The following is a 138,370-nucleotide window of genomic DNA, read 5'->3' as shown; positions in this document are numbered from 1 at the left end:
ACTACCCCCTTGGCTGTCAGGATCCAACTGGGTTGTTGGGGAGAGAACATCCCCTTTAAGTCAGAAAACCTTGGGTGTTCTCAGGCGTGTCACAATGGGCATGACACAATGAGGTCTCCATGGAGAAGGTAAGCAAAGCAAATGCTCATCAGATGAGGGTAGTGCTCACTTGGTATTGTTAGGATTACTAGGTGAGAACTCACGTTGTCTGGACAGTGACAAGGTGAGAATTCAGGTTGTCTGGACAATTACAAGGTGAGAACTCAGGTTTACTTGATAGAAGGAGCAAACTCATTGGCTGAAGTGGTTCTTCCCTGAAGCCCTTGCATTATCCCACGCCCATTCTCTGGGAGGATAAAGGAGGCAACAGTGGGCCTGGAAAGTCAGTCTGCCTGGAGAAGGATAAGAGCTGCAAAAGATTCAGAGCCAGGATTCAAGGAGAAGACTCTGCACTACATCTGGCTTGATGCAGCTCTCTGCAGGAAGGGAAGTCACTTCTCTGGACAAGAGTTAACAGCAACTCCCTGGAGACAACAGTTCACTACAGGAAGAAGAATCTGTCTGAGAGATTTGAGTAGACACAGCAGATCTCTTCCCAGAGAGCGATCCAGCAGCTTCTGGAGACGACAGCACGCTACATTTGGCGTCCACACGTGGGGCAAGGACTTTTGCTTATCCTGACAAGAGGAGCTAGACCAGACCTTCGCAATTTGGCGCCCGAACAGGGACAGACACGGTCCTGATTCCAGTGGAAAAGCCTCCCATCCAGATCTCAGTCTCTCTGAGCCAGAACTGTGAGTAACGAGGAAACTTTGTTAAAGATTAAGTGAGCGTGCTAATAGATAAATAAGGAACTTAACTTGTTAAGGGCTAAACCAGGAATCTCTTATAGCTGAAATGGGGCAGATGTTAGCTATATTCAATCCCTGGACCTCAGCCGACTCATCCCCAGCCCCAGAAGCAACCTCAGCTCCACCCCCATTCAGGAGTGGTACTATAGAGAGTATAATCAAGATAATTGAGGAGCAGAGTTTACTTGTAACATGGGTACAGATTGCTAAACTCTTGGCTGCATTAAGACGCACATCCCCTTGGTTCTTAGAGGAAGAAAAGATAGATGTAGATAAATGGAAGCTAGTGGGATTTGAAATGAAAGAATTTTATGCAAAAAATGGGCCTCGTTCAATTTCTGCAGAAGTATTTTATATCTACAACATAGTTCAATTAACCTTAAACTATCAAGCAAGTTGTTGGAGAAGGAAAAGTTTTAAAAAGGAACAGAGGAGGAAGTGTGAGGAAAAAAGGAAAGATCAAGATCTTGCCTTAGAGCAAGAGGATTTAAATGAGGAATTATGGTATGATTCTCTTGAAGAAGCTTCAACCCTGCCTAGAGAACAGATTATTGGCAGGCCCACATCCACCCCACCTTCAGAGGTGGAGGAAGAAGGAGGGGAAGAGGCAGAAACACAAACAGAATTGCCTGTGAAGCAGCCTAAGCCTATGACAAGATTAGAAAAAGCATTGGTTAAAGCTAAGAGAGAAGGACAGGATATAAGTGATTTTATACATGCATATCCTGTGATTGAAAATATTGACTCTGTAGGTCAAAAAAGGAGAAGATATGCACCTTTAGATTTGAATAAAATTAAAGATTTGAAAAAAGGTTGTACCCTTTATGGGGCTACATCAGCTTATGTTAAAATGTTACTAGATGGTTTGTCTTATGAAGTCCTAACCCCAAATGATTGGAAATCCATAGCAAGGACATGCCTGGAACCTGGAGAAAATTTATTATGGCTTGTGGAATTTCATGAATTATGTAAAATTCAAGACAGATGCAATTTGGAAATAGGAGTTAACACACAATTCACTTTTGAGCACTTGGCTGGTGAAGGTTGTTATGGAGAGAATTCAGAACAGATTAATTATACCATGACAATATATGAGCAAATTGCTAAGGCTGCAATAAAAGCTTGGGGTGTCCTTCCTGGACAGAAAGATCGTGGAGAGGCTTTCACTAAAATACAGCAAGGTCCCAATGAACCTTTTGCAGATTTTGTGGGACATTTGCAAACTGCTGTCAAAAGAACTATTGGAGAAAATTCAGCTACAGAAATAATGACCAGACATCTGGCTAAGGAAAATGCCAATGAGATTTGCAAAAGAATTATATGGGGATTAGACAAAGATGCTCCTTTAGAGGAGATCATAAGACGCTGTGCTACAGTGGGAACAAATGCTTTTTACACCCGGACAATGATGAACGTGGAAAGACAGGGTCCCTCCTGGCAAGGGCCTTCTAGAGAAACTCGGCGATGTTTTCAATGTGGAAAAATTGGGCATCTAAGAGCTCAGTGTAGATATGGAGATACAGTGAGAAGACAGGGTGAGAGAAGACCTAAAACTCCATGTCCAAAATGTCACAAGGGCCTCCACTGGGCCTCCGAATGTAGATTGACACAGGGAAATGACAGGTGGGGCCCAGCTTCAGCCCCCGAAGTGGGGCATGATGGCAACCGAGGTTACATCCAGAGAATTTTAAGACATGATCAATCAGCCAAAAGGCAATCAGATGGAAGAAAGGGATTGAAATTAGGAAAAATAGAGTTGTGTGCAGGAGAGACTACCGAGATACTCCCTGGAGAAGTGAAATCTGTTCCTGTTGAGCCTATGGATCCTTTGCCTCCAGGCACAGTAGGCTTGACCATTTCACCTTCTGAGAGTGCCTACAAAACAGTGTCCATCCATACACTGATGTGGGAAACTGGAGAACGTGTATCTAATATCCCAGTCACTAACACAGGCAGACAACGTGTGATTTATCAACCAGGAGAAGTAGTAGCATCAGGCATATTGTTACGTACCCCTAATAAGCAACCTCGTGATAGTCGCCTAGATTTTGACTCCAATGAACAAAATCCAGGAATATATTGGACAGCAGCTGTGACAGCTGACCGACCTATGCTTACTATTTATATAAACGGAATACCATTTGAAGGATCGGTAGACACGGGTGCAGATCGTACAGTTATTAGAGGTGCCAATTGGCCCGGTCACTGGCCAAAGATTAAAGCAGACATGTCTGCTATATGTCTGGGGTGGGAGGATCAATAGCCCCAGAAGTTAGTGCTAGGCCTTTGAGATAGGTATTTGAAGGAGAAACAGGAGCTTTTACTCCTTTTGTGGTTGAAAAAATCCCCATCAATCTGTGGGGAAGAGACATTTTACAGCAGATAGGATTACAAATAAGCACTTCAGCTTTTTAGGCAGGGCTGCTGTTGAAGGCCTACCTGCACTTTCACCAGTTCCTATTCAGTGGAAGACTGATTCACCAGTGTGGGTAGAACAGTGGCCCTTAAGAAGTGATAAAATTCAGGCCTTATTAGACATAGTGCAAGAACAACTTGACCAAGGACACTTGCGGCCTTCTCTAAGTCCTTGGAATTCCCCAGTATTTGTGGTGAAAAAGAAATCTGGAAAATGGAGGATGTTAACTGATCTAAGAAGAATAAATGAACAGATGGAAACTATGGGAACTCTTCAGCCTGGACTTCCATCTCCTACTCAGTTGCCAAGAGAATGGCCTCTATGGGTTATAGACATTAAGGATTGTTTCTATTCTATCCCTCTAGATAAGGAGGGTATGAAAAGATGTGCTTTTTCAGTGCCTAGTGTTAATTTGGCTGAGCCTTATAAAAGATATGAATGGACAGTTTTGCCACAGGGAATGAAAAACAGCCCTACTATGTGCCAAATGTATGTTGCTGCTGCTCTTGCTCCAGTAAGAAAAGCCTTTCCAAAAGTAATATTGTTACATTATATGGATGATATTTTGGGATGTGTACCTGAGGAACAAATGTTAGAAGCATGTCTACAAAGGACCATGGAAACATTAAAGTACTACAAACTGCATATAGCTACAGAAAAAATTCAAAGACAGGCTCCTTTTCAATATTTAGGATATCAAGTATATCCTAAGACACTCACAGTACAAAAGCTTTCTTTAAGAACAGAGAAGTTGAACACCTTAAATGACTTTCAAAAATCAATAGGAGATATCCAATGGATGCGTCCAGTGTTAGGCTTAACTACCAATCAACTACAACCTCTATATGACATTTTAAGGGGAGACAGTGCTTTAAATTCACCACGCCAGCTTACAAAAGAAGCACAAAATGTGGTTGAAAGAGTCACTCAAAAACCCTTGGAAATATCAGTTTTTGCTACAAAAGAGGCACCCACAGCAGTCCTTCATCAAGGAGACAGAGTGATTGAGTGGATGAACCTCCCAGCACAACCAGAACAAAGCCTTACACCTTACCCAGTGCTTGTGGCTAGGATTTTATTAAAGGCTATTAAGAGAGTAACACAATTATCTGGAATAAGTCCTGAAAAAATATACACATTCTATACTAACGCACAAATTAATGTATGCTGTGAGACCATCCCAGAATGGCAAATTTTATTGGCCACCGCTCCAAATTTTGCACATGGATCTCCATTAAAGATTACCCGGCTACTACATAATTGGCGATGGATCTTTGAAGAAAAGGTTTCCAAGGTTCCTCTTAAAGGACCAACAATCTTTACAGACGCCTCCAAAGAAAATATTTGTGCTGTATACTCTCATGATTTAACCATAAAGAGAGTAATCAGGACTCCTTTTCAATCCACTCAACAGAATGAATTATTTGCTATCATGCTAGCTCTTATTACCCAGGAGACGTAAATATAATTACTGATTCAGCTTATTCTGTAGGTGTAGTACAAAGAATTGCCACAGCCCAAATAAAATTTGCAGCCTCTAATATTTATCAGCTCTTTAAGGAACTTCAAGAGCAAGTGAGAAAACATCCAGGCAAGATTTATATCTTGCATGTCCACTCACATAGTGGACTTCCAGGTCCCATTTTTGTTGGAAATTCAAAGGCAGATAGCCTTCTAACGATGTTAGCCAGTAGTCCTTTATTTCAGGAAGCACAAGAATCTCATTCTAAATATCATCAGGCTGCTCGAGCTTTACGTTTACAATTTGGAATCACAAGAGAGGAAGCTAGGAGCATAGTAAAAAGCTGTACAGCTTGTCTTCCTTGCCATGCTCCTACACTCCCTCCAGTGAAGAATCCTCGTGGTTTGAGACCCAATGAAATCTGGCAAATGGATGTGACCCATTATAAATCTTTTGGTCGTCTATCTTTTATCCATGTCGTGGTAGACACCTTTTCAGGATTCACATTTGCAGTGCCAGCAGCAAAAGAGACAGCCCGAGTGGTCACTGAATTCCTTATACAAGCATTTGCAATTATGGGTGTGCCACAAGCAATAAAAACAGACAATGGACCTGCATATACGTCCAAACATTTTACACACTTTTGTGCACAGTATAAGATTTTACATACCACGGGCATACCCTTTAATCCTCAAGGGCAGGCAAGAGTAGAGAGAAGAAACAGAGATATTAAGACACTCCTCCAAAAACAAAAGAAAGGGGGAGCCACAGGTAACCCTAGAGAACTTCTAAATTTAGTTCTCTATACCATTAATTTTCTAATTTTTGACAAAGATGCACTGGCTCCGGCAGACAGGTTTTATAACCCACCAGAAGGGCAGTGTCCAGTGCGAGCAGCTCCACTGTCCTTAGATAATCGCCAGGTGATGTGGAGAGATCCAGAAAGTGGTGAATGGAAGGGACCAGGTAGGTTAACTGCCTGGGGGAGAGGGTTTGCTTGTATTTCTTCAGCAGGAGAAGGAATCAGATGGGTGCCAACGAGTCATATTCGCCTTGTCCATCAGAGAGAGACAGAAAAAGAGAAAGACCTCAAAATAAAGGAGAAGATCTAAGAAACATCTTACACCGAAAGAGCATGGCTAATAAAAAGACTGTTAAAGAAGTTTAAAACCAGCAGGAATCATTGGACTTCCTCACACAAGATGAGACTAATGGACAATGGATTTATGGACATTTATAAATTTTCAATTTATGATTATTTGATTATGTTATATACTTCTAGCATGTGTTATGTTACTATGTTACTATGTGCTTATGTAAATTATGTAATTATCTGTAATACTTCCCATATTGATGGCTTTAGGTTTCAAGGTCATGACTGTCCTATGTTCTAAATCAAAAGAAAGGGGGAGATGTTAGGATTACTAGGTGAGAACTCACATTGTCTGGACAGTGACAAGGTGAGAATTCAGGTTGTCTAGACAATTACAAGGTGAGAACTCAGGATGCCTTGATAGAAGGAGCAAGCTCATTTGCTAAAGTGGTTCTTCCCAGAAGCCCTTGCATTATGCCACGCCCTTTCTCTGGGAGGATAAAAGAGGCAACAGTGGGCCTGGAAAGTCAGTCTGCCTGGAGAAGGATAAGAGCTGGAAGAGATTCAGAGCCAGGATTCAAGGAGAAGACTCTGCACTAAGTCTGGCTTGATGCAGCTCTCTGCAGGAAGGGGAGTCACTTCTCTGGACAAGAGTTAACAGCAACTACCTGGAGACAACAGTTCACTACAGGAAGAAGAATCTGTCTGAGAGATGTGAGTAGACACAGCAGATCTCTTCCCAGAGAGTGATCCAGCAGCTTCTGGAGACGACAACACGCTACATGGTATTATGGAGTTTTTTCTTTTAAAAAATTATTTGAGGAAAGCTTTTTATTTACAAAACATATGAAGGGGTAAGTTTTTAACACTGAACCTTGCAAAACCTTCTCTTCCAACTTTTCCCCTCTTTCCTTCCACCTCTTCCCCTAGATGACAGGTAATTACATGTTAAATATGTGAAAATATATGCTTAATCCAATGTATGTAAAAATATTTGTACAATTATCTTGCTTATGCATAGATTTTCTTCCTAGTTCTTTTTGTTGACATCATTTTCCCCAATAGAATATAAACTTTGCGGGCAAGACCATTTTGTTTTTACCTTTATGTCTCCAGGGTCTAGTGAAATATATGACCCCTAGTAAGTATGTAATGTATGTTTGCTCCTTGTTTAATTGAGCTTTGCTGATTGAGTAGTCTAAGGAAGATGGATGAGGTGAGCTACCAGATGAATGATATGGTCACAAAAGACACAGGGACCAGAAACTGGGGACATGAATAGAAGCGCCAGCGGGAAAGGGAGCCAAGCCCACATATTGCTCTTGGGATGGAGCCTAGGGTTTGGCTGGAAAGCAGAAGGAGCTAGGGCCACGGTTAAGGCCCCAGACCGCTTCATCAGGTACCTTTCATCATGTAGAATTTGGAAAACACCCCATTGAACGCTGCAGATCTAGAATCCCCTTGTTAATTAGGCCAGGGTTGTCTGTACAAGACAAGATCTGTTTCAATCTCGCCTCTATTTTGCTGACCTGTTGCCTCAGTTAGCACCTACCTCCCAGTGATGTTAAGGAGAGAATATGTGTAAAGTGCTTAGCACAGTGCTTAGTACAAAAGAGTTTAATAAATGCTTGTTTCCTTAATAAATATTGGTAAATCGGAAGTGATTCGAAGTGGAAAAATGGCAGAGCTACCAAGGAAAAACTCCAACAGTTCTTGCCCTCATGAAGGTGGTTTTCTGTAGATGAGACCCTCCAAGCCCAAGCCCAGAAGTGGAAAGCCCAAGATGGAGGATGAGAAGGTGCTGTCAGAGAGCAATCCAGACCTCCTCCTCTTCCACCCCCTGGGAGGATTCCCAAGGCCAAGCTAAGGACTAGCTCTGGAAGCCGGCTTGACTGGCTTGTCCAGGGTCTTCTGGGGTCCTTCAGCCAATTAAGGCTGCATCCTGCTTGGGAGTTAGTTTGGTTTCATTTTCTTGCCAGGGCCTGTACATCAATTCCCAAGAGGTATTGTTCCAGCTTTATCAATCAGTGCAAACATCCTTTGTGGCTAACCTGACGTTTGCCACTATCTATGGAATGAAATCAGATGGGGTTTTCCCATCTCCAATCTTGCTGTCTCCAGAGCACCCATTTGCTTTTCTAGCACTCTTACTATCCCTCTTCTTCATCCAGGGGATTTAGGTTCCCAGCTTCTGTAGAAAGGTTATTTTCAGAAACAGAAGTTTGACATTTCACTCATATAGATTATAATGAGCACAAGTCAGGCAGAAGAAACTTCAAAGGGGGAATGGGGGGCTCTAGCACAAGCCTGTGGGGACACCAATTATTTTCTGGCTCAGCCTTCCCCTAGAGCTGAGGGGAAGCACCTGGATGCAAATCTCTAAGCCAGTCCCTTGTCATTCTGAATTGCCCTCCTGGTGGAGAATGGCTGCTCTGCTCCTCCAGGAAGATCCAAAAGACTTCAGCAGGGCCAGTTCCGAGCTTCTCTGGAACTTCTCTGGCTAGAACACAACAGCCCTGCTGCTTGTTAACCCTCACTACCTCTTTGTTCCCAGACTTTCAGATGGTCCCCAGCCTCTGATGGCAAAGGTCTTACTTACAGTTTTTTCACAATCTCAAAGAAGAACAAATCTGCCTGCCTCTCTTATTCCCAAACCCAGATAGGATAGCCAGCTTAGCCCATAGCTTTACCCATCAGCAGTATGGGCTAGCTGGAAATAAGGGAAAAAGGTAGTTTACCCAATAAGTTTGCCAAGAAGTATTTCTTTAGGATTAACGAGCTGGCAAATGTAATCACCAGATAGTACAGAAGAAACTGGGAAATATCACTAATCATGTGGGAGCTGAAAGAATGACAACTTGACACTTTTGGAAACAGAAAAAAAAAAAAAAAACATTTTTTATTTTTAAAACCACATCAAACTCAGAAACATCATCTCTCCCCTTCTGCCCACCAGTACAATAAACTCCAAAGTATAGATATCAAAACTCCCCAACAATCAAACTCAGAAACATCATCTCTTCCCTTCCCCCCACCAGTGCAATAAACTCCAAAGTGTAGATCAAAACTCCCCAACAACAATCTAAATCCCATTTTAAGTAGATCGTAGCAATATCGCCAGAATCTGGTCACTCTGACTTCAGTATATCCTTTGCTTCAGTATTGGCTTATAGGTTGCCTGAAAAGGTAAAATGTTACAGCATAAGTGAAAGATATGTGTCCATTTCATATACTGGAAAAACCATCCACAAACTGCAATATTTTGGGGGGGGGTGTATGTATATTTTAATCCAGCTATTCATTCTCTTCTGCCTATAAATCTCTTTTCTACTTCTAAATCCCTTTTTTTAATCTAAAAATTTCTTTTCTACCTATAAATCACTTTTCTACCTATAAACTTTTCTACTATAAATCTATCTTTTCACTTATCTATCCATCATTATCTTTTTAACTATGCATTAAGTGTATCTATTCAATCTATTTGTTTATCTTCTCTATCCCATCCATCCATCACCAATAATCTATGTATCTAGTCTATCAGTCTATTAGTCCACTCATCCATTCTTCTATTCACGTACTACTTCCTTTGCTGTCAGGATCCAACTGGGTGGTTGGGGAGAGAACATCACCTTTAAGTCCGAAAACCTTGGGTGTTCTCAGGCGTGTCACAATGGGCATGACACAATGAGGTCTCCATGGCCAAGGTAAGCAAGTCAACTGCTCATCTGATGAGGATTGTGCTCAGGCTTTATGCGGAAGTTTTCTTTTAACAATATTTTTTAGGAAACCTCTTTATGTAGAAAACATATGAAGGGGCAAGTTTACAACACTGAGCCTTGTGAAACCTCATGTTCCAACATTCCCCCTCCTTCCTTCCACCTCCTTCCCTAAATGACCAGTCATTACATGTTATATATGTGAAAATATAGGATAAATCCAATGTATATGAAAATATTTATGCAATTATCTTGCTTATGCAATGATTTTCTTCCTACTTTTTTTTTGTTGACATCATTTTCCGCAATAATATATAAACTTTGAGGGCAAGACCATTTTGTTTTTATCTTTATGTCTCCAGGGTCTAGTGTAATATCTGACCCCTAGTAAGTATATGTAATATATGTTTGCTCCTTGTTTAATTGTGCTTTGCTTATTGAGTAGTCTAAGGCCTGATGGATGAGGTGGACTACCAAAGAATGATACAGTCACAAAAGACACAGGGACCAGAATCTGGGGACATGAGTAGAAGCAGCCAGCGGGAAAGGGAGCTAAGCCCACATATTGCTCTTGGGATGGAGCCTAGGGCCAAGTTTATGTCCCCGGACCTCTTCATCAGGTACCTTTCATCTTGGACAATTTGAACACTGCAGATCTTGGATCCTTTTGTTAATTAGGCCAGGGTTGTCTGTACAAGACACATCCAATCTTAGGCCAAGGTTATCATGTTAGATCCATAGGATAGTAAGTCTGGAAGAGGTCACGAGCAACATGCCCTGAGAACAACATCTGCTTAATACACCAATAAATCTAATGTTGCAACAACTGGGGGAAGAGATTGAAGCTCACATTAAACAGAAGCATTTGCTTTGAGAAATTGTAGGGTAAAGACCCTTTTCAATGAAATAAAACGATGTGTTCCAATCGTCAAGCAGCTGAGTTCCCTGAATAAATCCAACCAATTTAAATCCAAGGCTAGGAACAGGCCAGGATGTCTGCTAAACTTTGCATGTATCCCAATTGGATCCTCCTCTCAAACCTGGAAGTGGAGGTATTCTTTTTTTCCCCCTTTCAAAAATGAGCTAGCTGGGCCCCCTCTCCCTTGGTGACAAGGCCAGTGAGCCTGAGGCCACATCTGGCTTCAGGCCTGGGATCTGTCTGCTGCACTGGGCATTTGATGAATGCTTGGTGACTAAAACCCAAGAACATTACCATTGCCTCACTGGCTCAGACCTCCAACTTACCCCTCCCCTCAGTAACCTGTCTCTGCCCCGTGAAGCCCAAGAGTGTGCCATGAACACTGGAGCGGCTACATCTCCTGGTAAGCAATGCACAATGAAGGAAAAGCACTCAGCGCCTTCCCATGCTAGTATCCCGGCAGCCGGGGAGCTCCTTCTCTGATCAGTGAGCATGGGTAAGATTTAGAGCCTTCCAGGTTGAGGAAGGGGCTCTAAGCTGTTTGCAGATACCCTCCTTAAAGGGTGCCAGAGTGACTCCCTACAATTATTGACCATTCTTCTCTGCTTCATGATTGTCCTGAGTAATGGAATTTTTGAGTTTGCAGACTAAGAGGGATTAGAGCTTGGTGCTGTGGGATGCAAGGCCTCCCTTTGTTTGTCTGTGTGTGCCTTACATCCCAGGGAGTGCATTCGGTGGATCTATGAGAAATTATTCTGTCTGTATTAATAAATACACCCAGGCTTTTAAAGAAGTAATTGGCAACAGAGAAGCAACAAGTGCCTCTGGCATTGCCCACAGAAATAGAACTGGTTCTTCACCAGCTCCAAGGTGGAGGCTGATAGTTCTGTATGGGTTCCTCACAGAACCACAGTTCAAGTAACCAAGGAGTAGGCCTGGGGAGACTCAGCCAGGTCTATTCCTCCTTCAGTTTCCCAAGGAATTCAGAGCAACTTCAGCTTGGAACAGAGTGTCCTCATAAAGAATGGAGACATTTCCAGGAGTGGAGAGAGGGGGAAAATTCCAAGTTCCTAGTGCACAGGTTCTCAACCTGGGATATATCACGTTTATTTTCAAAACTAATTTTAATAATGAATGTCGAAAACTGTCTTTACCTGTATTTGGAAAAAATAAAATACTATTGAGAAAAAAACATTTTAAAACAGTATTTCAGTAATCGTGATTCCCTCGTTATCCTGTTCCTTTGTTTTAAGCATTTAAAAACGTCTATTCCTAGAAGAGGCATTCAGCAGTAAGTCAAAAAAGTCCATGATCCAAAAAAGTTAAGAAAGAAAAGATGATTAAAAGAAGTCAGGACTCGACTTTAGACTCTGTCTACTACTGTGTGCCTGTAGTTGTCTGTATTTGAAACAAAAATTGTTAGTCTTAAAAATGAAAAGGGAGAACTCACCCCTAATGAAGAGGAAATTAGAACAATAGTTAGGAGCTACTTTGCCCAACTTTACGGCAATAAATTCGATAACTTAAATGAAGTGGAAGAATACCTTCAAAAATAAGCTTGCCTAGACTAACAGAGGAAGAAGGAAATAGTCTGAATAGTCCCATTTCAGAAAAAGCAATAGAAGAAGCTATTAACCAACTCCCTAAGAAAAAATAATCCCCAGCACCAGATGGATTTACATGTGAATTCTACCAAAAATTTAAAAAACAACTCCAATGTTATAGAAACTATTTGGAAAAATAGGGATTGAAGGAGTCCTACCAAATTCCTTTTATGACACAGACATGGTACTGATACCTAAACCAGGTAGGCTGAAAACAGAGAAACAAAATTATAGACCAATCTCCCTAATGATGCTAAAATCTTAAATAAAATATTATCCAAAAGACTACAGAAAACCCTCCCCAGGATGATAAACTATGGCCAAGTGGGATTTATACCAGGAATGCAGGGCTGGTTCAATATTAGGAACACTCTTTGTATAATCAACTATATCAATAACCAAATTAACAAAAACCATATGATCATCTCAATAGATGAAGAAAAAGCATTTCATAAAATCCAACATCCATTCCTACTACAAACCTTTGAGAGTACAGGAATAAATGGACTATTCCTTAAAATCATGATTATATATTTAAAACTGTCAGTAAACATCATATGTAATGGTGATACACTGGAACCTTTCCCAGTAAGATAAGGAGTGAAACAACGGTTGCTCACTATCACCATTACTATTCCATATTGTATTAGAAATGCTAGCCTGGGCAATAAGAGCCCAGAGAGATTCCAGGAATTAGAGTAGCTAATGAGGAAATCAAACTATCACTCTTTGCAGATGACATGATGGTATACTTAGAGAACCCCTAAGACTCTGCTAAAAAGCTATTAGAATTAATTCAGAACTTTAGCAAAGTTTCAAGATACAAAATAAATCCACCTAAATCCTCAGCATTTTTACATATTACCAACACAATCCAACAGCAAGAGATACAAAGAGAAATTCCATTCCAAACAAATGTTGAGAGTATAAAGTATTTGGGAATCCATCTACCAAAGAATAGTCAGGAATTATATGAGAAAAATTACAAAACACTTGCCACAAAAATGAAGTCAGATTTAAATAATTGGAAAGACATTCAGTGCTCTTGGATAAGCAGAGCGAATATTATCAAGATGACAATACTCTCTAAATTAATCTATTTATTTAGTGCTACACCAATCAGAAACTATTTTAATGACCTAGAAAAAATAACAACAACATTCATAGGAAAGAACAAAAGGTTGAGAATTGCAAGGGAAGTAATGAGAAAAAAAAATAATCAAATGAAGGTAGCCTAGCTGTACCTGATCTAAAGTATATTATAAAGCAGCAGTCACCAAAACCATTGGGTGTTGGCTAATAAATAGACTAGTTGATCAGTGGAATAGGTTAGCTTCACAGGGCAAGATATTGAATAAAAATAGCAATCTAGTTTTTGACAAACCCAAAGATCCCAGATTTTGGAATACGTATTCATTATTTGACAGAAACTGCTGGGAAAACTGGAAATTATTATGGTAGAAACTAGGCATGGACCCACACTTAACAGCAAATAGGGAGAAAAGATCAAAATGGGTCCATGAGTTAGGAATAAAGAATGAGATCATAAATAAATTAGAGGAACAAAGGATAGTTTATCTCTCAGACTTGTGGAGGAAATATAACTTGCGCAGATTAACAGAGGAAGAAGTAAGAAGTCTAAATAGTCCCATTTCGGAAAAAGAAATAGAACAATTTATCAACCAACACCCTAAGAAAAAATCCTCAGGAAGAGATGGATTGACATATGAATTCTACCAAACATTTAAAGAACAACTAACTCTAATACTATATAAACTATTTGAAAAAAAAATGAATTGAAGGAGGCCTACCAAATTCCTTTTATGCCCCAGACATGGTACTGATACCTAAAACCAGGTAGATTGTAAACAGAGAAAGAAAACTAAAGACCATTTTCCTTCTTGAATATTGATGCTAAAATCTTAAATAAGATATTAGCAAAAAGACTTCAGAGAATCATCCCCAGGATAATACACTACGATCAAGCAGGATTTATACCTGCAGTGCTGGGTTGGTTTAATATTGGGAAAACTATTAGTATAATTGTCCATATTAATAATCAAATTACTAAAAACCATATGATCTTCTCAATAGATGCAGAAAAAGCATTTGATCAAATCCAACATCCATTCCTACAAAAAAAGACTTGAGAGTATAGGAATAAATGAACTATTCCTTAAAATGATAAGGAACCTATATTTAAAACTGTCAGCAAATATCTTAGGAACTTTTCCCTGTAAGATAAGGAGTGAAACAAGGTTTCCCACTATCACCATTACTATTCAATATAGTACTACAAACGCTAGCCTCGGCAAAAAGAGCCGAGAAAGAGATTCAAAAATTAAGAGTAGGAAATGAGGAAATAAAACTATCAATCTTTGCAGATGACATTATGGTATACTTAGAGAACCCCAAAGACTCTGCTAAAAAAGCTATTATAAACAATTCAGAACTTTAGCAAAATTGCAGGATACAAAATAAATCCACAGAAATCCTCAGCATTTTTATACATTAGCAACACAATCCAACAGCAAGAGACACAAAGAGAAATTCCATTCAAAATAACTGTCGATAGTACAAAATATTTGGGAATATATCTAACAAAGGAAAGTCAGGAGCAAAATTACGAAACACTTGCCAGAAAAATGAAGTCAGATTTAAATAATTAGAAAGACGTTCAATGCTTTTGGATAGGCCGAGAGAATATAATGAAGATGACAATACTCCCTAAACTAATCTATTTATTCAGTGCTATACCAATCTGACTCCCAAGGAACTTTTTTAAAGACCTAGAAAAAATAACAACAGAATTCATATGGAACAACAGAAGTTCAAGAATTTCAAGGTAAGTAATGAAAAAAAAAAGGAAGGTGGTCTAGCTGTCTAGCTGTACCTGATATAGAACTATATTATAAAGCAACAGTCACCAAAACCATTTGGTATTGCTTAAGAAATAGACTAGTTGTTCAGTGGAGTAGCATAGGTTCACAGGGCAAGATAGTGAATAAAAATAGCAATCTAGTGTTTGACAAACCCAGAGATCCCAACTTTTGGCATAAGAATTCATTATTTGACAAAAACTGCTGGAAAAACTGGAAATTAGTATGGGAGAAACTAGGCATGGACCCACACTTAAGATCAAAATGGGTCCATGATTTAGGCATAAAGAACGAGGTCATAAATAAATTAGAGGAACATAGGATAGTTTACATCTCAGACTTGTGGAGGAGGAAGGATTATGTGACCAAAGGAGACCTAGAGATCATTATTGATCACAAAATAGAAAATTTAGGTTACATCAAATTAAAAAGTTATCACAGGGGGGGAAAACTAATGCCAGGAAGATTAGAAGGGAAGTAACCAATTGGGAAAACATTTTTACAGTTAAAGGTTCTGAGAAAGGCCTCACTTCCAAGATATAGAGAGAATTGATGCTAATTTATAAGAAAACAAGCCATTCTCAAATTGAAAAAGGGTGAAAGGATATGGACAATTTTCAGATGATGAAATTAAAACTATTTCCACTCACAAGTTCCAAATCACAAGTGTGAGATACCACTACACACCTGTCACATTCGTTAAGATGACAGGAAAAAACAATGATGAATGTTGGAGGGGCTGTGAGAAAATTGGGAAAATGATGCCTTGCTGGTGGAGTTGTGAAAGAATCCAACCATTCTGCAGAGCAATCTGGAATTATGCCCCAAAAGTTATCAAAATCTGCCAATCCGTTGACCTAGCAGTGCTACTACGGGGCTTATATCCCAAAGAAATCCTAAAGAAGGGAAAATGACTTGTATGTGCCAAAATGTTTGTGGCAGCACTTTTTGTAGTGGCTAGAAACTGGACAATGAACGGATGTCCATCAATTGGAGAATGGTTGGGTAAATTATGGTATAAGAATGTTATGCAATATTCTTGTTCTGTAAGAAATGACCAACAGGAGGAAAACAGAGAGGCTTGGAGAGACTTACATCAACTGATGCTGAGTCAAACGAGCAGAACTAGGAGATCATTATACACTTCAACAATGATACTGTATGAGGTTGTGTTCGAATGGAAGTGGATATCTTCAACATAGACAATAGCTAATACAAGTCCACTTGATCAATGATGGAGAGAATCAGCTACACCCAGAACCTGAACACTGGGATATGTAAAGTGAGAGCATTTTGTTTGTTTGCTTTTTATTTTTCTTCACAGATTATTTTTACCTTCCGAATACAATTCTTCCTTTGCAATAACAACAACAATAAAATTTGGTTCTGCACATATATATTGTACCAAGAATATACTATAAGATATTTAAATATGTATGGCAATGCCTGCCCTCTATGGGAGGGCCTAGTGGGGAAGTACGGGAATAATTCAGAACAGAAAGGAGTACAAGGGATAATGTTGTAAAGAAAAATATGCCAGTGTACTGTCAAAAAAAATGTGCTATAATCAAAAATCAATAAAAAATAATGATAACTTGCTGGCATTTGTACTATTTTATAATTATAATCTCATTTGACTCTCACAACAACTTAGGCAATAGAGATTATTGTAAACAACGTTTCACTATTGAGCAAACTGAGAGCAGATGTAAAATGACTTGTTTAAGGTCAAAATATATAGTAAGTTTTGGAAGAAAAATTGGAACTCTAAGTCTTCCTGCCTTGAAGCCCCTGCCCTCTATCAGCTGTACAATCTCACTTTCACCCTTTCTGGTGTTGTAATAGTTAAGTTGTCGGCTCCCTTCTAGGAGAAGAAATTGGTCATGGCACTAGAAAAATTTAACAGTACTCACAGTAGGAGTAATAATAGTAATAGAAGTAAGAGTAGCAATAGTAGTAGTAGTAGTAGTAGTAGTAGTAGTAGTAGTAGTAGTAGTGGTAGTAGTAGTACTAGTGGTAGTGCTAGTAGTAATTATAGTAATAGTAGGGACCAAGGAGTAGTTTTAGTAGTAGGAGGTGGAGGAGTAGAAGAAGTAGGAGTAGTATGAGTAGTAACAGGAATAGGAGTAGGAATAATAGTAGTAGAAGTAGTAGTAATAGCAACAGTAATGATGATAGGAATAGGAGTTACACTATAGTAGGAGAAGGAGTAGGAGTAGGAGGAGGAGTAGTAGTAGTAATAGTAATAATAAAAGTGGTAGTAGAAATAATAGTAGTAGTGGTAGTAAAAGGAGTATGAATAGGAATAGGAGCAATGATAGTACTAGTAGCAGGAGGAAGAGATCTACAAGGAATAATAACAGTAATAAGAGTGGCAGTAATTGTAGTAGTTGGTGGAAGAGTAATAGTAGTAATCATAGGAGTAATACTAATAGGAGTAGGAAGAGGAGTAATAGTAGAAATAGTAGTAATAATAATAGGGGTAAGAGTACAAGTAATAATAGTAGTAGTAAGAGAATTATCTGACCTTTACACAGTGCTTCACCATCTCCCGAATTCTATAGATCATCTCCTCAAATGCTACCCCTAAGGCTCAGACCAAGTCTTGTGGGAACAGCCAGACTCTCCCATCCTTGGGCCAGGGAGATGCATGTCCTGTTATTTCGGGTTCGGTACCTGTGTTCCAGGCTTCAGGGAAGAAACGAGATCTTTCAACATTTTGGCTTCTGATATTGTCACCCCACCAACCACAAAGAGGATCTGGAGTGGATGGTCACCGGGATGAGGGCGGCTCACCTCTAACAGTCACCACAACAAGGATGGGGTCAGCCCTCAGAAGGGAATGCCAGGTTAATGTTGCTACAAATGAACTATATAAAATCCAAGAGAAAATATATGACTCATTAATGATCAAATACAGATCTTACATTAGGACACAATGTTGCTAGATTTTCACTGTGGAATCACAATTTTAGAACTGGAAATGTAGTTTCCTAGTGGTCATGGAGCTCAACTATCTCATTTAACATGTGAGGAAACTGAGGCTCAGGGAGTTTAAAGTGATAATATAAAGTCATGAAAGTAAGAAATAAACAGAAGAGCAAAATACCACTTGTTTAATGTTACTTTATTACAGTGTCTTTCCCCTACCCCATCCCACCACTTTTTTTTTTTTTAAGAGTAAATATGTTTAGTTATAGGTTAGAAGATTGGAGTATGGAAATATACACACACATATATGGACACCCATACACCCATATATAATGAACACTTAGAGGTAACACGATAGTATTAACAGGATCTGTTTGAATCTTGTCTCTGCCACTTACAACTTGTATGCGCTTGAACAATATATTAACTATACTAAACCTCCTTGTGTCTCAGTGACTTTCTTTGTAAAATATGGAAGTAGAAACCCTGAAATATTGCTGCCAGCTCAAAATCCACGATGCTGTGACTCTACTTGAAAACAAATAGTTCTCAGAGGCTTATCCTCTGTGGAGCAAACATGATTGTATCATTCCCAATTTACAGAGGAGGAAATTGAGGCAAACACAGATTAAGTGACTTGCCCAGAGTCCTACAGCTGGTGTTTGAAATCAGTTGCTGATTCAAGGGAGGTCCAACCGTGTTATCCACTGAACCAGCCAGCTGCCTATAATTTTAGAAAAAGTCTTCATCTATATGTAATTGAATTTAACAAGCATTTATGAAACCTCTAATATGAGCAAGTCATCTTTTTTCTGGGAACCAGCCATAGGATGAGGAAAAAGAAAATAGTTTCCGAACTAAAAGAATTTGCTTTTGTTTGTTTGTTTGCTTTTAAGTGTAGGCTCTCTATTTCCCAGATTATTTGTACTTCTAGTATATATATATAGGGCTAGTCAGCAACCAGGCCCTACCTTGATCTCCTATTAACACTGACTGCAGGAGGGAAGCTGCAGGTACATTATCTCTATGTAGATGCTTTACCTTCATGAACAGGTTAAATCCCGTTTTAAGTCGATCCCGAGGCTTAAGATGCATTCAATATCGCCAGCATCTGGTCACAACTGGTTCAGTATCTCCTCTGCTTCAGCAGTGGCTTATAGGATGCCTGAAAAGGTAAAATGTTACAGCATAAGTGAAAGATATGTGTCCAATTGATCTACTAGAATAACCATCCACAAAATGCAATTTTGGGGGGGCGTGGGGGAAGAGGGGAAGAAAGAGAAGTCAACAATTTCCCAAGCCAGATAGAAAGCAACCATTTTAGCTTCTATAATATTGAAGAATAAAATATAATAGTTTAATACTGACGTGAAGGCAGTCTCAATCTATGACAGCAGCCCTTGGTATCATGCTGATGAGGGCCCAAATGGATCTCTCTCTCCAGTAATTTATTTACTGATTTACCTAACCCTCCATTGACTCCTTCATTATCTATGTATAATTTAAGGCAGCTATTCATTCTCTTCTGCCTATAAATCTCTTTTCTACCTATAAATCTCGTTTCTTCTCCTAAATCACTTTTTTAACTATATATATATCTTTTTTCTACCTATGTATCGCTTTTTTCATATAAATCCCTTTTCTCACTATAAATCACTTTTTTTCCTATAAATATCTTTTCTACCTATAAACTTTTCTACTATAAATCTATCTTTTCACTTATCTACCCATCATTTTCTATTTAACTATGCATCAAGTGTATCTATTGAATCTATTTGTTTACCCTATCTATCCCATCTATCTATCAGCACTTATCTATGTATCTAGTCTATTAGTCTATTTGTCCACTCATCTATTCTTCTATTCACATACTACTCCCTTGGCTGTCAGGATCCAACTGGGTTGTTGGGGAGAGAACATCCCCTTTAAGTCAGAAAACCTTGGGTGTTCTCAGGCGTGTCACAATGGGCATGACACAATGAGGTCTCCATGGAGAAGGTAAGCAAAGCAAATGCTCATCAGATGAGGGTAGTGCTCACCTGGTATGTGGTTTTTTTTTCTTTTTAAAAATTGTTTGAGGAAAGCTTTTTATTTACAAAACATATGAAGGGGTAAGTTTTTAACACTGACCCTTGCAAAACCTTCTCTTCCAACTTTTCCCCTCCTTCCTTCCACCTCTTCCCCTAGATGACAGGGAAGATGACAGGGGATTCACATGTTAAATATATGAAAATATATGCTTAATCCAATGTATGTAAAAATATTTATACAATTATCTTGCTTATGCATAGATTGTCTTCCTAGTTCTTTTTGTTGACATCATTTTCCCCAATAGAATATAAACTTTGCGGGCAAGACCATTTTGTTTTTACCTTTATGTCTCCAGGGTCTAGTGAAATATACGACCCCTAGTAAGTATGTAATATATGTTTGCTCCTTGTTTAATTGAGCTTTGCTGATTGAGTAGTCTAAGGAAGATGGATGAGCTGGGCTACCAGATGAATGATATGGTCACAAAGGACACAGGGACCAGAAACTGGGGACATGAGTAGAAGCACCAGCGGGAAAGGGAGCCAAGCCCACATATTGCTCTTGGGATGGAGCCTAGGGTTTGGCTGCAAAGCAGAAGGAGCTAGGGCCACGGTTAAGACCCCAGACCGCTTCATCCGGTACCTTTCATCATGTAGAATTTGGAAAACACCCCATTGAACGCTGCAGATCTAGAATCCCCTTGTTAATTAGGCCAGGGTTGTCTGTACAAGACAAGATCTGTTTCAATATCGCCTCTATTTTGCTGACCTGTTGCCTCAGTTTCTTTAACTGAGAGAGTGGATATTAGCACCTACCTCCCAGTGATGTTCAGGAGAGAATATGTGTAAAGTGCTTAGCACAGTGCTTGGTACATAGGAGTTTAATAAATGCTTGTTTCCTTAATAAATATTGGTAAATCGGAAGTGATTCGAAGTGGAAAAATGGCAGAGCTACCAAGGAAAAACTACAACAGTTCTTGCCCTCAAGAAGGTGGTTTTCTGTAGATGAGACCCTCCAAGCCCAAGCCCAGAAGTGGAAAGCCCAAGATGGAGGATGAGAAGGTGCTGTCAGAGAGCAATCCAGACCTCCTCCTATTCCACCCCCTGGGAGGATTCCCAAGGCCAAGCTAAGGACTAGCTCTGGAAGCCGGCTTGACTGGCTTGTCCAGGGTCTTCTGGGGCCCTTCAGCCAATTAAGGCTGCATCCTGCTTGGGAGTTAGTTTGGTTTCATTTTCTTGCCAGAGCCTGTACATCAATTCCCAAGAGGTATTGTTCCAGCTTTATCAATCAGTGCAAACATCTTTTGTGGCTAACCTGACCTTTGCCACTATCTATGGAATCAAATCAGACGGGGTTTTCCCATCTCCAATCTTGCCGTCTCCAGAGCACCCATTTGCTTTTCTAGCACTCTTACTATCCCCCTTCTTCATCCAGGGGATTTAGGTTCCCAGCTTCTGAAGAAAGGTTAGATTTTCAGAAACCGAAGTTTGACATTTCAGTCATATAGATTATAATGAGCACAAGTCAGGCAGAAGAAACTTCAAAGGGGGAATGGGGGGCTCTAGCACAAGCCTGTGGGGACACCAATTATTTTCTGGCTCAGCCTCCCCCTAGAGCTGAGGGGAAGCACCTGGATGCAAATCTCTAAGCCAGTCCCTTGTCATTCTGAATTGCCCTCCTGGTGTAGAATGGCTGCTCTGCTCCTCCAGGAAGATCCAGAAGACTTCAGCAGGGCCAGTTCCAAGCTTCTCTGGAACTTCTCTGGCTAGAACACAACAGCCCTGCTGCTTGTTAACCCCCACTACCTCTTTGCTCCCAGATTTTCAGACGGTCCCCAGCCTCTGATGGCAAAGGGCCTGCTTACAGTTTTTTCACAATCTCAAAGAAGAACAAATCTGCCTCCCTCTCTTATTCCCAAACCCAGATAGGATAGCCAGCTTTACCCATCAGCAGTATGGGCTAGCTGCAAATAAGGGAAAAATGTTGTTTACCGAATAAGTTTGCCAACAAGTATTTCTTTAGGATTAACCAGCTGGCAAATATAATCATCAGATAGTAAAGAAGAAACTGGGAAATATCACTAATCATGTGGGAGCTGAAAGAATGACAACTTGATACTTTTGGAAACAGAAAAAAAACATTTTTTATTTTTAAAAACACATCAAACTCAGAAACATCATCTCTCCCCTTCCCCCCACCAGTACAATAAACTCCAAAGTATAGATCAAAACTCCCCAACAACAATCTAAATCCCGTTTCAAGTAGATTTCCAAAGACATGTTTTCAATATCGCCAGAATCTGGTCACTCTGGCTTCAGTATCTCCTTTGCTTCAGTATTGGCTTATAGGTTGCCTGAAAAGATAAAATGTGAAAGCATAAGTGAAAGATATGTGTCCATTTGATATACTGGAAAAACCATCCACGAACTGCAATATTTGGGGGGGGGTTGTATGTATATTTTAATCCAGCTATTCATTCTCTTCTGCCTATAAATCTCTTTTCTACTTCTAAATCCCTTTTTTTAATCTAAATATCTCTTTTCTACCTATAAATGGCTTTTCTTCCTATAGAGCTATTTGCTACCTATAAATCACTTTTCTTCCTATAAATCACTTTTCTACCTATAAACTTTTCTACTATAAATCTATCTTTTCACTTATCTATCCATCATTATCGTTTTAACTATGCATTAAGTGTATCTATTCAATCTATTTGTTTATCTTCTCTATCCCATTCATCCATCACCAGGAATCTATGTATCTAGTCTATCAGTCTATTAGTCCACTCATGCATTCTTCTATTCACATACTACTTTCTTTTCCTGTCAGGATCCAACTGGGTTGTTGGGAAGAGAACATCACCTTTAAGTCAGAAAACTTTGGGTGTTCTCCGGCATGTCACAATGAGCATCACACAATGAGGTCTCCATGGCCAAGGTAAGCAAGTCAACTGCTCATCTGATGAGGATTGTGCTCAGGCTTTATGCGCAAGTCTTCTTTTAACAATATTTTTTAGGAAACCTGTTTATTTAGAAAACATATGGACTTCCGGACAAAGGAGTAGTGGCAGTAGTAGGAGGTGGAGGCGTAGAAGAAGTAGGAGTAGTATGAGTAGTAACAGTAATAGGAAGAGGAATAAAAGTAGTGATAGAAGTAGTAAAAAGAGTAGTAATGATAAAAGTAATAGTAATGGTAGTAGTACTAATAATAATAGGAGTAGGAATAATAGTAGTAGAAGAAGTAGTAATAGCAACAGTAATAATGATAGGAATAGGAGTGACACTAGTAGGAGTAGGAGTAGCAGTAGCAGTAGGAGTAATAGTAATAGTAAAAGTGGTAGTAGAAATAATAGTAGTGGTAGTAAAAGGAGTATTAATAGTAATAGGAGCAATGATAGTACTAGTAGCAGGAGGAAGAGATCTAGAAGGAATAATAACAATAATAAGAGTGGCAGTAATTGTAGTAGTGGGTGGAAGAGTAATAGTAGTAATCGTAGGAGTAATACTAATAGGAGTAGGAAGAGGAGTAATAGTAGAAATAGTAGTAATAATAATAGGCGTAAGAGTACAAGTAATAATAGTAGTAGTAAGAGAATTATCTGACCTTTACACAGTGCTTCACCATCTCCCGAATTCTATAGATCATCTCCTCAAATGCTACCCCTAAGGCTCAGACCAAGTCTTGTGGGAACAGCCAGACTCTCCCATCCTTGGGCCAGGGAGATGCATGTCCTGTTATTTCGGGTTCGGTACCTGTGTTCCAGGCTTCAGGGAAGAAACGAGATCTTTCAACATTTTGGCTTCTGATATTGTCACCCCACCAACCACAAAGAGGATCTGGAGTGGATGGTCACCGGGATGAGGGCGGCCCACCTCTAACAGTCACCACAACAAGGATGGGGTCAGCCCTCAGAAGGGAATGCCAGGTTAATGTTGCTACAAATGAACTATATAAAATCCAAGAGAAAATATATGACTCATTAATGATCAAATACAGATCTTACATTAGGACACAATGTTGCTAGATTTTCACTGTGGAATCACAATTTTAGAACTGGAAATGTAGTTTCCTAGTGGTCATGGAGCTCAACTATCTCATTTAACATGTGAGGAAACTGAGGCTCAGGGAGTTTAAAGTGATAATATAAAGTCATGAAAGTAAGAAATAAATAGCAGAGCAAAATACCACTTGTTTAATGTTACTTTATTACAGTGTCTTTCCCCTACCCCATCCCACCACTTTTTTTTTTTTAAGAGTAAATATGTTTAGTTATAGGTTAGAAGATTGGAGTATGGAAATATACACACACATATATGGACACCCATACACCCATATATAATGAACACTTAGAGGTAACACGATAGTATTAACAGGATCTGTTTGAATCTTGTCTCTGCCACTTACAACTTGTATGCGCTTGAACAATATATTAACTATACTAAACCTCCTTGTGTCTCAGTGACTTTCTTTGTAAAATATGGAAGTAGAAACCCTGAAATATTGCTGCCAGCTCAAAATCCACGATGCTGTGACTCTACTTGAAAACAAATAGTTCTCAGAGGCTTATCCTCTGTGGAGCAAACATGATTGTATCATTCCCAATTTACAGAGGAGGAAATTGAGGCAAACACAGATTAAGTGACTTGCCCAGAGTCCTACAGCTGGTGTTTGAAATCAGTTGCTGATTCAAGGGAGGTCCAACAGTGTTATCCACTGAACCAGCCAGCTGCCTATAATTTTAGAAAAAGTCTTCATCTATATGTAATTGAATTTAACAAGCATTTATGAAACCTCTAATATGAGCAAGTCATCTTTTTTCTGGGAACCAGCCATAGGATGAGGAAAAAGAAAATAGTTTCCGAACTAAAAGAATTTGCTTTTGTTTGTTTGTTTGCTTTTAAGTGTAGGCTCTCTATTTCCCAGATTATTTGTACTTCTAGTATATATATATAGGGCTAGTCAGCAACCAGGCCCTACCTTGATCTCCTATTAACACTGACTGCAGGAGGGAAGCTGCAGGTACATTATCTCTATGTAGATGCTTTACCTTCATGAACAGGTTAAATCCCGTTTTAAGTCGATCCCGAGGCTTAAGATGCGTTCAATATCGCCAGCATCTGGTCACAACTGGTTCAGTATCTCCTCTGCTTCAGCAGTGGCTTATAGGATGCCTGAAAAGGTAAAATGTTACAGCATAAGTGAAAGATATGTGTCCAATTGATCTACTAGAATAACCATCCACAAAATGCAATTTTGGGGGGGCGTGGGGGAAGAGGGGAAGAAAGAGAAGTCAACAATTTCCCAAGCCAGATAGAAAGCAACCATTTTAGCTTCTATAATATTGAAGAATAAAATATAATAGTTTAATACTGACGTGAAGGCAATCTCAATCTATGACAGCAGCCCTTGGTATCATGCTGATGAGGGCCCAAATGGATCTCTCTCTCAAGTAATTTATTTACTGATTTACCTAACCCTCCATTGACTCCTTCATTATCTATGTATAATTTAAGGCAGCTATTCATTCTCTTCTGCCTATAAATCTCTTTTCTACCTATAAATCTCGTTTCTTCTCCTAAATCACTTTTTTAACTATATATATCTCATTTCTACCTATGTATCGCTTTTTTCATATAAATCTCTTTTCTAACTATAAATCACTTTTTTTTCCTATAAATATCTTTTCTACCTATAAACTTTTCTACTATAAATCTATCTTTTCACTTATCTACCGATCATTATCTATTTAACTATGCATCAAGTGTATCTATTGAATCTATTTGTTTACCCTATCTATCCCATCTATCTATCAGCACTTATCTATGTATCTAGTCTATTAGTCTATTTGTCCACTCATCTATTCTTCTATTCACATACTACTCCCTTGGCTGTCAGGATCCAACTGGGTTGTTGGGGAGAGAACATCCCCTTTAAGTCAGAAAACCTTGGGTGTTCTCAGGCGTGTCACAATGGGCATGACACAATGAGGTCTCCATGGAGAAGGTAAGCAAAGCAAATGCTCATCAGATGAGGGTAGTGCTCACCTGGTATGTGGGTTTTTTTTCTTTTTAAAAATTGTTTGAGGAAAGCTTTTTATTTACAAAACATATGAAGGGGTAAGTTTTTAACACTGACCCTTGCAAAACCTTCTCTTCCAACTTTTCCCCTCCTTCCTTCCACCTCTTCCCCTAGATGACAGGGAAGATGACAGGGGATTCACATGTTAAATATATGAAAATATATGCTTAATCCAATGTATGTAAAAATATTTATACAATTATCTTGCTTATGCATAGATTGTCTTCCTAGTTCTTTTTGTTGACATCATTTTCCCCAATAGAATATAAACTTTGCGGGCAAGACCATTTTGTTTTTACCTTTATGTCTCCAGGGTCTAGTGAAATATACGACCCCTAGTAAGTATGTAATATATGTTTGCTCCTTGTTTAATTGAGCTTTGCTGATTGAGTAGTCTAAGGAAGATGGATGAGGTGGGCTACCAGATGAATGATATGGTCACAAAGGACACAGGGACCAGAAACTGGGGACATGAGTAGAAGCACCAGCGGGAAAGGGAGCCAAGCCCACATATTGCTCTTGGGATGGAGCCTAGGGTTTGGCTGCAAAGCAGAAGGAGCTAGGGCCACGGTTAAGACCCCAGACCGCTTCATCCGGTACCTTTCATCATGTAGAATTTGGAAAACACCCCATTGAACGCTGCAGATCTAGAATCCCCTTGTTAATTAGGCCAGGGTTGTCTGTACAAGACAAGATCTGTTTCAATCTCGCCTCTATTTTGCTGACCTGTTGCCTCAGTTTCTTTAACTGAGAGAGTGGATATTAGCACCTACCTCCCAGTGATGTTCAGGAGAGAATATGTGTAAAGTGCTTAGCACAGTGCTTGGTACATAGGAGTTTAATAAATGCTTGTTTCCTTAATAAATATTGGTAAATCGGAAGTGATTCGAAGTGGAAAAATGGCAGAGCTACCAAGGAAAAACTCCAACAGTTCTTGCCCTCAAGAAGGTGGTTTTCTGTAGATGAGACCCTCCAAGCCCAAGCCCAGAAGTGGAAAGCCCAAGATGGAGGATGAGAAGGTGCTGTCAGAGAGCAATCCAGACCTCCTCCTCTTCCACCCCCTGGGAGGATTCCCAAGGCCAAGCTAAGGACTAGCTCTGGAAGCCGGCTTGACTGGCTTGTCCAGGGTCTTCTGGGGCCCTTCAGCCAATTAAGGCTGCATCCTGCTTGGGAGTTAGTTTGGTTTCATTTTCTTGCCAGAGCCTGTACATCAATTCCCAAGAGGTATTGTTCCAGCTTTATCAATCAGTGCAAACATCTTTTGTGGCTAACCTGACCTTTGCCACTATCTATGGAATCAAATCAGACGGGGTTTTCCCATCTCCAATCTTGCCGTCTCCAGAGCACCCATTTGCTTTTCTAGCACTCTTACTATCCCCCTTCTTCATCCAGGGGATTTAGGTTCCCAGCTTCTGAAGAAAGGTTAGATTTTCAGAAACAGAAGTTTGACATTTCAGTCATATAGATTATAATGAGCACAAGTCAGGCAGAAGAAACTTCAAAGGGGGAATGGGGGGCTCTAGCACAAGCCTGTGGGGACACCAATTATTTTCTGGCTCAGCCTTCCCCTAGAGCTGAGGGGAAGCACCTGGATGCAAATCTCTAAGCCAGTCCCTTGTCATTCTGAATTGCCCTTCTGGTGTAGAATGGCTGCTCTGCTCCTCCAGGAAGATCCAAAAGACTTCAGCAGGGCCAGTTCCGAGCTTCTCTGGAACTTCTCTGGCTAGAACACAACAGCCCTGCTGCTTGTTAACCCCCACTACCTCTTTGCTCCCAGATTTTCAGACGGTCCCCAGCCTCTGATGGCAAAGGGCCTGCTTACAGTTTTTTCACAATCTCAAAGAAGAACAAATCTGCCTCCCTCTCTTATTCCCAAACCCAGATAGGATAGCCAGCTTTACCCATCAGCAGTATGGGCTAGCTGCAAATAAGGGAAAAATGTTGTTTACCCAATAAGTTTGCCAACAAGTATTTCTTTAGGATTAACCAGCTGGCAAATATAATCATCAGAAAGTAAAGAAGAAACTGGGAAATATCACTAATCATGTGGGAGCTGAAAGAATGACAACTTGAAACTTTTGGAAACAGAAAAAAAACATTTTTTATTTTTAAAAACACATCAAACTCAGAAACATCATCTCTCCCCTTCCCCCCACCAGTACAATAAACTCCAAAGTATAGATATCAAAACTCCCCAACAATCAAACTCAGAAACATCCTCTCTCCCCTTCCCCCCACCAGTGCAATAAACTCCAAAGTATAGATCAAAACTCCCCAACAACAATCTAAATCCCGTTTCAAGTAGATTTCCAAAGACATGTTTTCAATATCGCCAGAATCTGGTCACTCTGGCTTCAGTATCTCCTTTGCTTCATTATTGGCTTATAGGTTGCCTGAAAAGATAAAATGTGAAAGCATAAGTGAAAGATATGTGTCCATTTGATATACTGGAAAAACCATCCACGAACTGCAATATTTTTTTGGGGGGGGTTGTATGTATATTTTAATCCAGCTATTCATTCTCTTCTGCCTATAAATCTCTTTTCTACTTCTAAATCCCTTTTTTTAATCTAAATATCTCTTTTCTACCTATAAATGGCTTTTCTTCCTATAGAGCTGTTTGCTACCTATAAATCACTTTTCTTCCTATAAATCACTTTTCTACCTATAAACTTTTCTACTATAAATCTATCTTTTCACTTATCTATCCATCATTATCTTTTTAACTATGCATTAAGTGTATCTATTCAATCTATTTGTTTATCTTCTCTATCCCATTCATCCATCACCAGGAATCTATGTATCTAGTCTATCAGTCTATTAGTCCACTCATGCATTCTTCTATTCACATACTACTCCCTTTTCCTGTCAGGATCCAACTGGGTTGTTGGGAAGAGAACATCACCTTGAAGTCAGAAAACTTTGGGTGTTCTCCGGCATGTCACAATGAGCATCACACAATGAGGTCTCCATGGCCAAGGTAAGCAAGTCAACTGCTCATCTGATGAGGATTGTGCTCAGGCTTTATGCGCAAGTCTTCTTTTAACAATATTTTTTAGGAAACCTCTTTATTTAGAAAACATATGGACTTCCGGACAAAGGAGTAGTGGCAGTAGTAGGACGTGGAGGCGTAGAAGAAGTAGGAGTAGTATGAGTAGTAACAGTAATAGGAAGAGGAATAAAAGTAGTGATAGAAGTAGTAAAAAGAGTAGTAATGATAAAAGTAATAGTAATGGTAGTAGTACTAATAATAATAGGAGTAGGAATAATAGTAGTAGAAGAAGTAGTAATAGCAACAGTAATAATGATAGGAATAGGAGTGACACTAGTAGGAGTAGGAGTAGCAGTAGCAGTAGGAGTAATAGTAATAGTAAAAGTGGTAGTAGAAATAATAGTAGTAGTGGTAGTAAAAGGAGTATGAATAGGAATAGGAGCAATGATAGTACTAGTAGCAGGAGGAAGAGATCTAGAAGGAATAATAACAATAATAAGAGTGGCAGTAATTGTAGTAGTGGTTGGAAGAGTAATAGTAGTAATTGTAGGAGTAATACTAATAGGAGTAGGAAGAGGAGTAATAGTAGAAATAGTAGTAATAATAATAGGGATAAGAGTACAAGTAATAATAGTAGTAGTAAGAGAATTATCTGACCTTTACACAGTGCTTCACCATCTCCCGAATTCTATAGATCATCTCAACAAATGCTACCCCTAAGGCTCAGACCAAGTCTTGTGGGAACAGCCAGACTCTCCCATCCTTGGGCCAGGGAGATGCATGTCCTGTTATTTCGGGTTCGGTACCTGTGTTCCAGGCTTCAGGGAAGAAACGAGATCTTTCAACATTTTGGCTTCTGATATTGTCACCCCACCAACCACAAAGAGGATCTGGAGTGGATGGTCACCGGGATGAGGGCGGCCCACCTCTAACAGTCACCACAACAAGGATGGGGTCAGCCCTCAGAAGGGAATGCCAGGTTAATGTTGCTACAAATGAACTATATAAAATCCAAGAGAAAATATATGACTCATTAATGATCAAATACAGATCTTACATTAGGACACAATGTTGCTAGATTTTCACTGTGGAATCACAATTTTAGAACTGGAAATGTAGTTTCCTAGTGGTCATGGAGCTCAACTATCTCATTTAACATGTGAGGAAACTGAGGCTCAGGGAGTTTAAAGTGATAATATAAAGTCATGAAAGTAAGAAATAAACAGCAGAGCAAAATACCACTTGTTTAATGTTACTTTATTACAGTGTCTTTCCCCTACCCCATCCCACCACTTTTTTTTTTTTTAAGAGTAAATATGTTTAGTTATAGGTTAGAAGATTGGAGTATGGAAATATACACACACATATATGGACACCCATACACCCATATATAATGAACACTTAGAGGTAACACGATAGTATTAACAGGATCTGTTTGAATCTTGTCTCTGCCACTTACAACTTGTATGCGCTTGAACAATATATTAACTATACTAAACCTCCTTGTGTCTCAGTGACTTTCTTTGAAAATATGGAAGTAGAAACCCTGAAATATTGCTGCCAGCTCAAAATCCACGATGCTGTGACTCTACTTGAAAACAAATAGTTCTCAGAGCCTTATCCTCTGTGGAGCAAACATGATTGTATCATTCCCAATTTACAGAGGAGGAAATTGAGGCAAACACAGATTAAGTGACTTGCCCAGAGTCCTACAGCTGGTGTTTGAAATCAGTTGCTGATTCAAGGGAGGTCCAACAGTGTTATCCACTGAACCAGCCAGCTGCCTATAATTTTAGAAAAAGTCTTCATCTATATGTAATTGAATTTAACAAGCATTTATGAAACCTCTAATATGAGCAAGTCATCTTTTTTCTGGGAACCAGCCATAGGATGAGGAAAAAGAAAATAGTTTCCGAACTAAAAGAATTTGCTTTTGTTTGTTTGTTTGCTTTTAAGTGTAGGCTCTCTATTTCCCAGATTATTTGTACTTCTAGTTTATATATAGGGCTAGTCAGCAACTAGGCCCTACCTTGATCTCCTATTAACACTGACTGCAGGAGGGAAGCTGCAGGTACATTATCTCTATGTAGATGCTTTACCTTCATGAACAGGTTAAATCCCGTTTTAAGTCGATCCCGTGGCTTAAGATGCGTTCAATATCGCCAGCATCTGGTCACAACTGGTTCAGTATCTCCTCTGCTTCAGCAGTGGCTTATAGGATGCCTGAAAAGGTAAAATGTTACAGCATAAGTGAAAGATATGTGTCCAATTGATCTACTAGAATAACCATCCACAAAATGCAATTTTGGGGGGGCGTGGGGGAAGAGGGGAAGAAAGAGAAGTCAACAATTTCCCAAGCCAGATAGAAAGCAACCATTTTAGCTTCTATAATATTGAAGAATAAAATATAATAGTTTAATACTGACGTGAAGGCAATCTCAATCTATGACAGCAGCCCTTGGTATCATGCTGATGAGGGCCCAAATGGATCTCTCTCTCCAGTAATTTATTTACTGATTTACCTAACCCTCCATTGACTCCTTCATTATCTATGTATAATTTAAGGCAGCTATTCATTCTCTTCTGCCTATAAATCTCTTTTCTACCTATAAATCTCGTTTCTTCTCCTAAATCACTTTTTTAACTATATATATCTCATTTCTACCTATGTATCGCTTTTTTCATATAAATCTCTTTTCTAACTATAAATCACTTTTTTTTCCTATAAATATCTTTTCTACCTATAAACTTTTCTACTATAAATCTATCTTTTCACTTATCTACAGATCATTATCTATTTAACTATGCATCAAGTGTATCTATTGAATCTATTTGTTTACCCTATCTATCCCATCTATCTATCAGCACTTATCTATGTATCTAGTCTATTAGTCTATTTGTCCACTCATCTATTCTTCTATTCACATACTACTCCCTTGGCTGTCAGGATCCAACTGGGTTGTTGGGGAGAGAACATCCCCTTTAAGTCAGAAAACCTTGGGTGTTCTCAGGCGTGTCACAATGGGCATGACACAATGAGGTCTCCATGGAGAAGGTAAGCAAAGCAAATGCTCATCAGATGAGGGTAGTGCTCACCTGGTATGTGGGTTTTTTTTCTTTTTAAAAATTGTTTGAGGAAAGCTTTTTATTTACAAAACATATGAAGGGGTAAGTTTTTAACACTGACCCTTGCAAAACCTTCTCTTCCAACTTTTCCCCTCCTTCCTTCCACCTCTTCCCCTAGATGACAGGGAAGATGACAGGGGATTCACATGTTAAATATATGAAAATATATGCTTAATCCAATGTATGTAAAAATATTTATACAATTATCTTGCTTATGCATAGATTGTCTTCCTAGTTCTTTTTGTTGACATCATTTTCCCCAATAGAATATAAACTTTGCGGGCAAGACCATTTTGTTTTTACCTTTATGTCTCCAGGGTCTAGTGAAATATACGACCCCTAGTAAGTATGTAATATATGTTTGCTCCTTGTTTAATTGAGCTTTGCTGATTGAGTAGTCTAAGGAAGATGGATGAGGTGGGCTACCAGATGAATGATATGGTCACAAAGGACACAGGGACCAGAAACTGGGGACATGAGTAGAAGCACCAGCGGGAAAGGGAGCCAAGCCCACATATTGCTCTTGGGATGGAGCCTAGGGTTTGGCTGCAAAGCAGAAGGAGCTAGGGCCACGGTTAAGACCCCAGACCGCTTCATCCGGTACCTTTCATCATGTAGAATTTGGAAAACACCCCATTGAACGCTGCAGATCTAGAATCCCCTTGTTAATTAGGCCAGGGTTGTCTGTACAAGACAAGATCTGTTTCAATCTCGCCTCTATTTTGCTGACCTGTTGCCTCAGTTTCTTTAACTGAGAGAGTGGATATTAGCACCTACCTCCCAGTGATGTTCAGGAGAGAATATGTGTAAAGTGCTTAGCACAGTGCTTGGTACATAGGAGTTTAATAAATGCTTGTTTCCTTAATAAATATTGGTAAATCGGAAGTGATTCGAAGTGGAAAAATGGCAGAGCTACCAAGGAAAAACTCCAACAGTTCTTGCCCTCAAGAAGGTGGTTTTCTGTAGATGAGACCCTCCAAGCCCAAGCCCAGAAGTGGAAAGCCCAAGATGGAGGATGAGAAGGTGCTGTCAGAGAGCAATCCAGACCTCCTCCTCTTCCACCCCCTGGGAGGATTCCCAAGGCCAAGCTAAGGACTAGCTCTGGAAGCCGGCTTGACTGGCTTGTCCAGGGTCTTCTGGGGCCCTTCAGCCAATTAAGGCTGCATCCTGCTTGGGAGTTAGTTTGGTTTCATTTTCTTGCCAGAGCCTGTACATCAATTCCCAAGAGGTATTGTTCCAGCTTTATCAATCAGTGCAAACATCTTTTGTGGCTAACCTGACCTTTGCCACTATCTATGGAATCAAATCAGACGGGGTTTTCCCATCTCCAATCTTGCCGTCTCCAGAGCACCCATTTGCTTTTCTAGCACTCTTACTATCCCCCTTCTTCATCCAGGGGATTTAGGTTCCCAGCTTCTGAAGAAAGGTTAGATTTTCAGAAACAGAAGTTTGACATTTCAGTCATATAGATTATAATGAGCACAAGTCAGGCAGAAGAAACTTCAAAGGGGGAATGGGGGGCTCTAGCACAAGCCTGTGGGGACACCAATTATTTTCTGGCTCAGCCTTCCCCTAGAGCTGAGGGGAAGCACCTGGATGCAAATCTCTAAGCCAGTCCCTTGTCATTCTGAATTGCCCTTCTGGTGTAGAATGGCTGCTCTGCTCCTCCAGGAAGATCCAAAAGACTTCAGCAGGGCCAGTTCCGAGCTTCTCTGGAACTTCTCTGGCTAGAACACAACAGCCCTGCTGCTTGTTAACCCCCACTACCTCTTTGCTCCCAGATTTTCAGACGGTCCCCAGCCTCTGATGGCAAAGGGCCTGCTTACAGTTTTTTCACAATCTCAAAGAAGAACAAATCTGCCTCCCTCTCTTATTCCCAAACCCAGATAGGATAGCCAGCTTTACCCATCAGCAGTATGGGCTAGCTGCAAATAAGGGAAAAATGTTGTTTACCCAATAAGTTTGCCAACAAGTATTTCTTTAGGATTAACCAGCTGGCAAATATAATCATCAGAAAGTAAAGAAGAAACTGGGAAATATCACTAATCATGTGGGAGCTGAAAGAATGACAACTTGAAACTTTTGGAAACAGAAAAAAAACATTTTTTATTTTTAAAAACACATCAAACTCAGAAACATCATCTCTCCCCTTCCCCCCACCAGTACAATAAACTCCAAAGTATAGATATCAAAACTCCCCAACAACAATCTAAATCCCGTTTCAAGTAGATTTCCAAAGACATGTTTTCAATATCGCCAGAATCTGGTCACTCTGGCTTCAGTATCTCCTTTGCTTCATTATTGGCTTATAGGTTGCCTGAAAAGATAAAATGTGAAAGCATAAGTGAAAGATATGTGTCCATTTGATATACTGGAAAAACCATCCACGAACTGCAATATTTTTTTGGGGGGGGTTGTATGTATATTTTAATCCAGCTATTCATTCTCTTCTGCCTATAAATCTCTTTTCTACTTCTAAATCCCTTTTTTTAATCTAAATATCTCTTTTCTACCTATAAATGGCTTTTCTTCCTATAGAGCTGTTTGCTACCTATAAATCACTTTTCTTCCTATAAATCACTTTTCTACCTATAAACTTTTCTACTATAAATCTATCTTTTCACTTATCTATCCATCATTATCTTTTTAACTATGCATTAAGTGTATCTATTCAATCTATTTGTTTATCTTCTCTATCCCATTCATCCATCACCAGGAATCTATGTATCTAGTCTATCAGTCTATTAGTCCACTCATGCATTCTTCTATTCACATACTACTCCCTTTTCCTGTCAGGATCCAACTGGGTTGTTGGGAAGAGAACATCACCTTGAAGTCAGAAAACTTTGGGTGTTCTCCGGCATGTCACAATGAGCATCACACAATGAGGTCTCCATGGCCAAGGTAAGCAAGTCAACTGCTCATCTGATGAGGATTGTGCTGAGGCTTTATGCGCAAGTCTTCTTTTAACAATATTTTTTAGGAAACCTCTTTATTTAGAAAACATATGGACTTCCGGACAAAGGAGTAGTGGCAGTAGTAGGACGTGGAGGCGTAGAAGAAGTAGGAGTAGTATGAGTAGTAACAGTAATAGGAAGAGGAATAAAAGTAGTGATAGAAGTAGTAAAAAGAGTAGTAATGATAAAAGTAATAGTAATGGTAGTAGTACTAATAATAATAGGAGTAGGAATAATAGTAGTAGAAGAAGTAGTAATAGCAACAGTAATAATGATAGGAATAGGAGTGACACTAGTAGGAGTAGGAGTAGCAGTAGCAGTAGGAGTAATAGTAATAGTAAAAGTGGTAGTAGAAATAATAGTAGTAGTGGTAGTAAAAGGAGTATGAATAGGAATAGGAGCAATGATAGTACTAGTAGCAGGAGGAAGAGATCTAGAAGGAATAATAACAATAATAAGAGTGGCAGTAATTGTAGTAGTGGTTGGAAGAGTAATAGTAGTAATTGTAGGAGTAATACTAATAGGAGTAGGAAGAGGAGTAATAGTAGAAATAGTAGTAATAATAATAGGGATAAGAGTACAAGTAATAATAGTAGTAGTAAGAGAATTATCTGACCTTTACACAGTGCTTCACCATCTCCCGAATTCTATAGATCATCTCCTCAAATGCTACCCCTAAGGCTCAGACCAAGTCTTGTGGGAACAGCCAGACTCTCCCATCCTTGGGCCAGGGAGATGCATGTCCTGTTATTTCGGGTTCGGTACCTGTGTTCCAGGCTTCAGGGAAGAAACGAGATCTTTCAACATTTTGGCTTCTGATATTGTCACCCCACCAACCACAAAGAGGATCTGGAGTGGATGGTCACCGGGATGAGGGCGGCCCACCTCTAACAGTCACCACAACAAGGATGGGGTCAGCCCTCAGAAGTGAATGCCAGGTTAATGTTGCTACAAATGAACTATATAAAATCCAAGAGAAAATATATGACTCATTAATGATCAAATACAGATCTTACATTAGGACACAATGTTGCTAGATTTTCACTGTGGAATCACAATTTTAGAACTGGAAATGTAGTTTCCTAGTGGTCATGGAGCTCAACTATCTCATTTAACATGTGAGGAAACTGAGGCTCAGGGAGTTTAAAGTGATAATATAAAGTCATGAAAGTAAGAAATAAACAGCAGAGCAAAATACCACTTGTTTAATGTTACTTTATTACAGTGTCTTTCCCCTACCCCATCCCACCACTTTTTTTTTTTTTAAGAGTAAATATGTTTAGTTATAGGTTAGAAGATTGGAGTATGGAAATATACACACACATATATGGACACCCATACACCCATATATAATGAACACTTAGAGGTAACACGATAGTATTAACAGGATCTGTTTGAATCTTGTCTCTGCCACTTACAACTTGTATGCGCTTGAACAATATATTAACTATACTAAACCTCCTTGTGTCTCAGTGACTTTCTTTGTAAAATATGGAAGTAGAAACCCTGAAATATTGCTGCCAGCTCAAAATCCACGATGCTGTGACTCTACTTGAAAACAAATAGTTCTCAGAGCCTTATCCTCTGTGGAGCAAACATGATTGTATCATTCCCAATTTACAGAGGAGGAAATTGAGGCAAACACAGATTAAGTGACTTGCCCAGAGTCCTACAGCTGGTGTTTGAAATCAGTTGCTGATTCAAGGGAGGTCCAACAGTGTTATCCACTGAACCAGCCAGCTGCCTATAATTTTAGAAAAAGTCTTCATCTATATGTAATTGAATTTAACAAGCATTTATGAAACCTCTAATATGAGCAAGTCATCTTTTTTCTGGGAACCAGCCATAGGATGAGGAAAAAGAAAATAGTTTCCGAACTAAAAGAATTTGCTTTTGTTTGTTTGTTTGCTTTTAAGTGTAGGCTCTCTATTTCCCAGATTATTTGTACTTCTAGTTTATATATAGGGCTAGTCAGCAACTAGGCCCTACCTTGATCTCCTATTAACACTGACTGCAGGAGGGAAGCTGCAGGTACATTATCTCTATGTAGATGCTTTACCTTCATGAACAGGTTAAATCCCGTTTTAAGTCGATCCCGTGGCTTAAGATGCGTTCAATATCGCCAGCATCTGGTCACAACTGGTTCAGTATCTCCTCTGCTTCAGCAGTGGCTTATAGGATGCCTGAAAAGGTAAAATGTTACAGCATAAGTGAAAGATATGTGTCCAATTGATCTACTAGAATAACCATCCACAAAATGCAATTTTGGGGGGGCGTGGGGGAAGAGGGGAAGAAAGAGAAGTCAACAATTTCCCAAGCCAGATAGAAAGCAACCATTTTAGCTTCTATAATATTGAAGAATAAAATACTGACGTGAAGGCAGTCTCAATCTATGACAGCAGCCCTTGGTATCATGCTGATGAGGGCCCAAATGGATCTCTCTCTCCAGTAATTTATTTACTGATTTACCTAACCCTCCATTGACTCCTTCATTATCTATGTATAATTTAAGGCAGCTATTCATTCTCTTCTGCCTATAAATCTCTTTTCTACCTATAAATCTTGTTTCTTCTTCTAAATCACTTTTTTAGCTATATATCTCTTTTCTACCTATGTATCGCTTTTTTCATATAAATCTCTTTTCTAACTATAAATCACTTTTTTTTCCTATAAATATCTTTTCTACCTATAAACTTTTCTACTATAAATCTATCTTTTCACTTATCTACCCATCATTATCTATTTAACTATGCATCGAGTGTATCTATTGGATCTATTTGTTTACCCTATCTATCCCATCTATCTATCAGCACTTATCTATGTATCTAGTCTATTAGTCTATTTGTCCACTCATCCATTCTTCTATTCACATACTACTCCCTTGGCTGTCAGGATCCAACTGGGTTGTTGGGGAGAGAACCTCACCTTTAAGTCAGAAAACCTTGGGTGTTCTCAGGCGTGTCACAATGGGCATGACACAATGAGGTCTCCATGGAGAAGGTAAGCAAAGCAAATGCTTATCAGATGAGGATAGTGCTCACCTGGTATTGTTAGGATTACTAGGTGAGAACTCACGTTGTCTGGACAGTGACAAGGTGAGAATTCAGGTTGTCTGGACAATTACAAGGTGAGAACTCAGGTTTACTTTATAGAAGGAGCAAGCTCATTGGATGAAGTGGTTCTTCCCAGAAGCCCTTGCATTATCCCACGCCCATTCTCTGGGAGGATAAAGGAGGCAACAGTGGGCCTGGAAAGTCAGTCTGCCTGGAGAAGGATAAGAGCTGCAGGAGATTCAGAGCCAGGATTCAAGGAGAAGACTCTGCACTACATCTGGCTTGATGCAGCTCTCTGCAGGAAGGGAAGTCACTTCTCTGGACAAGAGTTAACAGCAACTCCCTGGAGACAACAGTTCACTACAGGAAGAAGAATCTGTCTGAGAGATTTGAGTAGACACAGCAGATCTCTTCCCAGAGAGCGATCCAGCAGCTTCTGGAGACGACAGCACGCTACATTTGGCGTCCACACGTGGGGCAAGGACTTTTGCTTATCCTGACAAGAGGAGCTAGACCAGACCTTCGCAATTTGGCGCCCGAACAGGGACAGACAGGGTCCTGATTCCAGTGGAAATGCCTCCCATCCAGATCTCAGTCTCTCTGAGCCAGAACTGTGAGTAACGAGGAAACTTTGTTAAAGATTAAGTGAGCGTGCTAATAGATAAATAAGGAACTTAACTTGTTAAGGGCTAAACCAGGAATCTCTTATAGCTGAAATGGGGCAGATGTTAGCTATATTCAATCCCTGGACCTCAGCCGACTCATCCCCAGCCCCAGAAGCAACCTCAGCTCCACCCCCATTCAGGAGTGGTACTATAGAGAGTATAATCAAGATAATTGAGGAGCAGAGTTTACTTGTAACATGAGTACAGATTGCTAAACTCTTGGCTGCATTAAGACGCACATCCCCTTGGTTCTTAGAGGAAGAAAAGATAGATGTAGATAAATGGAAGCTAGTGGGATTTGAAATGAAAGAATTTTATGCAAAAAATGGGCCTCGTTCAATTTCTGCAGAAGTATTTTATATCTACAACATAGTTCAATTAACCTTAAACTATCAAGCAAGTTGTTGGAGAAGGAAAAGTTTTAAAAAGGAACAGAGGAGGAAGTGTGAGGAAAAAAGGAAAGATCAAGATCTTGCCCTAGAGCAAGAGGATTTAAATGAGGAATTATGGTATGATTCTCTTGAAGAAGCTTCAACCCTGCCTAGAGAACAGATTATTGGCAGGCCCACATCCACCCCACCTTCAGAGGTGGAGGAAGAAGGAGGGGAAGAGGCAGAAACACAAACAGAATTGCCTGTGAAGCAGCCTAAGCCTATGACAAGATTAGAAAAAGCATTGGTTAAAGCTAAGAGAGAAGGACAGGATATAAGTGATTTTATACATGCATATCCTGTGATTGAAAATATTGACTCTGTAGGTCAAAAAAGGAGAAGATATGCACCTTTAGATTTGAATAAAATTAAAGATTTGAAAAAAGGTTGTACCCTTTATGGGGCTACATCAGCTTATGTTAAAATGTTACTAGATGGTTTGTCTTATGAAGTCCTAACCCCAAATGATTGGAAATCCATAGCAAGGACATGCCTGGAACCTGGAGAAAATTTATTATGGCTTGTGGAATTTCATGAATTATGTAAAATTCAAGACAGATGCAATTTGGAAATAGGAGTTAACACACAATTCACTTTTGAGCACTTGGCTGGTGAAGGTTGTTATGGAGAGAATTCAGAACAGATTAATTATACCATGATAATATATGAGCAAATTGCTAAGGCTGCAATAAAAGCTTGTGGTGTCCTTCCTGGACAGAAAGATCGTGGAGAGGCTTTCACTAAAATACAGCAAGGTCCCAATGAACCTTTTGCAGATTTTGTGGGACATTTGCAAACTGCTGTCAAAAGAACTATTGGAGAAAATTCAGCTACAGAAATAATGACCAGACATCTGGCTAAGGAAAATGCCAATGAGATTTGCAAAAGAATTATATGGGGATTAGACAAAGATGCTCCTTTAGAGGAGATCATAAGACGCTGTGCTACAGTGGGAACAAATGCTTTTTACACCCGGACAATGATGAACGTGGAAAGACAGGGTCCCTCCTGGCAAGGGCCTTCTAGAGAAACTCGGCGATGTTTTCAATGTGGAAAAATTGGGCATCTAAGAGCTCAGTGTAGATATGGAGATACAGTGAGAAGACAGGGTGAGAGAAGACCTAAAACTCCATGTCCAAAATGTCACAAGGGCCTCCACTGGGCCTCCGAATGTAGATTGACACAGGGAAATGACAGGTGGGGCCCAGCTTCAGCCCCCGAAGTGGGGCATGATGGCAGCCGAGGTTACATCCAGAGAATTTTAAGACATGATCAATCAGCCAAAAGGCAATCAGATGGAAGAAAGGGATTGAAATTAGGAAAAATAGAGTTGTGTGCAGGAGAGACTACCGAGATACTCCCTGGAGAAGTGAAATCTGTTCCTGTTGAGCCTATGGATCCTTTGCCTCCAGGCACAGTAGGCTTGACCATTTCACCTTCTGAGAGTGCCTACAAAACAGTGTCCATCCATACACTGATGTGGGAAACTGGAGAACGTGTATCTAATATCCCAGTCACTAACACAGGCAGACAACGTGTGATTTATCAACCAGGAGAAGTAGTAGCATCAGGCATATTGTTACGTACCCCTAATAAGCAACCTCGTGATAGTCGCCTAGATTTTGACTCCAATGAACAAAATCCAGGAATATATTGGACAGCAGCTGTGACAGCTGACCGACCTATGCTTACTATTTATATAAACGGAATACCATTTGAAGGATCGGTAGACACGGGTGCAGATCGTACAGTTATTAGAGGTGCCAATTGGCCCGGTCACTGGCCAAAGATTAAAGCAGACATGTCTGCTATATGTCTGGGGTGGGAGGATCAATAGCCCCAGAAGTTAGTGCTAGGCCTTTGAGATAGGTATTTGAAGGAGAAACAGGAGCTTTTACTCCTTTTGTGGTTGAAAAAATCCCCATCAATCTGTGGGGAAGAGACATTTTACAGCAGATAGGATTACAAATAAGCACTTCAGCTTTTTAGGCAGGGCTGCTGTTGAAGGCCTACCTGCACTTTCACCAGTTCCTATTCAGTGGAAGACTGATTCACCAGTGTGGGTAGAACAGTGGCCCTTAAGAAGTGATAAAATTCAGGCCTTATTAGACATAGTGCAAGAACAACTTGACCAAGGACACTTGCGGCCTTCTCTAAGTCCTTGGAATTCCCCAGTATTTGTGGTGAAAAAGAAATCTGGAAAATGGAGGATGTTAACTGATCTAAGAAGAGTAAATGAACAGATGGAAACTATGGGAACTCTTCAGCCTGGACTTCCATCTCCTACTCAGTTGCCAAGAGAATGGCCTCTATGGGTTATAGACATTAAGGATTGTTTCTATTCTATCCCTCTAGATAAGGAGGGTATGAAAAGATGTGCTTTTTCAGTGCCTAGTGTTAATTTGGCCGAGCCTTATAAAAGATATGAATGGACAGTTTTGCCACAGGGAATGAAAAACAGCCCTACTATGTGCCAAATGTATGTTGCTGCTGCTCTTGCTCCAGTAAGAAAAGCCTTTCCAAAAGTAATATTGTTACATTATATGGATGATATTTTGGGATGTGTACCTGAGGAACAAATGTTAGAAGCATGTCTACAAAGGACCATGGAAACATTAAAGTACTACAAACTGCATATAGCTACAGAAAAAATTCAAAGACAGGCTCCTTTTCAATATTTAGGATATCAAGTATATCCTAAGACACTCACAGTACAAAAGCTTTCTTTAAGAACAGAGAAGTTGAACACCTTAAATGACTTTCAAAAATCAATAGGAGATATCCAATGGATGCGTCCAGTGTTAGGCTTAACTACCAATCAACTACAACCTCTATATGACATTTTAAGGGGAGACAGTGCTTTAAATTCACCACGCCAGCTTACAAAAGAAGCACAAAATGTGGTTGAAAGAGTCACTCAAAAACCCTTGGAAATATCAGTTTTTGCTACAAAAGAGGCACCCACAGCAGTCCTTCATCAAGGAGACAGAGTGATTGAGTGGATGAACCTCCCAGCACAACCAGAACAAAGCCTTACACCTTACCCAGTGCTTGTGGCTAGGATTTTATTAAAGGCTATTAAGAGAGTAACACAATTATCTGGAATAAGTCCTGAAAAAATATACACATTCTATACTAACGCACAAATTAATGTATGCTGTGAGACCATCCCAGAATGGCAAATTTTATTGGCCACCGCTCCAAATTTTGCACATGGATCTCCATTAAAGATTACCCGGCTACTACATAATTGGCGATGGATCTTTGAAGAAAAGGTTTCCAAGGTTCCTCTTAAAGGACCAACAATCTTTACAGACGCCTCCAAAGAAAATATTTGTGCTGTATACTCTCATGATTTAACCATAAAGAGAGTAATCAGGACTCCTTTTCAATCCACTCAACAGAATGAATTATTTGCTATCATGCTAGCTCTTACTTATTACCCAGGAGACGTAAATATAATTACTGATTCAGCTTATTCTGTAGGTGTAGTACAAAGAATTGCCACAGCCCAAATAAAATTTGCAGCCTCTAATATTTATCAGCTCTTTAAGGAACTTCAAGAGCAAGTGAGAAAACATCCAGGCAAGATTTATATCTTGCATGTCCACTCACATAGTGGACTTCCAGGTCCCATTTTTGTTGGAAATTCAAAGGCAGATAGCCTTCTAACGATGTTAGCCAGTAGTCCTTTATTTCAGGAAGCACAAGAATCTCATTCTAAATATCATCAGGCTGCTCGAGCTTTACGTTTACAATTTGGAATCACAAGAGAGGAAGCTAGGAGCATAGTAAAAAGCTGTACAGCTTGTCTTCCTTGCCATGCTCCTACACTCCCTCCAGTGAAGAATCCTCGTGGTTTGAGACCCAATGAAATCTGGCAAATGGATGTGACCCATTATAAATCTTTTGGTCGTCTATCTTTTATCCATGTCGTGGTAGACACCTTTTCAGGATTCACATTTGCAGTGCCAGCAGCAAAAGAGACAGCCCGAGTGGTCACTGAATTCCTTATACAAGCATTTGCAATTATGGGTGTGCCACAAGCAATAAAAACAGACAATGGACCTGCATATACGTCCAAACATTTTACACACTTTTGTGCACAGTATAAGATTTTACATACCACGGGCATACCCTTTAATCCTCAAGGGCAGGCAAGAGTAGAGAGAAGAAACAGAGATATTAAGACACTCCTCCAAAAACAAAAGAAAGGGGGAGCCACAGGTAACCCTAGAGAACTTCTAAATTTAGTTCTCTATACCATTAATTTTCTAATTTTTGACAAAGATGCACTGGCTCCGGCAGACAGGTTTTATAACCCACCAGAAGGGCAGTGTCCAGTGCGAGCAGCTCCACTGTCCTTAGATAATCGCCAGGTGATGTGGAGAGATCCAGAAAGTGGTGAATGGAAGGGACCAGGTAGGTTAACTGCCTGGGGGAGAGGGTTTGCTTGTATTTCTTCAGCAGGAGAAGGAATCAGATGGGTGCCAACGAGTCATATTCGCCTTGTCCATCAGAGAGAGACAGAAAAAGAGAAAGACCTCAAAATAAAGGAGAAGATCTAAGAAACATCTTACACCGAAAGAGCATGGCTAATAAAAAGACTGTTAAAGAAGTTTAAAACCAGCAGGAATCATTGGACTTCCTCACACAAGATGAGACTAATGGACAATGGATTTATGGACATTTATAAATTTTCAATTTATGATTATTTGATTATGTTATATACTTCTAGCATGTGTTATGTTACAATGTTACTATGTGCTTATGCAATTTATGTAATTATCTGTAATACTTCCCATATTGATGGCTTTAGGTTTCAAGGTCATGACTGTCCTATGTTCTAAATCAAAAGAAAGGGGGAGATGTTAGGATTACTAGGTGAGAACTCACGTTGTCTGGACAGTGACAAGGTGAGAATTCAGGTTGTCTAGACAATTACAAGGTGAGAACTCAGGATGCCTTGATAGAAGGAGCAAGCTCATTGGCTAAAGTGGTTCTTCCCAGAAGCCCTTGCATTATGCCACGCCCTTTCTCTGGGAGGATAAAAGAGGCAACAGTGGGCCTGGAAAGTCAGTCTGCCTGGAGAAGGATAAGAGCTGGAAGAGATTCAGAGCCAGGATTCAAGGAGAAGACTCTGCACTAAGTCTGGCTTGATGCAGCTCTCTGCAGGAAGGGGAGTCACTTCTCTGGACAAGAGTTAACAGCAACTACCTGGAGACAACAGTTCACTACAGGAAGAAGAATCTGTCTGAGAGATGTGAGTAGACACAGCAGATCTCTTCCCAGAGAGTGATCCAGCAGCTTCTGGAGACGACAACACGCTACATGGTATTATGGAGTTTTTTCTTTTAAAAAATTATTTGAGGAAAGCTTTTTATTTACAAAACATATGAAGGGGTAAGTTTTTAACACTGAACCTTGCAAAACCTTCTCTTCCAACTTTTCCCCTCTTTCCTTCCACCTCTTCCCCTAGATGACAGGTAATTACATGTTAAATATGTGAAAATATATGTTTAATCCAATGTATGTAAAAATATTTGTACAATTATCTTGCTTATGCATAGATTGTCTTCCTAGTTCTTTTTGTTGACATCATTTTCCCCAATAGAATATAAACTTTGCGGGCAAGACCATTTTGTTTTTACCTTTATGTCTCCAGGGTCTAGTGAAATATATGACCCCTAGTGAGTATGTAATATATGTTTGCTCCTTGTTTAATTGAGCTTTGCTGATTGAGTAGTCTAAGGAAGATGGATGAGGTGAGCTACCAGATGAATGATATGGTCACAAAAGACACAGGGACCAGAAACTGGGGACATGAATAGAAGCGCCAGCGGGAAAGGGAGCCAAGCCCACATATTGCTCTTGGGATGGAGCCTAGGGTTTGGCTGAAAAGCAGAAGGAGCTAGGGCCACGGTTAAGGCCCCAGACCGCTTCATCAGGTACCTTTCATCATGTAGAATTTGGAAAACACCCCATTGAACGCTGCAGATCTAGAATCCCCTTGTTAATTAGGCCAGGGTTGTCTGTACAAGACAAGATCTGTTTCAATCTCGCCTCTATTTTGCTGACCTGTTGCCTCAGTTAGCACCTACCTCCCAGTGATGTTCAGGAGAGAATATGTGTAAAGTGCTTAGCACAGTGCTTAGTACAAAAGAGTTTAATAAATGCTTGTTTCCTTAATAAATATTGGTAAATCGGAAGTGATTCGAAGTGGAAAAATGGCAGAGCTACCAAGGAAAAACTCCAACAGTTCTTGCCCTCAAGAAGGTGGTTTTCTGTAGATGAGACCCTCCAAGCCCAAGCCCAGAAGTGGAAAGCCCAAGATGGAGGATGAGAAGGTGCTGTCAGAGAGCAATCCAGACCTCCTCCTCTTCCACCCCCTGGGAGGATTCCCAAGGCCAAGCTAAGGACTAGCTCTGGAAGCCGGCTTGACTGGCTTGTCCAGGGTCTTCTGGGGTCCTTCAGCCAATTAAGGCTGCATCCTGCTTGGGAGTTAGTTTGGTTTCATTTTCTTGCCAGGGCCTGTACATCAATTCCCAAGAGGTATTGTTCCAGCTTTATCAATCAGTGCAAACATCCTTTGTGGCTAACCTGACGTTTGCCACTATCTATGGAATCAAATCAGATGGGGTTTTCCCATCTCCAATCTTGCTGTCTCCAGAGCACCCATTTGCTTTTCTAGCACTCTTACTATCCCTCTTCTTCATCCAGGGGATTTAGGTTCCCAGCTTCTGTAGAAAGGTTATTTTCAGAAACAGAAGTTTGACATTTCACTCATATAGATTATAATGAGCACAAGTCAGGCAGAAGAAACTTCAAAGGGGGAATGGGGGGCTCTAGCACAAGCCTGTGGGGACACCAATTATTTTCTGGCTCAGCCTTCCCCTAGAGCTGAGGGGAAGCACCTGGATGCAAATCTCTAAGCCAGTCCCTTGTCATTCTGAATTGCCCTCCTGGTGGAGAATGGCTGCTCTGCTCCTCCAGGAAGATCCAAAAGACTTCAGCAGGGCCAGTTCCGAGCTTCTCTGGAACTTCTCTGGCTAGAACACAACAGCCCTGCTGCTTGTTAACCCTCACTACCTCTTTGTTCCCAGACTTTCAGATGGTCCCCAGCCTCTGATGGCAAAGGTCCTACTTACAGTTTTTTCACAATCTCAAAGAAGAACAAATCTGCCTGCCTCTCTTATTCCCAAACCCAGATAGGATAGCCAGCTTAGCCCATAGCTTTACCCATCAGCAGTATGGGCTAGCTGGAAATAAGGGAAAAAGGTAGTTTACCCAATAAGTTTGCCAAGAAGTATTTCTTTAGGATTAACGAGCTGGCAAATGTAATCACCAGATAGTACAGAAGAAACTGGGAAATATCACTAATCATGTGGGAGCTGAAAGAATGACAACTTGACACTTTTGGAAACAGAAAAAAAAAAAAAAAAACCTTTTTTTATTTTTAAAACCACATCAAACTCAGAAACATCATCTCTCCCCTTCTGCCCACCAGTACAATAAACTCCAAAGTATAGATATCAAAACTCCCCAACAATCAAACTCAGAAACATCATCTCTTCCCTTCCCCCCACCAGTGCAATAAACTCCAAAGTGTAGATCAAAACTCCCCAACAACAATCTAAATCCCATTTTAAGTAGATCGTAGCAATATCGCCAGAATCTGGTCACTCTGACTTCAGTATATCCTTTGCTTCAGTATTGGCTTATAGGTTGCCTGAAAAGGTAAAATGTTACAGCATAAGTGAAAGATATGTGTCCATTTCATATACTGGAAAAACCATCCACAAACTGCAATATTTTTGGGGGGGGGTGTATGTATATTTTAATCCAGCTATTCATTCTCTTCTGCCTATAAATCTCTTTTCTACTTCTAAATCCCTTTTTTTAATCTAAAAATTTCTTTTCTACCTATAAATCACTTTTCTACCTATAAACTTTTCTACTATAAATCTATCTTTTCACTTATCTATCCATCATTATCTTTTTAACTATGCATTAAGTGTATCTATTCAATCTATTTGTTTATCTTCTCTATCCCATCCATCCATCACCAATAATCTATGTATCTAGTCTATCAGTCTATTAGTCCACTCATCCATTCTTCTATTCACGTACTACTTCCTTTGCTGTCAGGATCCAACTGGGTGGTTGGGGAGAGAACATCACCTTTAAGTCAGAAAACCTTGGGTGTTCTCAGGCGTGTCACAATGGGCATGACACAATGAGGTCTCCATGGCCAAGGTAAGCAAGTCAACTGCTCATCTGATGAGGATTGTGCTCAGGCTTTATGCGGAAGTTTTCTTTTAACAATATTTTTTAGGAAACCTCTTTATGTAGAAAACATATGAAGGGGCAAGTTTACAACACTGAGCCTTGCGAAACCTCATGTTCCAACATTCCCCCTCCTTCCTTCCACCTCCTTCCCTAAATGACCAGTCATTACATGTTATATATGTGAAAATATAGGATAAATCCAATGTATATGAAAATATTTATGCAATTATCTTGCTTATGCAATGATTTTCTTCCTACTTTTTTTTTGTTGACATCATTTTCCGCAATAATATATAAACTTTGAGGGCAAGACCATTTTGTTTTTATCTTTATGTCTCCAGGGTCTAGTGTAATATCTGACCCCTAGTAAGTATATGTAATATATGTTTGCTCCTTGTTTAATTGTGCTTTGCTTATTGAGTAGTCTAAGGCCTGATGGATGAGGTGGACTACCAAAGAATGATACAGTCACAAAAGACACAGGGACCAGAATCTGGGGACATGAGTAGAAGCAGCCAGCGGGAAAGGGAGCTAAGCCCACATATTGCTCTTGGGATGGAGCCTAGGGCCAAGTTTATGTCCCCGGACCTCTTCATCAGGTACCTTTCATCTTGGACAATTTGAACACTGCAGATCTTGGATCCTTTTGTTAATTAGGCCAGGGTTGTCTGTACAAGACACATCCAATCTTAGGCCAAGGTTATCATGTTAGATCCATAGGATAGTAAGTCTGGAAGAGGTCACGAGCAACATGCCCTGAGAACAACATCTGCTTAATACACCAATAAATCTAATGTTGCAACAACTGGGGGAAGAGATTGAAGCTCACATTAAACAGAAGCATTTGCTTTGAGAAATTGTAGGGTAAAGACCCTTTTCAATGAAATAAAACGATGTGTTCCAATCGTCAAGCAGCCGAGTTCCCTGAATAAATCCAACCAATTTAAATCCAAGGCTAGGAACAGGCCAGGATGTCTACTAAACTTTGCATGTATCCCAATTGGATCCTCCTCTCAAACCTGGAAGTGGAGGTATTCTTTTTTTCCCCCTTTCAAAAATGAGCTAGCTGGGCCCCCTCTCCCTTGGTGACAAGGCCAGTGAGCCTGAGGCCACATCTGGCTTCAGGCCTGGGATCTGTCTGCTGCACTGGGCATTTGATGAATGCTTGGTGACTAAAACCCAAGAACATTACCATTGCCTCACTGGCTCAGACCTCCAACTTACCCCTCCCCTCAGTAACCTGTCTCTGCCCCGTGAAGCCCAAGAGTGTGCCATGAACACTGGAGCGGCTACATCTCCTGGTAAGCAATGCACAATGAAGGAAAAGCACTCAGCGCCTTCCCATGCTAGTATCCCGGCAGCCGGGGAGCTCCTTCTCTGATCAGTGAGCATGGGTAAGATTTAGAGCCTTCCAGGTTGAGGAAGGGGCTCTAAGCTGTTTGCAGATACCCTCCTTAAAGGGTGCCAGAGTGACTCCCTACAATTATTGACCATTCTTCTATGCTTCATGATTGTCCTGAGTAATGGAATTTTTGAGTTTGCAGACTAAGAGGGATTAGAGCTTGGTGCTGTGGGATGCAAGGCCTCCCTTTGTTTGTCTGTGTGTGCCTTACATCCCAGGGAGTGCATTCGGTGGATCTATGAGAAATTATTCTGTCTGTATTAATAAATACACCCAGGCTTTTAAAGAAGTAATTGGCAACAGAGAAGCAACAAGTGCCTCTGGCATTGCCCACAGAAATAGAACTGGTTCTTCACCAGCTCCAAGGTGGAGGCTGATAGTTCTGTATGGGTTCCTCACAGAACCACAGTTCAAGTAACCAAGGAGTAGGCCTGGGGAGACTCAGCCAGGTCTATTCCTCCTTCAGTTTCCCAAGGAATTCAGAGCAACTTCAGCTTGGAACAGAGTGTCCTCATAAAGAATGGAGACATTTCCAGGAGTGGAGAGAGGGGGAAAATTCCAAGTTCCTAGTGCACAGGTTCTCAACCTGGGATATATCACGTTTATTTTCAAAACTAATTTTAATAATGAATGTCGAAAACTGTCTTTACCTGTATTTGGAAAAAATAAAACACTATTGAGAAAAAAACATTTTAAAACAGCATTTCAGTAATAGTGATTCCCTCGTTATCCTGTTCCTTTGTTTTAAGCATTTAAAAACGTCTATTCCTAGAAGAGGCATTCAGCAGTAAGTCAAAAAAGTCCATGATCCAAAAAAGTTAAGAAAGAAAAGATGATTAAAAGAAGTCAGGACTCGACTTTAGACTCTGTCTACTACTGTGTGCCTGTAGTTGTCTGTATTTGAAACAAAAATTGTTAGTCTTAAAAATGAAAAGGGAGAACTCACCCCTAATGAAGAGGAAATTAGAACAATAGTTAGGAGCTACTTTGCCCAACTTTACGGCAATAAATTCGATAACTTAAATGAAGTGGAAGAATACCTTCAAAAATAAGCTTGCCCAGACTAACAGAGGAAGAAGGAAATAGTCTGAATAGTCCCATTTCAGAAAAAGCAATAGAAGAAGCTATTAACCAACTCCCTAAGAAAAAATAATCCCCAGCACCAGATGGATTTACATGTGAATTCTACCAAAAATTTAAAAAAACAACTCCAATGTTATAGAAACTATTTGAAAAAATAGGGATTGAAGGAGTCCTACCAAATTCCTTTTATGACACAGACATGGTACTGATACCTAAACCAGGTAGGCTGAAAACAGAGAAACAAAATTATAGACCAATCTCCCTAATGATGCTAAAATCTTAAATAAAATATTATCCAAAAGACTACAGAAAACCCTCCCCAGGATGATAAACTATGGCCAAGTGGGATTTATACCAGGAATGCAGGGCTGGTTCAATATTAGGAACACTATTTGTATAATCAACTATATCAATAACCAAATTAATAAAAACCATATGATCATCTCAATAGATGAAGAAAAAGCATTTCATAAAATCCAACATCCATTCCTACTACAAACCTTTGAGAGTATAGGAATAAATGGACTATTCCTTAAAATCATGATTATATATTTAAAACTGTCAGTAAACATCATATGTAATGGTGATACACTGGAACCTTTCCAAGTAAGATAAGGAGTGAAACAACGGTTGCTCACTATCACCATTACTATTCCATATTGTATTAGAAATGCTAGCCTAGGCAATAAGAGCCTAGAGAGATTCCAGGAATTAGAGTAGCTAATGAGGAAATCAAACTATCACTCTTTGCAGATGACATGATGGTATACTTAGAGAACCCCTAAGACTCTGCTAAAAAGCTATTAGAATTAATTCAGAACTTTAGCAAAGTTTCAAGATACAAAATAAATCCACCTAAATCCTCAGCATTTTTACATATTACCAACACAATCCAACAGCAAGAGATACAAAGAGAAATTCCATTCCAAACAAATGTTGAGAGTATAAAGTATTTGGGAATCCATCTACCAAAGAATAGTCAGGAATTATATGAGAAAAATTACAAAACACTTGCCACAAAAATGAAGTCAGATTTAAATAATTGGAAAGACATTCAGTGCCCTTGGATAAGCAGAGCGAATATTATCAAGATGACAATACTCTCTAAATTAATCTATTTATTTAGTGCTACACCAATCAGAAACTATTTTAATGACCTAGAAAAAATAACAACAACATTCATAGGAAAGAACAAAAGGTTGAGAATTGCAAGGGAAGTAATGAGAAAAAAAAATAATCAAATGAAGGTAGCCTAGCTGTACCTGATCTAAAGTATATTATAAAGCAGCAGTCACCAAAACCATTGGGTGTTGGCTAATAAATAGACTAGTTGATCAGTGGAATAGGTTAGCTTCACAGGGCAAGATATTGAATAAAAATAGCAATCTAGTTTTTGACAAACCCAAAGATCCCAGATTTTGGAATACGTATTCATTATTTGACAGAAACTGCTGGGAAAACTGGAAATTATTATGGTAGAAACTAGGCATGGACCCACACTTAACAGCAAATAGGGAGAAAAGATCAAAATGGGTCCATGAGTTAGGAATAAAGAATGAGATCATAAATAAATAAGAGGAACAAAGGAAAGTTTATCTCTCAGACTTGTGGAGGAAATATAACTTGCGCAGATTAACAGAGGAAGAAGTAAGAAGTCTAAATAGTCCCATTTCGGAAAAAGAAATAGAACAATTTATTAACCAACACCCTAAGAAAAAATCCTCAGGAAGAGATGGATTGACATATGAATTCTACTACACATTGAAAGAACAACTAACTCTAATACTATATAAACTATTTGAAAAAAAAAAATGAATTGAAGGAGGCCTACCAAATTCCTTTTATGCCCCAGACATGGTACTGATACCTAAAACCAGGTAGATTGTAAACAGAGAAAGAAAACTAAAGACCATTTTCCTTCTTGAATATTGATGCTAAAATCTTAAATAAGATATTAGCAAAAAGACTTCAGAGAATCATCCCCAGGATAATACACTACGATCAAGCAGGATTTATACCAGCAGTGCTGGGTTGGTTTAATATTGGGAAAACTATTAGTATAATTGTCCATATTAATAATCAAATTACTAAAAACCATATGATCTTCTCAATAGATGCAGAAAAAGCATTTGATCAAATCCAACATCCATTCCTACAAAAAAAGACTTGAGAGTATAGGAATAAATGAACTATTCCTTAAAATGATAAGGAACCTATATTTAAAACCGTCAGCAAATATCTTAGGAACTTTTCCCTGTAAGATAAGGAGTGAAACAAGGTTTCCCACTATCACCATTACTATTCAATATAGTACTACAAACGCTAGCCTCGGCAAAAAGAGCCGAGAAAGAGATTCAAAAATTAAGAGTAGGAAATGAGGAAATAAAACTATCAATCTTTGCAGATGACATTATGGTATACTTAGAGAACCCCAAAGACTCTGCTAAAAAAGCTATTATAAACAATTCAGAACTTTAGCAAAATTGCAGGATACAAAATAAATCCACAGAAATCCTCAGCATTTTTATACATTAGCAACACAATCCAACAGCAAGAGACACAAAGAGAAATTCCATTCAAAATAACTGTCGATAGTACAAAATATTTGGGAATATATCTAACAAAGGAAAGTCAGGAGCAAAATTACGAAACACTTGCCAGAAAAATGAAGTCAGATTTAAATAATTAGAAAGACGTTCAATGCTTTTGGATAGGCCGAGAGAATATAATGAAGATGACAATACTCCCTAAACTAATCTATTTATTCAGTGCTATACCAATCTGACTCCCAAGGAACTTTTTTAAAGACCTAGAAAAAATAACAACAGAATTCATATGGAACAACAGAAGTTCAAGAATTTCAAGGTAAGTAATGAAAAAAAAAAGGAAGGTGGTCTAGCTGTCTAGCTGTACCTGATATAGAACTATATTATAAAGCAACAGTCACCAAAACCATTTGGTATTGCTTAAGAAATAGACTAGTTGTTCAGTGGAGTAGCATAGGTTCACAGGGCAAGATAGTGAATAAAAATAGCAATCTAGTGTTTGACAAACCCAGAGATCCCAACTTTTGGCATAAGAATTCATTATTTGACAAAAACTGCTGGAAAAACTGGAAATTAGTATGGGAGAAACTAGGCATGGACCCACACTTAAGATCAAAATGGGTCCATGATTTAGGCATAAAGAACGAGGTCATAAATAAATTAGAGGAACATAGGATAGTTTACATCTCAGACTTGTGGAGGAGGAAGGATTATGTGACCAAAGGAGACCTAGAGATCATTATTGATCACAAAATAGAAAATTTAGGTTACATCAAATTAAAAAGTTATCACAGGGGGGGAAAACTAATGCCAGGAAGATTAGAAGGGAAGTAACCAATTGGGAAAACATTTTTACAGTTAAAGGTTCTGAGAAAGGCCTCACTTCCAAGATATAGAGAGAATTGATGCTAATTTATAAGAAAACAAGCCATTCTCAAATTGAAAAAGGGTGAAAGGATATGGACAATTTTCAGATGATGAAATTAAAACTATTTCCACTCACAAGTTCCAAATCACAAGTGTGAGATACCACTACACACCTGTCACATTCGTTAAGATGACAGGAAAAAACAATGATGAATGTTGGAGGGGCTGTGAGAAAATTGGGAAAATGATGCCTTGCTGGTGGAGTTGTGAAAGAATCCAACCATTCTGCAGAGCAATCTGGAATTATGCCCCAAAAGTTATCAAAATCTGCCAATCCGTTGACCTAGCAGTGCTACTACGGGGCTTATATCCCAAAGAAATCCTAAAGAAGGGAAAATGACTTGTATGTGCCAAAATGTTTGTGGCAGCACTTTTTGTAGTGGCTAGAAACTGGACAATGAACGGATGTCCATCAATTGGAGAATGGTTGGGTAAATTATGGTATAAGAATGTTATGCAATATTCTTGTTCTGTAAGAAATGACCAACAGGAGGAAAACAGAGAGGCTTGGAGAGACTTACATCAACTGATGCTGAGTCAAACGAGCAGAACTAGGAGATCATTATACACTTCAACAATGATACTGTATGAGGTTGTGTTCGAATGGAAGTGGATATCTTCAACATAGACAATAGCTAATACAAGTCCACTTGATCAATGATGGAGAGAATCAGCTACACCCAGAACCTGAACACTGGGATATGTAAAGTGAGAGCATTTTGTTTGTTTGCTTTTTATTTTTCTTCACAGATTATTTTTACCTTCCGAATACAATTCTTCCTTTGCAATAACAACAACAATAAAATTTGGTTCTGCACATATATATTGTACCAAGAATATACTATAAGATATTTAAATATGTATGGCAATGCCTGCCCTCTATGGGAGGGCCTAGTGGGGAAGTACGGGAATAATTCAGAACAGAAAGGAGTACAAGGGATAATGTTGTAAAGAAAAATATGCCAGTGTACTGTCAAAAAAAATGTGCTATAATCAAAACTCAATAAAAAATAATGATAACTTGCTGGCATTTGTACTATTTTATAATTATAATCTCATTTGACTCTCACAACAACTTAGGCAATAGAGATTATTGTAAACAACGTTTCACTATTGAGCAAACTGAGAGCAGATGTAAAATGACTTGTTTAAGGTCAAAATATATAGTAAGTTTTGGAAGAAAAATTGGAACTCTAAGTCTTCCTGCCTTGAAGCCCCTGCCCTCTATCAGCTGTACAATCTCACTTTCACCCTTTCTGGTGTTGTAATAGATAAGTTGTCGGCTCCCTTCTAGGAGAAGAAATTGGTCATGGCACTAGAAAAATTTAACAGTACTCACAGTAGGAGTAATAATAGTAATAGAAGTAAGAGTAGCAATAGTAGTAGTAGTAGTAGTAGTAGTAGTAGTAGTAGTAGTACTAGTGGTAGTGCTAGTAGTAATTATAGTAATAGTAGGGACCAAGGAGTAGTTTTAGTAGTAGGAGGTGGAGGAGTAGAAGAAGTAGGAGTAGTATGAGTAGTAACAGGAATAGGAGTAGGAATAATAGTAGTAGAAGTAGTAGTAATAGCAACAGTAATGATGATAGGAATAGGAGTTACACTATAGTAGGAGTAGGAGTAGGAGTAGGAGGAGGAGTAGTAGTAGTAATAGTAATAATAAAAGTGGTAGTAGAAATAATAGTAGTAGTGGTAGTAAAAGGAGTATTAATAGGAATAGGAGCAATGATAGTACTAGTAGCAGGAGGAAGAGATCTACAAGGAATAATAACAGTAATAAGAGTGGCAGTAATTGTAGTAGTTGGTGGAAGAGTAATAGTAGTAATCATAGGAGTAATACTAATAGGAGTAGGAAGAGGAGTAATAGTAGAAATAGTAGTAATAATAATAGGGGTAAGAGTACAAGTAATAATAGTAGTAATAAGAGAATTATCTGACCTTTACACAGTGCTTCACCATCTCCCGAATTCTATAGATCATCTCCTCAAATGCTACCCCTAAGGCTCAGACCAAGTCTTGTGGGAACAGCCAGACTCTCCCATCCTTGGGCCAGGGAGATGCATGTCCTGTTATTTCGGGTTCGGTACCTGTGTTCCAGGCTTCAGGGAAGAAACGAGATCTTTCAACATTTTGGCTTCTGATATCGTCACCCCACCAACCACAAAGAGGATCTGGAGTGGATGGTCACCGGGATGAGGGCGGCCCACCTCTAACAGTCACCACAACAAGGATGGGGTCAGCCCTCAGAAGGGAATGCCAGGTTAATGTTGCTACAAATGAACTATATAAAATCCAAGAGAAAATATATGACTCATTAATGATCAAATACAGATCTTACATTAGGACACAATGTTGCTAGATTTTCACTGTGGAATCACAATTTTAGAACTGGAAATGTAGTTTCCTAGTGGTCATGGAGCTCAACTATCTCATTTAACATGTGAGGAAACTGAGGCTCAGGGAGTTTAAAGTGATAATATAAAGTCATGAAAGTAAGAAATAAACAGCAGAGCAAAATACCACTTGTTTAATGTTACTTTATTACAGTGTCTTTCCCCTACCCCATCCCACCACTTTTTTTTTTTTTTAAGAGTAAATATGTTTAGTTATAGGTTAGAAGATTGGAGTATGGAAATATACACACACATATATGGACACCCATACACCCATATATAATGAACACTTAGAGGTAACACGATAGTATTAACAGGATCTGTTTGAATCTTGTCTCTGCCACTTACAACTTGTATGCGCTTGAACAATATATTAACTATACTAAACCTCCTTGTGTCTCAGTGACTTTCTTTGTAAAATATGGAAGTAGAAACCCTGAAATATTGCTGCCAGCTCAAAATCCACGATGCTGTGACTCTACTTGAAAACAAATAGTTCTCAGAGGCTTATCCTCTGTGGAGCAAACATGATTGTATCATTCCCAATTTACAGAGGAGGAAATTGAGGCAAACACAGATTAAGTGACTTGCCCAGAGTCCTACAGCTGGTGTTTGAAATCAGTTGCTGATTCAAGGGAGGTCCAACAGTGTTATCCACTGAACCAGCCAGCTGCCTATAATTTTAGAAAAAGTCTTCATCTATATGTAATTGAATTTAACAAGCATTTATGAAACCTCTAATATGAGCAAGTCATCTTTTTTCTGGGAACCAGCCATAGGATGAGGAAAAAGAAAATAGTTTCCGAACTAAAAGAATTTGCTTTTGTTTGTTTGTTTGCTTTTAAGTGTAGGCTCTCTATTTCCCAGATTATTTGTACTTCTAGTATATATATATAGGGCTAGTCAGCAACCAGGCCCTACCTTGATCTCCTATTAACACTGACTGCAGGAGGGAAGCTGCAGGTACATTATCTCTATGTAGATGCTTTACCTTCATGAACAGGTTAAATCCCGTTTTAAGTCGATCCCGAGGCTTAAGATGCGTTCAATATCGCCAGCATCTGGTCACAACTGGTTCAGTATCTCCTCTGCTTCAGCAGTGGCTTATAGGATGCCTGAAAAGGTAAAATGTTACAGCATAAGTGAAAGATATGTGTCCAATTGATCTACTAGAATAACCATCCACAAAATGCAATTTTGGGGGGGCGTGGGGGAAGAGGGGAAGAAAGAGAAGTCAACAATTTCCCAAGCCAGATAGAAAGCAACCATTTTAGCTTCTATAATATTGAAGAATAAAATATAATAGTTTAATACTGACGTGAAGGCAGTCTCAATCTATGACAGCAGCCCTTGGTATCATGCTGATGAGGGCCCAAATGGATCTCTCTCTCCAGTAATTTATTTACTGATTTACCTAACCCTCCATTGACTCCTTCATTATCTATGTATAATTTAAGGCAGCTATTCATTCTCTTCTGCCTATAAATCTCTTTTCTACCTATAAATCTCGTTTCTTCTCCTAAATCACTTTTTTAACTATATATATCTCTTTTCTACCTATGTATCGCTTTTTTCATATAAATCTCTTTTCTAACTATAAATCACTTTTTTTTTCCTATAAATATCTTTTCTACCTATAAACTTTTCTACTATAAATCTATCTTTTCACTTATCTACCGATCATTATCTATTTAACTATGCATCAAGTGTATCTATTGAATCTATTTGTTTACCCTATCTATCCCATCTATCTATCAGCACTTATCTATGTATCTAGTCTATTAGTCTATTTGTCCACTCATCTATTCTTCTATTCACATAATACTCCCTTGGCTGTCAGGATCCAACTGGGTTGTTGGGGAGAGAACATCCCCTTTAAGTCAGAAAACCTTGGGTGTTCTCAGGCGTGTCACAATGGGCATGACACAATGAGGTCTCCATGGAGAAGGTAAGCAAAGCAAATGCTCATCAGATGAGGGTAGTGCTCACCTGGTATGTGGGTTTTTTTTCTTTTTAAAAATTGTTTGAGGAAAGCTTTTTATTTACAAAACATATGAAGGGGTAAGTTTTTAACACTGACCCTTGCAAAACCTTCTCTTCCAACTTTTCCCCTCCTTCCTTCCACCTCTTCCCCTAGATGACAGGGAAGATGACAGGGGATTCACATGTTAAATATATGAAAATATATGCTTAATCCAATGTATGTAAAAATATTTATACAATTATCTTGCTTATGCATAGATTGTCTTCCTAGTTCTTTTTGTTGACATCATTTTCCCCAATAGAATATAAATTTTGCGGGCAAGACCATTTTGTTTTTACCTTTATGTCTCCAGGGTCTAGTGAAATATACGACCCCTAGTAAGTATGTAATATATGTTTGCTCCTTGTTTAATTGAGCTTTGCTGATTGAGTAGTCTAAGGAAGATGGATGAGCTGGGCTACCAGATGAATGATATGGTCACAAAGGACACAGGGACCAGAAACTGGGGACATGAGTAGAAGCACCAGCGGGAAAGGGAGCCAAGCCCACATATTGCTCTTGGGATGGAGCCTAGGGTTTGGCTGCAAAGCAGAAGGAGCTAGGGCCACGGTTAAGACCCCAGACCGCTTCATCCGGTACCTTTCATCATGTAGAATTTGGAAAACACCCCATTGAACGCTGCAGATCTAGAATCCCCTTGTTAATTAGGCCAGGGTTGTCTGTACAAGACAAGATCTGTTTCAATCTCGCCTCTATTTTGCTGACCTGTTGCCTCAGTTTCTTTAACTGAGAGAGTGGATATTAGCACCTACCTCCCAGTGATGTTCAGGAGAGAATATGTGTAAAGTGCTTAGCACAGTGCTTGGTACATAGGAGTTTAATAAATGCTTGTTTCCTTAATAAATATTGGTAAATCGGAAGTGATTCGAAGTGGAAAAATGGCAGAGCTACCAAGGAAAAACTCCAACAGTTCTTGCCCTCAAGAAGGTGGTTTTCTGTAGATGAGACCCTCCAAGCCCAAGCCCAGAAGTGGAAAGCCCAAGATGGAGGATGAGAAGGTGCTGTCAGAGAGCAATCCAGACCTCCTCCTCTTCCACCCTCTGGGAGGATTCCCAAGGCCAAGCTAAGGACTAGCTCTGGAAGCCGGCTTGACTGGCTTGTCCAGGGTCTTCTGGGGCCCTTCAGCCAATTAAGGCTGCATCCTGCTTGGGAGTTAGTTTGGTTTCATTTTCTTGCCAGAGCCTGTACATCAATTCCCAAGAGGTATTGTTCCAGCTTTATCAATCAGTGCAAACATCTTTTGTGGCTAACCTGACCTTTGCCACTATCTATGGAATCAAATCAGACGGGGTTTTCCCATCTCCAATCTTGCCGTCTCCAGAGCACCCATTTGCTTTTCTAGCACTCTTACTATCCCCCTTCTTCATCCAGGGGATTTAGGTTCCCAGCTTCTGAAGAAAGGTTAGATTTTCAGAAACAGAAGTTTGACATTTCAGTCATATAGATTATAATGAGCACAAGTCAGGCAGAAGAAACTTCAAAGGGGGAATGGGGGGCTCTAGCACAAGCCTGTGGGGACACCAATTATTTTCTGGCTCAGCCTTCCCCTAGAGCTGAGGGGAAGCACCTGGATGCAAATCTCTAAGCCAGTCCCTTGTCATTCTGAATTGCCCTTCTGGTGTAGAATGGCTGCTCTGCTCCTCCAGGAAGATCCAAAAGACTTCAGCAGGGCCAGTTCCGAGCTTCTCTGGAACTTCTCTGGCTAGAACACAACAGCCCTGCTGCTTGTTAACCCCCACTACCTCTTTGCTCCCAGATTTTCAGACGGTCCCCAGCCTCTGATGGCAAAGGGCCTGCTTACAGTTTTTTCACAATCTCAAAGAAGAACAAATCTGCCTCCCTCTCTTATTCCCAAACCCAGATAGGATAGCCAGCTTTACCCATCAGCAGTATGGGCTAGCTGCAAATAAGGGAAAAATGTTGTTTACCCAATAAGTTTGCCAACAAGTATTTCTTTAGGATTAACCAGCTGGCAAATATAATCATCAGAAAGTAAAGAAGAAACTGGGAAATATCACTAATCATGTGGGAGCTGAAAGAATGACAACTTGAAACTTTTGGAAACAGAAAAAAAACATTTTTTATTTTTAAAAACACATCAAACTCAGAAACATCATCTCTCCCCTTCCCCCCACCAGTACAATAAACTCCAAAGTATAGATATCAAAACTCCCCAACAATCAAACTCAGAAACATCCTCTCTCCCCTTCCCCCCACCAGTGCAATAAACTCCAAAGTATAGATCAAAACTCCCCAACAACAATCTAAATCCCGTTTCAAGTAGATTTCCAAAGACATGTTTTCAATATCGCCAGAATCTGGTCACTCTGGCTTCAGTATCTCCTTTGCTTCATTATTGGCTTATAGGTTGCCTGAAAAGATAAAATGTGAAAGCATAAGTGAAAGATATGTGTCCATTTGATATACTGGAAAAACCATCCACGAACTGCTATATTTTGGGGGGGGTTGTATGTATATTTTAATCCAGCTATTCATTCTCTTCTGCCTATAAATCTGTTTTCTACTTCTAAATCCCTTTTTTTAATCTAAATATCTCTTTTCTACCTATAAATGGCTTTTCTTCCTATAGAGCTGTTTGCTACCTATAAATCACTTTTCTTCCTATAAATCACTTTTCTACCTATAAACTTTTCTACTATAAATCTATCTTTTCACTTATCTATCCATCATTATCTTTTTAACTATGCATTAAGTGTATCTATTCAATCTATTTGTTTATCTTCTCTATCCCATTCATCCATCACCAGGAATCTATGTATCTAGTCTATCAGTCTATTAGTCCACTCATGCATTCTTCTATTCACATACTACTCCCTTTTCCTGTCAGGATCCAACTGGGTTGTTGGGAAGAGAACATCACCTTGAAGTCAGAAAACTTTGAGTGTTCTCCGGCATGTCACAATGAGCATCACACAATGAGGTCTCCATGGCCAAGGTAAGCAAGTCAACTGCTCATCTGATGAGGATTGTGCTCAGGCTTTATGCGCAAGTCTTCTTTTAACAATACTTTTTAGGAAACCTCTTTATTTAGAAAACATATGGACTTCCGGACAAAGGAGTAGTGGCAGTAGTAGGAGGTGGAGGCGTAGAAGAAGTAGGAGTAGTATGAGTAGTAACAGTAATAGGAAGAGGAATAAAAGTAGTGATAGAAGTAGTAAAAAGAGTAGTAATGATAAAAGTAATAGTAATGGTAGTAGTACTAATAATAATAGGAGTAGGAATAATAGTAGTAGAAGAAGTAGTAATAGCAACAGTAATAATGATAGGAATAGGAGTGACACTAGTAGGAGTAGGAGTAGCAGTAGCAGTAGGAGTAATAGTAATAGTAAAAGTGGTAGTAGAAATAATAGTAGTAGTGGTAGTAAAAGGAGTATTAATAGGAATAGGAGCAATGATAGTACTAGTAGCAGGAGGAAGAGATCTAGAAGGAATAATAACAATAATAAGAGTGGCAGTAATTGTAGTAGTTGGTGGAAGAGTAATAGTAGTAATCGTAGGAGTAATACTAATAGGAGTAGGAAGAGGAGTAATAGTAGAAATAGTAGTAATAATAATAGGGGTAAGAGTACAAGTAATAATAGTAGTAGTAAGAGAATTATCTGACCTTTACACAGTGCTTCACCATCTCCCGAATTCTATAGATCATCTCCTCAAATGCTACCCCTAAGGCTCAGACCAAGTCTTGTGGGAACAGCCAGACTCTCCCATCCTTGGGCCAGGGAGATGCATGTCCTGTTATTTCGGGTTCGGTACCTGTGTTCCAGGCTTCAGGGAAGAAACGAGATCTTTCAACATTTTGGCTTCTGATATTGTCACCCCACCAACCACAAAGAGGATCTGGAGTGGATGGTCACCGGGATGAGGGCGGCCCACCTCTAACAGTCACCACAACAAGGATGGGGTCAGCCCTCAGAAGGGAATGCCAGGTTAATGTTGCTACAAATGAACTATATAAAATCCAAGAGAAAATATATGACTCATTAATGATCAAATACAGATCTTACATTAGGACACAATGTTGCTAGATTTTCACTGTGGAATCACAATTTTAGAACTGGAAATGTAGTTTCCTAGTGGTCATGGAGCTCAACTATCTCATTTAACATGTGAGGAAACTGAGGCTCAGGGAGTTTAAAGTGATAATATAAAGTCATGAAAGTAAGAAATAAACAGCAGAGCAAAATACCACTTGTTTAATGTTACTTTATTACAGTGTCTTTCCCCTACCCCATCCCACCACTTTTTTTTTTTTTTAAGAGTAAATATGTTTAGTTATAGGTTAGAAGATTGGAGTATGGAAATATACACACACATATATGGACACCCATACACCCATATATAATGAACACTTAGAGGTAACACGATAGTATTAACAGGATCTGTTTGAATCTTGTCTCTGCCACTTACAACTTGTATGCGCTTGAACAATATATTAACTATACTAAACCTCCTTGTGTCTCAGTGACTTTCTTTGTAAAATATGGAAGTAGAAACCCTGAAATATTGCTGCCAGCTCAAAATCCACGATGCTGTGACTCTACTTGAAAACAAATAGTTCTCAGAGGCTTATCCTCTGTGGAGCAAACATGATTGTATCATTCCCAATTTACAGAGGAGGAAATTGAGGCAAACACAGATTAAGTGACTTGCCCAGAGTCCTACAGCTGGTGTTTGAAATCAGTTGCTGATTCAAGGGAGGTCCAACAGTGTTATCCACTGAACCAGCCAGCTGCCTATAATTTTAGAAAAAGTCTTCATCTATATGTAATTGAATTTAACAAGCATTTATGAAACCTCTAATATGAGCAAGTCATCTTTTTTCTGGGAACCAGCCATAGGATGAGGAAAAAGAAAATAGTTTCCGAACTAAAAGAATTTGCTTTTGTTTGTTTGTTTGCTTTTAAGTGTAGGCTCTCTATTTCCCAGATTATTTGTACTTCTAGTATATATATATAGGGCTAGTCAGCAACCAGGCCCTACCTTGATCTCCTATTAACACTGACTGCAGGAGGGAAGCTGCAGGTACATTATCTCTATGTAGATGCTTTACCTTCATGAACAGGTTAAATCCCGTTTTAAGTCGATCCCGAGGCTTAAGATGCGTTCAATATCGCCAGCATCTGGTCACAACTGGTTCAGTATCTCCTCTGCTTCAGCAGTGGCTTATAGGATGCCTGAAAAGGTAAAATGTTACAGCATAAGTGAAAGATATGTGTCCAATTGATCTACTAGAATAACCATCCACAAAATGCAATTTTGGGGGGGCGTGGGGGAAGAGGGGAAGAAAGAGAAGTCAACAATTTCCCAAGCCAGATAGAAAGCAACCATTTTAGCTTCTATAATATTGAAGAATAAAATATAATAGTTTAATACTGACGTGAAGGCAGTCTCAATCTATGACAGCAGCCCTTGGTATCATGCTGATGAGGGCCCAAATGGATCTCTCTCTCCAGTAATTTATTTACTGATTTACCTAACCCTCCATTGACTCCTTCATTATCTATGTATAATTTAAGGCAGCTATTCATTCTCTTCTGCCTATAAATCTCTTTTCTACCTATAAATCTCGTTTCTTCTCCTAAATCACTTTTTTAACTATATATATCTCTTTTCTACCTATGTATCGCTTTTTTCATATAAATCTCTTTTCTAACTATAAATCACTTTTTTTTCCTATAAATATCTTTTCTACCTATAAACTTTTCTACTATAAATCTATCTTTTCACTTATCTACCGATCATTATCTATTTAACTATGCATCAAGTGTATCTATTGAATCTATTTGTTTACCCTATCTATCCCATCTATCTATCAGCACTTATCTATGTATCTAGTCTATTAGTCTATTTGTCCACTCATCTATTCTTCTATTCACATACTACTCCCTTGGCTGTCAGGATCCAACTGGGTTGTTGGGGCGAGAACATCCCCTTTAAGTCAGAAAACCTTGGGTGTTCTCAGGCGTGTCACAATGGGCATGACACAATGAGGTCTCCATGGAGAAGGTAAGCAAAGCAAATGCTCATCAGATGAGGGTAGTGCTCACCTGGTATGTGGGTTTTTTTTCTTTTTAAAAATTGTTTGAGGAAAGCTTTTTATTTACAAAACATATGAAGGGGTAAGTTTTTAACACTGACCCTTGCAAAACCTTCTCTTCCAACTTTTCCCCTCCTTCCTTCCACCTCTTCCCCTAGATGACAGGGAAGATGACAGGGGATTCACATGTTAAATATATGAAAATATATGCTTAATCCAATGTATGTAAAAATATTTATACAATTATCTTGCTTATGCATAGATTGTCTTCCTAGTTCTTTTTGTTGACATCATTTTCCCCAATAGAATATAAACTTTGCGGGCAAGACCATTTTGTTTTTACCTTTATGTCTCCAGGGTCTAGTGAAATATACGACCCCTAGTAAGTATGTAATATATGTTTGCTCCTTGTTTAATTGAGCTTTGCTGATTGAGTAGTCTAAGGAAGATGGATGAGGTGGGCTACCAGATGAATGATATGGTCACAAAGGACACAGGGACCAGAAACTGGGGACATGAGTAGAAGCACCAGCGGGAAAGGGAGCCAAGCCCACATATTGCTCTTGGGATGGAGCCTAGGGTTTGGCTGCAAAGCAGAAGGAGCTAGGGCCACGGTTAAGACCCCAGACCGCTTCATCCGGTACCTTTCATCATGTAGAATTTGGAAAACACCCCATTGAACGCTGCAGATCTAGAACCCCCTTGTTAATTAGGCCAGGGTTGTCTGTACAAGACAAGATCTGTTTCAATCTCGCCTCTATTTTGCTGACCTGTTGCCTCAGTTTCTTTAACTGAGAGAGTGGATATTAGCACCTACCTCCCAGTGATGTTCAGGAGAGAATATGTGTAAAGTGCTTAGCACAGTGCTTGGTACATAGGAGTTTAATAAATGCTTGTTTCCTTAATAAATATTGGTAAATCGGAAGTGATTCGAAGTGGAAAAATGGCAGAGCTACCAAGGAAAAACTCCAACAGTTCTTGCCCTCAAGAAGGTGGTTTTCTGTAGATGAGACCCTCCAAGCCCAAGCCCAGAAGTGGAAAGCCCAAGATGGAGGATGAGAAGGTGCTGTCAGAGAGCAATCCAGACCTCCTCCTCTTCCACCCCCTGGGAGGATTCCCAAGGCCAAGCTAAGGACTAGCTCTGGAAGCCGGCTTGACTGGCTTGTCCAGGGTCTTCTGGGGCCCTTCAGCCAATTAAGGCTGCATCCTGCTTGGGAGTTAGTTTGGTTTCATTTTCTTGCCAGAGCCTGTACATCAATTCCCAAGAGGTATTGTTCCAGCTTTATCAATCAGTGCAAACATCTTTTGTGGCTAACCTGACGTTTGCCACTATCTATGGAATCAAATCAGACGGGGTTTTCCCATCTCCAATCTTGCCGTCTCCAGAGCACCCATTTGCTTTTCTAGCACTCTTACTATCCCCCTTCTTCATCCAGGGGATTTAGGTTCCCAGCTTCTGAAGAAAGGTTAGATTTTCAGAAACAGAAGTTTGACATTTCAGTCATATAGATTATAATGAGCACAAGTCAGGCAGAAGAAACTTCAAAGGGGGAATGGGGGGCTCTAGCACAAGCCTGTAGGGACACCAATTATTTTCTGGCTCAGCCTTCCCCTAGAGCTGAGGGGAAGCACCTGGATGCAAATCTCTAAGCCAGTCCCTTGTCATTCTGAATTGCCCTTCTGGTGTAGAATGGCTGCTCTGCTCCTCCAGGAAGATCCAAAAGACTTCAGCAGGGCCAGTTCCGAGCTTCTCTGGAACTTCTCTGGCTAGAACACAACAGCCCTGCTGCTTGTTAACCCCCACTACCTCTTTGCTCCCAGATTTTCAGACGGTCCCCAGCCTCTGATGGCAAAGGGCCTGCTTACAGTTTTTTCACAATCTCAAAGAAGAACAAATCTGCCTCCCTCTCTTATTCCCAAACCCAGATAGGATAGCCAGCTTTACCCATCAGCAGTATGGGCTAGCTGCAAATAAGGGAAAAATGTTGTTTACCCAATAAGTTTGCCAACAAGTATTTCTTTAGGATTAACCAGCTGGCAAATATAATCATCAGATAGTAAAGAAGAAACTGGGAAATATCACTAATCATGTGGGAGCTGAAAGAATGACAACTTGAAACTTTTGGAAACAGAAAAAAAACATTTTTTATTTTTAAAAACACATCAAACTCAGAAACATCATCTCTCCCCTTCCCCCCACCAGTACAATAAACTCCAAAGTATAGATATCAAAACTCCCCAACAATCAAACTCAGAAACATCCTCTCTCCCCTTCCCCCCACCAGTGCAATAAACTCCAAAGTATAGATCAAAACTCCCCAACAACAATCTAAATCCCGTTTCAAGTAGATTTCCAAAGACATGTTTTCAATATCGCCAGAATCTGGTCACTCTGGCTTCAGTATCTCCTTTGCTTCAGTACTGGCTTATAGCTTGCCTGAAAAGATAAAATGTTAAAGCATAAGTGAAAGATATGTGTCCATTTGATATACTGGAAAAACCATCCACAAACTGCAATATTTTGGGTGGGGGTTGTATGTATATTTTAATCCAGCTATTCATTCTCTTCTGCCTATAAATCTCTTTTCTACTTCTAAATCCCTTTTTTTAATCTAAAAATCTCTTTTCTACCTATAAATGGCTTTTCTTCCTATAGAGCTGTTTGCTACCTATAAATCACTTTTCTTCCTATAAATCACTTTTCTACCTATAAACTTTTCTACTATAAATCTATCTTTTCACTTATGTATCCATCATTATCTTTTTAACTATGCATCAAGTGTATCTATTCAATCTATTTGTTTATCTTCTCTATCCCATTCATCCATCACCAGGAATCTATGTATCTAGTCTATCAGTCTATTAGTCCACTCATGCATTCTTCTATTCACATACTACTCCCTTTTCCTGTCAGGATCCAACTGGGTTGTTGGGAAGAGAACATCACCTTGAAGTCAGAAAACTTTGGGTGTTCTCCGGCATGTCACAATGAGCATCACACAATGAGGTCTCCATGGCCAAGGTAAGCAAGTCAACTGCTCATCTGATGAGGATTGTGCTCAGGCTTTATGCGCAAGTCTTCTTTTAACAATATTTTTTAGGAAACCTCTTTATTTAGAAAACATATGGACTTCCGGACAAAGGAGTAGTGGCAGTAGTAGGAGGTGGAGGCGTAGAAGAAGTAGGAGTAGTATGAGTAGTAACAGTAATAGGAAGAGGAATAAAAGTAGTGATAGAAGTAGTAAAAAGAGTAGTAATGATAAAAGTAATAGTAATGGTAGTAGTACTAATAATAATAGGAGTAGGAATAATAGTAGTAGAAGAAGTAGTAATAGCAACAGTAATAATGATAGGAATAGGAGTGACACTAGTAGGAGTAGGAGTAGCAGTAGCAGTAGGAGTAATAGTAATAGTAAAAGTAGTAGTAGAAATAATAGTAGTAGTGGTAGTAAAAGGAGTATTAATAGGAATAGGAGCAATGATAGTACTAGTAGCAGGAGGAAGAGATCTAGAAGGAATAATAACAATAATAAGAGTGGCAGTAATTGTAGTAGTTGGTGGAAGAGTAATAGTAGTAATCGTAGGAGTAATACTAATAGGAGTAGGAAGAGGAGTAATAGTAGAAATAGTAGTAATAATAATAGGGGTAAGAGTACAAGTAATAATAGTAGTAGTAAGAGAATTATCTGACCTTTACACAGTGCTTCACCATCTCCCGAATTCTATAGATCATCTCCTCAAATGCTACCCCTAAGGCTCAGACCAAGTCTTGTGGGAACAGCCAGACTCTCCCATCCTTGGGCCAGGGAGATGCATGTCCTGTTATTTCGGGTTCGGTACCTGTGTTCCAGGCTTCAGGGAAGAAACGAGATCTTTCAACATTTTGGCTTCTGATATTGTCACCCCACCAACCACAAAGAGGATCTGGAGTGGATGGTCACCGGGATGAGGGCGGCCCACCTCTAACAGTCACCACAACAAGGATGGGGTCAGCCCTCAGAAGGGAATGCCAGGTTAATGTTGCTACAAATGAACTATATAAAATCCAAGAGAAAATATATGACTCATTAATGATCAAATACAGATCTTACATTAGGACACAATGTTGCTAGATTTTCACTGTGGAATCACAATTTTAGAACTGGAAATGTAGTTTCCTAATGGTCATGGAGCTCAACTATCTCATTTAACATGTGAGGAAACTGAGGCTCAGGGAGTTTAAAGTGATAATATAAAGTCATGAAAGTAAGAAATAAACAGCAGAGCAAAATACCACTTGTTTAATGTTACTTTATTACAGTGTCTTTCCCCTACCCCATCCCACCACTTTTTTTTTTTTTTTAAGAGTAAATATGTTTAGTTATAGGTTAGAAGATTGGAGTATGGAAATATACACACACATATATGGACACCCATACACCCATATATAATGAACACTTAGAGGTAACACGATAGTATTAACAGGATCTGTTTGAATCTTGTCTCTGCCACTTACAACTTGTATGCGCTTGAACAATATATTAACTATACTAAACCTCCTTGTGTCTCAGTGACTTTCTTTGTAAAATTTGGAAGTAGAAACCCTGAAATATTGCTGCCAGCTCAAAATCCACGATGCTGTGACTCTACTTGAAAACAAATAGTTCTCAGAGGCTTATCCTCTGTGGAGCAAACATGATTGTATCATTCCCAATTTACAGAGGAGGAAATTGAGGCAAACACAGATTAAGTGACTTGCCCAGAGTCCTACAGCTGGTGTTTGAAATCAGTTGCTGATTCAAGGGAGGTCCAACAGTGTTATCCACTGAACCAGCCAGCTGCCTATAATTTTAGAAAAAGTCTTCATCTATATGTAATTGAATTTAACAAGCATTTATGAAACCTCTAATATGAGCAAGTCATCTTTTTTCTGGGAACCAGCCATAGGATGAGGAAAAAGAAAATAGTTTCCGAACTAAAAGAATTTGCTTTTGTTTGTTTGTTTGCTTTTAAGTGTAGGCTCTCTATTTCCCAGATTATTTGTACTTCTAGTATATATATATAGGGCTAGTCAGCAACCAGGCCCTACCTTGATCTCCTATTAACACTGACTGCAGGAGGGAAGCTGCAGGTACATTATCTCTATGTAGATGCTTTACCTTCATGAACAGGTTAAATCCCGTTTTAAGTCGATCCCGAGGCTTAAGATGCGTTCAATATCGCCAGCATCTGGTCACAACTGGTTCAGTATCTCCTCTGCTTCAGCAGTGGCTTATAGGATGCCTGAAAAGGTAAAATGTTACAGCATAAGTGAAAGATATGTGTCCAATTGATCTACTAGAATAACCATCCACAAAATGCAATTTTGGGGGGGCGTTGGGGAAGAGGGGAAGAAAGAGAAGTCAACAATTTCCCAAGCCAGATAGAAAGCAACCATTTTAGCTTCTATAATATTGAAGAATAAAATATAATAGTTTAATACTGACGTGAAGGCAGTCTCAATCTATGACAGCAGCCCTTGGTATCATGCTGATGAGGGCCCAAATGGATCTCTCTCTCCAGTAATTTATTTACTGATTTACCTAACCCTCCATTGACTCCTTCATTATCTATGTATAATTTAAGGCAGCTATTCATTCTCTTCTGCCTATAAATCTCTTTTCTACCTATAAATCTCGTTTCTTCTCCTAAATCACTTTTTTAACTATATATATCTCTTTTCTACCTATGTATCGCTTTTTTCATATAAATCTCTTTTCTAACTATAAATCACTTTTTTTTTCCTATAAATATCTTTTCTACCTATAAACTTTTCTACTATAAATCTATCTTTTCACTTATCTACCGATCATTATCTATTTAACTATGCATCAAGTGTATCTATTGAATCTATTTGTTTACCCTATCTATCCCATCTATCTATCAGCACTTATCTATGTATCTAGTCTATTAGTCTATTTGTCCACTCATCTATTCTTCTATTCACATACTACTCCCTTGGCTGTCAGGATCCAACTGGGTTGTTGGGGCGAGAACATCCCCTTTAAGTCAGAAAACCTTGGGTGTTCTCAGGCGTGTCACAATGGGCATGACACAATGAGGTCTCCATGGAGAAGGTAAGCAAAGCAAATGCTCATCAGATGAGGGTAGTGCTCACCTGGTATGTGGGTTTTTTTTCTTTTTAAAAATTGTTTGAGGAAAGCTTTTTATTTACAAAACATATGAAGGGGTAAGTTTTTAACACTGACCCTTGCAAAACCTTCTCTTCCAACTTTTCCCCTCCTTCCTTCCACCTCTTCCCCTAGATGACAGGGAAGATGACAGGGGATTCACATGTTAAATATATGAAAATATATGCTTAATCCAATGTATGTAAAAATATTTATACAATTATCTTGCTTATGCATAGATTGTCTTCCTAGTTCTTTTTGTTGACATCATTTTCCCCAATAGAATATAAACTTTGCGGGCAAGACCATTTTGTTTTTACCTTTATGTCTCCAGGGTCTAGTGAAATATACGACCCCTAGTAAGTATGTAATATATGTTTGCTCCTTGTTTAATTGAGCTTTGCTGATTGAGTAGTCTAAGGAAGATGGATGAGGTGGGCTACCAGATGAATGATATGGTCACAAAGGACACAGGGACCAGAAACTGGGGACATGAGTAGAAGCACCAGCGGGAAAGGGAGCCAAGCCCACATATTGCTCTTGGGATGGAGCCTAGGGTTTGGCTGCAAAGCAGAAGGAGCTAGGGCCACGGTTAAGACCCCAGACCGCTTCATCCGGTACCTTTCATCATGTAGAATTTGGAAAACACCCCATTGAACGCTGCAGATCTAGAACCCCCTTGTTAATTAGGCCAGGGTTGTCTGTACAAGACAAGATCTGTTTCAATCTCGCCTCTATTTTGCTGACCTGTTGCCTCAGTTTCTTTAACTGAGAGAGTGGATATTAGCACCTACCTCCCAGTGATGTTCAGGAGAGAATATGTGTAAAGTGCTTAGCACAGTGCTTGGTACATAGGAGTTTAATAAATGCTTGTTTCCTTAATAAATATTGGTAAATCGGAAGTGATTCGAAGTGGAAAAATGGCAGAGCTACCAAGGAAAAACTCCAACAGTTCTTGCCCTCAAGAAGGTGGTTTTCTGTAGATGAGACCCTCCAAGCCCAAGCCCAGAAGTGGAAAGCCCAAGATGGAGGATGAGAAGGTGCTGTCAGAGAGCAATCCAGACCTCCTCCTCTTCCACCCCCTGGGAGGATTCCCAAGGCCAAGCTAAGGACTAGCTCTGGAAGCCGGCTTGACTGGCTTGTCCAGGGTCTTCTGGGGCCCTTCAGCCAATTAAGGCTGCATCCTGCTTGGGAGTTAGTTTGGTTTCATTTTCTTGCCAGAGCCTGTACATCAATTCCCAAGAGGTATTGTTCCAGCTTTATCAATCAGTGCAAACATCTTTTGTGGCTAACCTGACGTTTGCCACTATCTATGGAATCAAATCAGACGGGGTTTTCCCATCTCCAATCTTGCCGTCTCCAGAGCACCCATTTGCTTTTCTAGCACTCTTACTATCCCCCTTCTTCATCCAGGGGATTTAGGTTCCCAGCTTCTGAAGAAAGGTTAGATTTTCAGAAACAGAAGTTTGACATTTCAGTCATATAGATTATAATGAGCACAAGTCAGGCAGAAGAAACTTCAAAGGGGGAATGGGGGGCTCTAGCACAAGCCTGTAGGGACACCAATTATTTTCTGGCTCAGCCTTCCCCTAGAGCTGAGGGGAAGCACCTGGATGCAAATCTCTAAGCCAGTCCCTTGTCATTCTGAATTGCCCTTCTGGTGTAGAATGGCTGCTCTGCTCCTCCAGGAAGATCCAAAAGACTTCAGCAGGGCCAGTTCCGAGCTTCTCTGGAACTTCTCTGGCTAGAACACAACAGCCCTGCTGCTTGTTAACCCCCACTACCTCTTTGCTCCCAGATTTTCAGACGGTCCCCAGCCTCTGATGGCAAAGGGCCTGCTTACAGTTTTTTCACAATCTCAAAGAAGAACAAATCTGCCTCCCTCTCTTATTCCCAAACCCAGATAGGATAGCCAGCTTTACCCATCAGCAGTATGGGCTAGCTGCAAATAAGGGAAAAATGTTGTTTACCCAATAAGTTTGCCAACAAGTATTTCTTTAGGATTAACCAGCTGGCAAATATAATCATCAGATAGTAAAGAAGAAACTGGGAAATATCACTAATCATGTGGGAGCTGAAAGAATGACAACTTGAAACTTTTGGAAACAGAAAAAAAACATTTTTTATTTTTAAAAACACATCAAACTCAGAAACATCATCTCTCCCCTTCCCCCCACCAGTACAATAAACTCCAAAGTATAGATATCAAAACTCCCCAACAATCAAACTCAGAAACATCCTCTCTCCCCTTCCCCCCACCAGTGCAATAAACTCCAAAGTATAGATCAAAACTCCCCAACAACAATCTAAATCCCGTTTCAAGTAGATTTCCAAAGACATGTTTTCAATATCGCCAGAATCTGGTCACTCTGGCTTCAGTATCTCCTTTGCTTCAGTACTGGCTTATAGCTTGCCTGAAAAGATAAAATGTTAAAGCATAAGTGAAAGATATGTGTCCATTTGATATACTGGAAAAACCATCCACAAACTGCAATATTTTGGGTGGGGGTTGTATGTATATTTTAATCCAGCTATTCATTCTCTTCTGCCTATAAATCTCTTTTCTACTTCTAAATCCCTTTTTTTAATCTAAAAATCTCTTTTCTACCTATAAATGGCTTTTCTTCCTATAGAGCTGTTTGCTACCTATAAATCACTTTTCTTCCTATAAATCACTTTTCTACCTATAAACTTTTCTACTATAAATCTATCTTTTCACTTATGTATCCATCATTATCTTTTTAACTATGCATCAAGTGTATCTATTCAATCTATTTGTTTATCTTCTCTATCCCATTCATCCATCACCAGGAATCTATGTATCTAGTCTATCAGTCTATTAGTCCACTCATGCATTCTTCTATTCACATACTACTCCCTTTTCCTGTCAGGATCCAACTGGGTTGTTGGGAAGAGAACATCACCTTGAAGTCAGAAAACTTTGGGTGTTCTCCGGCATGTCACAATGAGCATCACACAATGAGGTCTCCATGGCCAAGGTAAGCAAGTCAACTGCTCATCTGATGAGGATTGTGCTCAGGCTTTATGCGCAAGTCTTCTTTTAACAATATTTTTTAGGAAACCTCTTTATTTAGAAAACATATGGACTTCCGGACAAAGGAGTAGTGGCAGTAGTAGGAGGTGGAGGCGTAGAAGAAGTAGGAGTAGTATGAGTAGTAACAGTAATAGGAAGAGGAATAAAAGTAGTGATAGAAGTAGTAAAAAGAGTAGTAATGATAAAAGTAATAGTAATGGTAGTAGTACTAATAATAATAGGAGTAGGAATAATAGTAGTAGAAGAAGTAGTAATAGCAACAGTAATAATGATAGGAATAGGAGTGACACTAGTAGGAGTAGGAGTAGCAGTAGCAGTAGGAGTAATAGTAATAGTAAAAGTAGTAGTAGAAATAATAGTAGTAGTGGTAGTAAAAGGAGTATTAATAGGAATAGGAGCAATGATAGTACTAGTAGCAGGAGGAAGAGATCTAGAAGGAATAATAACAATAATAAGAGTGGCAGTAATTGTAGTAGTTGGTGGAAGAGTAATAGTAGTAATCGTAGGAGTAATACTAATAGGAGTAGGAAGAGGAGTAATAGTAGAAATAGTAGTAATAATAATAGGGGTAAGAGTACAAGTAATAATAGTAGTAGTAAGAGAATTATCTGACCTTTACACAGTGCTTCACCATCTCCCGAATTCTATAGATCATCTCCTCAAATGCTACCCCTAAGGCTCAGACCAAGTCTTGTGGGAACAGCCAGACTCTCCCATCCTTGGGCCAAGGAGATGCATGTCCTGTTATTTCGGGTTCGGTACCTGTGTTCCAGGCTTCAGGGAAGAAACGAGATCTTTCAACATTTTGGCTTCTGATATTGTCACCCCACCAACCACAAAGAGGATCTGGAGTGGATGGTCACCGGGATGAGGGCGGCCCACCTCTAACAGTCACCACAACAAGGATGGGGTCAGCCCTCAGAAGGGAATGCCAGGTTAATGTTGCTACAAATGAACTATATAAAATCCAAGAGAAAATATATGACTCATTAATGATCAAATACAGATCTTACATTAGGACACAATGTTGCTAGATTTTCACTGTGGAATCACAATTTTAGAACTGGAAATGTAGTTTCCTAGTGGTCATGGAGCTCAACTATCTCATTTAACATGTGAGGAAACTGAGGCTCAGGGAGTTTAAAGTGATAATATAAAGTCATGAAAGTAAGAAATAAACAGCAGAGCAAAATACCACTTGTTTAATGTTACTTTATTACAGTGTCTTTCCCCTACCCCATCCCACCACTTTTTTTTTTTTTAAGAGTAAATATGTTTAGTTATAGGTTAGAAGATTGGAGTATGGAAATATACACACACACATATATGGACACCCATACACCCATATATAATGAACACTTAGAGGTAACACGATAGTATTAACAGGATCTGTTTGAATCTTGTCTCTGCCACTTACAACTTGTATGCGCTTGAACAATATATTAACTATACTAAACCTCCTTGTGTCTCAGTGACTTTCTTTGTAAAATTTGGAAGTAGAAACCCTGAAATATTGCTGCCAGCTCAAAATCCACGATGCTGTGACTCTACTTGAAAACAAATAGTTCTCAGAGGCTTATCCTCTGTGGAGCAAACATGATTGTATCATTCCCAATTTACAGAGGAGGAAATTGAGGCAAACACAGATTAAGTGACTTGCCCAGAGTCCTACAGCTGGTGTTTGAAATCAGTTGCTGATTCAAGGGAGGTCCAACAGTGTTATCCACTGAACCAGCCAGCTGCCTATAATTTTAGAAAAAGTCTTCATCTATATGTAATTGAATTTAACAAGCATTTATGAAACCTCTAATATGAGCAAGTCATCTTTTTTCTGGGAACCAGCCATAGGATGAGGAAAAAGAAAATAGTTTCCGAACTAAAAGAATTTGCTTTTGTTTGTTTGTTTGCTTTTAAGTGTAGGCTCTCTATTTCCCAGATTATTTGTACTTCTAGTATATATATATAGGGCTAGTCAGCAACCAGGCCCTACCTTGATCTCCTATTAACACTGACTGCAGGAGGGAAGCTGCAGGTACATTATCTCTATGTAGATGCTTTCCCTTCATGAACAGGTTAAATCCCGTTTTAAGTCGATCCCGAGGCTTAAGATGCGTTCAATATCGCCAGCATCTGGTCACAACTGGTTCAGTATCTCCTCTGCTTCAGCAGTGGCTTATAGGATGCCTGAAAAGGTAAAATGTTACAGCATAAGTGAAAGATATGTGTCCAATTGATCTACTAGAATAACCATCCACAAAATGCAATTTTGGGGGGGCGTGGGGGAAGAGGGGAAGAAAGAGAAGTCAACAATTTCCCAAGCCAGATAGAAAGCAACCATTTTAGCTTCTATAATATTGAAGAATAAAATATAATAGTTTAATACTGACGTGAAGGCAGTCTCAATCTATGACAGCAGCCCTTGGTATCATGCTGATGAGGGCCCAAATGGATCTCTCTCTCCAGTAATTTATTTACTGATTTACCTAACCCTCCATTGACTCCTTCATTATCTATGTATAATTTAAGGCAGCTATTCATTCTCTTCTGCCTATAAATCTCTTTTCTACCTATAAATCTCGTTTCTTCTCCTAAATCACTTTTTTAACTATATATATCTCTTTTCTACCTATGTATCGCTTTTTTCATATAAATCTCTTTTCTAACTATAAATCACTTTTTTTTTCCTATAAATATCTTTTCTACCTATAAACTTTTCTACTATAAATCTATTTGTTCACTTATCTACAGATCATTATCTATTTAACTATGCATCAAGTGTATCTATTGAATCTATTTGTTTACCCTATCTATCCCATCTATCTATCAGCACTTATCTATGTATCTAGTCTATTAGTCTATTTGTCCACTCATCTATTCTTCTATTCACATACTACTCCCTTGGCTGTCAGGATCCAACTGGGTTGTTGGGGCGAGAACATCCCCTTTAAGTCAGAAAACCTTGGGTGTTCTCAGGCGTGTCACAATGGGCATGACACAATGAGGTCTCCATGGAGAAGGTAAGCAAAGCAAATGCTCATCAGATGAGGGTAGTGCTCACCTGGTATGTGGGTTTTTTTTCTTTTTAAAAATTGTTTGAGGAAAGCTTTTTATTTACAAAACATATGAAGGGGTAAGTTTTTAACACTGACCCTTGCAAAACCTTCTCTTCCAACTTTTCCCCTCCTTCCTTCCACCTCTTCCCCTAGATGACAGGGAAGATGACAGGGGATTCACATGTTAAATATATGAAAATATATGCTTAATCCAATGTATGTAAAAATATTTATACAATTATCTTGCTTATGCATAGATTGTCTTCCTAGTTCTTTTTGTTGACATCATTTTCCCCAATAGAATATAAACTTTGCGGGCAAGACCATTTTGTTTTTACCTTTATGTCTCCAGGGTCTAGTGAAATATACGACCCCTAGTAAGTATGTAATATATGTTTGCTCCTTGTTTAATTGAGCTTTGCTGATTGAGTAGTCTAAGGAAGATGGATGAGGTGGGCTACCAGATGAATGATATGGTCACAAAGGACACAGGGACCAGAAACTGGGGACATGAGTAGAAGCACCAGCGGGAAAGGGAGCCAAGCCCACATATTGCTCTTGGGATGGAGCCTAGGGTTTGGCTGCAAAGCAGAAGGAGCTAGGGCCACGGTTAAGACCCCAGACCGCTTCATCCGGTACCTTTCATCATGTAGAATTTGGAAAACACCCCATTGAACGCTGCAGATCTAGAATCCCCTTGTTAATTAGGCCAGGGTTGTCTGTACAAGACAAGATCTGTTTCAATCTCGCCTCTATTTTGCTGACCTGTTGCCTCAGTTTCTTTAACTGAGAGAGTGGATATTAGCACCTACCTCCCAGTGATGTTCAGGAGAGAATATGTGTAAAGTGCTTGGCACAGTGCTTGGTACATAGGAGTTTAATAAATGCTTGTTTCCTTAATAAATATTGGTAAATCGGAAGTGATTCGAAGTGGAAAAATGGCAGAGCTACCAAGGAAAAACTCCAACAGTTCTTGCCCTCAAGAAGGTGGTTTTCTGTAGATGAGACCCTCCAAGCCCAAGCCCAGAAGTGGAAAGCCCAAGATGGAGGATGAGAAGGTGCTGTCAGAGAGCAATCCAGACCTCCTCCTCTTCCACCCCCTGGGAGGATTCCCAAGGCCAAGCTAAGGACTAGCTCTGGAAGCCGGCTTGACTGGCTTGTCCAGGGTCTTCTGGGGCCCTTCAGCCAATTAAGGCTGCATCCTGCTTGGGAGTTAGTTTGGTTTCATTTTCTTGCCAGAGCCTGTACATCAATTCCCAAGAGGTATTGTTCCAGCTTTATCAATCAGTGCAAACATCTTTTGTGGCTAACCTGACCTTTGCCACTATCTATGGAATCAAATCAGACGGGGTTTTCCCATCTCCAATCTTGCCGTCTCCAGAGCACCCATTTGCTTTTCTAGCACTCTTACTATCCCCCTTCTTCATCCAGGGGATTTAGGTTCCCAGCTTCTGAAGAAAGGTTAGATTTTCAGAAACAGAAGTTTGACATTTCAGTCATATAGATTATAATGAGCACAAGTCAGGCAGAAGAAACTTCAAAGGGGGAATGGGGGGGCTCTAGCACAAGCCTGTGGGGACACCAATTATTTTCTGGCTCAGCCTTCCCCTAGAGCTGAGGGGAAGCACCTGGATGCAAATCTCTAAGCCAGTCCCTTGTCATTCTGAATTGCCCTTCTGGTGTAGAATGGCTGCTCTGCTCCTCCAGGAAGATCCAAAAGACTTCAGCAGGGCCAGTTCCGAGCTTCTCTGGAACTTCTCTGGCTAGAACACAACAGCCCTGCTGCTTGTTAACCCCCACTACCTCTTTGCTCCCAGATTTTCAGACGGTCCCCAGCCTCTGATGGCAAAGGGCCTGCTTACAGTTTTTTCACAATCTCAAAGAAGAACAAATCTGCCTCCCTCTCTTATTCCCAAACCCAGATAGGATAGCCAGCTTTACCCATCAGCAGTATGGGCTAGCTGCAAATAAGGGAAAAATGTTGTTTACCCAATAAGTTTGCCAACAAGTATTTCTTTAGGATTAACCAGCTGGCAAATATAATCATCAGATAGTAAAGAAGAAACTGGGAAATATCACTAATCATGTGGGAGCTGAAAGAATGACAACTTGAAACTTTTGGAAACAGAAAAAAAACATTTTTTATTTTTAAAAACACATCAAACTCAGAAACATCATCTCTCCCCTTCCCCCCACCAGTACAATAAACTCCAAAGTATAGATATCAAAACTCCCCAACAATCAAACTCAGAAACATCCTCTCTCCCCTTCCCCCCACCAGTGCAATAAACTCCAAAGTATAGATCAAAACTCCCCAACAACAATCTAAATCCCGTTTCAAGTAGATTTCCAAAGACATGTTTTCAATATCGCCAGAATCTGGTCACTCTGGCTTCAGTATCTCCTTTGCTTCAGTACTGGCTTATAGGTTGCCTGAAAAGATAAAATGTTAAAGCATAAGTGAAAGATATGTGTCCATTTGATATACTGGAAAAACCATCCACAAACTGCAATATTTTGGGTGGGGGTTGTATGTATATTTTAATCCAGCTATTCATTCTCTTCTGCCTATAAATCTCTTTTCTACTTCTAAATCCCTTTTTTTAATCTAAAAATCTCTTTTCTACCTATAAATGGCTTTTCTTCCTATAGAGCTGTTTGCTACCTATAAATCACTTTTCTTCCTATAAATCACTTTTCTACCTATAAACTTTTCTACTATAAATCTATCTTTTCACTTATCTATCCATCATTATCTTTTTAACTATGCATCAAGTGTATCTATTCAATCTATTTGTTTATCTTCTCTATCCCATTCATCCATCACCAGGAATCTATGTATCTAGTCTATCAGTCTATTAGTCCACTCATGCATTCTTCTATTCACATACTACTCCCTTTTCCTGTCAGGATCCAACTGGGTTGTTGGGAAGAGAACATCACCTTGAAGTCAGAAAACTTTGGGTGTTCTCCGGCATGTCACAATGAGCATCACACAATGAGGTCTCCATGGCCAAGGTAAGCAAGTCAACTGCTCATCTGATGAGGATTGTGCTCAGGCTTTATGCGCAAGTCTTCTTTTAACAATATTTTTTAGGAAACCTCTTTATTTAGAAAACATATGGACTTCCGGACAAAGGAGTAGTGGCAGTAGTAGGAGGTGGAGGCGTAGAAGAAGTAGGAGTAGTATGAGTAGTAACAGTAATAGGAAGAGGAATAAAAGTAGTGATAGAAGTAGTAAAAAGAGTAGTAATGATAAAAGTAATAGTAATGGTAGTAGTACTAATAATAATAGGAGTAGGAATAATAGTAGTAGAAGAAGTAGTAATAGCAACAGTAATAATGATAGGAATAGGAGTGACACTAGTAGGAGTAGGAGTAGCAGTAGCAGTAGGAGTAATAGTAATAGTAAAAGTGGTAGTAGAAATAATAGTAGTAGTGGTAGTAAAAGGAGTATTAATAGGAATAGGAGCAATGATAGTACTAGTAGCAGGAGGAAGAGATCTAGAAGGAATAATAACAATAATAAGAGTGGCAGTAATTGTAGTAGTTGGTGGAAGAGTAATAGTAGTAATCGTAGGAGTAATACTAATAGGAGTAGGAAGAGGAGTAATAGTAGAAATAGTAGTAATAATAATAGGGGTAAGAGTACAAGTAATAATAGTAGTAGTAAGAGAATTATCTGACCTTTACACAGTGCTTCACCATCTCCCGAATTCTATAGATCATCTCCTCAAATGCTACCCCTAAGGCTCAGACCAAGTCTTGTGGGAACAGCCAGACTCTCCCATCCTTGGGCCAGGGAGATGCATGTCCTGTTATTTCGGGTTCGGTACCTGTGTTCCAGGCTTCAGGGAAGAAACGAGATCTTTCAACATTTTGGCTTCTGATATTGTCACCCCACCAACCACAAAGAGGATCTGGAGTGGATGGTCACCGGGATGAGGGCGGCCCACCTCTAACAGTCACCACAACAAGGATGGGGTCAGCCCTCAGAAGGGAATGCCAGGTTAATGTTGCTACAAATGAACTATATAAAATCCAAGAGAAAATATATGACTCATTAATGATCAAATACAGATCTTACATTAGGACACAATGTTGCTAGATTTTCACTGTGGAATCACAATTTTAGAACTGGAAATGTAGTTTCCTAGTGGTCATGGAGCTCAACTATCTCATTTAACATGTGAGGAAACTGAGGCTCAGGGAGTTTAAAGTGATAATATAAAGTCATGAAAGTAAGAAATAAACAGCAGAGCAAAATACCACTTGTTTAATGTTACTTTATTACAGTGTCTTTCCCCTACCCCATCCCACCACTTTTTTTTTTTTAAGAGTAAATATGTTTAGTTATAGGTTAGAAGATTGGAGTATGGAAATATACACACACATATATGGACACCCATACACCCATATATAATGAACACTTAGAGGTAACACGATAGTATTAACAGGATCTGTTTGAATCTTGTCTCTGCCACTTACAACTTGTATGCGCTTGAACAATATATTAACTATACTAAACCTCCTTGTGTCTCAGTGACTTTCTTTGTAAAATTTGGAAGTAGAAACCCTGAAATATTGCTGCCAGCTCAAAATCCACGATGCTGTGACTCTACTTGAAAACAAATAGTTCTCAGAGGCTTATCCTCTGTGGAGCAAACATGATTGTATCATTCCCAATTTACAGAGGAGGAAATTGAGGCAAACACAGATTAAGTGACTTGCCCAGAGTCCTACAGCTGGTGTTTGAAATCAGTTGCTGATTCAAGGGAGGTCCAACAGTGTTATCCACTGAACCAGCCAGCTGCCTATAATTTTAGAAAAAGTCTTCATCTATATGTAATTGAATTTAACAAGCATTTATGAAACCTCTAATATGAGCAAGTCATCTTTTTTCTGGGAACCAGCCATAGGATGAGGAAAAAGAAAATAGTTTCCGAACTAAAAGAATTTGCTTTTGTTTGTTTGTTTGCTTTTAAGTGTAGGCTCTCTATTTCCCAGATTATTTGTACTTCTAGTATATATATATAGGGCTAGTCAGCAACCAGGCCCTACCTTGATCTCCTATTAACACTGACTGCAGGAGGGAAGCTGCAGGTACATTATCTCTATGTAGATGCTTTACCTTCATGAACAGGTTAAATCCCGTTTTAAGTCGATCCCGAGGCTTAAGATGCGTTCAATATCGCCAGCATCTGGTCACAACTGGTTCAGTATCTCCTCTGCTTCAGCAGTGGCTTATAGGATGCCTGAAAAGGTAAAATGTTACAGCATAAGTGAAAGATATGTGTCCAATTGATCTACTAGAATAACCATCCACAAAATGCAATTTTGGGGGGGCGTGGGGGAAGAGGGGAAGAAAGAGAAGTCAACAATTTCCCAAGCCAGATAGAAAGCAACCATTTTAGCTTCTATAATATTGAAGAATAAAATATAATAGTTTAATACTGACGTGAAGGCAGTCTCAATCTATGACAGCAGCCCTTGGTATCATGCTGATGAGGGCCCAAATGGATCTCTCTCTCCAGTAATTTATTTACTGATTTACCTAACCCTCCATTGACTCCTTCATTATCTATGTATAATTTAAGGCAGCTATTCATTCTCTTCTGCCTATAAATCTCTTTTCTACCTATAAATCTCGTTTCTTCTCCTAAATCACTTTTTTAACTATATATATCTCTTTTCTACCTATGTATCGCTTTTTTCATATAAATCTCTTTTCTAACTATAAATCACTTTTTTTTTCCTATAAATATCTTTTCTACCTATAAACTTTTCTACTATAAATCTATCTTTTCACTTATCTACCGATCATTATCTATTTAACTATGCATCAAGTGTATCTATTGAATCTATTTGTTTACCCTATCTATCCCATCTATCTATCAGCACTTATCTATGTATCTAGTCTATTAGTCTATTTGTCCACTCATCTATTCTTCTATTCACATACTACTCCCTTGGCTGTCAGGATCCAACTGGGTTGTTGGGGAGAGAACATCCCCTTTAAGTCAGAAAACCTTGGGTGTTCTCAGGCGTGTCACAATGGGCATGACACAATGAGGTCTCCATGGAGAAGGTAAGCAAAGCAAATGCTCATCAGATGAGGGTAGTGCTCACCTGGTATGTGGGTTTTTTTTTCTTTTTAAAAATTGTTTGAGGAAAGCTTTTTATTTACAAAACATATGAAGGGGTAAGTTTTTAACACTGACCCTTGCAAAACCTTCTCTTCCAACTTTTCCCCTCCTTCCTTCCACCTCTTCCCCTAGATGACAGGGAAGATGACAGGGGATTCACATGTTAAATATATGAAAATATATGCTTAATCCAATGTATGTAAAAATATTTATACAATTATCTTGCTTATGCATAGATTGTCTTCCTAGTTCTTTTTGTTGACATCATTTTCCCCAATAGAATATAAACTTTGCGGGCAAGACCATTTTGTTTTTACCTTTATGTCTCCAGGGTCTAGTGAAATATACGACCCCTAGTAAGTATGTAATATATGTTTGCTCCTTGTTTAATTGAGCTTTGCTGATTGAGTAGTCTAAGGAAGATGGATGAGCTGGGCTACCAGATGAATGATATGGTCACAAAGGACACAGGGACCAGAAACTGGGGACATGAGTAGAAGCACCAGCGGGAAAGGGAGCCAAGCCCACATATTGCTCTTGGGATGGAGCCTAGGGTTTGGCTGCAAAGCAGAAGGAGCTAGGGCCACGGTTAAGACCCCAGACCGCTTCATCCGGTACCTTTCATCATGTAGAATTTGGAAAACACCCCATTGAACGCTGCAGATCTAGAATCCCCTTGTTAATTAGGCCAGGGTTGTCTGTACAAGACAAGATCTGTTTCAATCTCGCCTCTATTTTGCTGACCTGTTGCCTCAGTTTCTTTAACTGAGAGAGTGGATATTAGCACCTACCTCCCAGTGATGTTCAGGAGAGAATATGTGTAAAGTGCTTAGCACAGTGCTTGGTACATAGGAGTTTAATAAATGCTTGTTTCCTTAATAAATATTGGTAAATCGGAAGTGATTCGAAGTGGAAAAATGGCAGAGCTACCAAGGAAAAACTCCAACAGTTCTTGCCCTCAAGAAGGTGGTTTTCTGTAGATGAGACCCTCCAAGCCCAAGCCCAGAAGTGGAAAGCCCAAGATGGAGGATGAGAAGGTGCTGTCAGAGAGCAATCCAGACCTCCTCCTCTTCCACCCCCTGGGAGGATTCCCAAGGCCAAGCTAAGGACTAGCTCTGGAAGCCGGCTTGACTGGCTTGTCCAGGGTCTTCTGGGGCCCTTCAGCCAATTAAGGCTGCATCCTGCTTGGGAGTTAGTTTGGTTTCATTTTCTTGCCAGAGCCTGTACATCAATTCCCAAGAGGTATTGTTCCAGCTTTATCAATCAGTGCAAACATCTTTTGTGGCTAACCTGACGTTTGACACTATCTATGGAATCAAATCAGACGGGGTTTTCCCATCTCCAATCTTGCCGTCTCCAGAGCACCCATTTGCTTTTCTAGCACTCTTACTATCCCCCTTCTTCATCAAGGGGATTTAGGTTCCCAGCTTCTGAAGAAAGGTTAGATTTTCAGAAACAGAAGTTTGACATTTCAGTCATATAGATTATAATGAGCACAAGTCAGGCAGAAGAAACTTCAAAGGGGGAATGGGGGGCTCTAGCACAAGCCTGTGGGGACACCAATTATTTTCTGGCTCAGCCTTCCCCTAGAGCTGAGGGGAAGCACCTGGATGCAAATCTCTAAGCCAGTCCCTTGTCATTCTGAATTGCCCTCCTGGTGTAGAATGGCTGCTCTGCTCCTCCAGGAAGATCCAGAAGACTTCAGCAGGGCCAGTTCCGAGCTTCTCTGGAACTTCTCTGGCTAGAACACAACAGCCCTGCTGCTTGTTAACCCCCACTACCTCTTTGCTCCCAGATTTTCAGACGGTCCCCAGCCTCTGATGGCAAAGGGCCTGCTTACAGTTTTTTCACAATCTCAAAGAAGAACAAATCTGCCTCCCTCTCTTATTCCCAAACCCAGATAGGATAGCCAGATTTACCCATCAGCAGTATGGGCTAGCTGCAAATAAGGAAAAAATGTTGTTTACCCAATAAGTTTGCCAACAAGTATTTCTTTAGGATTAACCAGCTGGCAAATATAATCATCAGATAGTAAAGAAGAAACTGGGAAATATCACTAATCATGTGGGAGCTGAAAGAATGACAACTTGAAACTTTTGGAAACAGAAAAAAAACATTTTTTATTTTTAAAAACACATCAAACTCAGAAACATCATCTCTCCCCTTCCCCCCACCAGTACAATAAACTCCAAAGTATAGATATCAAAACTCCCCAACAATCAAACTCAGAAACATCCTCTCTCCCCTTCCCCCCACCAGTGCAATAAACTCCAAAGTATAGATCAAAACTCCCCAACAACAATCTAAATCCCGTTTCAAGTAGATTTCCAAAGACATGTTTTCAATATCGCCAGAATCTGGTCACTCTGGCTTCAGTATCTCCTTTGCTTCAGTATTGGCTTATAGGTTGCCTGAAAAGATAAAATGTTAAAGCATAAGTGAAAGATATGTGTCCATTTGATATACTGGAAAAACCATCCACGAACTGCAATATTTGGGGGGGGGTTGTATGTATATTTTAATCCAGCTATTCATTCTCTTCTGCCTATAAATCTCTTTTCTACTTCTAAATCCCTTTTTTTAATCTAAATATCTCTTTTCTACCTATAAATGGCTTTTCTTCCTATAGAGCTATTTGCTACCTATAAATCACTTTTCTTCCTATAAATCACTTTTCTACCTATAAACTTTTCTACTATAAATCTATCTTTTCACTTATCTATCCATCATTATCGTTTTAACTATGCATTAAGTGTATCTATTCAATCTATTTGTTTATCTTCTCTATCCCATTCATCCATCACCAGGAATCTATGTATCTAGTCTATCAGTCTATTAGTCCACTCATGCATTCTTCTATTCACATACTACTCCCTTTTCCTGTCAGGATCCAACTGGGTTGTTGGGAAGAGAACATCACCTTTAAGTCAGAAAACTTTGGGTGTTCTCCGGCATGTCACAATGAGCATCACACAATGAGGTCTCCATGGACAAGGTAAGCAAGTCAATTGCTCATCTGATGAGGATTGTGCTCAGGCTTTATGCGCAAGTCTTCTTTTAACAATATTTTTTAGGAAACCTCTTTATTTAGAAAACATATGGACTTCCGGACAAAGGAGTAGTGGCAGTAGTAGGACGTGGAGGCGTAGAAGAAGTAGGAGTAGTATGAGTAGTAACAGTAATAGGAAGAGGAATAAAAGTAGTGATAGAAGTAGTAAAAAGAGTAGTAATGATAAAAGTAATAGTAATGGTAGTAGTACTAATAATAATAGGAGTAGGAATAATAGTAGTAGAAGAAGTAGTAATAGCAACAGTAATAATGATAGGAATAGGAGTGACACTAGTAGGAGTAGGAGTAGCAGTAGCAGTAGGAGTAATAGTAATAGTAAAAGTGGTAGTAGAAATAATAGTAGTGGTAGTAAAAGGAGTATTAATAGTAATAGGAGCAATGATAGTACTAGTAGCAGGAGGAAGAGATCTAGAAGGAATAATAACAATAATAAGAGTGGCAGTAATTGTAGTAGTTGGTGGAAGAGTAATAGTAGTAATCGTAGGAGTAATACTAATAGGAGTAGGAAGAGGAGTAATAGTAGAAATAGTAGTAATAATAATAGGCGTAAGAGTACAAGTAATAATAGTAGTAGTAAGAGAATTATCTGACCTTTACACAGTGCTTCACCATCTCCCGAATTCTATAGATCATCTCCTCAAATGCTACCCCTAAGGCTCAGACCAAGTCTTGTGGGAACAGCCAGACTCTCCCATCCTTGGGCCAGGGAGATGCATGTCCTGTTATTTCGGGTTCGGTACCTGTGTTCCAGGCTTCAGGGAAGAAACGAGATCTTTCAACATTTTGGCTTCTGATATCGTCACCCCACCAACCACAAAGAGGATCTGGAGTGGATGGTCACCGGGATGAGGGCGGCTCACCTCTAACAGTCACCACAACAAGGATGGGGTCAGCCCTCAGAAAAGAATGCCAGGTTAATGTTGCTACAAATGAACTATATAAAATCCAAGAGAAAATATATGACTCATTAATGATCAAATACAGATCTTACATTAGGACACAATGTTGCTAGATTTTCACTGTGGAATCACAATTTTAGAACTGGAAATGTAGTTTCCTAGTGGTCATGGAGCTCAACTATCTCATTTAACATGTGAGGAAACTGAGGCTCAGGGAGTTTAAAGTGATAATATAAAGTCATGAAAGTAAGAAATAAACAGCAGAGCAAAATACCACTTGTTTAATGTTACTTTATTACAGTGTCTTTCCCCTACCCCATCCCACCACTTTTTTTTTTTAAGAGTAAATATGTTTAGTTATAGGTTAGAAGATTGGAGTATGGAAATATACACACACATATATGGACACCCATACACCCATATATAATGAACACTTAGAGGTAACACGATAGTATTAACAGGATCTGTTTGAATCTTGTCTCTGCCACTTACAACTTGTATGCGCTTGAACAATATATTAACTATACTAAACCTCCTTGTGTCTCAGTGACTTTCTTTGTAAAATATGGAAGTAGAAACCCTGAAATATTGCTTCCAGCTCAAAATCCACGATGCTGTGACTCTACTTGAAAACAAATAGTTCTCAGAGGCTTATCCTCTGTGGAGCAAACATGATTGTATCATTCCCAATTTACAGAGGAGGAAATTGAGGCAAACACAGATTAAGTGACTTGCCCAGAGTCCTACAGCTGGTGTTTGAAATCAGTTGCTGATTCAAGGGAGGTCCAACAGTGTTATCCACTGAACCAGCCAGCTGCCTATAATTTTAGAAAAAGTCTTCATCTATATGTAATTGAATTTAACAAGCATTTATGAAACCTCTAATATGAGCAAGTCATCTTTTTTCTGGGAACCAGCCATAGGATGAGGAAAAAGAAAAGAGTTTCCGAACTAAAAGAATTTGCTTTTGTTTGTTTGTTTGCTTTTAAGTGTAGGCTCTCTATTTCCCAGATTATTTGTACTTCTAGTTTATATATAGGGCTAGTCAGCAACCAGGCCCTACCTTGATCTCCTATTAACACTGACTGCAGGAGGGAAGCTGCAGGTACATTATCTCTATGTAGATGCTTTACCTTCATGAACAGGTTAAATCCCGTTTTAAGTCGATCCCGTGGCTTAAGATGCGTTCAATATCGCCAGCATCTGGTCACAACTGGTTCAGTATCTCCTCTGCTTCAGCAGTGGCTTATAGGATGCCTGAAAAGGTAAAATGTTACAGCATAAGTGAAAGATATGTGTCCAATTGATCTACTAGAATAACCATCCACAAAATGCAATTTTGGGGGGGCGTGGGGGAAGAGGGGAAGAAAGAGAAGTCAACAATTTCCCAAGCCAGATAGAAAGCAACCATTTTAGCTTCTATAATATTTAAGAATAAAATATAATAGTTTAATACTGACGTGAAGGCAGTCTCAATCTATGACAGCAGCCCTTGGTATCATGCTGATGAGGGCCCAAATGGATCTCTCTCTCCAGTAATTTATTTACTGATTTACCTAACCCTCCATTGACTCCTTCATTATCTATGTATAATTTAAGGCAGCTATTCATTCTCTTCTGCCTATAAATCTCTTTTCTACCTATAAATCTCGTTTCTTCTCCTAAATCACTTTTTTAACTATATATATCTCTTTTCTACCTATGTATCGCTTTTTTCATATAAATCTCTTTTCTAACTATAAATCACTTTTTTTTCCTATAAATATCTTTTCTACCTATAAACTTTTCTACTATAAATCTATCTTTTCACTTATCTACCCATCATTATCTATTTAACTATGCATCAAGTGTATCTATTTAATCTATTTGTTTACCCTATCTATCCCATCTATCTATCAGCACTTATCTATGTATCTAGTCTATTAGTCTATTTGTCCACTCATCTATTCTTCTATTCATATACTACTCCCTTGGCTGTCAGGATCCAACTGGGTTGTTGGGGAGAGAACATCCCCTTTAAGTCAGAAAACCTTGGGTGTTCTCAGGCGTGTCACAATGGGCATGACACAATGAGGTCTCCATGGAGAAGGTAAGCAAAGCAAATGCTCATCAGATGAGGGTAGTGCTCACCTGGTATGTGGGTTTTTTTTCTTTTTAAAAATTGTTTGAGGAAAGCTTTTTATTTACAAAACATATGAAGGGGTAAGTTTTTAACACTGACCCTTGCAAAACCTTCTCTTCCAACTTTTCCCCTCCTTCCTTCCACCTCTTCCCCTAGATGACAGGGAAGATGACAGGGGATTCACATGTTAAATATATGAAAATATATGCTTAATCCAATGTATGTAAAAATATTTATACAATTATCTTGCTTATGCATAGATTGTCTTCCTAGTTCTTTTTGTTGACATCATTTTCCCCAATAGAATATAAACTTTGCGGGCAAGACCATTTTGTTTTTACCTTTATGTCTCCAGGGTCTAGTGAAATATACGACCCCTAGTAAGTATGTAATATATGTTTGCTCCTTGTTTAATTGAGCTTTGCTGATTGAGTAGTCTAAGGAAGATGGATGAGGTGGGCTACCAGATGAATGATATGGTCACAAAGGACACAGGGACCAGAAACTGGGGACATGAGTAGAAGCACCAGCGGGAAAGGGAGCCAAGCCCACATATTGCTCTTGGGATGGAGCCTAGGGTTTGGCTGCAAAGCAGAAGGAGCTAGGGCCACGGTTAAGACCCCAGACCGCTTCATCCGGTACCTTTCATCATGTAGAATTTGGAAAACACCCCATTGAACGCTGCAGATCTAGAATCCCCTTGTTAATTAGGCCAGGGTTGTCTGTACAAGACAAGATCTGTTTCAATCTCGCCTCTATTTTGCTGACCTGTTGCCTCAGTTTCTTTAACTGAGAGAGTGGATATTAGCACCTACCTCCCAGTGATGTTCAGGAGAGAATATGTGTAAAGTGCTTAGCACAGTGCTTGGTACATAGGAGTTTAATAAATGCTTGTTTCCTTAATAAATATTGGTAAATCGGAAGTGATTCGAAGTGGAAAAATGGCAGAGCTACCAAGGAAAAACTCCAACAGTTCTTGCCCTCAAGAAGGTGGTTTTCTGTAGATGAGACCCTCCAAGCCCAAGCCCAGAAGTGGAAAGCCCAAGATGGAGGATGAGAAGGTGCTGTCAGAGAGCAATCCAGACCTCCTCCTCTTCCACCCCCTGGGAGGATTCCCAAGGCCAAGCTAAGGACTAGCTCTGGAAGCCGGCTTGACTGGCTTGTCCAGGGTCTTCTGGGGCCCTTCAGCCAATTAAGGCTGCATCCTGCTTGGGAGTTAGTTTGGTTTCATTTTCTTGCCAGAGCCTGTACATCAATTCCCAAGAGGTATTGTTCCAGCTTTATCAATCAGTGCAAACATCTTTTGTGGCTAACCTGACGTTTGCCACTATCTATGGAATCAAATCAGACGGGGTTTTCCCATCTCCAATCTTGCCGTCTCCAGAGCACCCATTTGCTTTTCTAGCACTCTTACTATCCCCCTTCTTCATCCAGGGGATTTAGGTTCCCAGCTTCTGAAGAAAGGTTAGATTTTCAGAAACAGAAGTTTGACATTTCAGTCATATAGATTATAATGAGCACAAGTCAGGCAGAAGAAACTTCAAAGGGGGAATGGGGGGCTCTAGCACAAGCCTGTGGGGACACCAATTATTTTCTGGCTCAGCCTTCCCCTAGAGCTGAGGGGAAGCACCTGGATGCAAATCTCTAAGCCAGTCCCTTGTCATTCTGAATTGCCCTCCTGGTGTAGAATGGCTGCTCTGCTCCTCCAGGAAGATCCAGAAGACTTCAGCAGGGCCAGTTCCGAGCTTCTCTGGAACTTCTCTGGCTAGAACACAACAGCCCTGCTGCTTGTTAACCCCCACTACCTCTTTGCTCCCAGATTTTCAGACGGTCCCCAGCCTCTGATGGCAAAGGGCCTGCTTACAGTTTTTTCACAATCTCAAAGAAGAACAAATCTGCCTCCCTCTCTTATTCCCAAACCCAGATAGGATAGCCAGCTTTACCCATCAGCAGTATGGGCTAGCTGCAAATAAGGGAAAAATGTTGTTTACCCAATAAGTTTGCCAACAAGTATTTCTTTAGGATTAACCAGCTGGCAAATATAATCATCAGATAGTAAAGAAGAAACTGGGAAATATCACTAATCATGTGGGAGCTGAAAGAATGACAACTTGAAACTTTTGGAAACAGAAAAAAAACATTTTTTATTTTTAAAAACACATCAAACTCAGAAACATCATCTCTCCCCTTCCCCCCACCAGTACAATAAACTCCAAAGTATAGATATCAAAACTCCCCAACAATCAAACTCAGAAACATCCTCTCTCCCCTTCCCCCCACCAGTGCAATAAACTCCAAAGTATAGATCAAAACTCCCCAACAACAATCTAAATCCCGTTTCAAGTAGATTTCCAAAGACATGTTTTCAATATCGCCAGAATCTGGTCACTCTGGCTTCAGTATCTCCTTTGCTTCAGTATTGGCTTATAGGTTGCCTGAAAAGATAAAATGTTAAAGCATAAGTGAAAGATATGTGTCCATTTGATATACTGGAAAAACCATCCACGAACTGCAATATTTGGGGGGCGGGTTGTATGTATATTTTAATCCAGCTATTCATTCTCTTCTGCCTATAAATCTCTTTTCTACTTCTAAATCCCTTTTTTTAATCTAAATATCTCTTTTCTACCTATAAATGGCTTTTCTTCCTATAGAGCTATTTGCTACCTATAAATCACTTTTCTTCCTATAAATCACTTTTCTACCTATAAACTTTTCTACTATAAATCTATCTTTTCACTTATCTATCCATCATTATCGTTTTAACTATGCATTAAGTGTATCTATTCAATCTATTTGTTTATCTTCTCTATCCCATTCATCCATCACCAGGAATCTATGTATCTAGTCTATCAGTCTATTAGTCCACTCATGCATTCTTCTATTCACATACTACTCCCTTTTCCTGTCAGGATCCAACTGGGTTGTTGGGAAGAGAACATCACCTTTAAGTCAGAAAACTTTGGGTGTTCTCCGGCATGTCACAATGAGCATCACACAATGAGGTCTCCATGGACAAGGTAAGCAAGTCAATTGCTCATCTGATGAGGATTGTGCTCAGGCTTTATGCGCAAGTCTTCTTTTAACAATATTTTTTAGGAAACCTCTTTATTTAGAAAACATATGGACTTCCGGACAAAGGAGTAGTGGCAGTAGTAGGACGTGGAGGCGTAGAAGAAGTAGGAGTAGTATGAGTAGTAACAGTAATAGGAAGAGGAATAAAAGTAGTGATAGAAGTAGTAAAAAGAGTAGTAATGATAAAAGTAATAGTAATGGTAGTAGTACTAATAATAATAGGAGTAGGAATAATAGTAGTAGAAGAAGTAGTAATAGCAACAGTAATAATGATAGGAATAGGAGTGACACTAGTAGGAGTAGGAGTAGCAGTAGCAGTAGGAGTAATAGTAATAGTAAAAGTGGTAGTAGAAATAATAGTAGTGGTAGTAAAAGGAGTATTAATAGTAATAGGAGCAATGATAGTACTAGTAGCAGGAGGAAGAGATCTAGAAGGAATAATAACAATAATAAGAGTGGCAGTAATTGTAGTAGTTGGTGGAAGAGTAATAGTAGTAATCGTAGGAGTAATACTAATAGGAGTAGGAAGAGGAGTAATAGTAGAAATAGTAGTAATAATAATAGGCGTAAGAGTACAAGTAATAATAGTAGTAGTAAGAGAATTATCTGACCTTTACACAGTGCTTCACCATCTCCCGAATTCTATAGATCATCTCCTCAAATGCTACCCCTAAGGCTCAGACCAAGTCTTGTGGGAACAGCCAGACTCTCCCATCCTTGGGCCAGGGAGATGCATGTCCTGTTATTTCGGGTTCGGTACCTGTGTTCCAGGCTTCAGGGAAGAAACGAGATCTTTCAACATTTTGGCTTCTGATATTGTCACCCCACCAACCACAAAGAGGATCTGGAGTGGATGGTCACCGGGATGAGGGCGGCTCACCTCTAACAGTCACCACAACAAGGATGGGGTCAGCCCTCAGAAGGGAATGCCAGGTTAATGTTGCTACAAATGAACTATATAAAATCCAAGAGAAAATATATGACTCATTAATGATCAAATACAGATCTTACATTAGGACACAATGTTGCTAGATTTTCACTGTGGAATCACAATTTTAGAACTGGAAATGTAGTTTCCTAGTGGTCATGGAGCTCAACTATCTCATTTAACATGTGAGGAAACTGAGGCTCAGGGAGTTTAAAGTGATAATATAAAGTCATGAAAGTAAGAAATAAACAGCAGAGCAAAATACCACTTGTTTAATGTTACTTTATTACAGTGTCTTTCCCCTACCCCATCCCACCACTTTTTTTTTTTAAGAGTAAATATGTTTAGTTATAGGTTAGAAGATTGGAGTATGGAAATATACACACACATATATGGACACCCATACACCCATATATAATGAACACTTAGAGGTAACACGATAGTATTAACAGGATCTGTTTGAATCTTGTCTCTGCCACTTACAACTTGTATGCGCTTGAACAATATATTAACTATACTAAACCTCCTTGTGTCTCAGTGACTTTCTTTGTAAAATATGGAAGTAGAAACCCTGAAATATTGCTTCCAGCTCAAAATCCACGATGCTGTGACTCTACTTGAAAACAAATAGTTCTCAGAGGCTTATCCTCTGTGGAGCAAACATGATTGTATCATTCCCAATTTACAGAGGAGAAAATTGAGGCAAACACAGATTAAGTGACTTGCCCAGAGTCCTACAGCTGGTGTTTGAAATCAGTTGCTGATTCAAGGGAGGTCCAACAGTGTTATCCACTGAACCAGCCAGCTGCCTATAATTTTAGAAAAAGTCTTCATCTATATGTAATTGAATTTAACAAGCATTTATGAAACCTCTAATATGAGCAAGTCATCTTTTTTCTGGGAACCAGCCATAGGATGAGGAAAAAGAAAAGAGTTTCCGAACTAAAAGAATTTGCTTTTGTTTGTTTGTTTGCTTTTAAGTGTAGGCTCTCTATTTCCCAGATTATTTGTACTTCTAGTTTATATATAGGGCTAGTCAGCAACCAGGCCCTACCTTGATCTCCTATTAACACTGACTGCAGGAGGGAAGCTGCAGGTACATTATCTCTATGTAGATGCTTTACCTTCATGAACAGGTTAAATCCCGTTTTAAGTCGATCCCGAGGCTTAAGATGCGTTCAATAGCGCCAGCATCTGGTCACAACTGGTTCAGTATCTCCTCTGCTTCAGCAGTGGCTTATAGGATGCCTGAAAAGGTAAAATGTTACAGCATAAGTGAAAGATATGTGTCCAATTGATCTACTAGAATAACCATCCACAAAATGCAATTTTGGGGGGGCGTGGGGGAAGAGGGGAAGAAGGAGAAGTCAACAATTTCCCAAGCCAGATAGAAAGCAACCATTTTAGCTTCTATAATATTGAAGAATAAAATATAATAGTTTAATACTGACGTGAAGGCAGTCTCAATCTATGACAGCAGCCCTTGGTATCATGCTGATGAGGGCCCAAATGGATCTCTCTCTCCAGTAATTTATTTACTGATTTACCTAACCCTCCATTGACTCCTTCATTATCTATGTATAATTTAAGGCAGCTATTCATTCTCTTCTGCCTATAAATCTCTTTTCTACCTATAAATCTCGTTTCTTCTCCTAAATCACTTTTTTAACTATATATATATATATCTCTTTTCTACCTATGTATCGCTTTTTTCATATAAATCTCTTTTCTAACTATAAATCACTTTTTTTTCCTATAAATATCTTTTCTACCTATAAACTTTTCTACTATAAATCTATCTTTTCACTTATCTACCGATCATTATCTATTTAACTATGCATCAAGTGTATCTATTGAATCTATTTGTTTACCCTATCTATCCCATCTATCTATCAGCACTTATCTATGTATCTAGTCTATTAGTCTATTTGTCCACTCATCTATTCTTCTATTCACATACTACTCCCTTGGCTGTCAGGATCCAACTGGGTTGTTGGGGCGAGAACATCCCCTTTAAGTCAGAAAACCTTGGGTGTTCTCAGGCGTGTCACAATGGGCATGACACAATGAGGTCTCCATGGAGAAGGTAAGCAAAGCAAATGCTCATCAGATGAGGGTAGTGCTCACCTGGTATGTGGGTTTTTTTTCTTTTTAAAAATTGTTTGAGGAAAGCTTTTTATTTACAAAACATATGAAGGGGTAAGTTTTTAACACTGACCCTTGCAAAACCTTCTCTTCCAACTTTTCCCCTCCTTCCTTCCACCTCTTCCCCTAGATGACAGGGAAGATGACAGGGGATTCACATGTTAAATATATGAAAATATATGCTTAATCCAATGTATGTAAAAATATTTATACAATTATCTTGCTTATGCATAGATTGTCTTCCTAGTTCTTTTTGTTGACATCATTTTCCCCAATAGAATATAAACTTTGCGGGCAAGACCATTTTGTTTTTACCTTTATGTCTCCAGGGTCTAGTGAAATATACGACCCCTAGTAAGTATGTAATATATGTTTGCTCCTTGTTTAATTGAGCTTTGCTGATTGAGTAGTCTAAGGAAGATGGATGAGGTGGGCTACCAGATGAATGATATGGTCACAAAGGACACAGGGACCAGAAACTGGGGACATGAGTAGAAGCACCAGCGGGAAAGGGAGCCAAGCCCACATATTGCTCTTGGGATGGAGCCTAGGGTTTGGCTGCAAAGCAGAAGGAGCTAGGGCCACGGTTAAGACCCCAGACCGCTTCATCCGGTACCTTTCATCATGTAGAATTTGGAAAACACCCCATTGAACGCTGCAGATCTAGAATCCCCTTGTTAATTAGGCCAGGGTTGTCTGTACAAGACAAGATCTGTTTCAATCTCGCCTCTATTTTGCTGACCTGTTGCCTCAGTTTCTTTAACTGAGAGAGTGGATATTAGCACCTACCTCCCAGTGATGTTCAGGAGAGAATATGTGTAAAGTGCTTAGCACAGTGCTTGGTACATAGGAGTTTAATAAATGCTTGTTTCCTTAATAAATATTGGTAAATCGGAAGTGATTCGAAGTGGAAAAATGGCAGAGCTACCAAGGAAAAACTCCAACAGTTCTTGCCCTCAAGAAGGTGGTTTTCTGTAGATGAGACCCTCCAAGCCCAAGCCCAGAAGTGGAAAGCCCAAGATGGAGGATGAGAAGGTGCTGTCAGAGAGCAATCCAGACCTCCTCCTCTTCCACCCCCTGGGAGGATTCCCAAGGCCAAGCTAAGGACTAGCTCTGGAAGCCGGCTTGACTGGCTTGTCCAGGGTCTTCTGGGGCCCTTCAGCCAATTAAGGCTGCATCCTGCTTGGGAGTTAGTTTGGTTTCATTTTCTTGCCAGAGCCTGTACATCAATTCCCAAGAGGTATTGTTCCAGCTTTATCAATCAGTGCAAACATCTTTTGTGGCTAACCTGACCTTTGCCACTATCTATGGAATCAAATCAGATGGGGTTTTCCCATCTCCAATCTTGCCGTCTCCAGAGCACCCATTTGCTTTTCTAGCACTCTTACTATCCCCCTTCTTCATCCAGGGGATTTAGGTTCCCAGCTTCTGAAGAAAGGTTAGATTTTCAGAAACAGAAGTTTGACATTTCAGTCATATAGATTATAATGAGCACAAGTCAGGCAGAAGAAACTTCAAAGGGGGAATGGGGGGCTCTAGCACAAGCCTGTGGGGACACCAATTATTTTCTGGCTCAGCCTTCCCCTAGAGCTGAGGGGAAGCACCTGGATGCAAATCTCTAAGCCAGTCCCTTGTCATTCTGAATTGCCCTCCTGGTGTAGAATGGCTGCTCTGCTCCTCCAGGAAGATCCAGAAGACTTCAGCAGGGCCAGTTCCGAGCTTCTCTGGAACTTCTCTGGCTAGAACACAACAGCCCTGCTGCTTGTTAACCCCCACTACCTCTTTGCTCCCAGATTTTCAGACGGTCCCCAGCCTCTGATGGCAAAGGGCCTGCTTACAGTTTTTTCACAATCTCAAAGAAGAACAAATCTGCCTCCCTCTCTTATTCCCAAACCCAGATAGGATAGCCAGCTTTACCCATCAGCAGTATGGGCTAGCTGCAAATAAGGGAAAAATGTTGTTTACCCAATAAGTTTGCCAACAAGTATTTCTTTAGGATTAACCAGCTGGCAAATATAATCATCAGATAGTAAAGAAGAAACTGGGAAATATCACTAATCATGTGGGAGCTGAAAGAATGACAACTTGAAACTTTTGGAACAGAAAAAAACATTTTTTTTATTTTTAAAAACACATCAAACTCAGAAACATCATCTCTCCCCTTCCCCCCACCAGTACAATAAACTCCAAAGTATAGATATCAAAACTCCCCAACAATCAAACTCAGAAACATCCTCTCTCCCCTTCCCCCCACCAGTGCAATAAACTCCAAAGTATAGATCAAAACTCCCCAACAACAATCTAAATCCCGTTTCAAGTAGATTTCCAAAGACATGTTTTCAATATCGCCAGAATCTGGTCACTCTGGCTTCAGTATCTCCTTTGCTTCAGTACTGGCTTATAGGTTGCCTGAAAAGATAAAATGTTAAAGCATAAGTGAAAGATATGTGTCCATTTGATATACTGGAAAAACCATCCACAAACTGCAATATTTTGGGTGGGGGTTGTATGTATATTTTAATCCAGCTATTCATTCTCTTCTGCCTATAAATCTCTTTTCTACTTCTAAATCCCTTTTTTTAATCTAAAAATCTCTTTTCTACCTATAAATGGCTTTTCTTCCTATAGAGCTGTTTGCTACCTATAAATCACTTTTCTTCCTATAAATCACTTTTCTACCTATAAACTTTTCTACTATAAATCTATCTTTTCACTTATCTATCCATCATTATCTTTTTAACTATGCATTAAGTGTATCTATTCAATCTATTTGTTTATCTTCTCTATCCCATTCATCCATCACCAGGAATCTATGTATCTAGTCTATCAGTCTATTAGTCCACTCATGCATTCTTCTATTCATATACTACTCCCTTTGCTGTCAGGATCCAACTGGGTTGTTGGGAAGAGAACATCACCCTTAAGTCAGAAAACTTTGGGTGTTCTCCGGCATGTCACAATGAGCATCACACAATGAGGTCTCCATGGCCAAGGTAAGCAAGTCAACTGCTCATCTGATGAGGATTGTGCTCAGGCTTTATGCGCAAGTCTTCTTTTAACAATATTTTTTAGGAAACCTCTTTATTTAGAAAACATATGGACTTCCGGACAAAGGAGTAGTGGCAGTAGTAGGAGGTGGAGGCGTAGAAGAAGTAGGAGTAGTATGAGTAGTAACAGTAATAGGAAGAGGAATAAAAGTAGTGATAGAAGTAGTAAAAAGAGTAGTAATGATAAAAGTAATAGTAATGGTAGTAGTACTAATAATAATAGGAGTAGGAATAATAGTAGTAGAAGAAGTAGTAATAGCAACAGTAATAATGATAGGAATAGGAGTGACACTAGTAGGAGTAGGAGTAGCAGTAGCAATAGGAGTAATAGTAATAGTAAAAGTGGTAGTAGAAATAATAGTAGTGGTAGTAAAAGGAGTATTAATAGTAATAGGAGCAATGATAGTACTAGTAGCAGGAGGAAGAGATCTAGAAGGAATAATAACAATAATAAGAGTGGCAGTAATTGTAGTAGTTGGTGGAAGAGTAATAGTAGTAATCGTAGGAGTAATACTAATAGGAGTAGGAAGAGGAGTAATAGTAGAAATAGTAGTAATAATAATAGGGGTAAGAGTACAAGTAATAATGGTAGTAGTAAGAGAATTATCTGACCTTTACACAGTGCTTCACCATCTCCCGAATTCTATAGATCATCTCCTCAAATGCTACCCCTAAGGCTCAGACCAAGTCTTGTGGGAACAGCCAGACTCTCCCATCCTTGGGCCAGGGAGATGCATGTCCTGTTATTTCGGGTTCGGTACCTGTGTTCCAGGCTTCAGGGAAGAAACGAGATCTTTCAACATTTTGGCTTCTGATATTGTCACCCCACCAACCACAAAGAGGATCTGGAGTGGATGGTCACCGGGATGAGGGCGGCCCACCTCTAACAGTCACCACAACAAGGATGGGGTCAGCCCTCAGAAGGGAATGCCAGGTTAATGTTGCTACAAATGAACTATATAAAATCCAAGAGAAAATATATGACTCATTAATGATCAAATACAGATCTTACATTAGGACACAATGTTGCTAGATTTTCACTGTGGAATCACAATTTTAGAACTGGAAATGTAGTTTCCTAGTGGTCATGGAGCTCAACTATCTCATTTAACATGTGAGGAAACTGAGGCTCAGGGAGTTTAAAGTGATAATATAAAGTCATGAAAGTAAGAAATAAACAGCAGAGCAAAATACCACTTGTTTAATGTTACTTTATTACAGTGTCTTTCCCCTACCCCATCCCACCACTTTTTTTTTTAAGAGTAAATATGTTTAGTTATAGGTTAGAAGATTGGAGTATGGAAATATACACACACATATATGGACACCCATACACCCATATATAATGAACACTTAGAGGTAACACGATAGTATTAACAGGATCTGTTTGAATCTTGTCTCTGCCACTTACAACTTGTATGCGCTTGAACAATATATTAACTATACTAAACCTCCTTGTGTCTCAGTGACTTTCTTTGTAAAATATGGAAGTAGAAACCCTGAAATATTGCTGCCAGCTCAAAATCCACGATGCTGTGACTCTACTTGAAAACAAATAGTTCTCAGAGCCTTATCCTCTGTGGAGCAAACATGATTGTATCATTCCCAATTTACAGAGGAGGAAATTGAGGCAAACACAGATTAAGTGACTTGCCCAGAGTCCTACAGCTGGTGTTTGAAATCAGTTGCTGATTCAAGGGAGGTCCAACAGTGTTATCCACTGAACCAGCCAGCTGCCTATAATTTTAGAAAAAGTCTTCATCTATATGTAATTGAATTTAACAAGCATTTATGAAACCTCTAATATGAGCAAGTCATCTTTTTTCTGGGAACCAGCCATAGGATGAGGAAAAAGAAAATAGTTTCCGAACTAAAAGAATTTGCTTTTGTTTGTTTGTTTGCTTTTAAGTGTAGGCTCTTTATTTCCCAGATTATTTGTACTTCTAGTTTACATATAGGGCTAGTCAGCAACCAGGCCCTACCTTGATCTCCTATTAACACTGACTGCAGGAGGGAAGCTGCAGGTACATTATCTCTATGTAGATGCTTTACCTTCATGAACAGGTTAAATCCCGTTTTAAGTCGATCCCGAGGCTTAAGATGCGTTCAATATCGCCAGCATCTGGTCACAACTGGTTCAGTATCTCCTCTGCTTCAGCAGTGGCTTATAGGATGCCTGAAAAGGTAAAATGTTACAGCATAAGTGAAAGATATGTGTCCAATTGATCTACTAGAATAACCATCCACAAAATGCAATTTTGGGGGGGCGTGGGGGAAGAGGGGAAGAAAGAGAAGTCAACAATTTCCCAAGCCAGATAGAAAGCAACCATTTTAGCTTCTATAATATTGAAGAATAAAATATAATAGTTTAATACTGACGTGAAGGCAGTCTCAATCTATGACAGCAGCCCTTGGTATCATGCTGATGAGGGCCCAAATGGATCTCTCTCTCCAGTAATTTATTTACTGATTTACCTAACCCTCCATTGACTCCTTCATTATCTATGTATAATTTAAGGCAGCTATTCATTCTCTTCTGCCTATACATCTCTTTTCTACCTATAAATCTCGTTTCTTCTCCTAAATCACTTTTTTAACTATATATATCTCTTTTCTACCTATGTATCGCTTTTTTCATATAAATCTCTTTTCTAACTATAAATCACTTTTTTTTCCTATAAATATCTTTTCTACCTATAAACTTTTCTACTATAAATCTATCTTTTCACTTATCTACCCATCATTATCTATTTAACTATGCATCAAGTGTATCTATTGAATCTATTTGTTTACCCTATCTATCCCATCTATCTATCAGCACTTATCTATGTATCTAGTCTATTAGTCTATTTGTCCACTCATCTATTCTTCTATTCACATACTACTCCCTTGGCTGTCAGGATCCAACTGGGTTGTTGGGGAGAGAACATCCCCTTTAAGTCAGAAAACCTTGGGTGTTCTCAGGCGTGTCACAATGGGCATGACACAATGAGGTCTCCATGGAGAAGGTAAGCAAAGCAAATGCTCATCAGATGAGGGTAGTGCTCACCTGGTATGTGGGTTTTTTTTCTTTTTAAAAATTGTTTGAGGAAAGCTTTTTATTTACAAAACATATGAAGGGGTAAGTTTTTAACACTGACCCTTGCAAAACCTTCTCTTCCAACTTTTCCCCTCCTTCCTTCCACCTCTTCCCCTAGATGACAGGGAAGATGACAGGGGATTCACATGTTAAATATATGAAAATATATGCTTAATCCAATGTATGTAAAAATATTTATACAATTATCTTGCTTATGCATAGATTGTCTTCCTAGTTCTTTTTGTTGACATCATTTTCCCCAATAGAATATAAACTTTGCGGGCAAGACCATTTTGTTTTTACCTTTATGTCTCCAGGGTCTAGTGAAATATACGACCCCTAGTAAGTATGTAATATATGTTTGCTCCTTGTTTAATTGAGCTTTGCTGATTGAGTAGTCTAAGGAAGATGGATGAGGTGGGCTACCAGATGAATGATATGGTCACAAAGGACACAGGGACCAGAAACTGGGGACATGAGTAGAAGCACCAGCGGGAAAGGGAGCCAAGCCCACATATTGCTCTTGGGATGGAGCCTAGGGTTTGGCTGCAAAGCAGAAGGAGCTAGGGCCACGGTTAAGACCCCAGACCGCTTCATCCGGTACCTTTCATCATGTAGAATTTGGAAAACACCCCATTGAACGCTGCAGATCTAGAATCCCCTTGTTAATTAGGCCAGGGTTGTCTGTACAAGACAAGATCTGTTTCAATCTCGCCTCTATTTTGCTGACCTGTTGCCTCAGTTTCTTTAACTGAGAGAGTGGATATTAGCACCTACCTCCCAGTGATGTTCAGGAGAGAATATGTGTAAAGTGCTTAGCACAGTGCTTGGTACATAGGAGTTTAATAAATGCTTGTTTCCTTAATAAATATTGGTAAATCGGAAGTGATTCGAAGTGGAAAAATGGCAGAGCTACCAAGGAAAAACTCCAACAGTTCTTGCCCTCAAGAAGGTGGTTTTCTGTAGATGAGACCCTCCAAGCCCAAGCCCAGAAGTGGAAAGCCCAAGATGGAGGATGAGAAGGTGCTGTCAGAGAGCAATCCAGACCTCCTCCTCTTCCACCCCCTGGGAGGATTCCCAAGGCCAAGCTAAGGACTAGCTCTGGAAGCCGGCTTGACTGGCTTGTCCAGGGTCTTCTGGGGCCCTTCAGCCAATTAAGGCTGCATCCTGCTTGGGAGTTAGTTTGGTTTCATTTTCTTGCCAGAGCCTGTACATCAATTCCCAAGAGGTATTGTTCCAGCTTTATCAATCAGTGCAAACATCTTTTGTGGCTAACCTGACCTTTGCCACTATCTATGGAATCAAATCAGACGGGGTTTTCCCATCTCCAATCTTGCTGTCTCCAGAGCACCCATTTGCTTTTCTAGCACTCTTACTATCCCCCTTCTTCATCCAGGGGATTTAGGTTCCCAGCTTCTGAAGAAAGGTTAGATTTTCAGAAACCGAAGTTTGACATTTCAGTCATATAGATTATAATGAGCACAAGTCAGGCAGAAGAAACTTCTAAGGGGGAATGGGGGGCTCTAGCACAAGCCTGTGGGGACACCAATTATTTTCTGGCTCAGCCTTCCCCTAGAGCTGAGGGGAAGCACCTGGATGCAAATCTCTAAGCCAGTCCCTTGTCATTCTGAATTGCCCTTCTGGTGTAGAATGGCTGCTCTGCTCCTCCAGGAAGATCCAAAAGACTTCAGCAGGGCCAGTTCCGAGCTTCTCTGGAACTTCTCTGGCTAGAACACAACAGCCCTGCTGCTTGTTAACCCCCACTACCTCTTTGCTCCCAGATTTTCAGACGGTCCCCAGCCTCTGATGGCAAAGGGCCTGCTTACAGTTTTTTCACAATCTCAAAGAAGAACAAATCTGCCTCCCTCTCTTATTCCCAAACCCAGATAGGATAGCCAGCTTTACCCATCAGCAGTATGGGCTAGCTGCAAATAAGGGAAAAATGTTGTTTACCCAATAAGTTTGCCAACAAGTATTTCTTTAGGATTAACCAGCTGGCAAATATAATCATCAGATAGTAAAGAAGAAACTGGGAAATATCACTAATCATGTGGGAGCTGAAAGAATGACAACTTGAAACTTTTGGAAACAGAAAAAAAAACATTTTTTATTTTTAAAAACACATCAAACTCAGAAACATCATCTCTCCCCTTCCCCCCACCAGTACAATAAACTCCAAAGTATAGATATCAAAACTCCCCAACAATCAAACTCAGAAACATCCTCTCTCCCCTTCCCCCCACCAGTGCAATAAACTCCAAAGTATAGATCAAAACTCCCCAACAACAATCTAAATCCCGTTTCAAGTAGATTTCCAAAGACATGTTTTCAATATCGCCAGAATCTGGTCACTCTGGCTTCAGTATCTCCTTTGCTTCAGTATTGGCTTATAGGTTGCCTGAAAAGAAAAAATGTGAAAGCATAAGTGAAAGATATGTGTCCATTTGATATACTGGAAAAACCATCCACGAACTGCAATATTTTGGGGGGGGTTGTATGTATATTTTAATCCAGCTATTCATTCTCTTCTGCCTATAAATCTCTTTTCTACTTCTAAATCCCTTTTTTTAATCTAAATATCTCTTTTCTACCTATAAATGGCTTTTCTTCCTATAGAGCTGTTTGCTACCTATAAATCACTTTTCTTCCTATAAATCACTTTTCTACCTATAAACTTTTCTACTATAAATCTATCTTTTCACTTATCTATCCATCATTATCTTTTTAACTATGCATTAAGTGTATCTATTCAATCTATTTGTTTATCTTCTCTATCCCATTCATCCATCACCAGGAATCTATGTATCTAGTCTATCAGTCTATTAGTCCACTCATGCATTCTTCTATTCACATACTACTCCCTTTGCTGTCAGGATCCAACTGGGTTGTTGGGAAGAGAACATCACCTTGAAGTCAGAAAACTTTGGGTGTTCTCCGGCATGTCACAATGAGCATCACACAATGAGGTCTCCATGGCCAAGGTAAGCAAGTCAACTGCTCATCTGATGAGGATTGTGCTCAGGCTTTATGCGCAAGTCTTCTTTTAACAATATTTTTTAGGAAACCTCTTTATTTAGAAAACATATGGACTTCCGGACAAAGGAGTAGTGGCAGTAGTAGGAGGTGGAGGCGTAGAAGAAGTAGGAGTAGTATGAGTAGTAACAGTAATAGGAAGAGGAATAAAAGTAGTGATAGAAGTAGTAAAAAGAGTAGTAATGATAAAAGTAATAGTAATGGTAGTAGTACTAATAATAATAGGAGTAGGAATAATAGTAGTAGAAGAAGTAGTAATAGCAACAGTAATAATGATAGGAATAGGAGTGACACTAGTAGGAGTAGGAGTAGCAGTAGCAGTAGGAGTAATAGTAATAGAAATAGTAAAAGTGGTAGTAGAAATAATAGTAGTAGTGGTAGTAAAAGGAGTATTAATAGGAATAGGAGCAATGATAGTACTAGTAGCAGGAGGAAGAGATCTAGAAGGAATAATAACAATAATAAGAGTGGCAGTAATTGTAGTAGTGGGTGGAAGAGTAATAGTAGTAATCGTAGGAGTAATACTAATAGGAGTAGGAAGAGGAGTAATAGTAGAAATAGTAGTAATAATAATAGGGGTAAGAGTACAAGTAATAATAGTAGTAGTAAGAGAATTATCTGACCTTTACACAGTGCTTCACCATCTCCCGAATTCTATAGATCATCTCCTCAAATGCTACCCCTAAGGCTCAGACCAAGTCTTGTGGGAACAGCCAGACTCTCCCATCCTTGGGCCAGGGAGATGCATGTCCTGTTATTTCGGGTTCGGTACCTGTGTTCCAGGCTTCAGGGAAGAAACGAGATCTTTCAACATTTTGGCTTCTGATATTGTCACCCCACCAACCACAAAGAGGATCTGGAGTGGATGGTCACCGGGATGAGGGCGGCCCACCTCTAACAGTCACCACAACAAGGATGGGGTCAGCCCTCAGAAGGGAATGCCAGGTTAATGTTGCTACAAATGAACTATATAAAATCCAAGAGAAAATATATGACTCATTAATGATCAAATACAGATCTTACATTAGGACACAATGTTGCTAGATTTTCACTGTGGAATCACAATTTTAGAACTGGAAATGTAGTTTCCTAGTGGTCATGGAGCTCAACTATCTCATTTAACATGTGAGAAAACTGAGGCTCAGGGAGTTTAAAGTGATAATATAAAGTCATGAAAGTAAGAAATAAACAGCAGAGCAAAATACCACTTGTTTAATGTTACTTTATTACAGTGTCTTTCCCCTACCCCATCCCACCACTTTTTTTTTTTTAAGAGTAAATATGTTTAGTTATAGGTTAGAAGATTGGAGTATGGAAATATACACACACATATATGGACACCCATACAGCCATATATAATGAACACTTAGAGGTAACACGATAGTATTAACAGGATCTGTTTGAATCTTGTCTCTGCCACTTACAACTTGTATGCGCTTGAACAATATATTAACTATACTAAACCTCCTTGTGTCTCAGTGACTTTCTTTGTAAAATATGGAAGTAGAAACCCTGAAATATTGCTGCCAGCTCAAAATCCACGATGCTGTGACTCTACTTGAAAACAAATAGTTCTCAGAGGCTTATCCTCTGTGGAGCAAACATGATTGTATCATTCCCAATTTACAGAGGAGGAAATTGAGGCAAACACAGATTAAGTGACTTGCCCAGAGTCCTACAGCTGGTGTTTGAAATCAGTTGCTGATTCAAGGGAGGTCCAACAGTGTTATCCACTGAACCAGCCAGCTGCCTATAATTTTAGAAAAAGTCTTCATCTATATGTAATTGAATTTAACAAGCATTTATGAAACCTCTAATATGAGCAAGTCATTTTTTTTCTGGGAACCAGCCATAGGATGAGGAAAAAGAAAATAGTTTCCGAACTAAAAGAATTTGCTTTTGTTTGTTTGTTTGCTTTTAAGTGTAGGCTCTCTATTTCCCAGATTATTTGTACTTCTAGTTTACATATAGGGCTAGTCAGCAACCAGGCCCTACCTTGATCTCCTATTAACACTGACTGCAGGAGGGAAGCTGCAGGTACATTATCTCTATGTAGATGCTTTACCTTCATGAACAGGTTAAATCCCGTTTTAAGTCGATCCCGAGGCTTAAGATGCGTTCAATATCGCCAGCATCTGGTCACAACTGGTTCAGTATCTCCTCTGCTTCAGCAGTGGCTTATAGGATGCCTGAAAAGGTAAAATGTTACAGCATAAGTGAAAGATATGTGTCCAATTGATCTACTAGAATAACCATCCACAAAATGCAATTTTGGGGGGGCGTGGGGGAAGAGGGGAAGAAAGAGAAGTCAACAATTTCCCAAGCCAGATAGAAAGCAACCATTTTAGCTTCTATAATATTGAAGAATAAAATATAATAGTTTAATACTGACGTGAAGGCAGTCTCAATCTATGACAGCAGCCCTTGGTATCATGCTGATGAGGGCCCAAATGGATCTCTCTCTCCAGTAATTTATTTACTGATTTACCTAACCCTCCATTGACTCCTTCATTATCTATGTATAATTTAAGGCAGCTATTCATTCTCTTCTGCCTATAAATCTCTTTTCTACCTATAAATCTCGTTTCTTCTCCTAAATCACTTTTTTAACTATATATATCTCTTTTCTACCTATGTATCGCTTTTTTCATATAAATCTCTTTTCTAACTATAAATCACTTTTTTTTCCTATAAATATCTTTTCTACCTATAAACTTTTCTACTATAAATCTATCTTGTCACTTATCTACCCATCATTATCTATTTAACTATGCATCAAGTGTATCTATTTAATCTATTTGTTTACCCTATCTATCCCATCTATCTATCAGCACTTATCTATGTATCTAGTCTATTAGTCTATTTGTCCACTCATCTATTCTTCTATTCATATACTACTCCCTTGGCTGTCAGGATCCAACTGGGTTGTTGGGGAGAGAACATCCCCTTTAAGTCAGAAAACCTTGGGTGTTCTCAGGCGTGTCACAATGGGCATGACACAATGAGGTCTCCATGGAGAAGGTAAGCAAAGCAAATGCTCATCAGATGAGGGTAGTGCTCACCTGGTATGTGGGTTTTTTTTCTTTTTAAAAATTGTTTGAGGAAAGCTTTTTATTTACAAAACATATGAAGGGGTAAGTTTTTAACACTGACCCTTGCAAAACCTTCTCTTCCAACTTTTCCCCTCCTTCCTTCCACCTCTTCCCCTAGATGACAGGGAAGATGACAGGGGATTCACATGTTAAATATATGAAAATATATGCTTAATCCAATGTATGTAAAAATATTTATACAATTATCTTGCTTATGCATAGATTGTCTTCCTAGTTCTTTTTGTTGACATCATTTTCCCCAATAGAATATAAACTTTGCGGGCAAGACCATTTTGTTTTTACCTTTATGTCTCCAGGGTCTAGTGAAATATACGACCCCTAGTAAGTATGTAATATATGTTTGCTCCTTGTTTAATTGAGCTTTGCTGATTGAGTAGTCTAAGGAAGATGGATGAGGTGGGCTACCAGATGAATGATATGGTCACAAAGGACACAGGGACCAGAAACTGGGGACATGAGTAGAAGCACCAGCGGGAAAGGGAGCCAAGCCCACATATTGCTCTTGGGATGGAGCCTAGGGTTTGGCTGCAAAGCAGAAGGAGCTAGGGCCACGGTTAAGACCCCAGACCGCTTCATCCGGTACCTTTCATCATGTAGAATTTGGAAAACACCCCATTGAACGCTGCAGATCTAGAATCCCCTTGTTAATTAGGCCAGGGTTGTCTGTACAAGACAAGATCTGTTTCAATCTCGCCTCTATTTTGCTGACCTGTTGCCTCAGTTTCTTTAACTGAGAGAGTGGATATTAGCACCTACCTCCCAGTGATGTTCAGGAGAGAATATGTGTAAAGTGCTTAGCACAGTGCTTGGTACATAGGAGTTTAATAAATGCTTGTTTCCTTAATAAATATTGGTAAATCGGAAGTGATTCGAAGTGGAAAAATGGCAGAGCTACCAAGGAAAAACTCCAACAGTTCTTGCCCTCAAGAAGGTGGTTTTCTGTAGATGAGACCCTCCAAGCCCAAGCCCAGAAGTGGAAAGCCCAAGATGGAGGATGAGAAGGTGCTGTCAGAGAGCAATCCAGACCTCCTCCTCTTCCACCCCCTGGGAGGATTCCCAAGGCCAAGCTAAGGACTAGCTCTGGAAGCCGGCTTGACTGGCTTGTCCAGGGTCTTCTGGGGCCCTTCAGCCAATTAAGGCTGCATCCTGCTTGGGAGTTAGTTTGGTTTCATTTTCTTGCCAGAGCCTGTACATCAATTCCCAAGAGGTATTGTTCCAGCTTTATCAATCAGTGCAAACATCTTTTGTGGCTAACCTGACCTTTGCCACTATCTATGGAATCAAATCAGACGGGGTTTTCCCATCTCCAATCTTGCCGTCTCCAGAGCACCCATTTGCTTTTCTAGCACTCTTACTATCCCCCTTCTTCATCCAGGGGATTTAGGTTCCCAGCTTCTGAAGAAAGGTTAGATTTTCAGAAACCGAAGTTTGACATTTCAGTCATATAGATTATAATGAGCACAAGTCAGGCAGAAGAAACTTCTAAGGGGGAATGGGGGGCTCTAGCACAAGCCTGTGGGGACACCAATTATTTTCTGGCTCAGCCTTCCCCTAGAGCTGAGGGGAAGCACCTGGATGCAAATCTCTAAGCCAGTCCCTTGTCATTCTGAATTGCCCTTCTGGTGTAGAATGGCTGCTCTGCTCCTCCAGGAAGATCCAAAAGACTTCAGCAGGGCCAGTTCCGAGCTTCTCTGGAACTTCTCTGGCTAGAACACAACAGCCCTGCTGCTTGTTAACCCCCACTACCTCTTTGCTCCCAGATTTTCAGACGGTCCCCAGCCTCTGATGGCAAAGGGCCTGCTTACAGTTTTTTCACAATCTCAAAGAAGAACAAATCTGCCTCCCTCTCTTATTCCCAAACCCAGATAGGATAGCCAGCTTTACCCATCAGCAGTATGGGCTAGCTGCAAATAAGGGAAAAATGTTGTTTACCCAATAAGTTTGCCAACAAGTATTTCTTTAGGATTAACCAGCTGGCAAATATAATCATCAGATAGTAAAGAAGAAACTGGGAAATATCACTAATCATGTGGGAGCTGAAAGAATGACAACTTGAAACTTTTGGAAACAGAAAAAAAAACATTTTTTATTTTTAAAAACACATCAAACTCAGAAACATCATCTCTCCCCTTCCCCCCACCAGTACAATAAACTCCAAAGTATAGATATCAAAACTCCCCAACAATCAAACTCAGAAACATCCTCTCTCCCCTTCCCCCCACCAGTGCAATAAACTCCAAAGTATAGATCAAAACTCCCCAACAACAATCTAAATCCCGTTTCAAGTAGATTTCCAAAGACATGTTTTCAATATCGCCAGAATCTGGTCACTCTGGCTTCAGTATCTCCTTTGCTTCAGTATTGGCTTATAGGTTGCCTGAAAAGAAAAAATGTGAAAGCATAAGTGAAAGATATGTGTCCATTTGATATACTGGAAAAACCATCCACGAACTGCAATATTTTGGGGGGGGTTGTATGTATATTTTAATCCAGCTATTCATTCTCTTCTGCCTATAAATCTCTTTTCTACTTCTAAATCCCTTTTTTTAATCTAAATATCTCTTTTCTACCTATAAATGGCTTTTCTTCCTATAGAGCTGTTTGCTACCTATAAATCACTTTTCTTCCTATAAATCACTTTTCTACCTATAAACTTTTCTACTATAAATCTATCTTTTCACTTATCTATCCATCATTATCTTTTTAACTATGCATTAAGTGTATCTATTCAATCTATTTGTTTATCTTCTCTATCCCATTCATCCATCACCAGGAATCTATGTATCTAGTCTATCAGTCTATTAGTCCACTCATGCATTCTTCTATTCACATACTACTCCCTTTGCTGTCAGGATCCAACTGGGTTGTTGGGAAGAGAACATCACCTTGAAGTCAGAAAACTTTGGGTGTTCTCCGGCATGTCACAATGAGCATCACACAATGAGGTCTCCATGGCCAAGGTAAGCAAGTCAACTGCTCATCTGATGAGGATTGTGCTCAGGCTTTATGCGCAAGTCTTCTTTTAACAATATTTTTTAGGAAACCTCTTTATTTAGAAAACATATGGACTTCCGGACAAAGGAGTAGTGGCAGTAGTAGGAGGTGGAGGCGTAGAAGAAGTAGGAGTAGTATGAGTAGTAACAGTAATAGGAAGAGGAATAAAAGTAGTGATAGAAGTAGTAAAAAGAGTAGTAATGATAAAAGTAATAGTAATGGTAGTAGTACTAATAATAATAGGAGTAGGAATAATAGTAGTAGAAGAAGTAGTAATAGCAACAGTAATAATGATAGGAATAGGAGTGACACTAGTAGGAGTAGGAGTAGCAGTAGCAGTAGGAGTAATAGTAATAGAAATAGTAAAAGTGGTAGTAGAAATAATAGTAGTAGTGGTAGTAAAAGGAGTATTAATAGGAATAGGAGCAATGATAGTACTAGTAGCAGGAGGAAGAGATCTAGAAGGAATAATAACAATAATAAGAGTGGCAGTAATTGTAGTAGTGGGTGGAAGAGTAATAGTAGTAATCGTAGGAGTAATACTAATAGGAGTAGGAAGAGGAGTAATAGTAGAAATAGTAGTAATAATAATAGGCGTAAGAGTACAAGTAATAATAGTAGTAGTAAGAGAATTATCTGACCTTTACACAGTGCTTCACCATCTCCCGAATTCTATAGATCATCTCCTCAAATGCTACCCCTAAGGCTCAGACCAAGTCTTGTGGGAACAGCCAGACTCTCCCATCCTTGGGCCAGGGAGATGCATGTCCTGTTATTTCGGGTTCGGTACCTGTGTTCCAGGCTTCAGGGAAGAAACGAGATCTTTCAACATTTTGGCTTCTGATATTGTCACCCCACCAACCACAAAGAGGATCTGGAGTGGATGGTCACCGGGATGAGGGCGGCCCACCTCTAACAGTCACCACAACAAGGATGGGGTCAGCCCTCAGAAGGGAATGCCAGGTTAATGTTGCTACAAATGAACTATATAAAATCCAAGAGAAAATATATGACTCATTAATGATCAAATACAGATCTTACATTAGGACACAATGTTGCTAGATTTTCACTGTGGAATCACAATTTTAGAACTGGAAATGTAGTTTCCTAGTGGTCATGGAGCTCAACTATCTCATTTAACATGTGAGAAAACTGAGGCTCAGGGAGTTTAAAGTGATAATATAAAGTCATGAAAGTAAGAAATAAACAGCAGAGCAAAATACCACTTGTTTAATGTTACTTTATTACAGTGTCTTTCCCCTACCCCATCCCACCACTTTTTTTTTTTAAGAGTAAATATGTTTAGTTATAGGTTAGAAGATTGGAGTATGGAAATATACACACACATATATGGACACCCATACACCCATATATAATGAACACTTAGAGGTAACACGATAGTATTAACAGGATCTGTTTGAATCTTGTCTCTGCCACTTACAACTTGTATGCGCTTGAACAATATATTAACTATACTAAACCTCCTTGTGTCTCAGTGACTTTCTTTGTAAAATATGGAAGTAGAAACCCTGAAATATTGCTGCCAGCTCAAAATCCACGATGCTGTGACTCTACTTGAAAACAAATAGTTCTCAGAGGCTTATCCTCTGTGGAGCAAACATGATTGTATCATTCCCAATTTACAGAGGAGGAAATTGAGGCAAACACAGATTAAGTGACTTGCCCAGAGTCCTACAGCTGGTGTTTGAAATCAGTTGCTGATTCAAGGGAGGTCCAACAGTGTTATCCACTGAACCAGCCAGCTGCCTATAATTTTAGAAAAAGTCTTCATCTATATGTAATTGAATTTAACAAGCATTTATGAAACCTCTAATATGAGCAAGTCATTTTTTTTCTGGGAACCAGCCATAGGATGAGGAAAAAGAAAATAGTTTCCGAACTAAAAGAATTTGCTTTTGTTTGTTTGTTTGCTTTTAAGTGTAGGCTCTCTATTTCCCAGATTATTTGTACTTCTAGTTTACATATAGGGCTAGTCAGCAACCAGGCCCTACCTTGATCTCCTATTAACACTGACTGCAGGAGGGAAGCTGCAGGTACATTATCTCTATGTAGATGCTTTACCTTCATGAACAGGTTAAATCCCGTTTTAAGTCGATCCCGAGGCTTAAGATGCGTTCAATATCGCCAGCATCTGGTCACAACTGGTTCAGTATCTCCTCTGCTTCAGCAGTGGCTTATAGGATGCCTGAAAAGGTAAAATGTTACAGCATAAGTGAAAGATATGTGTCCAATTGATCTACTAGAATAACCATCCACAAAATGCAATTTTGGGGGGGCGTGGGGGAAGAGGGGAAGAAAGAGAAGTCAACAATTTCCCAAGCCAGATAGAAAGCAACCATTTTAGCTTCTATAATATTGAAGAATAAAATATAATAGTTTAATACTGACGTGAAGGCAGTCTCAATCTATGACAGCAGCCCTTGGTATCATGCTGATGAGGGCCCAAATGGATCTCTCTCTCCAGTAATTTATTTACTGATTTACCTAACCCTCCATTGACTCCTTCATTATCTATGTATAATTTAAGGCAGCTATTCATTCTCTTCTGCCTATACATCTCTTTTCTACCTATAAATCTCGTTTCTTCTCCTAAATCACTTTTTTAACTATATATATCTCTTTTCTACCTATGTATCGCTTTTTTCATATAAATCTCTTTTCTAACTATAAATCACTTTTTTTTCCTATAAATATCTTTTCTACCTATAAACTTTTCTACTATAAATCTATCTTTTCACTTATCTACCCATCATTATCTATTTAACTATGCATCAAGTGTATCTATTGAATCTATTTGTTTACCCTATCTATCCCATCTATCTATCAGCACTTATCTATGTATCTAGTCTATTAGTCTATTTGTCCACTCATCTATTCTTCTATTCACATACTACTCCCTTGGCTGTCAGGATCCAACTGGGTTGTTGGGGAGAGAACATCCCCTTTAAGTCAGAAAACCTTGGGTGTTCTCAGGCGTGTCACAATGGGCATGACACAATGAGGTCTCCATGGAGAAGGTAAGCAAAGCAAATGCTCATCAGATGAGGGTAGTGCTCACCTGGTATGTGGGTTTTTTTTCTTTTTAAAAATTGTTTGAGGAAAGCTTTTTATTTACAAAACATATGAAGGGGTAAGTTTTTAACACTGACCCTTGCAAAACCTTCTCTTCCAACTTTTCCCCTCCTTCCTTCCACCTCTTCCCCTAGATGACAGGGAAGATGACAGGGGATTCACATGTTAAATATATGAAAATATATGCTTAATCCAATGTATGTAAAAATATTTATACAATTATCTTGCTTATGCATAGATTGTCTTCCTAGTTCTTTTTGTTGACATCATTTTCCCCAATAGAATATAAACTTTGCGGGCAAGACCATTTTGTTTTTACCTTTATGTCTCCAGGGTCTAGTGAAATATACGACCCCTAGTGAGTATGTAATATATGTTTGCTCCTTGTTTAATTGAGCTTTGCTGATTGAGTAGTCTAAGGAAGATGGATGAGGTGGGCTACCAGATGAATGATATGGTCACAAAGGACACAGGGACCAGAAACTGGGGACATGAGTAGAAGCACCAGCGGGAAAGGGAGCCAAGCCCACATATTGCTCTTGGGATGGAGCCTAGGGTTTGGCTGCAAAGCAGAAGGAGCTAGGGCCACGGTTAAGACCCCAGACCGCTTCATCCGGTACCTTTCATCATGTAGAATTTGGAAAACACCCCATTGAACGCTGCAGATCTAGAATCCCCTTGTTAATTAGGCCAGGGTTGTCTGTACAAGACAAGATCTGTTTCAATCTCGCCTCTATTTTGCTGACCTGTTGCCTCAGTTTCTTTAACTGAGAGAGTGGATATTAGCACCTACCTCCCAGTGATGTTCAGGAGAGAATATGTGTAAAGTGCTTAGCACAGTGCTTGGTACATAGGAGTTTAATAAATGCTTGTTTCCTTAATAAATATTGGTAAATCGGAAGTGATTCGAAGTGGAAAAATGGCAGAGCTACCAAGGAAAAACTCCAACAGTTCTTGCCCTCAAGAAGGTGGTTTTCTGTAGATGAGACCCTCCAAGCCCAAGCCCAGAAGTGGAAAGCCCAAGATGGAGGATGAGAAGGTGCTGTCAGAGAGCAATCCAGACCTCCTCCTCTTCCACCCCCTGGGAGGATTCCCAAGGCCAAGCTAAGGACTAGCTCTGGAAGCCGGCTTGACTGGCTTGTCCAGGGTCTTCTGGGGCCCTTCAGCCAATTAAGGCTGCATCCTGCTTGGGAGTTAGTTTGGTTTCATTTTCTTGCCAGAGCCTGTACATCAATTCCCAAGAGGTATTGTTCCAGCTTTATCAATCAGTGCAAACATCTTTTGTGGCTAACCTGACCTTTGACACTATCTATGGAATCAAATCAGACGGGGTTTTCCCATCTCCAATCTTGCCGTCTCCAGAGCACCCATTTGCTTTTCTAGCACTCTTACTATCCCCCTTCTTCATCCAGGGGATTTAGGTTCCCAGCTTCTGAAGAAAGGTTAGATTTTCAGAAACCGAAGTTTGACATTTCAGTCATATAGATTATAATGAGCACAAGTCAGGCAGAAGAAACTTCAAAGGGGGAATGGGGGGCTCTAGCACAAGCCTGTGGGGACACCAATTATTTTCTGGCTCAGCCTTCCCCTAGAGCTGAGGGGAAGCACCTGGATGCAAATCTCTAAGCCAGTCCCTTGTCATTCTGAATTGCCCTTCTGGTGTAGAATGGCTGCTCTGCTCCTCCAGGAAGATCCAAAAGACTTCAGCAGGGCCAGTTCCGAGCTTCTCTGGAACTTCTCTGGCTAGAACACAACAGCCCTGCTGCTTGTTAACCCCCACTACCTCTTTGCTCCCAGATTTTCAGACGGTCCCCAGCCTCTGATGGCAAAGGGCCTGCTTACAGTTTTTTCACAATCTCAAAGAAGAACAAATCTGCCTCCCTCTCTTATTCCCAAACCCAGATAGGATAGCCAGCTTTACCCATCAGCAGTATGGGCTAGCTGCAAATAAGGGAAAAATGTTGTTTACCCAATAAGTTTGCCAACAAGTATTTCTTTAGGATTAACCAGCTGGCAAATATAATCATCAGATAGTAAAGAAGAAACTGGGAAATATCACTAATCATGTGGGAGCTGAAAGAATGACAACTTGAAACTTTTGGAAACAGAAAAAAAAACATTTTTTATTTTTAAAAACACATCAAACTCAGAAACATCATCTCTCCCCTTCCCCCCACCAGTACAATAAACTCCAAAGTATAGATATCAAAACTCCCCAACAATCAAACTCAGAAACATCCTCTCTCCCCTTCCCCCCACCAGTGCAATAAACTCCAAAGTATAGATCAAAACTCCCCAACAACAATCTAAATCCCGTTTCAAGTAGATTTCCAAAGACATGTTTTCAATATCGCCAGAATCTGGTCACTCTGGCTTCAGTATCTCCTTTGCTTCAGTATTGGCTTATAGGTTGCCTGAAAAGATAAAATGTGAAAGCATAAGTGAAAGATATGTGTCCATTTGATATACTGGAAAAACCATCCACGAACTGCAATATTTTGGGGGGGGGTTGTATGTATATTTTAATCCAGCTATTCATTCTCTTCTGCCTATAAATCTCTTTTCTACTTCTAAATCCCTTTTTTTAATCTAAATATCTCTTTTCTACCTATAAATGGCTTTTCTTCCTATAGAGCTGTTTGCTACCTATAAATCACTTTTCTTCCTATAAATCACTTTTCTACCTATAAACTTTTCTACTATAAATCTATCTTTTCACTTATCTATCCATCATTATCTTTTTAACTATGCATTAAGTGTATCTATTCAATCTATTTGTTTATCTTCTCTATCTGATCCATCCATCACCAGGAATCTATGTATCTAGTCTACCAGTCTATTAGTCCACTCATCCATTCTTCTATTCACATACTACTCCCTTTGCTGTCAGGATCCAACTGGGTTGTTGGGAAGAGAACATCACCTTTAAGTCAGAAAACTTTGGGTGTTCTCCGGCATGTCACAATGAGCATCACACAATGAGGTCTCCATGGCCAAGGTAAGCAAGTCAACTGCTCATCTGATGAGGATTGTGCTCAGGCTTTATGCGCAAGTCTTCTTTTAACAATATTTTTTAGGAAACCTCTTTATTTAGAAAACATATGGACTTCCGGACAAAGGAGTAGTGGCAGTAGTAGGAGGTGGAGGCGTAGAAGAAGTAGGAGTATTATGAGTAGTAACAGTAATAGGAAGAGGAATAAAAGTAGTGATAGAAGTAGTAAAAAGAGTAGTAATGATAAAAGTAATAGTAATGGTAGTAGTATTAATAATAATAGGAGTAGGAATAATAGTAGTAGAAGAAGTAGTAATAGCAACAGTAATAATGATAGGAATAGGAGTGACACTAGTAGGAGTAGGAGTAGGAGTAGCAGTACTAGTAGGAGTAATAGAAATAGTAAAAGTGGTAGTAGAAATAATAGTAGTAGTGGTAGTAAAAGGAGTATTAATAGTAATAGGAGCAATGATAGCACTAGTAGCAGGAGGAAGAGATCTAGAAGGAATAATAACAATAATAAGAGTGGCAGTAATTGTAGTAGTTGGTGGAAGAGTAATAGTAGTAATCGTAGGAGTAATACTAATAGGAGTAGGAAGAGGAGTAATAGTAGAAATAGTAGTAATAATAATAGGGGTAAGAGTACAAGTAATAATGGTAGTAGTAAGAGAATTATCTGACCTTTACACAGTGCTTCACCATCTCCCGAATTCTATAGATCATCTCCTCAAATGCTACCCCTAAGGCTCAGACCAAGTCTTGTGGGAACAGCCAGACTCTCCCATCCTTGGGCCAGGGAGATGCATGTCCTGTTATTTCGGGTTCGGTACCTGTGTTCCAGGCTTCAGGGAAGAAACGAGATCTTTCAACATTTTGGCTTCTGATATTGTCACCCCACCAACCACAAAGAGGATCTGGAGTGGATGGTCACCGGGATGAGGGCGGCCCACCTCTAACAGTCACCACAACAAGGATGGGGTCAGCCCTCAGAAGGGAATGCCAGGTTAATGTTGCTACAAATGAACTATATAAAATCCAAGAGAAAATATATGACTCATTAATGATCAAATACAGATCTTACATTAGGACACAATGTTGCTAGATTTTCACTGTGGAATCGCAATTTTAGAACTGGAAATGTAGTTTCCTAGTGGTCATGGAGCTCAACTATCTCATTTAACATGTGAGGAAACTGAGGCTCAGGGAGTTTAAAGTGATAATATAAAGTCATGAAAGTAAGAAATAAACAGCAGAGCAAAATACCACTTGTTTAATGTTACTTTATTACAGTGTCTTTCCCCTAACCCATCCCACCACTTTTTTTTTTTTAAGAGTAAATATGTTTAGTTATAGGTTAGAAGATTGGAGTATGGAAATATACACACACATATATGGACACCCATACACCCATATATAATGAACACTTAGAGGTAACACGATAGTATTAACAGGATCTGTTTGAATCTTGTCTCTGCCACTTACAACTTGTATGCGCTTGAACAATATATTAACTATACTAAACCTCCTTGTGTCTCAGTGACTTTCTTTGTAAAATATGGAAGTAGAAACCCTGAAATATTGCTGCCAGCTCAAAATCCACGATGCTGTGACTCTACTTGAAAACAAATAGTTCTCAGAGGCTTATCCTCTGTGGAGCAAACATGATTGTATCATTCCCAATTTACAGAGGAGGAAATTGAGGCAAACACAGATTAAGTGACTTGCCCAGAGTCCTACAGCTGGTGTTTGAAATCAGTTGCTGATTCAAGGGAGGTCCAACAGTGTTATCCACTGAACCAGCCAGCTGCCTATAATTTTAGAAAAAGTCTTCATCTATATGTAATTGAATTTAACAAGCATTTATGAAACCTCTAATATGAGCAAGTCATCTTTTTTCTGGGAACCAGCCATAGGATGAGGAAAAAGAAAATAGTTTCCGAACTAAAAGAATTTGCTTTTGTTTGTTTGTTTGCTTTTAAGTGTAGGCTCTCTATTTCCCAGATTATTTGTACTTCTAGTTTATATATAGGGCTAGTCAGCAACCAGGCCCTACCTTGATCTCCTATTAACACTGACTGCAGGAGGGAAGCTGCAGGTACATTATCTCTATGTAGATGCTTTACCTTCATGAACAGGTTAAATCCCGTTTTAAGTCGATCCCGAGGCTTAAGATGCGTTCAATATCGCCAGCATCTGGTCACAACTGGTTCAGTATCTCCTCTGCTTCAGCAGTGGCTTATAGGATGCCTGAAAAGGTAAAATGTTACAGCATAAGTGAAAGATATGTGTCCAATTGATCTACTAGAATAACCATCCACAAAATGCAATTTTGGGGGGGCGTGGGGGAAGAGGGGAAGAAAGAGAAGTCAACAATTTCCCAAGCCAGATAGAAAGCAACCATTTTAGCTTCTATAATATTGAAGAATAAAATATAATAGTTTAATACTGACGTGAAGGCAGTCTCAATCTATGACAGCAGCCCTTGGTATCATGCTGATGAGGGCCCAAATGGATCTCTCTCTCCAGTAATTTATTTACTGATTTACCTAACCCTCCATTGACTCCTTCATTATCTATGTATAATTTAAGGCAGCTATTCATTCTCTTCTGCCTATAAATCTCTTTTCTACCTATAAATCTCGTTTCTTCTCCTAAATCACTTTTTTAACTATATATATCTCTTTTCTACCTATGTATCGCTTTTTTCATATAAATCTCTTTTCTAACTATAAATCACTTTTTTTCCTATAAATATCTTTGATAGCTATAAACTTTTCTACTATAAATCTATCTTTTCACTTATCTACCCATCATTATCTATTTAACTATGCATCAAGTGTATCTATTGAATCTATTTGTTTACCCTATCTATCCCATCTATCTATCAGCACTTATCTATGTATCTAGTCTATTAGTCTATTTGTCCACTCATCTATTCTTCTATTCACATACTACCCCCTTGGCTGTCAGGATCCAACTGGGTTGTTGGGGAGAGAACATCCCCTTTAAGTCAGAAAACCTTGGGTGTTCTCAGGCGTGTCACAATGGGCATGACACAATGAGGTCTCCATGGAGAAGGTAAGCAAAGCAAATGCTCATCAGATGAGGGTAGTGCTCACTTGGTATTGTTAGGATTACTAGGTGAGAACTCACGTTGTCTGGACAGTGACAAGGTGAGAATTCAGGTTGTCTGGACAATTACAAGGTGAGAACTCAGGTTTACTTGATAGAAGGAGCAAACTCATTGGCTGAAGTGGTTCTTCCCTGAAGCCCTTGCATTATCCCACGCCCATTCTCTGGGAGGATAAAGGAGGCAACAGTGGGCCTGGAAAGTCAGTCTGCCTGGAGAAGGATAAGAGCTGCAGGTGATTCAGAGCCAGGATTCAAGGAGAAGACTCTGCACTACATCTGGCTTGATGCAGCTCTCTGCAGGAAGGGAAGTCACTTCTCTGGACAAGAGTTAACAGCAACTCCCTGGAGACAACAGTTCACTACAGGAAGAAGAATCTGTCTGAGAGATTTGAGTAGACACAGCAGATCTCTTCCCAGAGAGCGATCCAGCAGCTTCTGGAGACGACAGCACGCTACATTTGGCGTCCACACGTGGGGCAAGGACTTTTGCTTATCCTGACAAGAGGAGCTAGACCAGACCTTCGCAATTTGGCGCCCGAACAGGGACAGACACGGTCCTGATTCCAGTGGAAAAGCCTCCCATCCAGATCTCAGTCTCTCTGAGCCAGAACTGTGAGTAACGAGGAAACTTTGTTAAAGATTAAGTGAGCGTGCTAATAGATAAATAAGGAACTTAACTTGTTAAGGGCTAAACCAGGAATCTCTTATAGCTGAAATGGGGCAGATGTTAGCTATATTCAATCTCTGGACCTCAGCCGACTCATCCCCAGCCCCAGAAGCAACCTCAGCTCCACCCCCATTCAGTCGTGGTACTATAGAGAGTATAATCAAGATAATTGAGGAGCAGAGTTTACTTGTAACATGGGTACAGATTGCTAAACTCTTGGCTGCATTAAGACGCACATCCCCTTGGTTCTTAGAGGAAGAAAAGATAGATGTAGATAAATGGAAGCTAGTGGGATTTGAAATGAAAGAATTTTATGCAAAAAATGGGCCTCGTTCAATTACTGCAGAAGTATTTTATATCTACAACATAGTTCAATTAACCTTAAACTATCAAGCAAGTTGTTGGAGAAGGAAAAGTTTTAAAAAGGAACAGAGGAGGAAGTGTGAGGAAAAAAGGAAAGATCAAGATCTTGCCTTAGAGCAAGAGGATTTAAATGAGGAATTATGGTATGATTCTCTTGAAGAAGCTTCAACCCTGCCTAGAGAACAGATTATTGGCAGGCCCACATCCACCCCACCTTCAGAGGTGGAGGAAGAAGGAGGGGAAGAGGCAGAAACACAAACAGAATTGCCTGTGAAGCAGCCTAAGCCTATGACAAGATTAGAAAAAGCATTGGTTAAAGCTAAGAGAGAAGGACAGGATATAAGTGATTTTATACATGCATATCCTGTGATTGAAAATATTGACTCTGTAGGTCAAAAAAGGAGAAGATATGCACCTTTAGATTTGAATAAAATTAAAGATTTGAAAAAAGGTTGTACCCTTTATGGGGCTACATCAGCTTATGTTAAAATGTTACTAGATGGTTTGTCTTATGAAGTCCTAACCCCAAATGATTGGAAATCCATAGCAAGGACATGCCTGGAACCTGGAGAAAATTTATTATGGCTTGTGGAATTTCATGAATTATGTAAAATTCAAGACAGATGCAATTTGGAAATAGGAGTTAACACACAATTCACTTTTGAGCACTTGGCTGGTGAAGGTTGTTATGGAGAGAATTCAGAACAGATTAATTATACCATGACAATATATGAGCAAATTGCTAAGGCTGCAATAAAAGCTTGGGGTGTCCTTCCTGGACAGAAAGATCGTGGAGAGGCTTTCACTAAAATACAGCAAGGTCCCAATGAACCTTTTGCAGATTTTGTGGGACATTTGCAAACTGCTGTCAAAAGAACTATTGGAGAAAATTCAGCTACAGAAATAATGACCAGACATCTGGCTAAGGAAAATGCCAATGAGATTTGCAAAAGAATTATATGGGGATTAGACAAAGATGCTCCTTTAGAGGAGATCATAAGACGCTGTGCTACAGTGGGAACAAATGCTTTTTACACCCGGACAATGATGAACGTGGAAAGACAGGGTCCCTCCTGGCAAGGGCCTTCTAGAGAAACTCGGCGATGTTTTCAATGTGGAAAAATTGGGCATCTAAGAGCTCAGTGTAGATATGGAGATACAGTGAGAAGACAGGGTGAGAGAAGACCTAAAACTCCATGTCCAAAATGTCACAAGGGCCTCCACTGGGCCTCCGAATGTAGATTGACACAGGGAAATGACAGGTGGGGCCCAGCTTCAGCCCCCGAAGTGGGGCATGATGGCAACCGAGGTTACATCCAGAGAATTTTAAGACATGATCAATCAGCCAAAAGGCAATCAGATGGAAGAAAGGGATTGAAATTAGGAAAAATAGAGTTGTGTGCAGGAGAGACTACCGAGATACTCCCTGGAGAAGTGAAATCTGTTCCTGTTGAGCCTATGGATCCTTTGCCTCCAGGCACAGTAGGCTTGACCATTTCACCTTCTGAGAGTGCCTACAAAACAGTGTCCATCCATACACTGATGTGGGAAACTGGAGAACGTGTATCTAATATCCCAGTCACTAACACAGGCAGACAACGTGTGATTTATCAACCAGGAGAAGTAGTAGCATCAGGCATATTGTTACGTACCCCTAATAAGCAACCTCGTGATAGTCGCCTAGATTTTGACTCCAATGAACAAAATCCAGGAATATATTGGACAGCAGCTGTGACAGCTGACCGACCTATGCTTACTATTTATATAAACGGAATACCATTTGAAGGATCGGTAGACACGGGTGCAGATCGTACAGTTATTAGAGGTGCCAATTGGCCCGGTCACTGGCCAAAGATTAAAGCAGACATGTCTGCTATATGTCTGGGGTGGGAGGATCAATAGCCCCAGAAGTTAGTGCTAGGCCTTTGAGATAGGTATTTGAAGGAGAAACAGGAGCTTTTACTCCTTTTGTGGTTGAAAAAATCCCCATCAATCTGTGGGGAAGAGACATTTTACAGCAGATAGGATTACAAATAAGCACTTCAGCTTTTTAGGCAGGGCTGCTGTTGAAGGCCTACCTGCACTTTCACCAGTTCCTATTCAGTGGAAGACTGATTCACCAGTGTGGGTAGAACAGTGGCCCTTAAGAAGTGATAAAATTCAGGCCTTATTAGACATAGTGCAAGAACAACTTGACCAAGGACACTTGCGGCCTTCTCTAAGTCCTTGGAATTCCCCAGTATTTGTGGTGAAAAAGAAATCTGGAAAATGGAGGATGTTAACTGATCTAAGAAGAGTAAATGAACAGATGGAAACTATGGGAACTCTTCAGCCTGGACTTCCATCTCCTACTCAGTTGCCAAGAGAATGGCCTCTATGGGTTATAGACATTAAGGATTGTTTCTATTCTATCCCTCTAGATAAGGAGGGTATGAAAAGATGTGCTTTTTCAGTGCCTAGTGTTAATTTGGCCGAGCCTTATAAAAGATATGAATGGACAGTTTTGCCACAGGGAATGAAAAACAGCCCTACTATGTGCCAAATGTATGTTGCTGCTGCTCTTGCTCCAGTAAGAAAAGCCTTTCCAAAAGTAATATTGTTACATTATATGGATGATATTTTGGGATGTGCACCTGAAAAAAAAATGTTAGAAGCATGTCTACAAAGGACCATGGAAACATTAAAGTACTACAAACTGCATATAGCTACAGAAAAAATTCAAAGACAGGCTCCTTTTCAATATTTAGGATATCAAGTATATCCTAAGACACTCACAGTACAAAAGCTTTCTTTAAGAACAGAGAAGTTGAACACCTTAAATGACTTTCAAAAATCAATAGGAGATATCCAATGGATGCGTCCAGTGTTAGGCTTAACTACCAATCAACTACAACCTCTATATGACATTTTAAGGGGAGACAGTGCTTTAAATTCACCACGCCAGCTTACAAAAGAAGCACAAAATGTGGTTGAAAGAGTCACTCAAAAACCCTTGGAAATATCAGTTTTTGCTACAAAAGAGGCACCCACAGCAGTCCTTCATCAAGGAGACAGAGTGATTGAGTGGATGAACCTCCCAGCACAACCAGAACAAAGCCTTACACCTTACCCAGTGCTTGTGGCTAGGATTTTATTAAAGGCTATTAAGAGAGTAACACAATTATCTGGAATAAGTCCTGAAAAAATATACACATTCTATACTAACGCACAAATTAATGTATGCTGTGAGACCATCCCAGAATGGCAAATTTTATTGGCCACCGCTCCAAATTTTGCACATGGATCTCCATTAAAGATTACCCGGCTACTACATAATTGGCGATGGATCTTTGAAGAAAAGGTTTCCAAGGTTCCTCTTAAAGGACCAACAATCTTTACAGACGCCTCCAAAGAAAATATTTGTGCTGTATACTCTCATGATTTAACCATAAAGAGAGTAATCAGGACTCCTTTTCAATCCACTCAAAAGAATGAATTATTTGCTATCATGCTAGCTCTTACTTATTACCCAGGAGACGTAAATATAATTACTGATTCAGCTTATTCTGTAGGTGTAGTACAAAGAATTGCCACAGCCCAAATAAAATTTGCAGCCTCTAATATTTATCAGCTCTTTAAGGAACTTCAAGAGCAAGTGAGAAAACATCCAGGCAAGATTTATATCTTGCATGTCCACTCACATAGTGGACTTCCAGGTCCCATTTTTGTTGGAAATTCAAAGGCAGATAGCCTTCTAACGATGTTAGCCAGTAGTCCTTTATTTCAGGAAGCACAAGAATCTCATTCTAAATATCATCAGGCTGCTCGAGCTTTACGTTTACAATTTGGAATCACAAGAGAGGAAGCTAGGAGCATAGTAAAAAGCTGTACAGCTTGTCTTCCTTGCCATGCTCCTACACTCCCTCCAGTGAAGAATCCTCGTGGTTTGAGACCCAATGAAATCTGGCAAATGGATGTGACCCATTATAAATCTTTTGGTCGTCTATCTTTTATCCATGTCGTGGTAGACACCTTTTCAGGATTCACATTTGCAGTGCCAGCAGCAAAAGAGACAGCCCGAGTGGTCACTGAATTCCTTATACAAGCATTTGCAATTATGGGTGTGCCACAAGCAATAAAAACAGACAATGGACCTGCATATACGTCCAAACATTTTACACACTTTTGTGCACAGTATAAGATTTTACATACCACGGGCATACCCTTTAATCCTCAAGGGCAGGCAAGAGTAGAGAGAAGAAACAGAGATATTAAGACACTCCTCCAAAAACAAAAGAAAGGGGGAGCCACAGGTAACCCTAGAGAACTTCTAAATTTAGTTCTCTATACCATTAATTTTCTAATTTTTGACAAAGATGCACTGGCTGCGGCAGACAGGTTTTATAACCCACCAGAAGGGCAGTGTCCAGTGCGAGCAGCTCCACTGTCCTTAGATAATCGCCAGGTGATGTGGAGAGATCCAGAAAGTGGTGAATGGAAGGGACCAGGTAGGTTAACTGCCTGGGGGAGAGGGTTTGCTTGTATTTCTTCAGCAGGAGAAGGAATCAGATGGGTGCCAACGAGTCATATTCGCCTTGTCCATCAGAGAGAGACAGAAAAAGAGAAAGACCTCAAAATAAAGGAGAAGATCTAAGAAACATCTTACACCGAAAGAGCATGGCTAATAAAAAGACTGTTAAAGAAGTTTAAAACCAGCAGGAATCATTGGACTTCCTCACACAAGATGAGACTAATGGACAATGGATTTATGGACATTTATAAATTTTCAATTTATGATTATTTGATTATGTTATATACTTCTAGCATGTGTTATGTTACTATGTTACTATGTGCTTATGTAATTTATGTAATTATCTGTAATACTTCCCATATTGATGGCTTTAGGTTTCAAGGTCATGACTGTCCTATGTTCTAAATCAAAAGAAAGGGGGAGATATTAGGATTACTAGGTGAGAACTCACGTTGTCTGGACAGTGACAAGGTGAGAATTCAGGTTGTCTAGACAATTACAAGGTGAGAACTCAGGATGCCTTGATAGAAGGAGCAAGCTCATTGGCTAAAGTGGTTCTTCCCAGAAGCCCTTGCATTATGCCACGCCCTTTCTCTGGGAGGATAAAAGAGGCAACAGTGGGCCTGGAAAGTCAGTCTGCCTGGAGAAGGATGAGAGCTGGAAGAGATTCAGAGCCAGGATTCAAGGAGAAGACTCTGCACTAAGTCTGGCTTGATGCAGCTCTCTGCAGGAAGGGGAGTCACTTCTCTGGACAAGAGTTAACAGCAACTACCTGGAGACAACAGTTCACTACAGGAAGAAGAATCTGTCTGAGAGATGTGAGTAGACACAGCAGATCTCTTCCCAGAGAGTGATCCAGCAGCTTCTGGAGACGACAACACGCTACATGGTATTATGGAGTTTTTTCTTTTAAAAAATTATTTGAGGAAAGCTTTTTATTTACAAAACATATGAAGGGGTAAGTTTTTAACACTGACCTTTGCAAAACCTTCTCTTCCAACTTTTCCCCTCTTTCCTTCCACCTCTTCCCCTAGATGACAGGTAATTACATGTTAAATATGTGAAAATATATGCTTAATCCAATGTATGTAAAAATATTTGTACAATTATCTTGCTTATGCATAGATTTTCTTCCTAGTTCTTTTTGTTGACATCATTTTCCCCAATAGAATATAAACTTTGCGGGCAAGACCATTTTGTTTTTACCTTTATGTCTCCAGGGTCTAGTGAAATATATGACCCCTAGTAAGTATGTAATGTATGTTTGCTCCTTGTTTAATTGAGCTTTGCTGATTGAGTAGTCTAAGGAAGATGGATGAGGTGAGCTACCAGATGAATGATATGGTCACAAAAGACACAGGGACCAGAAACTGGGGACATGAATAGAAGCGCCAGCGGGAAAGGGAGCCAAGCCCACATATTGCTCTTGGGATGGAGCCTAGGGTTTGGCTGCAAAGCAGAAGGAGCTAGGGCCACGGTTAAGGCCCCAGACCGCTTCATCAGGTACCTTTCATCATGTAGAATTTGGAAAACACCCCATTGAACGCTGCAGATCTAGAATCCCCTTGTTAATTAGGCCAGGGTTGTCTGTACAAGACAAGATCTGTTTCAATCTCGCCTCTATTTTGCTGACCTGTTGCCTCAGTTAGCACCTACCTCCCAGTGATGTTAAGGAGAGAATATGTGTAAAGTGCTTAGCACAGTGCTTAGTACAAAAGAGTTTAATAAATGCTTGTTTCCTTAATAAATATTGGTAAATCGGAAGTGATTCGAAGTGGAAAAATGGCAGAGCTACCAAGGAAAAACTCCAACAGTTCTTGCCCTCAAGAAGGTGGTTTTCTGTAGATGAGACCCTCCAAGCCCAAGCCCAGAAGTGGAAAGCCCAAGATGGAGGATGAGAAGGTGCTATCAGAGAGCAATCCAGACCTCCTCCTCTTCCACCCCCTGGGAGGATTCCCAAGGCCAAGCTAAGGACTAGCTCTGGAAGCCGGCTTGACTGGCTTGTCCAGGGTCTTCTGGGGTCCTTCAGCCAATTAAGGCTGCATCCTGCTTGGGAGTTAGTTTGGTTTCATTTTCTTGCCAGGGCCTGTACATCAATTCCCAAGAGGTATTGTTCCAGCTTTATCAATCAGTGCAAACATCCTTTGTGGCTAACCTGACGTTTGCCACTATCTATGGAATCAAATCAGATGGGGTTTTCCCATCTCCAATCTTGCTGTCTCCAGAGCACCCATTTGCTTTTCTAGCACTCTTACTATCCCTCTTCTTCATCCAGGGGATTTAGGTTCCCAGCTTCTGTAGAAAGGTTATTTTCAGAAACAGAAGTTTGACATTTCACTCATATAGATTATAATGAGCACAAGTCAGGCAGAAGAAACTTCTAAGGGGGAATGGGGGGCTCTAGCACAAGCCTGTGGGGACACCAATTATTTTCTGGCTCAGCCTTCCCCTAGAGCTGAGGGGAAGCACCTGGATGCAAATCTCTAAGCCAGTCCCTTGTCATTCTGAATTGCCCTCCTGGTGGAGAATGGCTGCTCTGCTCCTCCAGGAAGATCCAAAAGACTTCAGCAGGGCCAGTTCCGAGCTTCTCTGGAACTTCTCTGGCTAGAACACAACAGCCCTGCTGCTTGTTAACCCTCACTACCTCTTTGTTCCCAGACTTTCAGATGGTCCCCAGCCTCTGATGGCAAAGGTCCTACTTACAGTTTTTTCACAATCTCAAAGAAGAACAAATCTGCCTGCCTCTCTTATTCCCAAACCCAGATAGGATAGCCAGCTTAGCCCATAGCTTTACCCATCAGCAGTATGGGCTAGCTGGAAATAAGGGAAAAAGGTAGTTTACCCAATAAGTTTGCCAAGAAGTATTTCTTTAGGATTAACGAGCTGGCAAATGTAATCACCAGATAGTACAGAAGAAACTGGGAAATATCACTAATCATGTGGGAGCTGAAAGAATGACAACTTGACACTTTTGGAAACAGAAAAAAAAAAAAAAACCTTTTTTTATTTTTAAAACCACATCAAACTCAGAAACATCATCTCTCCCCTTCTGCCCACCAGTACAATAAACTCCAAAGTATAGATATCAAAACTCCCCAACAATCAAACTCAGAAACATCATCTCTTCCCTTCCCCCCACCAGTGCAATAAACTCCAAAGTGTAGATCAAAACTCCCCAACAACAATCTAAATCCCATTTTAAGTAGATCGTAGCAATATCGCCAGAATCTGGTCACTCTGACTTCAGTATATCCTTTGCTTCAGTATTGGCTTATAGGTTGCCTGAAAAGGTAAAATGTTACAGCATAAGTGAAAGATATGTGTCCATTTCATATACTGGAAAAACCATCCACAAACTGCAATATTTTGGGGGGGGGTGTATGTATATTTTAATCCAGCTATTCATTCTCTTCTGCCTATAAATCTCTTTTCTACTTCTAAATCCCTTTTTTTAATCTAAAAATTTCTTTTCTACCTATAAATCACTTTTCTACCTATAAACTTTTCTACTATAAATCTATCTTTTCACTTATCTATCCATCATTATCTTTTTAACTATGCATTAAGTGTATCTATTCAATCTATTTGTTTATCTTCTCTATCCCATCCATCCATCACCAATAATCTATGTATCTAGTCTATCAGTCTATTAGTCCACTCATCCATTCTTCTATTCACGTACTACTTCCTTTGCTGTCAGGATCCAACTGGGTGGTTGGGGAGAGAACATCACCTTTAAGTCAGAAAACCTTGGGTGTTCTCAGGCGTGTCACAATGGGCATGACACAATGAGGTCTCCATGGCCAAGGTAAGCAAGTCAACTGCTCATCTGATGAGGATTGTGCTCAGGCTTTATGCGGAAGTTTTCTTTTAACAATATTTTTTAGGAAACCTCTTTATGTAGAAAACATATGAAGGGGCAAGTTTACAACACTGAGCCTTGCGAAACCTCATGTTCCAACATTCCCCCTCCTTCCTTCCACCTCCTTCCCTAAATGACCAGTCATTACATGTTATATATGTGAAAATATAGGATAAATCCAATGTATATGAAAATATTTATGCAATTATCTTGCTTATGCAATGATTTTCTTCCTACTTTTTTTTTGTTGACATCATTTTCCGCAATAATATATAAACTTTGAGGGCAAGACCATTTTGTTTTTATCTTTATGTCTCCAGGGTCTAGTGTAATATCTGACCCCTAGTAAGTATATGTAATATATGTTTGCTCCTTGTTTAATTGTGCTTTGCTTATTGAGTAGTCTAAGGCCTGATGGATGAGGTGGACTACCAAAGAATGATACAGTCACAAAAGACACAGGGACCAGAATCTGGGGACATGAGTAGAAGCAGCCAGCGGGAAAGGGAGCTAAGCCCACATATTGCTCTTGGGATGGAGCCTAGGGCCAAGTTTATGTCCCCGGACCTCTTCATCAGGTACCTTTCATCTTGGACAATTTGAACACTGCAGATCTTGGATCCTTTTGTTAATTAGGCCAGGGTTGTCTGTACAAGACACATCCAATCTTAGGCCAAGGTTATCATGTTAGATCCATAGGATAGTAAGTCTGGAAGAGGTCACGAGCAACATGCCCTGAGAACAACATCTGCTTAATACACCAATAAATCTAATGTTGCAACAACTGGGGGAAGAGATTGAAGCTCACATTAAACAGAAGCATTTGCTTTGAGAAATTGTAGGGTAAAGACCCTTTTCAATGAAATAAAACGATGTGTTCCAATCGTCAAGCAGCCGAGTTCCCTGAATAAATCCAACCAATTTAAATCCAAGGCTAGGAACAGGCCAGGATGTCTGCTAAACTTTGCATGTATCCCAATTGGATCCTCCTCTCAAACCTGGAAGTGGAGGTATTCTTTTTTTCCCCCTTTCAAAAATGAGCTAGCTGGGCCCCCTCTCCCTTGGTGACAAGGCCAGTGAGCCTGAGGCCACATCTGGCTTCAGGCCTGGGATCTGTCTGCTGCACTGGGCATTTGATGAATGCTTGGTGACTAAAACCCAAGAACATTACCATTGCCTCACTGGCTCAGACCTCCAACTTACCCCTCCCCTCAGTAACCTGTCTCTGCCCCGTGAAGCCCAAGAGTGTGCCATGAACACTGGAGCGGCTACATCTCCTGGTAAGCAATGCACAATGAAGGAAAAGCACTCAGCGCCTTCCCATGCTAGTATCCCGGCAGCCGGGGAGCTCCTTCTCTGATCAGTGAGCATGGGTAAGATTTAGTGCCTTCCAGGTTGAGGAAGGGGCTCTAAGCTGTTTGCAGATACCCTCCTTAAAGGGTGCCAGAGTGACTCCCTACAATTATTGACCATTCTTCTCTGCTTCATGATTGTCCTGAGTAATGGAATTTTTGAGTTTGCAGACTAAGAGGGATTAGAGCTTGGTGCTGTGGGATGCAAGGCCTCCCTTTGTTTGTCTGTGTGTGCCTTACATCCCAGGGAGTGCATTCGGTGGATCTATGAGAAATTATTCTGTCTGTATTAATAAATACACCCAGGCTTTTAAAGAAGTAATTGGCAACAGAGAAGCAACAAGTGCCTCTGGCATGGCATTGCCCACAGAAATAGAACTGGTTCTTCACCAGCTCCAAGGTGGAGGCTGATAGTTCTGTATGGGTTCCTCACAGAACCACAGTTCAAGTAACCAAGGAGTAGGCCTGGGGAGACTCAGCCAGGTCTATTCCTCCTTCAGTTTCCCAAGGAATTCAGAGCAACTTCAGCTTGGAACAGAGTGTCCTCATAAAGAATGGAGACATTTCCAGGAGTGGAGAGAGGGGGAAAATTCCAAGTTCCTAGTGCACAGGTTCTCAACCTGGGATATATCACGTTTATTTTCAAAACTAATTTTAATAATGAATGTCGAAAACTGTCTTTACCTGTATTTGGAAAAAATAAAATACTATTGAGAAAAAAACATTTTAAAACAGTATTTCAGTAATCGTGATTCCCTCGTTATCCTGTTCCTTTGTTTTAAGCATTTAAAAACGTCTATTCCTAGAAGAGGCATTCAGCAGTAAGTCAAAAAAGTCCATGATCCAAAAAAGTTAAGAAAGAAAAGATGATTAAAAGAAGTCAGGACTCGACTTTAGACTCTGTCTACTACTGTGTGCCTGTAGTTGTCTGTATTTGAAACAAAAATTGTTAGTCTTAAAAATGAAAAGGGAGAACTCACCCCTAATGAAGAGGAAATTAGAACAATAGTTAGGAGCTACTTTGCCCAACTTTACGGCAATAAATTCGATAACTTAAATGAAGTGGAAGAATACCTTCAAAAATAAGCTTGCCCAGACTAACAGAGGAAGAAGGAAATAGTCTGAATAGTCCCATTTCAGAAAAAGCAATAGAAGAAGCTATTAACCAACTCCCTAAGAAAAAATAATCCCCAGCACCAGATGGATTTACATGTGAATTCTACCAAAAATTTAAAAAACAACTCCAATGTTATAGAAACTATTTGAAAAAATAGGGATTGAAGGAGTCCTACCAAATTCCTTTTATGACACAGACATGGTACTGATACCTAAACCAGGTAGGCTGAAAACAGAGAAACAAAATTATAGACCAATCTCCCTAATGATGCTAAAATCTTAAATAAAATATTATCCAAAAGACTACAGAAAACCCTCCCCAGGATGATAAACTATGGCCAAGTGGGATTTATACCAGGAATGCAGGGCTGGTTCAATATTAGGAACACTATTTGTATAATCAACTATATCAATAACCAAATTAACAAAAACCATATGATCATCTCAATAGATGAAGAAAAAGCATTTCATAAAATCCAACATCCATTCCTACTACAAACCTTTGAGAGTACAGGAATAAATGGACTATTCCTTAAAATCATGATTATATATTTAAAACTGTCAGTAAACATCATATGTAATGGTGATACACTGGAACCTTTCCCAGTAAGATAAGGAGTGAAACAACGGTTGCTCACTATCACCATTACTATTCCATATTGTATTAGAAATGCTAGCCTGGGCAATAAGAGCCCAGAGAGATTCCAGGAATTAGAGTAGCTAATGAGGAAATCAAACTATCACTCTTTGCAGATGACATGATGGTATACTTAGAGAACCCCTAAGACTCTGCTAAAAAGCTATTAGAATTAATTCAGAACTTTAGCAAAGTTTCAAGATACAAAATAAATCCACCTAAATCCTCAGCATTTTTACATATTACCAACACAATCCAACAGCAAGAGATACAAAGAGAAATTCCATTCCAAACAAATGTTGAGAGTATAAAGTATTTGGGAATCCATCTACCAAAGAATAGTCAGGAATTATATGAGAAAAATTACAAAACACTTGCCACAAAAATGAAGTCAGATTTAAATAATTGGAAAGACATTCAGTGCTCTTGGATAAGCAGAGCGAATATTATCAAGATGACAATACTCTCTAAATTAATCTATTTATTTAGTGCTACACCAATCAGAAACTATTTTAATGACCTAGAAAAAATAACAACAACATTCATAGGAAAGAACAAAAGGTTGAGAATTGCAAGGGAAGTAATGAGAAAAAAAAAATAATCAAATGAAGGTAGCCTAGCTGTACCTGATCTAAAGTATATTATAAAGCAGCAGTCACCAAAACCATTGGGTGTTGGCTAATAAATAGACTAGTTGATCAGTGGAATAGGTTAGCTTCACAGGGCAAGATATTGAATAAAAATAGCAATCTAGTTTTTGACAAACCCAAAGATCCCAGATTTTGGAATACGTATTCATTATTTGACAGAAACTGCTGGGAAAACTGGAAATTATTATGGTAGAAACTAGGCATGGACCCACACTTAACAGCAAATAGGGAGAAAAGATCAAAATGGGTCCATGAGTTAGGAATAAAGAATGAGATCATAAATAAATTAGAGGAACAAAGGATAGTTTATCTCTCAGACTTGTGGAGGAAATATAACTTGCGCAGATTAACAGAGGAAGAAGTAAGAAGTCTAAATAGTCCCATTTCGGAAAAAGAAATAGAACAATTTATCAACCAACACCCTAAGAAAAAATCCTCAGGAAGAGATGGATTGACATATGAATTCTACCAAACATTTAAAGAACAACTAACTCTAATACTATATAAACTATTTGAAAAAAAAATGAATTGAAGGAGGCCTACCAAATTCCTTTTATGCCCCAGACATGGTACTGATACCTAAAACCAGGTAGATTGTAAACAGAGAAAGAAAACTAAAGACCATTTTCCTTCTTGAATATTGATGCTAAAATCTTAAATAAGATATTAGCAAAAAGACTTCAGAGAATCATCCCCAGGATAATACACTACGATCAAGCAGGATTTATACCAGCAGTGCTGGGTTGGTTTAATATTGGGAAAACTATTAGTATAATTGTCCATATTAATAATCAAATTACTAAAAACCATATGATCTTCTCAATAGATGCAGAAAAAGCATTTGATCAAATCCAACATCCATTCCTACAAAAAAAGACTTGAGAGTATAGGAATAAATGAACTATTCCTTAAAATGATAAGGAACCTATATTTAAAACCGTCAGCAAATATCTTAGGAACTTTTCCCTGTAAGATAAGGAGTGAAACAAGGTTTCCCACTATCACCATTACTATTCAATATAGTACTACAAACGCTAGCCTCGGCAAAAAGAGCCGAGAAAGAGATTCAAAAATTAAGAGTAGGAAATGAGGAAATAAAACTATCAATCTTTGCAGATGACATTATGGTATACTTAGAGAACCCCAAAGACTCTGCTAAAAAAGCTATTATAAACAATTCAGAACTTTAGCAAAATTGCAGGATACAAAATAAATCCACAGAAATCCTCAGCATTTTTATACATTAGCAACACAATCCAACAGCAAGAGACACAAAGAGAAATTCCATTCAAAATAACTGTCGATAGTACAAAATATTTGGGAATATATCTAACAAAGGAAAGTCAGGAGCAAAATTACGAAACACTTGCCAGAAAAATGAAGTCAGATTTAAATAATTAGAAAGACGTTCAATGCTTTTGGATAGGCCGAGAGAATATAATGAAGATGACAATACTCCCTAAACTAATCTATTTATTCAGTGCTATACCAATCTGACTCCCAAGGAACTTTTTTAAAGACCTAGAAAAAATAACAGAATTCATATGGAACAACAGAAGTTCAAGAATTTCAAGGTAAGTAATGAAAAAAAAAAGGAAGGTGGTCTAGCTGTCTAGCTGTACCTGATATAGAACTATATTATAAAGCAACAGTCACCAAAACCATTTGGTATTGCTTAAGAAATAGACTAGTTGTTCAGTGGAGTAGCATAGGTTCACAGGGCAAGATAGTGAATAAAAATAGCAATCTAGTGTTTGACAAACCCAGAGATCCCAACTTTTGGCATAAGAATTCATTATTTGACAAAAACTGCTGGAAAAACTGGAAATTAGTATGGGAGAAACTAGGCATGGACCCACACTTAAGATCAAAATGGGTCCATGATTTAGGCATAAAGAACGAGGTCATAAATAAATTAGAGGAACATAGGATAGTTTACATCTCAGACTTGTGGAGGAGGAAGGATTATGTGACCAAAGGAGACCTAGAGATCATTATTGATCACAAAATAGAAAATTTAGGTTACATCAAATTAAAAAGTTATCACAGGGGGGGGAAAACTAATGCCAGGAAGATTAGAAGGGAAGTAACCAATTGGGAAAACATTTTTACAGTTAAAGGTTCTGAGAAAGGCCTCACTTCCAAGATATAGAGAGAATTGATGCTAATTTATAAGAAAACAAGCCATTCTCAAATTGAAAAAGGGTGAAAGGATATGGACAATTTTCAGATGATGAAATTAAAACTATTTCCACTCACAAGTTCCAAATCACAAGTGTGAGATACCACTACACATCTGTCACATTCGTTAAGATGACAGGAAAAAACAATGATGAATGTTGGAGGGGCTGTGAGAAAATTGGGAAAATGATGCCTTGCTGGTGGAGTTGTGAAAGAATCCAACCATTCTGCAGAGCAATCTGGAATTATGCCCCAAAAGTTATCAAAATCTGCCAATCCGTTGACCTAGCAGTGCTACTACGGGGCTTATATCCCAAAGAAATCCTAAAGAAGGGAAAATGACTTGTATGTGCCAAAATGTTTGTGGCAGCACTTTTTGTAGTGGCTAGAAACTGGACAATGAATGGATGTCCATCAATTGGAGAATGGTTGGGTAAATTATGGTATAAGAATGTTATGCAATATTCTTGTTCTGTAAGAAATGACCAACAGGAGGAAAACAGAGAGGCTTGGAGAGACTTACATCAACTGATGCTGAGTCAAACGAGCAGAACTAGGAGATCATTATACACTTCAACAATGATACTGTATGAGGTTGTGTTCGAATGGAAGTGGATATCTTCAACATAGACAATAGCTAATACAAGTCCACTTGATCAATGATGGAGAGAATCAGCTACACCCAGAACCTGAACACTGGGATATGTAAAGTGAGAGCATTTTGTTTGTTTGCTTTTTATTTTTCTTCACAGATTATTTTTACCTTCCGAATACAATTCTTCCTTTGCAATAACAACAACAATAAAATTTGGTTCTGCACATATATATTGTACCAAGAATATACTATAAGATATTTAAATATGTATGGCAATGCCTGCCGTCTATGGGAGGGCCTAGTGGGGAAGTACGGGAATAATTCAGAACAGAAAGGAGTACAAGGGATAATGTTGTAAAGAAAAATATGCCAGTGTACTGTCAAAAAAAATGTGCTATAATCAAAAATCAATAAAAAATAATGATTGTAGCGAGCTGTTGTCTCTAGAAGCTGCTGGATCGCTCTCTGGGAAGAGATCTGCTGTGTCTACTCAAATCTCTCAGACAGATTCTTCTTCCTGTAACGAACCGTTGTCTCCAGGCAGTTGCTGTTAACTCTTGTCCAAAGAAGTGACTTCCCTTCCTGCAGAGAGCCCCGTCAAGCCTGATGCAATTCAGAGTCTTTCTTCTTGAATCTCCTCCAGCTCTTATCCTTCTCCAGGCAGATCTGCCCTCTGCGCCCATTGCTGTCTCTTTTTATCCTCCCAGAGAATGGGCGTGGGATAATGCAAGGGCTTCTGGGAAGAACCACCCCAGCCAATGAGCTTGCCCCCTCTATCAAGTCAACCTGAGTTCTCACCTTGTAATTGTCCAGAAAACCTGAATTCTCACCTTGTCACCATCCAGACAACCTCAGTTCTCACCTAGTAATCCCAACATCTCCCCCTTTCTTTTGATTTAGAACATAGGACAGTCATGACCTTGAAACATAAATCCATCAATATGGGAAATATTACAGATAATTACATAAATGACCTTGAAACATAAATCCATCAATATGGGAAGTATTACAGATAATTACATAAATTACATAAGCATATAGTAACATAGTAACATAACGCATGCTAGAAGTATATAACATAATCAAATAATCATAAATTGAAAATTTATAAATGTCCATAAGTCCATTGTCCATTATTCTCATCTTGTGTGAGGAAGTCCAATGATTCCTGCTGGTTTTTAAAGTTCTTTAATAGTCTTCTTATTATCCATGCTCTTTCGGTGTAAGATGTTTCTTAGATCTTCTCCTTTATTTTGAGATCTTTCTCTTTTTCTGTCTCTCTCTGATGGACAAGGCGAATACGACTCGTTGGCACCCATCTGATTCCTTCTCCTGTTGAAGAAATACAAGCAAACCCTCTCTCCCAGGCAGCCAACCTATCTAATTTCCTTCTATTTATCACTTTCTAAATCTCTTCTCATCATCTGGCAATTACATTGGAATTGTTTGCACTGGATACAGCCCTGTTGGTTTAAAAGGCTTGTATTCTCCCCAAGTGTAATCCATTTTTGCAATCTGATTGCCTTTTGACTGACTTATCAGGTAATCCCTTTCTGCCATGTGATTGCTTCTCTGCTGATTGATTAAATCAGAGTCCTGGCCTTCTAAAGGTTCTTTGGGTGTAACATCAGTTGCCATCATGCCCCAAGTCTTTTTCGCCTGGGGCCCTGGACCTGGGCCCCTCATCCCATTTCCCTGAATTATTCTACACTCTGATGCCCAATGGAGTCCTCTGTTGCATTTTGGACATGGGGTTTTAGGTCTTCTCTCACCCTGTCTTCTCACTGTATCTCCATACCTACACTGAGCTCTTAGATGTCCAATTTTTCCACATTGAAAACATCGCCGAGTTTCTCTAGAAGGCCTTTGCCAGGAGGGACCCTGTCTTTCCACATTCATCATTGTCCAGGTGTAAAAAGCATTTGTTCCCACTGTAGCACAGCGTCTTATGATCTCCTCTAAAGGAGCATCTTTGTCTAATCCCCATATAATTCTTTTGCAAATCTCATTGGCATTTTCTTTAGCCAGATGTCTGGTCATTATTTCTGTAGCTGAATTTTCTCCAATAGTTCTTTTGACAGCAGTTTGCAAACGTCCCACAAAATCTGCAAAAGGTTCATTGGGACCTTGCTGTATTTTAGTGAAAGCCTCTCCGCAATCTTTCTGTCCAGGGAGGACACCCCAAGCTTTTATTGCAGCCTTAGCAATTTGTCCATATATTGTCATGGTATAATTAATCTGTTCCGAATTCTCTCCATATTGACCTTCACCAGCTAAGTGCTCAAAAGTGAATTGTGTGTTAACTCCTATTTCCAAATTGCATCTGACTTGAATTTTACATAATTCATGAAATTCCGCAAGCCATAATAAATTTTCTCCAGGCTCCAGACATGTCCTTGCTATGGATTTCCAATCATTCGGGGTTAGGACTTCATAAGACAAACCATCTAGTAACATTTTGACATAAGCTGATGTAGCCCCATAAAGGGTACAACCTTTTTTCAAATCCTTAATTTTATTCAAATCTAAAGGTGCATATCTTCTCCTTTTTTTACCTACAGAGTCAGTATTTTCAATCACAGGATATGCATGTATAAAATCACTTATATCCTGTCCTTCTCTCTTAGCTTTAACCAATGCTTTTTCTAATCTTGTCATAGGCTTAGGCTTCTTCACAGGCAATTCTGTTTGTGTTTCTGCCTCTTCCCCTCTTTCTTCCTCCATCTCTGAAGGTGGGGTTGATGTAGGCCTGTCAATAATCTGTTCTCTAGGCAGGGTTGAAGCTTCTTCAAGAGAATCATACCATAATTCCTCATTTAAATCCTCTTGCTCTAGGGAAAGATCTTGATCTTTCCTTTTTTCCTCACACTTCCTCCTCTGTTCATTTTTAGAACTTTTCCTTCTCCTACAACTTGCTTGATAGTTTAAGGCTAATTGAACTATGTTGTAGATATAAAATACTTCTGCAGAAATTGAACGAGGCCCATTTTTTGCTTGAAATTCTTTCATTTCATATCCCACTAGCTTCCATTTATCTACATCTATCTTTTCTTCCTCTAAGAACCAAGGGGATGTGCGTCTTAATGCAGCCAAGAGTTTAGCAATCTGTACCCAGGTTACAAGTAAACTCTGCTCCTCAATTATGTTGATTATACTCTCTATAGTACCACTCCTGAATGGAGCTGAGGTTGCGTCTGGGGCTGAGGTTGAGTCGGCTGAGGTCCAGGGATTGAATATAGCTAACATCTGCCCCATTTCAGCTATAAGAGATTCCTGGTTTAGCCCTTAACAAGTTAAGTTCCTTATTTATCTATTAGCACGCTCACTTAATCTTTAACAAAGTTTCCTCGTTACTCACGGTTCTGGGTC

The 138,370-nt window shown here is 39.5% G+C and overlaps 15 long non-coding RNA genes across 16 annotated transcripts; 11 read left to right on the top strand and 4 right to left on the bottom strand.

Moving 5' to 3' along the window:
• Nucleotides 1-25,882: 25,882 nt before the first annotated feature.
• Nucleotides 25,883-30,208, top strand: LOC141547927 (uncharacterized). The gene is made up of 3 exons (XR_012483704.1): nucleotides 25,883-25,905; nucleotides 28,853-28,960; nucleotides 29,640-30,208. It is a non-coding gene; the product is annotated as an uncharacterized LOC141547927 (long non-coding RNA).
• Nucleotides 30,209-31,994: 1,786 nt separating this feature from the next.
• Nucleotides 31,995-36,252, top strand: LOC141547926 (uncharacterized). Of its 2 annotated transcripts, none has more exons than XR_012483702.1 (3): nucleotides 31,995-32,027; nucleotides 34,895-35,002; nucleotides 35,709-36,252. It is a non-coding gene; the product is annotated as an uncharacterized LOC141547926 (long non-coding RNA). The 2 variants fall into 2 exon arrangements; XR_012483703.1 differs by having other exon boundaries at nucleotides 32,002-32,027; nucleotides 35,682-36,252.
• Nucleotides 36,253-57,766: 21,514 nt separating this feature from the next.
• Nucleotides 57,767-62,089, top strand: LOC141547922 (uncharacterized). The gene is made up of 3 exons (XR_012483697.1): nucleotides 57,767-57,789; nucleotides 60,734-60,841; nucleotides 61,521-62,089. It is a non-coding gene; the product is annotated as an uncharacterized LOC141547922 (long non-coding RNA).
• Nucleotides 59,941-63,813, bottom strand: LOC141547923 (uncharacterized). The gene is made up of 4 exons (XR_012483698.1): nucleotides 63,284-63,813; nucleotides 62,957-63,080; nucleotides 61,511-61,671; nucleotides 59,941-60,257 (listed from the first exon to the last, which is right to left on the bottom strand). It is a non-coding gene; the product is annotated as an uncharacterized LOC141547923 (long non-coding RNA).
• A 73-nt stretch (nucleotides 63,814-63,886) lies between these two features.
• LOC141545657 (uncharacterized) lies at nucleotides 63,887-68,477 on the top strand. The gene is made up of 3 exons (XR_012483105.1): nucleotides 63,887-63,912; nucleotides 66,858-66,965; nucleotides 67,645-68,477. It is a non-coding gene; the product is annotated as an uncharacterized LOC141545657 (long non-coding RNA).
• LOC141545655 (uncharacterized) lies at nucleotides 66,064-69,939 on the bottom strand. Its single transcript, XR_012483104.1, has 4 exons — nucleotides 69,409-69,939; nucleotides 69,082-69,205; nucleotides 67,635-67,795; nucleotides 66,064-66,380 (listed from the first exon to the last, which is right to left on the bottom strand). It is a non-coding gene; the product is annotated as an uncharacterized LOC141545655 (long non-coding RNA).
• Nucleotides 69,940-70,012: 73 nt separating this feature from the next.
• Nucleotides 70,013-74,339, top strand: LOC141547919 (uncharacterized). Its single transcript, XR_012483694.1, has 3 exons — nucleotides 70,013-70,038; nucleotides 72,984-73,091; nucleotides 73,771-74,339. It is a non-coding gene; the product is annotated as an uncharacterized LOC141547919 (long non-coding RNA).
• Nucleotides 74,340-76,138: 1,799 nt separating this feature from the next.
• On the top strand, nucleotides 76,139-80,466 carry LOC141547916 (uncharacterized). The gene is made up of 3 exons (XR_012483691.1): nucleotides 76,139-76,164; nucleotides 79,111-79,218; nucleotides 79,898-80,466. It is a non-coding gene; the product is annotated as an uncharacterized LOC141547916 (long non-coding RNA).
• LOC141547918 (uncharacterized) lies at nucleotides 78,323-82,187 on the bottom strand. Its single transcript, XR_012483693.1, has 4 exons — nucleotides 81,659-82,187; nucleotides 81,332-81,455; nucleotides 79,888-80,048; nucleotides 78,323-78,633 (listed from the first exon to the last, which is right to left on the bottom strand). It is a non-coding gene; the product is annotated as an uncharacterized LOC141547918 (long non-coding RNA).
• Nucleotides 82,188-88,371: 6,184 nt separating this feature from the next.
• On the top strand, nucleotides 88,372-92,962 carry LOC141546885 (uncharacterized). Its single transcript, XR_012483453.1, has 3 exons — nucleotides 88,372-88,404; nucleotides 91,350-91,457; nucleotides 92,161-92,962. It is a non-coding gene; the product is annotated as an uncharacterized LOC141546885 (long non-coding RNA).
• A 1,540-nt stretch (nucleotides 92,963-94,502) lies between these two features.
• On the top strand, nucleotides 94,503-98,823 carry LOC141546683 (uncharacterized). Its single transcript, XR_012483392.1, has 3 exons — nucleotides 94,503-94,526; nucleotides 97,471-97,578; nucleotides 98,255-98,823. It is a non-coding gene; the product is annotated as an uncharacterized LOC141546683 (long non-coding RNA).
• A 1,791-nt stretch (nucleotides 98,824-100,614) lies between these two features.
• LOC141546678 (uncharacterized) lies at nucleotides 100,615-104,946 on the top strand. Its single transcript, XR_012483385.1, has 3 exons — nucleotides 100,615-100,640; nucleotides 103,585-103,692; nucleotides 104,378-104,946. It is a non-coding gene; the product is annotated as an uncharacterized LOC141546678 (long non-coding RNA).
• Nucleotides 104,947-106,739: 1,793 nt separating this feature from the next.
• On the top strand, nucleotides 106,740-111,071 carry LOC141546675 (uncharacterized). The gene is made up of 3 exons (XR_012483383.1): nucleotides 106,740-106,765; nucleotides 109,710-109,817; nucleotides 110,503-111,071. It is a non-coding gene; the product is annotated as an uncharacterized LOC141546675 (long non-coding RNA).
• Nucleotides 108,917-112,790, bottom strand: LOC141546684 (uncharacterized). The gene is made up of 4 exons (XR_012483393.1): nucleotides 112,261-112,790; nucleotides 111,934-112,057; nucleotides 110,493-110,653; nucleotides 108,917-109,234 (listed from the first exon to the last, which is right to left on the bottom strand). It is a non-coding gene; the product is annotated as an uncharacterized LOC141546684 (long non-coding RNA).
• Nucleotides 112,791-112,856: 66 nt separating this feature from the next.
• On the top strand, nucleotides 112,857-117,198 carry LOC141546672 (uncharacterized). The gene is made up of 3 exons (XR_012483379.1): nucleotides 112,857-112,889; nucleotides 115,835-115,942; nucleotides 116,655-117,198. It is a non-coding gene; the product is annotated as an uncharacterized LOC141546672 (long non-coding RNA).
• The last annotated feature ends 21,172 nt before the right edge of the window (nucleotides 117,199-138,370 follow it).

This window comes from Sminthopsis crassicaudata, chromosome 6 (assembly GCF_048593235.1).
Source record: "Sminthopsis crassicaudata isolate SCR6 chromosome 6, ASM4859323v1, whole genome shotgun sequence".
Lineage (NCBI taxonomy): Eukaryota > Metazoa > Chordata > Mammalia > Dasyuromorphia > Dasyuridae > Sminthopsis > Sminthopsis crassicaudata.
Note: the sequence above shows the minus strand (reverse complement) of the source record. Positions and strands in the feature narration are given on the sequence as shown.